Consider the following 144,179-nt stretch of genomic DNA (forward strand, 5'->3'; position numbering starts at 1 on the left):
TGGTGGTTAGTTAGGCGTGTTTGTCTCTATTGTGCTTATCACGTGGAGACCGCGCATAAACGTGCGCACTGTTGCGAATGAGTGCGGTGTTCGCGTTTAGCTAGCGTTTGTTATTTTCTGTATCTCCTCATTGTATGATTTGCTGTGCCTTTGCTACTCTCGTGTTCTGCGTTGCTGTAACCTTGTGTCACGTCTGGCGATCGCACCTCTCGCGATCGCGTTCCTACTTCATATCTGCTGTGGTGTGTGCACCGTCGCGGGTTGGCGACTAGTTTGGTGCACACACATACAATCTGTCTCTGTGCTCATTCTCAATCGCCTCTCTTGCGATTGCGTTCCGTCCCTTCATGCAATTCCTGTCTGGCGTGTGTGGTAAGGCAGAGGAGCTGTTCCTCTGCACTCCACAGCTCCCCCTGTCGACAGGAATTTTCCCTCTACAGGTGCATTGTACCTTTTGCTGGGTTCCCGCAAATTATACGCTTGTGGAGGATTTCCTCAGTGTCAGCGCACGTCTTGTGCGCTGATCACGGAGAGAATTCCACAAACGTTACAGTTGTTTTAATCAATAGTGTTCTTTTAACCACTTTAGCAGTGTTCCTTTAACCACTGGGCCTCTGCAGAGTCTTTGACAGAGTAGCAGGTGAGACACTAGACTCTGCAGTTAGCCCAAGGACCACAGTTAAGTTGGGAGGTGATTGGGAGGGTCAGCAGCCGGCTCAGGGGCCCAGGAGGAGATTAGGCTGCAATAAATGTCACTTTTCACTTTTTGGTCGGGTGTGTCTGTTGGGGGGCTCCCGGGTTAATTTTGCCCTGGGGCCCCATTGTTACTAGAACCGGCCCTGGACTATGGTAAAGCTTTGGTTGAACTCCACTCTGAAGAGGGACTTTCATGTGACATTCTCAGAAGCACTGCTGGTAAACCCTAAGGAAGATGTTCATTTCTCCTTATAGCCATCAAGGGCAGCATAGCACAGAACTGGCAAAAAAAAGCATCTATAGCTGAATTATATCGGTATATGGACAGAATTAGACTAGTTAACAAAGTCTGTCTTTGCTCCTAATGACACTAGCGATGCACATTTATATGTCAAGAATGGAGAACTTTTTTGTAGTGACAATAAGATGTTTGAACTCACCGGTTCCTCTCAGATGTTCCTTCTGCCCACTGATTATTGTGATAGTTGATAGGTGCGCTAGCCTTAGACCCCAGACATTTTTCTGCATTTGTTACAGTGGTAATTACGATGCTGATCACTTGTTTTATCTTTTTGTGTGTGTTAATGCAAGCTGTTCTATGCATTCTATGCTTTTTTTTCCAATTATGAAGTACTGCTACAGCAATAAAGCTTTGGTAAAAGAATGAATAGTGGCGTGGTGTTCAGTGATGTTCATTCTCTGGCTGCTGCTTCCGAGTCATTTGGATCAGGCACTATTCACATCTGTACTAGGTCTGTACATAAGTCCCAAAGATGTGTAAGACCGCACACTAGCGATGTCGGGGAATAGGCGTGCAGCGGATCCACCCCTGTACCCACAGGGTATAGCGTACAATTCCTCCAAAACGATCCAGCACAGCTCTTTTAATCAGAAGATTATTTTATTGGATCATAAAAATACAAATATTAAAGCTGCATAGTGGCTACGGTCCACCGTTTCGGACCATCACAGTCCTTGTTCACGCCACACAGCCAAATGAACAACTGCAGACATGCTCTTTATATAGTCAAAGCTCCAACAGGGCAACCAATCAGAGGAACCTATGCAAATGACTGGACCTGATGGGGAACTACAGGGCTTGTCCACAAAGGGTACCGCCCTCCCACTCCATTGGTCAAACATTTTGAAATGTATGATGTCACAGCAGGAACATAAACACATAAATAGAAACATTTCTAACTCTGATCTATGGCACCTGTTGAATATCTAAAAAGATCCTGGGAGGAATCCAGGGCATCCTGATGCAGAGGGCATGGGTTTGGATGTGTCAAATACAGTATAAAACTGTAAACGAACAAACACCGAGCGCTGCCCGCCGTCACCATGGCAACCACCGTCACATGACAACCAATGCGGAAGGACGTACGCAATGACGCCTATACTGGCGTCCTATTGCCACCGCGATGCGGAAAAACAGACGCATAGTATGCGTATAAAAATACGAAACAGACACAAACAAAAATACGCATGCCCAGTGCTATCAATAGATGACCTGGACTCCACCCATAAAATAACACCCCTAGTTCAATAATGCATGGTAAAAATGTGCAAAAGAACCTATGATACATAAGTGACAAATAAGAAGGGGACCCAAAGGACACCCCCCACCCCCAAACAACAGACCCAGAGCCATAGAACATCTACCACACAAAATTTAAGTCGTATTCCTTATTTAGTCCCCCACGACCAATAGTCCCCAATTCCCTAATCCAGCGCGCCTCTCTTTTTAACAATTCTCTACCCCTATCACCCCTAAACCCACGGGGCACCCCATCAATAACTTGGACTCTGAGCTGACTAACATCATGTCTAAATTGGACAAAATGCTCTGAGACTGCATGATCTAAGCTTCTACCTCTAATATTGGATTTGTGTTTGGAAACACGATCTTTGAGCTCCTGTGTGGTTTTTCCCACGTAACAGCTGCCACATGGACATTTAAGCATATAAACAACAAAGCGTGAACAACAAGAAAAGCGACCTCTAATCGCATATCTCTTACCAGAGGAAGGGTGAGAAAAAACATCACCTCTAATAATGCTATGGCACATGTGGCAGCTGAGACAAGGGAAGGTACCACACACGCGGGGCACCTGTATATTAGATCCACGGTTAGGGTCAGAGTGAACCAGCCTGGATCTTAAAGAGGGGGCCCTTCTGTAGGAAAATAAGGGAGGCTGCTGGAATTCAGGAACATGTGGGAGGGAATCTTTAAGGGTGCGCCAATGTTTCGTAACAATACGTTGTACCTCATCACTAATAGTATTAAAGGTAGAGACGTCGTCTCTACCTTTAATACTATTAGTGATGAGGTACAACGTATTGTTACGAAACATTGGCGCACCCTTATACAGGTGCCCCGCGTGTGTGGTACCTTCCCTTGTCTCAGCTGCCACATGTGCCATAGCATTATTAGAGGTGATGTTTTTTCTCACCCTTCCTCTGGTAAGAGATATGCGATTAGAGGTCGCTTTTCTTGTTGTTCACGCTTTGTTGTTTATATGCTTAAATGTCCATGTGGCAGCTGTTACGTGGGAAAAACCACACAGGAGCTCAAAGATCGTGTTTCCAAACACAAATCCAATATTAGAGGTAGAAGCTTAGATCATGCAGTCTCAGAGCATTTTGTCCAATTTAGACATGATGTTAGTCAGCTCAGAGTCCAAGTTATTGATGGGGTGCCCCGTGGGTTTAGGGGTGATAGGGGTAGAGAATTGTTAAAAAGAGAGGCGCGCTGGATTAGGGAATTGGGGACTATTGGTCGTGGGGGACTAAATAAGGAATACGACTTAAATTTTGTGTGGTAGATGTTCTATGGCTCTGGGTCTGTTGTTTGGGGGTGGGGGGTGTCCTTTGGGTCCCCTTCTTATTTGTCACTTATGTATCATAGGTTCTTTTGCACATTTTTACCATGCATTATTGAACTAGGGGTGTTATTTTATGGGTGGAGTCCAGGTCATCTATTGATAGCACTGGGCATGCGTATTTTTGTTTGTGTCTGTTTCGTATTTTTATACGCATACTATGCGTCTGTTTTTCCGCATCGCGGTGGCAATAGGACGCCAGTATAGGCGTCATTGCGTACGTCCTTCCGCATTGGTTGTCATGTGACGGTGGTTGCCATGGTGACGGCGGGCAGCGCTCGGTGTTTGTTCGTTTACAGTTTTATACTGTATTTGACACATCCAAACTCATGCCCTCTGCATCAGGATGCCCTGGATTCCTCCCAGGATCTTTTTAGATATTCAACAGGTGCCATAGATCAGAGTTAGAAATGTTTCTATTTATGTGTTTATGTTCCTGCTGTGACATCATACATTTCAAAATGTTTGACCAATGGAGTGGGAGGGCGGTACACTTTGTGGACAAGCCCTGTAGTTCCCCATCAGGTCCAGTCATTTGCATAGGTTCCTCTGATTGGTTGCCCTGTTGGAGCTTTGACTATATAAAGAGCATGTCTGCAGTTGTTCATTTGGCTGTGTGGCGTGAACAAGGACTGTGATGGTCCGAAACGGTGGACCGTAGCCACTATGCAGCTTTAATATTTGTATTTTTATGATCCAATAAAATAATCTTCTGATTAAAAGAGCTGTGCTGGATCGTTTTGGAGGAATTGTACATAAGCCCGGCATCCAGCTAATTCAGGGATGGACTTCAAGATAATTCAACAATAAGCCACCACAGTTTTGGCACCAGCTTTTGTTCATATGACCTTGAAGTGGGATAAACCTCTGACATGACATTGAATAAAAATGTGTTTTCCTACTTTTTATTACCCATAAAGTTACAATATTTGCTTTTGTGTACAAGTAATATTGTCTGTTTATAAATTACACATTCCCAAAGTACAGTTTATTTGCTCTGAAAGCTGCCATTGCATTTTTTTGCATAGCTGATATATTTATATATTATCATCTATCTAGTTATCACTTCTTCGCTCTTTCTGCTTCTCAGCTCAGTACAGCTCAGTTTCAGCAGTTTGCTAATGTTTATTAAATGTATCTGACAAAGGAATGTAAACAAAAGGTAATGTTATCACCTCTTTGGATGTGGCTAGAAGCTGCCACTGAAGCAAGGAGCTATCCACTGAAGAACAAAGTGCTGTATTTAACTGTTTGAATGCTGTTCTGCTACAATTGTTTGTTTTGGGGGGGAGTAGATACCGGTGTGTCAAGTGACCGAATGCCGGTTAGGTGACACGCCGGCTTATGTGCACAGAGGATGTTGGAAAGCAGCTAGGAGCCCACTAGGAGCAACAGGAAGGCTGCAAGACATTACTATGCTAAGATTAAGGAGCCACACTTGCTCTGATACGCGTGAGCTTTTACCTGTACTATGTGATGTCAGAACTCTGAATAAAGGATTTTCTACAACCACTCAACCATCTGGTGCAGCGGGAATTCTTTTCTACTGTGAGCTGCAAGAAGTCCCTGGAGGCTTGGTGAGTATTTAGGGGTAGAGATGTCGCGAACCTCAGATTTTCGGTTTGCGAACCCCGTTCGCGAACCTTCGCGGAAGGTTCGGTTAGCGGAAAAGTTTGCGAACCGCAATAGACTTCAATGGGGATGCGAACTTTGAAATATAGAAAAAATTATGCTGGCCACAAAAGTGATGGAAAAGATGTTTCAAGGGGTCTAACACCTGGAGGGGGGCATGGATAAGTGGGATAGATGCCAAAAGTCCCGGGGAAAAATCTGGATGTGACGCAAAGCAGCGTTTTAAGGGCAGAAATCACATTGAATGCTAAATTGCAGGCCTAAAGTGCTTTAAAACATCTTGCATGTGTATACATCAATCAGGGAGTGTAATTAGAGTTCTCATTCACACTGACACACCAAACTCACCGTGTAACGCACCGCAAACAGCTGTTTGCATAGTGACGGCCGTGCTGGACTGATGCGCAACATGGCCAGAGTGTAGGTCGTGGCAGTTTTCCAGCCCATATGGTCGCCGGGCTGTGGTAGCTCAATGATAGAACAACAGTGACTGTCCAGCTGATCAAATTTGGTCTGTCCACAATGAAGCAACAACCTTATTATCTTCTTGTATGTAGGTAGGCATAGGTAGGAGTCCCAGTATAGGTAGGCATAGGTAGGTGCCTCAGTAGTTAGCTAGGCATAGGTAGGAGACCCAGTATAGGTAGGTTGGCATAGGTAGGAGTCCCAGTATAGGTAGGTAGGCATAGGTTGGTGTCCCAGTAGTTAGCTAGGCATAGGTAGGAGACCCAGTATAGGTAGGTAGACATAGGTAGGTGTCCCAGTAGTTAGCTAGGCATAGGTAGGAGACCCAGTATAGGTAGGTAGGCATAGGTAGGTGCCTCAGTAGTTAGCTAGGCATAGGTAGGAGTCCCAGTATAGGTAGGTAGGCATAGGTAGGTGTCCCAGTAGTTAGCTAGGCATAGGTAGGGGTCCCAGTATAGGTAGGTAGGCATAGGTAGGAATCCCAGTATAGGTAGGTAGGCATAGGTAGGTGCCTCAGTAGTTAGCTAGACATAGGTAGGAGACCCAGTAGTTAGCTAGGCATAGGTAGGAGAGCCAGTATAGGTAGGTAGGCATAGGTAGGTCCCCTAGTATAGGTAGGTAGGTAGGTTTCCCCGTATAGGTAAGTAGGTGCCCCAGTAGTTAGGTAGGCATAGGTAGGTGTCCCAGTATAGATAGTTAGGCAGGGCCTGGCTGGCACAGTAATAACAATTACCAAGGTCCAGCTGCAACAGATAGGGCTGTATAATGTCAGTGTCAGTGAGCAACACACACACAAAAAAACACATCAGGAAAACATTAGCTCTCAAAAGAGCTGTTGAGGGGTGCTATTTTAGCAATAACAATCAGCCAGGAGCAAGCCAAGAGCCTAACTAATCATTCCCTAGGAGAACAAGTCTGCAGCAGCTGTCCCTAGTCTGTCTCTAGCAGGCACACGAGTGAGTGTAATGGCCGGCAAGCCTGCCTTATATAAAGGGGGGTGGGGCTCCAGGGCTTAGTGTAGCCTGAATGGCTACAATGTGCCTGCTGACTGTGATGCAGAGGGTCAAAGTTGACCCTCATAGTGCATTGTGGGGTGAATCGAACTTCCGCAAAAGTTCGCCTGGTCCAGGCGAACGCGAACCACCAAAGCTCGACTGGAACCGTTCGCCGGCGAACAGTTCACTACATCTCTATTTAGGGGGAGGTTTGTGCATTTTCGGCCGGTTGCTCAAGCAACCGGCAAGCACATGTATCTGGCATCAGCCGTTCCCCACTGGTGCCGGATACTAGGGACTTTGCTGTATATCGGTTTGTAACCGTGCCCTTACATGATGATGCTTAGCCTAGGCTATGATGTCATGCAGCCTGTTGCCCCAGAGCACTCTAGGAGACCATGTGCTTGATTCACTAAGACAAATAGCATACCTTATCAGAGTTAGCACGCCGTATCAAAAATAACACACCTTATCAGAGTAGCATAGCAAATGTATGCCTGCTAATTGGCAATGACGAGAGCTCCACTCGCCCTGCCCTGAGCTCCTGCGGGTTCATAGTGCTCGCTATGCTACTCTGATAAGGCGTGTTAACTTTGATAAGGCGTGTTATCTCTGATAAGGCATGCTATTTGTCTTAGTGAATCAAGCCCAATGTATTGTTTCTGCTCACTTAATGACAAACACACATACTACAGTGATCCAGCAGTAAAGATGTCCCCATTTTAACATTAGAGGAGTTAGTGCTAAGTTGTTAAGGCTAGGGCAGAGCAGGATCATCCACCAGGCAACCTAGGCAGGCGATTGGGGCCTAGTGGGAGTCAAGGGGCCCACCTGCCCCCTTCTTTGACCTCTCTCCACTTCAGCTTACCAAAAGGACTACAAGTGGGCTCCAAATATACTACCTTGCCTAGGGCCCCTATTACATCTTATTCATCTCTGGGTACAGGCTGGAGAATGAGGGTAACAGCATTAAATGATGGGGTGGGGGGTAGATGCTAATTTTATGGAGGGAATAATGAATTTACATAAGGACTATAGGAGATAAAAATAATTGGCAATTTTTTGCCAATACGCACTGATGGCTCTGGTGCTAAATCAACAGGGTCAAGCTGTCAGTCATTTGAGAGTTGACACTTCCACTGCCAGCTCCCCACTGGCTGGATCAAATCCCAGCAATCTTCCTCCCATTCACTTGCAGTAAGATGCGCTCACATGCTGCTGCAAACGAATAGGAGCCCGGGCAGGTGGGAATGGCTCTCCGTGCATCAGTCTGCTGTGCTCCTGAGAAGATGCTTCCAATGCTGCCAGTCCTGCAGGATCACATTTTATGAAGTAACAGAGGATATTTAGCAGGTGAGACCTGCTACAGCGCACACAATATCTCTTTGCAAATCATGCAGCAACTTTTCTGCAAGGATTTATTTTGGTTTAAAAAAAAAACATCATTAGCATACCCGTGTTGCTGTATTACTTGCTTTATTGCTTGGTTGTGGTTCGTAGTGACTGGGCACCACTTTGTAATTCAAGCTCTCAGCTATTCTCAAGACGCCCGTGCAACCATCCTCAGGAACGCAACGCGGCCTCTACCGGTGTCTGCACCAAATACTGCATACACACATCAGATAAAAGTCTTTGCAAACCAAGGAATCAATCTGCCGCATAGGTTTGTAGTCTACTTAAAGGACACCCGAGGTGAAAATAAACAACTGTAGTATCCACCTTCTCCTAAAAATATTTTTTTAAAGATATCCCACAGTTTTATTTTACATTTTTATCTACTTTTCAACTTTTCACCGTTTTATTATTTTTTGCTCAATGACACATTCATTGAAGTATGCCAAAGCTAAAATCTATGAACTATTGATCCTTTTTATCTCTTTCCTGCTCTTGGAAGCCATTTTTTGCTAGGAAAGTGTTTTATAGTTGTAATTTCTTATCAGTGAGGGTCACACTGTAGTCTGACCCAGTCCTGACTCAGACAGGAACTGCCACTTACATACCTGATGTTTAACTCTTTTAAGCAGAGAAAGAAAAAAAGGAACACAGCATAGTTATTTGTGTGCTAGGCACTGTACATACACATGTCTATCTCATCATGTCACATGTCACCTCAGGTATCCTTTAAGCTGGCCATACATCAGGTGATACATGTGCAGATCGACCATGAGACAGACAGTTCTTTCTCTGATGGAATTTGATCAGAGAGAGATCTGTTGCCTGCAGATGCACCGCATTCCAATTCCTGATCAGGAAGTCGCCTAGCACCGATGCCTCCATCACCTGCCTGCCTGGAAATGGTAATTTCCGACCATCCCCTCTTGTAAACTTTTTTGAGGCAAACAAAAAAAAGTTTGTCTTCTTAAAACAGACGGTATTTGTGATTATTCAGGTTGGAGTAGGGGTAGGGAACCATGGCTCTCCAGCTGTTAAGGAACTACAAATCCCACAATGCATTGCAAGAGTCTGACAGCCACAGTCATGATTAATAAAGGCAAATGCATGCTGGGATGTGTAGTTTTATCACAGCTGGAGAGCCAAGGTATAACACAATGCATCACTACTGACTATGCAAATCATCTCTTTGTTGTCCCTGTAAGCTAAATACACTTCGAGAACCGCTGGAATGCAATAATGTGTCAGCTTGTTGTTAATATTACAGAGTCAAACTAATCAGACATGCATACAGACTGTTTCAGACTGGTTGATCCTCATCACTGCATGGCATGGATTAATGTGGATCTATGGAGTAGGCCTTGAAGCACCCAGTTACAGACTACCCAGCAACAATCTCATGGTGAACCAGAACTCCCTTACACACTCCTAGGTGTTCTGGTTCACCATGAACTTGCTGGGTGATTTGTAAACTTTTAGATTATATACCGATACGATCAGAAATTCTTAATTTTCCAAAGACTTTTATCTCACATGCGTAGGCAGCTTTACTGCAAGCCTTCAGAGGAATGTGAACATAAAAAAAATGGACAAAAATCGTGACATTTCTGAAACATCTCCACTGTGGAGAAACAAGCTGCAGTGAGTCAGAGAGATTCTTCTTATGCTGGATATGTACTGTAACCAGTGCGCTTCTTTACAGGGGTCTAAAGATCAAACCCAAAATAGGAACACCTGTAAAGAAATGATGAAAAGAGTGTCTGCATCCCAATTAACCTGTGCAGAGATTCTGGGAGCACTCTGTCGTGGAATGGTGCTAGTTTGCATCTTCACTGTACCCCCCTAACCAGGATAGCAGGTGAGAGTGCTAATTGGCTACACTTAGTGATTGCATCAGCTGCTGCTTTTAAGACAATGCGCTGCTTTTTAATTAGAGTTCTTCCAAAGAGGTGGATAAGTGAGCTCATAATGCATTTACAGCAGGACAACGGTCTACCGCAGGATTCTACTTGATTTATTTAGTCAATTTTATGAAAGCGTACTTAAGTACAATGATTTCTGCAGTAAACATAAACAACCGGCATCCAGATATTAAAAAAGTTTTGGCCGACATTGTTTCAAAGCGACTGTCATTTGACTGTTTTAGGCCAGTCACCTAAAGATTTCAACCTAGCGTATATATCTGCACGCCGCTGTTCACACTTTGTCATTTAACAGTGGAGTATTCTACACAAAACTGGGAATTAGTGAGGCAGGCCTGTGACAGGGGTTATTAAATTAGGTAAGTGGAAGCCCTTCTTAAAGCGGTATAAAACTCTGACATAATATTCAATAAAAACATGTTTTCCTACTTTTTATAACCCATACAATTATCATATTTGCTTTTGTGCAGAAGTATTATTATTCATTTAGAAATTACAAGTTCCCAAAGTACAATTTTTTTGCTCTGAGAGCTGCAATTGCATGTTATTCTTAACCTCCCTGGCGGTAAGCCCGTGCTGAGCACGGGCTATGCCGCCGGGAGGCACCGCTCAGGCCCCGCTGGGCCGATTTGCATAATTTTTTTTTTGCTACACGCAGCTAGCACTTTGCTAGCTGCGTGTAGCATCTGATCGCCGCCGCTACCCGCCGATCCGCCGCAATTCCTCTCGCCGCGGCCGCCCCCCCCCCCAGACCCCGTGCGCTGCCTGGCCAATCAGTGCCAGGCAGCGCTATGGGGCAGATCGGAGTCCCCTCTGACGTCACGACGTCGATGACGTCGGTGACGTCATCCCGCCCGTCGCCATGGCGACGGGGGAAGCCCTCCAGGAGATCCCGTTCTTTGAACAGGATCTCCTGATCTCCGATCGCCGGAGGCGATCGGAGGGGCTGGGGGGATGCCGCTGAGCAGCGGCTATCATGTAGCGAGACTTTGTCTCGCTACATGAAAAAAAAAAAAAAAAAATTAAAAAAAAAGATTTGCTGCCCCCTGGCGGATTTTTTGCAAACCGCCAGGGGGGTTAAGGCTCATACACACATCAGACCATAGTCTTTGGAAAATGAAAGATAACAGACCAATTTTACCCCCTTCCATGTAGTATGAGAGCCATACCTACACAGTCTATTCTATGGAACTGAGCTCCCCATCAGACAGAAATCTTTGCAAGATGCTGCACACAGAAATGCTGTAGACATTCAAAAGATCAGTATCTGCAAAAGATCTGTTCCTGCAAAAGATCCGTCCTGCAAAATGCATTCATCATCATACACACCTTGTTTAACAGACATTCATCTGCAGATCAGATCCACCAGGATGGATTTTCAGATCTGCAGATGATTGTCTGATCTGCAGATGAATGTCAGTTAAACAAGGTGTGTATGATGATCTGCAGATCTCATAGACTATGAATGCAATTTGCAGGAACGGATCTTTGGCAGGAACACATCTTTTGCAGATACTGATCTCTTGTGTCTGTACAGCATCTGCGTGTGCAGCATTTTGCAAAGATTTTTTTCAGATGGGGGTTCAGCTCCATAGAAAAGACTGTGTAGAGTATGGTTCTCATACTACATGGAAGGGGGTAAAATTGGTCTGTGATCTTTCATTTTCAAAGGACTATGGTCTGATGTGTGTATGTGGCCTTAACTGGTTTATTCATACTGTAATGTGTCCAGAAATGCTTTTTGAGTTTCTGACTGTCTTCAGGAGTGTCTGCACAGTCAAAAGTGTTTACATTCCTCACTTGATACAATTAAGTAAACACAAGATAACATTATCTCCAGTTCGGATGCGTCCAGCTTTCCCTGCAGGGAGCTTGTAAGTCCTGTGTTTAACTAGTTGAATGCTGTTGTAGTAAAAAAAAATGGTGGTAGTATATAAAATACTGTAAATAATCTTTTAGAGCAAAGAAGAAATGCTAGCTTTCATACCGCTTTAAAGAGGAAGTTTACTGAAAGACCGTTTTCGGGAGGCGTGGGGGGAATAAACCCATGCATTGCAAAAGTGAGTAGTTATATAATAGAAAATAGATCTAGAAATGATTGATACTCTCTGTGTTATTTGCTCATGTTGTTCGATCCACCGTGAGTCTGCAGGTAATCATCTGTATCTGTGTGGAAGACAGGAAAAAAAAAACAAGCAGCATCAACTGCCATTATCTATAACCGCACCCCCTAACAATGTAATGGTATAGTCTAATATATATATATATATATATATATATATATATATATATATATATATATATATATATATACCCGCGGCTGAATCCCTGTGTGCCCACTGCGCCCCCCTCGCTCACTACACCCGCCGAAACGGGGTTGCCTGGGTGAATCCCCACCAATCCTCCACTCTCATCCCAGCACTAGCGATAATGGCGAACACCGGGGAGGAGTAGGTGGGGGCAGACAGGTGACAATTTTCGGAGTATGGGCACCATGAGGGACAGTGGCCGGGGGCCTGTACATCGGTCGTAGCAATATGGGTGCAAGACGTCGTACCACCTTGTACCCAATCAACCACTTGCCACTGACCTTTTTCAGCATGTTTGATCAATGCCTCTAACCAATTTCGGCCCAAAATCAATCAAATCATTGATCGAGTGGACATGTTGCTGCTGCACTAATTCATTCAGTAAAATTATTATGTATTAATACATTAAGGTGCACATACATTATTTGATTTTCCTGTATGATCAATCATTCAATTCAAGCATTTTATTGTATCTGGGGAGAATGAATTATGAACCATCCCTACCTACTAGAGACCGGCCATTTCTCAGTATAGAGGTGTGGCTTCACTTGAGAGAGCAACCAGTCTCTACCAATCAGACCCATGTCATGTAAAAAGGGGAGTATTTCAGACTAACTCGGATTGAGCAGGAAGTGGAGGTCACAGAAGTGATTAGCATGTATAAATTGGTGAAGCAGGTATTAACCATTTTGGCCATGTGGATGTGAGCCTCACGTCTGCAGCGGCAGCGGCTAGAGCACGCTAGTCACGTCCCTGCAGTTTGGTTGGTCTGCGGGCGATCCTGCAGGCAAATGCCCGCGATCGCGCTGTTGCCGCTAGCAGAAGAGATTGGCTGCAGGGGACAAAAGTCCTTTGTGCCAATCCGTATACGTCCACCGTGAAAATTGAGCCGCCGCGCTACCTCCCGCTGTGATTTTCGCCAGTTTCCACCGCCCAATCATGAATCTCCCCGCCGCCACTGTGATCGGAGGCTTCCGATGGAAGCCTACGTCACTTACCTAGTTACAATGTAACAACACATTGTATCTAGTGATGGGCGAACAGTGTTCGCCACTGTTCGGGTTCGCCCGGATTTTGGCCTGTTCGGGTGCGGTTCGGCACCCCCTGAACACCTCATGGTGTTCGGGAGGGTGTTCGGGCACGCTGCCCGAACCCGAACAGGCCTTCGTTGTTCGGCCGAACATAGCCCCCTATAGGGTCCCAGCATAAAGGGAGAGCATGCCCCGAGCGGGGGGGGGACGGGGGGTCGGAAATGCCCCCCACCCCTCCCCGCTAAGCTCTCCCTTTTGCCGGTTCCCTATAATGTTAAATTTAAGCCCCCCAAAAGTACCTGAGGAGGAGGGCAGGAAGCGGGCAGCCGGAGATTCTAGGCGCTAGTACCATCTGGTACTTCCGCCCTCTCTTGACGCACTTCCTGTTTACATTTGAAGTCGCGTCAAGAGAGCGCAGAAGTACCGCGATGACGGGTACGAGGGTACGTGTCATCATGTAGATGACGCGTTCCCTCGTTCGCGTCATCCGCGGTACTTTCAGGACGAAAATTGGTCACATTGTCGATCGTGCAGGCTGCAAGATGTTGGGAAGTTGATTGATTGGGTGTGCATCGGTACGGCGGCCGATTTTGGAACCAGCGACAAAACAACGAAACCTGCAGATTCAATTAGAGATAAATTTGTCTCTTTGTCAAATTTGACCATAATCATCAGGTGGATAGCTACCTTAAGCTTTCGGCTACTCAGCCTTTATTCTTATTATTTTTCTTATTATTTTTAGTATTAGAATAATAGTATTTATATAGCACCAACATCTTCAGCAGCGCTGTTCAGAGTATATATTGTCTTGTCACTTAGCTGTCACAATTTAATCCCTACTATAGTGATACGTTTTTGTATATATGTCTATGTAGTCTAGTCTAGGGTCAATTTAGTGGGAAGCCAATTAACTTACCTGTATGATTTTGGGATGTGTGAGAAAACTGGAGTGCCAGGAGGAAACACACGCAGACACGGGGAGAACATACAAACTCCATGCAGATAGTGCCCCAGCTGGGATTTTAACCGGGGACCCTGTGCTGCATGGCGAGAGTGCTAACTACTGCCCGTCTGGCATTATGTTCCATTCTGCTCGATCAATGGATATTGGCCAATATATGGTTGAATCTACCAATTTACCTGGCCGGGCAGGAAGAAAAATATTGATCATTCGTAAAGGAATCGGCTACTGTTCACAGGTTTTTTATCGACACAGATTACATTTTTGGTTTCAGAGCTTAAAGCGGATCCAAGATGAAAAACGAACTACAACAAGTAACTTGTCTATATATCTTATTTTTGTAGTAGATAAGATCGCTCAACCTCTACTACCCAGAGCAAGGTGCTGGAAGTCAGTGCGGCAAATCAGGATACAGGAGGAATAGAATCCGCACACCCGCAGGTAGAGTCCAAGGGTTTTTATTTAATCCAATTCACAAAGGCAGTAAATGGCTGACATGTTTCGGATCATATCCTTACTCATAGCCTAAAAAAACTGACATCTAGGTGGTCCATATATACTCCCCCGGCTCCGTCCCTGGGTGTGTACACACATGGGACCAGGGAAAGAAGCAGGACTGAAAACCTGCAGAAATGTATATATATGGAAAAGCCACCATCACAGTATTCCTATGTACACAGAATACAATAATAAGAATACAAAATACAAAATACAAAAATACAAAAGTACAAAAAGTAAGAGGTTAAAACGATATCAGTATATAAAATTAATATCCCACCTAGCAGTGCTATATACTGATATTGTTTTAACCTCTTACTTTTTGTACTTTTGTATTTTTGTATTTTGTATTTTGTATTCTTATTACTGTATTCTGTGTACATAGGAATACTGTGATAGTGGCTTTTCCATATATATACATTTCTGCAGGTTTTCAGTCCTGCTTCTTTAAGGTCCCCTGGTCCCATGTGTGTACACACCCAGGGGCGGAGCCGGGGGAGTATATATGGACCACCTAGATGTCAGTTTGTTTAGGCTATGAGTAAGGATATGATCCGAAACATGTCAGCCATTTTACTGCCTTTGTGAATTGGATTAAATAAAAACCCTTGGACTCTACCTGCGGGTGTGCGGATTTTATTCCTCCTGTATCTTTATATCTTATCTAAAGTTTAAATATTTTACACAGCAAATCTAGCTGCAAACAGCTTTAATAGAATATGATTATTTATTCCTGTGATACAATGACAGCAGCCATGTTGTTTGTAAACATTGCACAGAGGCAGGCTTATCTGTATCTTGAGCAAAAAAAACCTAATCCCCCTCCTCCTCCCTCCTCCCCTCTGCCTCTGAAATCTCTGGCTAGTAATACCTCCCCATCCTCCTGCCCAGACTGAGCTCCCATGAGCCACTGTCTGAAAGTGCCTTGGCTCTCTGAAAACCTGTGGGCATGGCTTGTTTAGTTTATAGGGAATTACAGTAGTAAAACAAAAACAAAAAAGTATTTGGTTTGATAAATGCCTTATAAACAATAGGAAAGGAACAAAATTATGCAATGAGTAAAAGTTCATCTCGGATGTACCTTAAAAGCACAACATCGTTAGCTTAATTAGTGAAGGAGAATTGCATAGAACAGGCATGGGCAAACTTGGCCCTCCAGCTGTTACGGAACTACAAATCCCACAATGCATTGCAGGAGTCTGACAGCCACAGTCATGACTCATAAAGGCAAATGCATTGTGGAACTTGTAGCTCCGTAACAGCTGGAGGGCCACGTTTGCCCATGCCTGGCATAGAATCTCGCTTGTAGCGTGTGGGCTACTAGTCGATTGACTTTCAAACAACCGCACTGTAGTTAATCGCCCAATAAAATCAACTGCTTAATCACTCAGTGGAGTGGAAGATCGAGTGAGTGATGTATGGGTACTTTTACTGGTCTTTTGCGATAAGAATGATTAATCAAAAAGAGGATATAATCAAGGTGGAGTAAAACTGATTCTGATAACACATTAGGTCAGGGATGGGTTTAGGTAAAAAATAAATCTGGGCAAAAATAAACAAAATTACATTTTAAAGAGACACTGAAGCGAAAAAAAAATGATGATATTATGATTTGTATGTGTAGCACAGCTAAGAAATAAAACATTAAGATCAGATACATCAGTGTAATTGTTACCAGTACAGGAAGAGTTGAGAAACTCCAGTTGTTATCTCTATGCAAACAAGCCATTAAGCTGTCCGACTAAGTTAGTCTTGGAGAGGGCTGTTATCTGACTTTTATTATCTCAACTGTTCCTGGACTATTTACTTTTCCTCTGCTAGAGGAGAGGTCATTACTTCACAGACTGCTCTGAAAGACTCATTTTGAATGCTGAGTGTTGTGTAATCTGCACATATTATAGAATGATGCAATGTTAGAAAAAACACTATATACCTGAAAATAAAAGTATGAGAATATTTTCTTTGCTGCTAATCTTCTAGTAATTATTCATAGTACACAACCAATTCACTATATCATATTTTTTTTTCGCTTCAGTGTCTCTTTAACGTGGCTGTAAATGTATGGGGTGTCTTGACATCTTAGAAAGAAAACACAGTGACAATTGGAGCCCAAATAGCGCAATATATCAAAAAAGGTGACTAAGAAATCACAGGCAAAATTTGCTCACAAAGGAGGGTTGCATAAGGTTGCATCCAACCTTTTGAGACAGGTGGTGATGTATGACCCGACTCCATTCGGGTGTCCAGTGTGGACTTGATGAGGTCGCTGTCTTGAGGAACAAGATGGTGACCTCCACTGTGGTAACCACTGTGAGAGGCCACATTGTACCCTTCCAACCAGGAGGGTGGTGGGTATATGTGAAAGCACAATGGGGGGAAGAGGCACCCAGGGATGTAGAAAATCAGCTAAAATAGATAAGTTAGAGGTAGCTTACCTCAATAATGACAATTTCATACAACAATGAAATGTATTATGCACAGACAATGCGTTTCAGGGTCTGAACCCTCTTCCTCAGACCAATGACAGTCAATTATCATCAATAATGATCATCATCAGTAATGTTAGGCACTGTCATTGGTCTGAGGAAGTGGGCTCAGATCCATGAAACGCGTTGCCTGTGCTTGATAAATGTAATTGTTCTATGAAATTGTTTTTATTGAGGTAAGCCACCTCTTCTTTATCTATTTTAGCTGATTTTAACTCAGTTTTATACATCCTTGGGCGCCTCTTAACCCCATTGTATCTTAAACCTGGTACCTACCGTAAATGTGCTGTAACCTCTACAATTCCTGACGTGGGGAACCTTGAGGATTTTTGGGCCGTGGCCAAATGCCCAGCTTACCTCTATGGACACACCGGCCCTGGCTTAGGCTTCAAGTCTCAGTTACTGGAGTGAAGCAGGAAATCTAGTTATCTACAAATGGCATCAGCTAAGTTTTAACTCAGTAAATCAGGCTCATTGTTCATTCTCTCGCTGAATAACACATAAGGTGTTAGGAGGATGCTTTCCCATCTGTCACTACATACCTTCAGTCTAGAGCCCATCCATACATTAATAGCCTTCCTGACATTTTACACCTTTAACTCCTCGTCTAATTTATACAGCCATCTTTAAGGTGAATAATTTTCACATTTCATCACTTGAAATTTCCGACACGCAGAGCAGGATCCTGGGCATAGGCAGCGCATTTGCCAGTCACAGAAAAGGGCTTTGTTCCCTCGCCGCAGGTTGCAAGTCTTGTCAATGCACTGCAGGGGGCGTCTCATCTGTAGAGGCATCATAGCAGGACTCTGCAGAGTGGAGGTACGGCACAGCTCGCTAGGCTTCCCATAGTTCTGCCTTTGTGACATTTATTTCAATGTGGTTTGTGGAAGGAATGATTTTTTTTTTAACAATGACATAAATTTGCATACTTTGAAATGAAAGGCCAATTCAAGTGCCAAGAGATTGTAATCAATATCAGAGTGCATCACCTCTCTTTCCACCCTGTGTAGCAAACAGACTGCAATTCTTTGCATGGAAATATGTAAACCCCATTTTAAAAAGGAGCTGCCTGTCAGCCATACTATCTCAGAAAAAAACACATATATAAGTAGATAAATTCTTGCTCTACTTACATAACATATGCATTGCACTGTCCACGTTTAAATTTTAGTGATTTTTCTACAAAAAAAAAGAAAATCCTTCTTAGCATTTCCCATTTTAAGTGTGGCTATTTTGAAGCCAATTCTGATGTCATTTCCTCCCTACCTGATTTGCCTGCCCTTCACTATAGAAAGTGCATTGTCTCAGCATGAGAAATATTGGCCAATCAGAGAGGAACAGAGCGGTGGGAGGAGAAAACAGGAGGGAAAGAGGCTTCAGCCAATCAGGCTGCATTAGTTAAGTCTGAGAGGAAATAGAGAAGCAAAAAAGGACAACCCAGCATGTCCTGCAACTTCCTTTTTGTGTACCAAATGTTGTGTGTACCAAATAAGAGTCAGGTAAACTGGGGAATAATCATTTATCAACAAGAAAAGTAATTGAGATTTTAACTTTTCGATTGCCTGGTTAGCATCCGTATTACTTGTTTACCAGATAAAAATAAAGAATAGACTTTGTATTTTATGTCCGACAGTTACTCTTTAAGAATACAATGGATAGATAGATAGATAGATAGATAGATAGATAGATAGATAGATAGATAGATAGATACTTGGTTCTGAAATAGCTTTTTCATGTGCACACCTTAAAGGGAACCTTTAGTGACATGTGACATGATGAGATAGACATGTGTATGTTCAGTGCCAAACATACAAATACATATGCTGTATTCCTTTTCTTCTTTTTCTGCTTGAAACAATTTACAGGCAGCTGTGCAAGAGACAGTTTCTCTCCAGTGGGAAACCCTGTCGCACTATAGCATAGCCCTCTCTGAGAAGGAATTACAACCATAAAACACTTTTCTGGCAGAGAACAGCTTCTGAGGGCAGGGGATAGATAAAAAAAAATCAATATTCGTACAGAAACAGTGTGTCATTGAGCAGAGACAAAACATTAAATCTACTTTTTACGTTTTTAAACATAACATAAAACATTGTAATAGGGACATAATTTAAATGTTGTAATAACCAGGACAAATGGGCAAATAGAATGTGTGGGTTTTATTTATTGTAAAACTATAATGGCTGAAAACTGAGAAAAAAATGATTTTTTTTTCTTCTTGTGATTTTTTCCCCCTTGTTATTCCATTTAAAATGCATATAAAAGCAAAAGAATTCTTAACAAAAAATACCACCTTAAGAAAGTCTAATTTGTGGCGAAAAAAACAATATATAGATCATTTTGGTGTGATGAATTGGTGAATGAATGGGAGGAGCGTGATGTGTGAAAATTGTTCTGTTTTTTTAAGGAGTAATTACCTACTGTGAGAGATCGCGGAAAAGCCGCCGCATGTGCTACTGAGCAGGCAGCTGATTCCGTGTCCAGTGCGGCGGTTTGCACGCGGAAGCGTGTGTTTGGTAGCAGGGCAGAACGCGGAAAAGCCGCCGCATGCAACAACAGTAAGGCGGCTGGTTCTGCGTCCAGCGCGGCGGTTTGCATGCGCCAATGTGTGTCTGGTTTGGCTGAGTCTGTTAATGCACATAGGCTTAGGAATACACGCGCGCGCGCTGAGAGGCAGAATTCTTATACTAAGCAGGAAGAGTCAGCTGACCACGCCGATCAGCTGACTCCAGAGCAGGATACTATTGGTTGAGCAATTAGGGGTGGTGCTGGAGAGCACTACTCCATATATAGTTCCTGCTGGTCACTTGCAAGTTGTCTGCCGTTGCGATCACTACGTGGAAGCACTCAGACCTAATCAGATCCTTCAGTGTGTTTGAACCAGGTGGACCTGGGAATTCACACTTAGGCAGATTATTTGAATTGTATTCTGTTTATGCTTAAGCTAGTTCCAGGGTGTAGAGACCAAGGACCTCACACCCAGCTTAGGGAACTGTGTTATCATCTGTGTTATACTTCAAGCTAGTTCCAGGGTGTAGCGACCAAGGACCTCACACCCAGCTTAGGTAACTGTACTACCATCTGTGTTAACTTTCAGACTAGTTCCAGGGTGCTGAGACTACGGACCTCGCACCCAGTCTAGGGAACTGTATTATTATCTGTGTATACTTCAGACTAGTTCCGGGGTGCTGAGACCAAGGACCTTGCACCCAGAATAGGCATTGTTTGATATATGTTATGACTTATAGCTTTTCTGACTACTTCTCTGTCTTCTGATTCGGTACCTCGCATATCTGATATTCCGTTGCCAGACCCTGCTTGACTTGGATACCGAATCAGCCTTCTGTCTTTGTACTTTATCTGTCAGTGTGTTGCCGACCCGGAGTGCCCGACCTCGAGAGCTATCTCTCCCCTTAAGAGATAGTCTCCAGATCAGATAGTGACATCCACCTTTAGGTGTCACTCACTCTCTGGCCCTTCCTGTCTCCAGCCTGACTCCTCCCCTTGGAGAGCCTCAGGCTGCTGGAAGGTTCCTGTGCTCCCAGAGCAGTGTCTCTTTACTGTTATATCGCCTGCTCAGGTGCATCACTCAAAGTATTACTGTTACTCCAAACACTCACATACCTATAGGTGTCCAGAGGTTAGCAATATATCTGTATTATCGGTGATTCTGCAGATCATCAATAATCGGGTATATATCTACATTCTTGGTGATACTGCAGATCACCAATAATCAGATTCTCTCTGCGTGCTGACACCAATCGTTACAGAACGGCAGACCAAACCCAAATGGACGCACTCCGCAGCCGTCTCGGTGCTGACACCAATCGTTACACCTACTCCCCATTTTTAAGTACTCTACCTGTCAATTGCCAGAAGCTTGGATGAGACTTGTATTTCATTGTACAGCAGGAGAGATTGGCAACGTTTTAGACAGAGGCTGTACCTGAATTATCTATTTGCAAAGATGTGCAGAGCTCCACAATATGTACAAAATTACACAACATGCTTTTAAAACAAATACAGCAAAAGAGGGCATTAGCTTCAGTATAAATAATATGTGCACAAATTATTCCCTACTAGACTTCCCCACGGCATTGACGGGCTCGGGGGAAGACTTACCGCTAGTCTAACAATAAAAACATAATTTTTAACCTAGTGTTGCTAATCATAATTGCTATACACATTTCTTCAAACAGATGACAAACAAGTGACAGTGCTCCAGGCTGCAAACTGAAATGTAAGCCAACAGAGGCATGCAGAGCCCCACAGGGGCTAAATACATGCCTTAAATTAAATGCAAATTATGTGCTAATTCCTAATCTAAAAATTTTAATGCAGGTTGAAGCAAATGAATGCAGCTAGCCATATAATATACTTACATTAATTTTGTACAGCAGGAGAGGTTGGCAGCGCTTTCAGACAGAGACTGTACCCAAATTAGCTATTTGCAAAGATGTGCAGAGCTTCACAATATGGACAAAATTGCTTAACATGCATTCAAACCAGGTACAGCAAAGGAGGGTGTTAGCTTCAGTATAAATAATACTGTATGTGCACAAATAATTCCCTACTAGACTTCCGCACGTCATTTACGGGCCCTTGGGGGGAAGACTTACCGCTAGTCTAACAATAAGGCCACTTGGTCCCTTGCTGTCTCTCTGATCACCTCCTGTCAGCTGCTGGATGGGCTGGTAGCCTGACCGAGCCGTGTAGAAAGCTTCCGGCTATGGGAGAGCAACAGGGTTGCACACACAGCTTGGCTGCGCATGCGCAATGAATCGAGACTCAGCCAAGCTACCGGGCCATCCAGTGGGGGACAGGAGCTGCCCATGGCCAGGGACCAAGCTGCCTCAAGGGGGCTTAAGGAAGCACAAGGTAAGTATGGTACCTGAGACCTTTACCTGTACCTGTTTTTGTCACAGGTACACTTTAACTGTTGATGAAGAGGTGCAACCTGTCCAGTAGCCTAGTGACTGAGCCCTAGAATTATGAATAAAAGCCAAAGAAACAGAAAGGACAGCTGAGAGGCGAGCCAATAGTTCTGAATGCTCAGGTACTATAGAAGTAGTGTAACAAATACTGTAGAGTGGTTGTTGCACTGACAACCCTAGCCCAGGCAGCAGAGAGTTTAGACCAGTCCCCTTATCTCTCTCATATCATGAAGGTACCACACCAAAGAAAACAGTAATTATGTAGAACACAGAAACTCAACTTGTAAGAGGTATGTTCTAATACAGTAGAGTCTCAGTTAACCGGCACTGATGGGGATTAGCTGATGCTGGATAACTGTGCTTTCTGGTTGCTTGAGACTCAATGTTAAAAATTGGCTTAACTAATACAGTACTATAGCCCCACTTTATATACATACAGTACCATAAACTCTGTATTAAGTGTTAAAATACAGTAACTGGAAGTATATTATCCTTGGGGGAGCCATGTAATGCAGTCTAAGCACAACAGAGCCCCCCAAACAGCCTAAAGGTACGTATACACACGTCATACTTTTTCAAACAACTTGTCGTTTGAATGACAAGTAGGACGTGTGCACACGCTGTCGAGCGACTGATAACAGCCAGTTTGCCCGATCCGCTAAGTGCATCAGTTGGACCAACTGTCATTCAAACAGCTGTCAGGTCTGTAAGGTGTACAAACGACTTCTAGTCGTTTGTCCAACTAATAGATGTTCAAACAAACAAGTCATTTGATCAGTAATTTAATCTAGTCCATTGTTTTTTCCAGTCCACTGGCCATTATCAAGTTGGTTAAACGATATGTAAATGAGGTAAATTAGCATATCAGCCACTTTGTTGGTTAGTGTGTACATGACATCTGAACGACTTGTTGTTTGCACTAAAAGTTGTTCAAACGACAAGTCGGACGACGCATTGTCTGAAAAAGTTGGATGCGTGTAAGCACCTTAAGAAGTTGGCCTTCACCACTGCCAGCGATTTGTGCTGGTTGGTTGGTTGATTGGTTGGTTGAGACTGCTGGTTAGTTGTGTCCTGGATAACTGAGACTCTACTGTATTCAGCTAGTACAAGGAGCCCAACTGGAAATATAAAATATATAAAAGCTGCTTAAAAAAATGGAAAAGCAACCAATACTTACCTTCCACTGTATGGCGGCATATCTCACAATCCCCAAAAAATAGTTTTATTTTGCACACTAGGCAAATTTCTAGCTTCCTTGGGATAATCAGATAAGAAATCATGCAGAAATGTTGGCAAACAGAGACACCAACAGAGATACACTAAAATCTGGTTAAGAATGGAGATGGTTGTGGACTTACCTCTAGGTATAAGACACAGTTAATCAATTTCTCAAAACAGCATATTGTTATAATCAAAGAAAGTTAAGCGCTTTTAAAACACCATTATGTAACAATTAATTAAAATGAAATAAAGCAAGTTATAACGAGAATACATTAATCAATAGACAATATTTTGTATAGGTACGTACCAACAGTCACTCAGTCCGACCAGAACCATACCACTCAATTCAAAGGAGAGATCCAAATCACTGGAACCAAATGCAGCAGGGAAGGATTTAAAGAGGAACTCCAGTGAAAATAATGTAATAAAAAAAAGTGCTTCATTTCTACAATAATTATGTATAAATGATTTAGTCAGTGTTTGCTCATTGTAAAATCTTTCCTCTCCCAGATTCACATTCTGACATGTATTACATGGTGACATTGTTACTGTGGGCAGGTTATGTAGCTGTTTCTAGCTACTCTGGCTGTTACAGACAGCTGTAAACAGCCATTTCCTGTCTGTGAACATTGTTATATTGTGGCAGTTTGCCCAGAGTACCGCGGTACTCAGAGCTTCTTGTGGGAGGGGTTTCACCACAATATCAGTCATACAGCGCCCCCTGATGGTCTGTTTGTGAAATGCAATAGATTTGTCATGTAAAAGGGGGTATCAGCTACTGATTGGGATAAAGTTAAATTCTTGGTCGGAGTTTCTCTTTAAACTACACCTGGGCTTGCCTTCAGCGTGCTCCAGTACACATTCACGTCTGCAATCCAAAAAGATGAGAAGAGACGGGCACAGCTGCATAAAAACCCTTTATTGTGGCTGAGTAGACACAGTGGCTACAGCAGTGGGGGAAAAAAAGAGATGTCTGACAGCTGTGCTTCTTCAGAGGTCTCTGAAGAAGCAGAGTTAATCTCTGCGAAACAGCTGTCAGACATCTCTTTTTCCCCCCACTGCTGTAACCACTGTGTCTACTCAGCCACAATAAAGGATTTTTATGCAGCTGTGCCCATCTCTTCTCATCTTTTTGGACCACAACCATACCACGTCCACTCACTGCAGTGAAAAAAAGGACTTGGAGTAGGGTCCCGAAAAAGTGTGCAAAACAGCAAATAGTAAAAAGCAAAAATTGAGTGGTTAAGGAAAGGTGGGAGGAAAGGCTGCGCATCCCTAAACACATGTTGCAATTGAATTGTTAATCGCACAGGCATACACCGCCTCTGCCAGACTGAAAAATACATGCCCTGCATCCAAGACAAGTGCTAACATTTATTAGGAGGAACTTTAGCTCCCAATATGGTTTGCATGAAAAGTATATTATACTAGACACTTGCGCCACGGTGAGGCAAACCTCCGGGCAAGTGACCTAACGTAAATTTAAAACCTTGGGAGCAGCTAAGCAAAAAAAATGTGTAACTTACATTTGGTTGAACAGCGAGGAGAACGCCAGTGCATACCACTAAGGCTGCATCTGAAATGACCACCAACTCAGTGTGCAGCACCTAAATAGATTTTCTGCACACTTCGCATTCAATTCGATGCAAATCATATGCAAATCTGCTACTACTTATCATGCAAACAGGAAACTCAGGAGGAGGGGCTGGGAGCAGCTAACCTGGCAGTTACATAGTTACAAAGTTAAGGAAAGGTGGGGGGAAAGGCCGCGCATGTTGCAATTGAATAGTTAATCGCACAGGCATACACCGCCTCTGCCAGACTGAAAAATGCATGCCCTGCATCATGCAGCAAGACAAGTGCTAACATTTATTAAACTAGGAGGATAAGTAGTAGCAGATTTGCATATGATTTGCATCTGAATTGAATGCGAAGTGTGCAGAAACTCTATTTAGGTGCTGCACACATGAGCTGGTGGTCATTTGAGATGCAGCCTTAGTGGTATGCGCTGGCGTTCTCCTCGCTGTTCAACCAAAAATTGAGTGGTGTTGTCCCCTTTTGCCTGATCCTGCAGAGAGTGACTTCTTAAACCCGAGTGGGGTCAGGTTTGTTCTCCCTACCTGCCTATAAAGTGGTTACCTTTGTAAACTTTGTCGTACCCCACCTTTGCAAGTGTCTTTTTTCCTCACATTCTTTAACTAATCTACGTCCGCCTCACGCCAATGGGCGTGAGTGGAGCGGCAGCCCCAGGACCACCTTACTCAAATCTGCGCACAGTCCTAGGGGCATGTTTTGCTGTGTATCGTGCGCACTGATGCGATGCGATCACCGCTGGGGACTGTTAGACGTTGAAACCGCCGTCTATTTACACCAGTACAGTGCTGCGATCTACGGCAGTGCTGTACTGGGGACAGCCGTGTGGCTGTCCCCTCTAGAGGCACAGAGAGTGTTCGGGTCTCATAGGCTGATGTCTATGAGAGCCGATCACTGTGATTGGCAGGCGGAGGGAGGGAGGGTGAGGAAATAAAACATAAACAAAAAAATAGTGTTTTTATTGTAAAAAAAAACCCATAGAAATATTTATTAAAAAAAAAAACATCTGGGGAGCGATCACAGCCCACCAACAGATAGCTCTGTTGGTGGGCAGAAAAGGGAAGGGGGGAATCACTTGAGTGCTGAGTTGTATGGCCATGCAGCAAGCCCTTGAAGCTGCAGTGGCCTATTTTGTAAAAAATAGCATGGTCACTAGGGGGTTTAACACTGCGGTCCTTAAGTGGTTAAAGTGTACTAGTGATGTTGAAATAAGCAGCATTTATACTTACCTGGGGCTTCCTCCAGCCCCATGCCAGCAGTGGGCTCTAGTGCCATCCTCCTGGGCTCCTCCATTCCTCCGCTGTATCCCCCGGCATATTTATCAGTCGCGGTCGTGGTCCACCGCGCATGTGCAGCCCGACCATGCACCCCTGCTGCACTCCCGTGGACAGGGCCGTTCTCTGCCTGCACAGTGCTAGCTCAGCAGGCGCAGAACCCTCCTGGTGACGGTGAACCACAACTGACCATGATTGGGGGAAATAGCAGAGACATGGAGGGGCCCAGGAGGACGGTGATGGAGCCCACGGTTGGCATAGGGCTGGAGGTAGCCCCAGGTAAGTATGAAAGCTGCTTATTCAAACATCTCTGGTTGCCTTTTATCCATACAATAATACATACTTACTACACTATATTGGGCGATCAGTTTTCTCTCCCCGTTATTCAAGCAGATATGAAATCAGTGTAGAGAAGAGAAGCCAGAGAGTCTGTGATCAGCTGCTAAACGCCCAGCCGAGTTATGAGATCTCCTGCAATGTTCCAGGGACGCCAGCAGCAGATCAAGGCAAAGAGCAGACACAGTGTTATTGTTCAGTTAGCATTAAATGATATTAGAAAAAAGCAGCTGCAAACATTCACATCCTCACCTTGTACCTGATAAAGAGGTTTGGCAGGTCGGGTGCGAGGAAGCGGTTGTGAAGTGCTTGTAAGTAGATTAGTAAATATGCTCAATATCATGTGATGCACATTTTCTGTGTACTGTATAAGAAGAGCATGGTGTCAGTATAAGGCTAGATGGGAAATAATCAGATTTTTGTAAACACCATGTTCCTTCGAAGCTCAGTATTAAAAAGAGAGACCTGAGAGGCAGAACCTAAAGGCCCGAATACACGCCTGACTATGGCAGCCGATAACGAGTGCCTCAACCGATAGTCAGCCATGTACAGGAGCCTCCAACCCCCAATCCGCGAGCGGCTCGCTTGGTGGATCAACACCCACCCCCCCCCCACAACGGCCGATTGCATTGTCTGTGCCGCTACAACGTCCATCACGTGACATCACGCACATGTCCCTCTGTCATCATGGGCAGCGCTACACTGGGGCATGCTAGGGCACTGGCCCCCCTAAAAATCACTGTGCCCCCCCTGAGTGCCCCCCCCTGCCTGAGTACCCCCCACCTGCTCCGTTACATAAAGTTAACTGTTTCCAGGCTCCAGCAGCGTACAGTAAACAGGGTCTGTAAAAAACAGGATAATAATCCTGATTCAAAGCTTACTGTCTGTAAAATACAAGCTCTAGTCTCCAGCAATGCTTAGTTACTAAGATAAGGAGGATAAGGAAGATAAGATAAGGAATTACATATACAGTGTTTTCTCTCCTTCTTGCCTCTCCCTCCTCCACTTGCTTGCAGAGTCGTGAGACACAGGCTGGGGGCTGGAATGATTTGTCTGATATGTCCACACAGGAGCAGCTTGGTAGTAAGTAAGGATTAAAGCATGAAAGCAAACTAGCAAAGTACATCTGTAGGGAACTTTTCTTCAATAATAGCACCATCATTTGGACATTCTGCTCTGCTCAAAAACCTCTGAGTTCTGTTTGATTTGATATTTGCATTAAGTTCCTATCATAGCCAAACCAAATAACCTTAATTTTATCACTTGAGTTAGGCAAAACATATCTAAAGCTCGCCATACAAAAATCGATTTTGATCACCAGGCAGCCATTGTAGCCCCTTTGTGTCCCCCAAAAAATGTAAAGCTAGAGCCGCCACTGTCTGTCATCCCTTGGCCCCCTTCCGCATAGCAACAGAGCCATCATCAGCTACATAGCTGACATACGTCTGTACAAGCCAGTCAGCGATGTCGCTATTGGGGATAGGACAGATCCCTGATGGGTGACATGTGTGTACGCACCATTACAGATATAAGATAGGACTACTTATCTAACATAGTATTCGAAATTGGGCACATTTGGCTGCAATGCAGTTAGGTTGTACAATGGGTACAGAGGTTTAAGAAAATCTACTTTCGTCCTCCCCCTCCCCATTGTAATTCCGCCTTTTGTCTTCTTCCATGAAAGTAGGAAGTACACACAGAGCAGATTTTTTTGCAGGAGTTCAGTGGGCTGCAACAATTAGATGATTTTTTTAAAGGCTATTATGCTGTTGCTTATCTTTTAGAGCAGAGAGGAAGCTCTGGGTTCAAGTGACGAAACTGATCCAAGTTTTAGTTGATTGAAAGTTGCAAGGAAGCTGTTTGAGGTACCACACACGAACGTATATGGCGAAAAAGTTGGTTGGATTGAAAAACATTTTTACTCAATAATCAACTTATGATCTTTTTGATGTTTATTATGAATCCTTTTTTTGATCGATCAATCGATCTATCTATCTATCTATCTATCTATCTATCTATCTATATCAGCGTTTTTCAACCAGTGTTCCGCGGCACACTAGTGTGCCGCGGGACGTTGCCTGGTGTGCCGTCCTCTTCTTCCCCTCCCGCCCATCCCCGCGGCCGCCGCTGTTATTACCTTAGCAGCGGCCGCTCTCCCCTCTCCAGCGCATGTATTTATTCAAGCAGTGTATCTCCCAGCTGCTCTGTGTGTGATGCGCAGGAAGCAGGGCTCGGTTACTATAGTAACGGTGATACATATCGCCGCTACAGGAAGCCGCTGCCATCAGGGGCGTAACTAGAAATCACTGGGCCCCCCTGCGAATATTTGGATGGGGCCCCCCCCCATAGGTGCCAAATAATCATAATGGGGCAGCGTTTCACTGTAAATTAATTGTAAAGTGGGCAGCATTTTACCAGACAATCGTAATGTGGGCCAGAAAATCGTAATGTTGGCAGAGTTCACCAGAAAATCGTAATGTGGGCCTTTAGAAAATCATAATGTGGGCAGAGTTCACCAGAAAATCCTAATGTGGGCACCAGTCACCAGAAAATAGTAACGTGAGCAGCAGTCACCAGAAAATTGTAACGTGGGCAGCATTCACCAGACAATCGTAATGTGGGCAGCGTTCACCAGAATATCGTAATGTGGGACAGAAAATCGTAATGTGGGCAGAGTTCACCAGAAAATTGTAACATGGACAGCATTCACCAGACAATCGTAACTTGGGCAGTGTTCGCCAGAAAATCGTAATGTGGGCCAGAAAATCGTAATGTGGGCAGCGTTCACCAGAAAATCGTAACGTGGACAGCATTCACCAGACAATCGTAACGTGGGCAGTGTTCACCAGAAAATCGTAATGTGGGCCAGAAAATCGTAATGTGGGCAGAGTTCACCAGAAAATCGCAATGTGGGCAGCAGTCACCAGAAAATCGCCATGTGGGCAGCAGTCACCAGAAAATTGCAATGTGGGCATCAGTCACCAGAAAATCCTAATGTGGGCAGCAGTCACCAGAATATCGTAATGTGGGCAGCAGTCACCAGAAAATTGTAATGTGGGCAGCAGACACTAGAAAATCCTAATGTGGGCAGCAGTCAGTCACCAGAATGTCGTAATGTGGGCAGCAGACACCAGAAAATCCTAATGTGGGCAGCAGTCACCAGAAAATCCTTATGTGGGCAGCAGTCACCAGAAAAATCGCAATGTGGGCAGCAGTCACCAGAAAAATCGCAATGTGGGCAGCAGTCACCAGAAAATCCTAATGTGGGCAGCATACACCAGAAAATCGTAATGTGGGCAGCAGACACCAGAAAATCGCAATGTGGGCAGCAGACACCTGAAAATCGCAATGTGGGCAGCAGACACCTGAAAATCGTAATGTGGGCAGCAGACACCTGAAAATCGTAATGTGGGCAGCAGACACCTGAAAATCGTAATGAGGGCAGCAGACACCTGAAAATCGCAATGTGGGCAGCAGTGACCAGAAAATCACAATGTGGGCAGTAGTGACCAGAAAATCGTAATGTGGGCTGCAGACACCTGAAAATCACAATGTGGGCAGCAGACACCTGAAAATCGTAATGTGGGCAGCAGACACCAGAAAATCGCAATGTGGGCAGCAGACACCTGAAAATCACAATGTGGGCAGCAGACACCTGAAAATCGTAATGTGGGCAGCAGACACCAGAAAATCGCAATGTGGGCAGCAGTGACCAGAAAATCACAATGTGGGCAGCAGACACCTGAAAATCGCAATGTGGGCAGCAGACACCTGAAAATCGTAATGTGGGCAGCAGACACCTGAAAATCGTAATGTGGGCAGCAGACACCTGAAAATCGCAATGTGGGCAGCAGTGACCTGAAAATCGTAATGTGGGCAGCAGTCACCAGAAAATCGTAATGTGGGCAGCAGACACCTGAAAATCACAATGTGGGCAGCAGACACCTAAAAATCACAATGTGGGCAGGAGACACTAGAAAAAAAAATGCACCTGTGAAAAAAAAACAATTCACTTACCTGACAGAAGTCTTCTCCTCTCCCGGCATCTGGCACGCAGCTCCCCGAGTCCTCCTGCAGCACATCTCCCGCGCTGACAGGCAGAGTGCAGGGCTACGGCAAGATGGCTGCCGAAACCCTGTACTAGAGACACAAATAGTCTCCAGTGTAGGGCTTCTTCGGCGGCCATCTTGCCGTAGCCCTGCTCTGCCTGCCGGAGACTATGCAGGCTGCTGGTGGAGCGGGGCTGCGGGGAATGAACTGGCAGACGCTGCGGCCAGTTGAGCACCTTGCTGGGGGGTCCAGAGCAGCGCTCCCCCCACGCACAGTGAGCGGGCCCCAGAGCAGCCCCGGGCGGCCGGCCCCCCTGCGGCTGAGAGAGTCGCATCCCCGGTAGGTACGCCGTGGTGACAGCCTTTCCTCCTCCGGGCCCCTGACTTGCTAGGGGCCCCCCTGCAACTGCAGGGGCTGCAGGGTCTATTCCTACGCCCCTGGCTGCCATGCTTCCTGTCGGATCACACAGAGCAGCCGGGAGATACGCTGCTTGAATAAACACACGTGCCAGAGAGGGGAGAGCGGCAGCTGTTAAGGTAATAACAGCGGGGGGCACCACCTACCCATAATGGCTATACCGGGGCACTATACTGGCTATCCTGGGGCACTATACAAGCTATCCTGGGGCAGTATACTGGGGCGCTATCCTGGGGCACTATACTGGCTATACTGGGGCACTATTCTCGCTATACTGGGGCACTATTCTGGCTATACTGGGGCACTATTCTGGCTATCCTGGGGCACTATACTAGCTATACTGGGGCGCTATACTGGGGCACTATACTGGCTATACTGGGGCACTATTCTGGGGCACTATACTAGCTATACTGGGGCACTATTCTGGCTATACTGGGGCACTATACTGGCTATAGTGGGGCACTATACTAGCTATACTGAGGCAACTAAACTCCCTACACTGGGGCATCTATGCCAGCTATGCAGCCGCACCCCAGACCCCCCCCCCCCCCATAGCCTGCTGCGCACGGCACTGACCACTAGGTCGCGCAAACACCCGGGGGCCACCCTCCTCCCACCCCCCCCCCCCCCCCACCCCCCGCAGTTCCCCGGAGAAAAATTTGGTCAAAGTGGTCCCCGGGCCGGAAAAGGTTGGGAACCACTGATCTATATCATCATCATTCTCTCTTTATTAGGTATTCGGAGGCTGCCATATTTATTTCCTTTTAATCAATACCAGTTGCCTGGCAGCCCTGCTGGTCTATTTCTCTGCAGTAGTATCTGAATAACACCAGAAACAAGCATGCAGCTAGTCTTGTCAGATCTGACTTTAAAGTCTGAAACACCTGATCTGCTGCATGCTTGTTCAGGGGCTATGGCTAATAGTATTAGAGACAGAGGATCAACAGGAAAGCCAGGCAACTGGTATTGATTAAAAGGAAATAAACATGGCAGCCTCCATATACCTCTCACTACAGTTCACCTTTAACCCACTTTTTTTTCCTGCAACCACTCATTGATTTCTGTAATTAAAATAAATACATCAAGATGAATACAGTTTTTTCTTCTTCTTATTATTATTATTCTACCTAACAATCACATTTCCATGTTTATTACTTTCTGCCTTGCCGCCCCTGGATTACACTAACCTGAATGCTGCCCACAACAATAGTTTGCAGGAGATCCGACGGGAGATCATTGTCCTGAAGCAGTCTAAAGTCCGCAGGGACGCTGAAGATTATCGTTTAGGACGCGTTTACTCATGGCACCTAGAGCGCCGGTAGGAACGGCGTCATCCGCCTGGTTCCGGAAATCACTCTCACCCGGAAGTACTGCACGGTCCCCAGCGACCAGGCCCTCAGAGACCGGCTCCACGCCGTCCGCGCAGGAGACCACGTCCACCGAGGCCCCAGGGTGGTCCTCACCCGCCGACTGGAGAGAGTTCGGCAGCTGCATTGGAGGAGTCGATGGGGGAAGGAGCTGGCACACGCCCCCCGCAGGATCTAAGGCATCAGCCGGTTTTTCAACAGGCCGGCAACGAATTAGATACAGGCGGCAAAGGAGGGGGAAGCGCCGCAGGCAGTCAGCCAGTAGTACGGCGGAACCCCAGAGCACCGATCGAACGGGACAATTACCCATCGAGGACACAAACGGGGAGGTAAGAGACAGCATTATTAATATTTCCTCCTACTCTGTATCAGATGCTGAGCGTAAGGTCCTAGAGAAAGGCCTGGGTTTTGTACCTATTTACTCGGTGGACCAATTTGATTGGGAGACTGAATTTTATAGATTTGTAAGATCTTTGAAACTGAAGATGTGGTTTAAAGATTCTCCAAGGGTTGAGAGGGGACTTCTGTTTAAGAAGAGTACTTGGATCCCTGATCTACAGAATGACTCTTTGAATATGTTTGAGAACATTGTGCTGCATGAAGTGAGCAAAGTGTGGTCCCAGGAATCTAGGTTTAAGAATGTTTCTTGGCAGGAGAAAAGCGCTCTGAAATCGCTCCAAGCGAATACGAGCATCTTTATATCCAAAGCTGATAAAGGGGGGGCTGTGGTGATCCAGGATAAAGCCAAGTATATCGCTGAGGTAATGCGTCAACTTTCTGTACCTGGTCACTACCGCCCAATTAATTAAGATCCAACATGGGAGATTAAAGCGAAGGTGGATATTTTGATACGACAGGGTGTTGAGGACGGTCTGTTTGACAGCAAGCTGGCGGATTTTTTGACTACGGAACACCCTCAGACACCCATCCTGTACCTTTTGCCTAAGGTGCATAAAAATTTATTGAATCCCCCTGGTCGACCAATCATGTCGGGTATAGGGTCGGTTCTGCACCCGATAGCTAAGTATGTGGATACCTTTCTGCAGCCATTGGTTCAAGGAGAGGCTGCATGTTTAAAAGACACTACTGATTTGTTGATTCGTCTGTCAGATTTGGGTCCAGTACCTGACAATTTGTACCTGTGTACGCTTGACGTTCAGAATTTATTTACCTCTATTCCCCACCAGGAGTGCATGCAATGTCTTGAATATAGGCTTCTTGAGACTAATATCTCTAACCGTATGGTGTATTATTTGTTGGATTGTCTTGAGTTGGTACTTGGCTGCAACTACTTTAGATTTGATGAGGAGTTTTTCTTTCAACTACAAGGCACGAGTATGGGATCCCCGGTAGGACCCTCAGTGGCCAATTTGTTTATGGCCAGCCTTGATGAGCAGTTTTTTGTGAACAATGCGGAATATGCTCGAGATATTCTCGCGTATTACCGTTTTGTTGACGACATTTTAATTTTATGGCAGGGTTCACCTGATAGATTCGGGTCTATGGTGGATGCGGCCAATGCTTCTCATTCGACAATCAAATTTACTGCTGAGATTTCAAATGTTGCTGTTAACTATTTGGATGTTTCTATCCTGCATGAGGGACGATTTTTGATGACAAAACTGTTTTCGAAACCTACTGAACGTAATGATCTCCTGAGGACGGACAGTTTCCATGCTAAGTGTGTTAAGAGGGGGATCCCCAAAGGTCAATTTTTAAGAGCTAAACGGATCTGTTCGTCCCCAGGTGATTATGATAAAGCCTCTGATAATTTAATTGAAAAATTTAAAGCAAGAGGTTATGATGTTGATTATTTAAAAAAAAAAAAACAGTTTTGAGGTCCGACAACTAGACAGGGAAAGACTAATTAGGCAGCAGAGTACAAAAAGCAACAGACAATCTAATGATCGTATTCCGTTTGTGTCCACTTTTTGTCAGCAGTCGGACCAGATTAGGAGTATTATACGTAAACATTGGTCGATTTTACAGTTTGATAAGGAGTATGGTAAGCTATTTGAGCAACCACCTTTGTTTGCATATAAAAAGGGCAAATCGATTGGCGATTCTGTGTGTAACTCGGATATAAGGAGAGTGACACGAGATGTGGCAGTTCCGGCGCGACGCGGTACGTTCCCTTGTTTGGAGTGCAATTGTTGCAACTCAATCATAAAGGGTAATTATATTTCGCATCCCCGAACAGGTAAAAAAATGTTTATCACGAATCGTTATTTTTGTTACACGACCTTTGTGGTGTATGGCCTGAAATGTACATGCGGTCTGGTCTACATCGGTAAGACCAGACGCATGGCAAAATGCAGGATTCAACAGCACAAACAGGCTATCACCAATCTTGCTGCTGGGAAAGCTCAGTATGATACTCCTGTAGCCAGGCATCTTGTACAGGCTGGACATGCAGTGTCCCAATTGAGATGGTTTATTATTGATTCTATCCCGCCACTCAAGAGGGGAGGCGATAGGGATAGACTGCTTTTGCAACGCGAAGCCAAATGGATATGGAGATTTGACTGTATTTCTCCTAGGGGCCTAAATGAGAATAATAATCTTGCTTGTTTTTTGTGAATTTTCTTGCAGGGGGGACTCCACGGAAGAATAACGGACTTGACGCGTCTGTTAGATAAGTTCTTGTTTCAGGAGTTAATCTTTTGTAATATCATGCAATTTCTTCTAAAAAATGTTTGTGATGATTTTGTATAATTATGCACTCATGTGTATCCTCAGTGTCCTCAGGGTAGACATGTATGTGTAGTTCCCTGATTTGTGGTTTTAAATTTTGTAATAATTTGCATATTTGGTCATTTCCTGGGTGGTGGGTATATATTGCTCTGTGTTGATGGTGGGCGGTACACCTGAGGAAGGGCTCCGCCCGAAACATGTAGTGTTATCGCCTGCTCCAATACAGCTTGTTGCTGCATACAGCTCCAGAGTGCCGTGTCTTTCTTTATCGTTTTGTTTATTACTTTCACATTACATACCATACTATTTCCATAATTTGTTATATATATATATATTTCTATACACTCTTTCATAATTCTATCCTTTTTGTTGTTTATACAAACAATGAATACACTTTGCTATGTACTGAATAGTTACATACAATTTATTCAGGTTGAATACAATTTGAGAAAATCAAATACCATACAATTCTTGGTAAAGTTCAGGGGCAAATCCAGGATTTTCAAGTGGGGGATTCCTGAAAGGTCTCCCTCAGCCACGCACAATACAGTATAATAATATGGTAGGACATCATGCTGGATACACATAATGCAATTTCCCGTCCGACTGACAGGATCTGACAATAATTTCCTAAATGTTCCATCAGTTCCCGATCAACAATGGGACCGATCAGGAGCAGTTTGGGTGCAGATAATAATGAGGACAGCCGACATCTGTAATGAATGGGAAAGTGAAGCATTCACACAGCAGGGTACAGGGCTGTGCTCATACCTGACTCTAAGTTCCCCAGAGCTGCTCCATGCTCTGTACACACACTGCTGCTCCATACAAAGTCAACTGTAGCAGGGAAAGGAAGGGGGCAGTGCTGTAAGCTGCAGAATGCCTGCAGATATTCTGGTGTCTCACCTTGTGCCTGTCCCCAGACACTGCACTGCCCTGGTCTGAGGGGGGATTCTGGGCAGCTGTAATTCCCCCCCTGCGTTTGCCTATGAAGTTGGTCTGAATTGTTCAGCACACCAAATCTCGAAAAGATCAAGAAAGATGGGAAATCCAGATTTCTCAGTCAAATAAAAAAAAAAAATTTGAATCTTCTGTACAACTGATTGTTTTCATGAAATTGCAGTGAAATTGAACAGGGAAATTGAAACGAGTGTGGCCACCTTGAGTTTATTCCCCGCGGGATACTTACCTCGGGAGGGCGAAGCCTCTGGATCCTAAGGAGGCTTCCCCAATCCTGCTAATCCTCTCACTCAGAGCCAGAAGTTTCCCCTCCTGAGGTAAGTATCCCCCCAGGGAGGTTTATTTACAGATTCTCTTTAATATCTCATCAGAAACCCTGCAGCTAGTGTTGAGCCGAAATTTTCGAAATTTCGCGTTACTATAATTACGCATGCGAAATTATGGTAGCGTAATTGCCATTAAAATCGTAATTGAAAATACCGTAAGCGTAATTTTCAATGCGTAATTTCGCATTTCGTTCATAACGTAATTTCGCGTTAAACCATAACGTAATTTCGCGTTAAACCATAACGTAATTTCGCATTTCTTCGTAATTTCGCAAATTTCGTAATTACTTGTTAGCAGGGTTGCTCTCGAATTTTCGCCAAAGGCATTTTCGTCTGTATGGCGAATTTTGATACGAAATATCACTACATGGCGAATTTTATATGCGAAATAGCATTCCGTAACGCGAAAACGACGTGAAAATTAACGCTTACAGTAATATGAACTATCGCAAAATTACGTTATGTAACTACGCTTACAAACAGTTGCATGCAAGGCAAACGTAATTTCGCGATACCCACTGTAATGCGAAAATTACGCTTACGCGGAATTTCGCGAAATCCTTCTTCATTACGATTATGTACTTACGGCCATAATCGTAATTACACTAATTACGCGAAATTTCGCAAAATCGTAATTAAGTCATTACGCTCATCTCTACCTGCAGCTACCACTCCTCCTCCTTATTTGTTTAGTCGACTCTGACTCTTCATGGCCACTTTTGCTCCGCAGATATGTCTGTCAATCACGGCTTAGACATGTCCATAGCTTCATATATGCTGTCTATCCATCTTAGCCTAACTGTACAGAAAAAAAAATGTAAATACAAAAAGAAAAACGTATTAAGACCATAGCACCATGCCACGATTGATCCAGTGTTTTCCTTGAGACATTCGCTTGATTGTAAAAATTACCGCATATATTTAGACCCACGGTCTCCAAACCTGGTGTATATACAGTACAAAATAAATGAGTTCTAAGTATGTCCTTTGTTGTAACAGTCATATTGCCCAAAATTCCATTACTTATTCAGCCAGTGCAGTTGCAGCATCTCTTCCACCCACAGAAGGGAGTTGGGAGTGCTCCACTCTCTATTCTTGTGTGGAAAGAATGATAAGCACAGGGCTTGCACATAAAGGTTACCACTTCAGCCAGGAAATTACAACAAGCAGTGCAGCAGCATGATAGCACAGCCTGTACATTACTCTCCTTGATATCAGTCATTCAGTCACTCTTTGGCTGACGGCTCACTGCTAAGTCCCAAACCTAAATTTAGGCTTCCATATGAAAATGTGACAGTGAGTTCCCCAGATAAAGGGATTATAATAAAATGGAAGCCCCCCCCCCCCCCCATTTTAAGTTTGACTGCACTTTTCCAGAGGAAATATATCTCACCATTTCCTCTTTGTTCTAAAAAGATTATTTGCAGCATAAAATGTACTACTACAAAAAATTCTAGCAGAACAGCATTCAAACAGTTAAACACAGTACTTTGTTCTTCAGTGGAAAGTTCTTTGCTTCAGTGGAAAGCTTCTGGCTGCATCAGAAGAGGTGATACCATAATCTTTTGTTTAGATTCCTTTCTCAGATACATTTAGTAAACATTAGCAAACAGAGCTGTACTGAGCTGAGAAGCAAAAAGAGCTGAGAAGTGATCACTACATAGATTTTAATATATACGAGCATTCAGCAGCTAAGCAATAAAATGCAGGTTAGTATGTAATATTAATTTGCAGCTATGTCATGTGTTTATTTTAAATAATTTGACTTGCTTCAGGTTCCCTTTAAGATCAGTGACTTTTTGCCTCTTGGAGACAGGGATGATAGACTTCTTAAAAACATAAGGAGACCCTACCTTCTCTTAGGGACTTGGGATGGATACATGGATGTGAGGACAGGGGTCAGCTGTCATGAGCAGGTTTTCAGACCGGCCGGCAACACGCCATCAGGGCTTGGGGCTTATCTGGGGTTTAGTGATGGCATTTCAGCCTCACTCACATCCAGAAGGGGTGGACTAGGACCTGAGTCCTTACCAAGGGAGGCAGACGGGGGTGGGAGCAGATGGTGTTGAGTTCTCAGCAGAGGCCTCCAGGCCTTCAAATCTACAATAGAAGTTGCTGAGTCCCTTGGCTCATTCTATGCTCAGTGTTGTATGCTGGGGGAGGCTTGTAGTTGGAGGCAGCCTTGAGCCCCTTCCAGACTGCTCTTGGGTCATCTGAGCAGAGTTTTTGTCTCATCCTACTCGCATACTATTTTTCTGGCAACTCTCAGATCGTGGTTACAGGGCTAGTGATAGGACACATACAAAATCTAGAGGAGGCTCTTCAAGTTGTATGTGACAACAAAGAATTAGGCATGTTTTTGTAATTCCATAAATTAATACCGCTGTCTTTTATTTAGCTGTAGAGACAATAGCTGCATCCTACATTGACTACGTCTGAGCGGCTGATATGTAGTGAGTCTCCGAGTGTGCAAAGGGTTAATCATTTGTGCAGTTTCATATTTGGCCACCACCCCATTAGCACTTTAGCAATTTACCTAATCATGTTTAAGTGTTCCTTTCTGGGAGAGGAGCCTGGACTTTGCGTTTTGAGATCCTCACCCACTATGTCTAATTTTTAAGCAGCCTGCTTTACAAAATAATGTTCCAAAAGGTCCTGGTATTGCTATGCTGCAGAGTGGAGTGTATGGGAAACCATACTTGTAGTGGTCTACTCTCTATAGCCAATATATCTACTTGGATAGATTAATGTAATGAAAGATCTAACTTACTGTATAATGCAAGTTGGGAACATCTGAGTTTATATGCAAAAATAGCATTATTAGTAGTATTTATTTTATTTATAAAGAGCTAACATATTACGCAGCACTGGACAATAAATACATAAATGACACAAAGCATGACAGGCGTAAGAAGGTTATACGACATAGGACAAAGCTATACAAGGCAAACAGGGTACAAGATACATGATCATGTGATTTTGGGCCGGTTGGGTTGGCCCAGTAATGCAAGTACGAGGCTGTCATAGTAGAGGAGCACACAATAATGTAGAATACACTAGGGAAGGAAGGACACTGTCAAAGGCTTACAGTCTAAGGGGAGAGGAAATGGATACATTAGGTAGGGCTGTAAGATAAGCAGGGGCGGGCCGAGACAGAGGCAAGAGAGGCTCTAGCCTCAGGGCGCAGTGTAGGAGGGGGCACACAACTCACTCAGCTAGCATTCCCCAATTGTGTTTGAAGCAGAGAGAAATAAGAAAAGGGGATACATGGCAGTGACTGCAAGCCAGATAACAAGAGATTAAGGTGTAGGGATGGTCGGAAATGCCAATCTCCGCATTCCGCCATTGCCAAATACCGATCCCGCTACCAATTTCCGCATTCCAATGCGGAATTTCCGCCGGAAATCGCGGAAATTCCGCCCGACTTTAACATCGATTTTCTCAAAAACTATAAGGTCTTTTTGAAAACTTTTTTTTTGCATCTTGTTCAGAAGATTCTGTTTAATAAACCCAAATATGGTGTTTCTAGGACGTACGGGGGCTTTGCTATTAACCATTAAAGTCGGCGGATTTTTCCTGTAATGTAAATGCAGAAAATAGGCAGATGCAGATTTTCTGTATTTTACATTACAGTAAAAATCCGCCGACTTTAGTGGTTAATAGCAAAACCCCCTTAAGTCCTAGAAACACCAAATTTTCAGGGGTTATTAAACTGAATCTTGTGAACAAGATGCAAAAAAAAGTTGCCAAAAAGACCTTATAGTTTTTGAGAAAATCAATGTTAAAGTCGGGCGGAATTTCCGCGATTTCCGGCGGAAATTTCCGCGATTTCCGGCGGAAATCCGCCTAACGCACTTGCATTACCGATTTCCGCATTCCGATGCGGAAATGCAATTTCCGATCGGAATTTCGGAAATTGCATTTCCGCGGAATCCGAATGAGCATCCCTATTAAGGTGTTGGGGGGTTGGGGGCCCTGAAATGCATTGTATTGTAATAGCAATCAGTGTGTGACGGCTGGGGTTGGAGGGATGGAGGGGCGCACTTTGGTGTCTCAGCCCGGGTGCGAGAGGACCTTGTCCTGGCACTGAGAATAAGTATTCAGTAGAGGATTACTGTGTGGTAGGGGTGGGTAGGCCATCTTAAAGAGGTGGGTTTTGAGGACTTTCTTGAATGTGTTGAAGAGGGTCAAGTCTGATCGGGGGTGAAAGGGATTTCCAGATAGTGGGGGTGACTCAGAAATTCCTGCAGGCGCACATGAGAGAGGGAAATGCGTGAGACAGTTAGGCAAAGGTCATTGGAGGACCGAAGGGGATGGCCTGATGTATACCTGTGAACCAGCTCTGAGATGTAGACAGGGTAGGTTTTGTGCACAGATTTATAGGCCAGGCATAGAACCTTGAAACTCATCCTGAATCAGATAGAGAGCCAGTGCAGGGATCTACAGAGGGGGTGTGTGGATGCTGGGCGGTGAGAATAATGGATTGCTGCCATGTTCATCACTGATTGAAGGAGGGTAAAGCAGTTCAAGGGGTGGCCAGACAGAAGGGACCCAATACCTGAAACATGATCTTTTTATCCAAAGGCCATAGAGTAGGAGGACATGAGTCACATATGGAGGATGGAAAATGTCAACATGTTGAGTTTGAAAAGGTTCTTCTGAGGTAGATAAATAAGCAATAAAGTGTTTTCTTAACCACTGAAGATGGAAGTGTCAAAATCGCCAGTGAAATTCAAAGGGACTGGATTAGGTCCTTAGAAAAGAAAAAATTATATATACGGTATACATTATATATCTATATATTACTAAGGGATAGTGAACAGCCTTTAGTCCACAAAATTCTGCTGTATGAAGGCTTCTCCACCAGATGAGGTAACATTTTCGATCGCTTTCTGTGGGTGGGGTGTGGAGATGACCCGAACCTCCGATTTTAAGTTTGTGAACTGGGACTGCTGGTACAACAATGTGCGGTTACACAGGTGCAGTGAACAGGTATGCAGTGACTGCTGGTACAACAATGTGCGGTTACACAGGTGCAGGGAACAGGTATGCAGTGACTGCTGGTACAACAATGTGCGGTTACACAGGTGCAGTGAACAGGTATGCAGTGACTGGTATTACAAATTTTCAGCTGCCTGTCACACACACACACGCAGGTACCCTGAACAGGTGCAATGACTGGTGGTATTAACAATGCCTGTGCTCACGTAGGTATAGGTAGGTGCTCTGAACAGTGAACAGGTGCAGTGATTGGGATTACAAATGTGCAGCTGCCTGTCACACACACGGACTGCAATGACTGGTGGTATTAAAAATGCATGCGCTTATGTAGGTATAGGTAGGTAGGTGCACTGAACAGTGAACAGGTGCAGTGATTGGGACGGGATTACAAATGTGCAGCTGCCTATCACACACACAGGTAGTAACTGAATGTGCTGGGCCTGGCAGTGGCACAGTAGGAATTAAGGTGCCAAAGGCCAGCTGCGACTGACTGACAGGGCTGTATATAATGCAAGTGGGCCACACACACACACACACACACACACACAAAACAAAATAGATCACATTAACAACATTAGCTCTCAAAAGAGCTGTTGTGGGGCGCTTTTTTAGCAATAAGAATCAGCAAGGAGCAAGCTAACAAGCCTACAAGATTCTAACTAAGCTTTCCCTATGAGAGTCTGCAGCAGCTCTCCCTTCTCTAATACTGCAGGCACACGAGTGAGTCCAATGCCTGATGCTGCCTGCCTTTTATAAGGGGGGGAGTGGCTCCAGGAGGGAGTGTAGCCTGAATGGCTACAATGTGCCTGCTGACTGTGATGTAGAGCAGGGGTCCCCAAACTTTTTCGGTCAAGGTGAACATACTTCTGACTGCAGGGGGGCCGGAACATACATAAAATGATGTTGAAAAACATTACATTGAATCTAGGTGTTGATTCCCCCCAATCATGCCCGGAGGAGAACTCCCAGCAGCAGCCAGTCATGCTGGGCGCTTGAAGAGCATCTCCAGACAGTGAAGCATACACAGGGATAACCTGCCGTCCAATTGGACAGCAGTGTCATCTGATGCAGAATGGGATTGGAAGCCAGCAAATGACTGCTCGCTGGCTTCTACAGTATGTGGATGGGTGGTTACAGCACTGATATTCTATATGCGGGGCGCCAATATTTAGAAGTGAAGTGAGCCACATCTATAAGTTATACATTTTGTGTTTGGGGGGCCAGTGAAACAGCCACAGGGGGCCACACTCAGCCCGCGGGCCTTAGTTTGAGGACCACTGATGTAGAGGGTCAAAGTTGACTCTAATGATGCACTATGGTGGCTAATCGAACTTCCGGAAAAGTTCGTGGTTCTCCACGAACGCGAACCACGGAAATTCGCCGGGCACCGTTCGCCGGCGAACAGTTCGGGCCATCTCTAGTGGGGAGAAGAGTTTTGATTAGCCATCTTTTGGAACAAACTTGAGGCATGTGACTTTTTTTCAATCTATGTGGTTGATTCTAAAAAACGTATCTAAATGTTTCGGTTATTATTATACTACTCACACTGCGGCGATTGCGGGACGTTTGCGATTTCCGACAATTGCAAACGTGCTGCATGTAGCATTTTTCCTGCCGATTGCATTGCAATTCTCATTCACTGGGATGAAAATCACAAAGCCCAATAGCAAAAAATTGTGCAATGGGTGAGGGTGACAGGTGGGTGGGCAGGGAGGACAGCGGGAGCATAGGCAGATGCGCTCTCAGCTTTACTTAGTATAGCTGAGAGCTGTGGCATGTGTGGCGGCGGGTCGGTGGAGATCTTCAATCAAGGTGAAGATCGCAAGATAGAGATATTGGCGTGGGACCTTTTCCGAGAATATTGGCGTGGGAACATTTTTTTAAAGGTACAGGTAAGTATTTCTGGTTAATTTAGAATAATAAAGGACTTTTCTCGTGTTTGTGTTTTTATTTCATTTAACCCTTTGTGGAAATGGGTAAGGGGTACTTTGTAACCCTATACTCATTTATCCTGGGAGGGGGGGAGGGCATCTGGGGGTCCCCTTCTTTAAGGGGAATCCCAGATGCCACCATGAACCCCCCTCCCCCTCATGGAGTCGTCGCCTGGGGCACCGGAGGTAGGGAAGAGCCCCTTGTCCATGGATTGGACAAGGGCTCCAGGGGAGAGGGGAAGGCTTGGCCGCCCCTCTCCCCCGGAGCCCCCCCATATCATGGACCATGTGGGATGGTATAGCTCAGGGTGCGAAGCCCCAGTCGGCCCAGGGCTCCGCATTCTGGCTATCCCAGCCTGCATGGGGGACAAGGGATTAAAGAGGCTCAGGATGGGGGACCCCACTATCAGCACCAAATATTTTTTTTTCTTCTTAATATTGTTTCCCACTGTCTTTTTTATCATATCCTGCAAATTTGGCATTGCTAGAATGTAAGGGGCTTTTGCTATTAACTACTAAAGTCGACGGGAATTGTTTCACTAAGAACTGTCATTTGCCGCATTTAAATGTATACTTTTTTCCTTTTAAATTTTAAAAATTTTCTCAAAAACTATAAGGTCTTTTTGAAAAAAAAATGTCCCCTCTTGTTCCCACTGTTCTTCTTAACATATCTGGTTAAAATTTGGTGTTCCTACCATGTAAGGGGGCTTTGTTATTAACTGCTATACTCGACGGGAGATAATCACAAATTAATTTTTACCGTGATCCCCGCGATCACGACCGTGATTGCATTTCCAATATTTGTAATCACGGAATTTCCTTGGCCGATTTCCGTGATCCAGAATCGATCACGGCGTTAAATACTGAAGCGAATAGTAAATAAATGCTTGTGAATCATGGCTAATCTGTGATCATGGAAAATATCTGCCCATCACTGCTTCACCCATCCTCCTGTGCTGCACGGATTCAGTGCTGGGACCACCAGACGGCAGCATTGGGCGATATTTACCTTAGGGATCCAGCACAGGCGCAGTATCATCTTCCCCCTCAGGCTTTGGCAGAAATAGGAATCGGGTCCACTCTACCGTGCAGGAGTCTCGTGCCTGTGCAGTAGAGCGGTCCTGATTGGGCTTGACTATTTCCGCCAGAGCCCGAGGGGGAAGATGCTACTGCGCCTGCGCTGGATCCCTAAAGTAAATATCACCGCATGCTGCAGGCGCTACTGCGACAAGCTTGTTAGCGGATTTTCAGGGGGGGGCAGTGCTGGATCGCGGCGACACCAAAAATCAGTAAAACTGGTATTTACACCGGTAGAGTAGAGCACATTGCACAATTAGTGCAACCCGCAGTTACACAATGCGCATGTTGCTACATAAGCACCATAACGTGTGTTAAAGTAACAGCACAAGCATTACCCAGGTGTCAGGAGGCGCGACACGCTCTACTTGCTTAAGTACCAATAAAAATTGCAATGTGCTGCCTGTACCCGGCAACTTTACCGACTTCTAGTGGATCCATTCCTTTAGCATGTCATGGATTTTCTCTCCTTATAGTTGAGGAGAAAATTAAGTGATATGAGATAATATGAGATAAATAAAAAAACAGCTTTGTGAATCAACCCCTATGTAACTATAGATGTAATTACATTAAATTCCAGGAAGGATGCTCTATCCAGAATAAATTAAGCATAAATTACCGTTGATAACTGCACCTTCCTGAACCCTGCATTCAGGCTAGATTCAAAACACTTAATGAGCTTGTTATCTTCTCCAGCCAGCTGAGCCTTCTGGCTGAAATACCTCAATGCAGGAAGCTTTCCAAGGTGCTGTATATGTTTAGCTCCGAGGAAATCAGGAAAACAAAAGCATAACAGACCTCTTTGGAGATATTCCAGCCAAGCCCTACGTGCGAAGCAAAACCCACCTGCCGCTGACGGCCATAGGTGCTGGTAATTAGGACTGAGGGGGCTCCCATGTTCGCAGGGTTACTCTATGCTCAGTACAGATCCTATAGCTGGGAGACTCACACAAGTGTTCTTTCTTTAATTAATATTTGTTGACTAGTGAACAAAAAAACAAACAAACTTCAAACTGCAAAAATACTTATTTTACATAACAAAAACTCAGCTCTGTTATGCATTATTTGGGAGCACCTGCAGTTTACAGGTACCTGGGGCCCTTTCCCACTAGCTAACGCATGCACAAACTTGATTTCGCCTTACGGCACATGGCATGGCGGCGTGAAGTTGCGCTTCGATGCTAATCAGTGGCACTAGTTGTAATTCACCTGACAAGAATTTGCTTGCATCATGCGATGAAATGTTCCCAGAGGCAATACGCCGGAACGCTTTAATAAAATTGACTTTCATGTTACCTTGCTCATTGCATCCTCTATGTGGTCAGTCAGACTCAGACAGGATGGCACAGCACCTAGTGTGAAAGGAGCCTTAGTTGGCCCTTCACACCCTCCACCCCCCCCCCCCCCCCATCTACCCACTCCGAGGTATTCCCTCAGGGTGAAAAAAAAAACATGCTACAAGTGGCAATCCTGAGCCTGGGTTGCAGTTACTTTTGGGCAGGTTACTGCAGAGAGCCCAGTGGGGCGGCATTCAAATCTCACTTCCGCAAGACCTCCAAGGCTCTAAGGCTCTCGACCTTTCGTGTAATGGTGTAGGTGGGTACTTCTATGGCTAGAAGGAGCAAGCAGTGGGGCTTGTGTAATGGTGCTGCTCTTTAAGAATCCACTTTAGTGGCCATAAAATCTAGGATAAAGACAAGAAATAGAGTGCACTCAGAGAACCAGTGGTAGGAAAAGCAATGATGTCTGGAGTAATCCCTCCTTAGACAGTTGCTAACAAGCCTGTTCAGGTTTGTCCAGTGGATGCAGGTGTCCCTCTGGCCGGGGACCAGGCTTATCAGTGTCCAGATTCTCCTCTGTAGGAAGGCAGAGCTGAAATCCGTGGTTGTGTCTTTGCAGCTCTCTGCCTGGACTGTGTGCAAGATCCACACTATGCGGCCACACCACAGACTATGGCAGGTTGCCCATGTGCAAAGTGTTATGCTGTAATGGGGATGTCCAAAGCTCCCTGTTTCTCTGTGTGACTGTATAAACAGCTCGCAGGCAATTGGGGATAGTGATTAACACTTGTCCATGTAGCAGTGCATTAGAGATGTCGCGAACATAGAATTTTCTGTTGGTGAACGGCAAACGCGGACTTCTGAAAAATCGCGATCTGGCGAACCGCCATAGACTTCAATGGGCAGGTGAATTTTAAGACCTACAAAGACTGTTTCCAGCCACAAAAGGGATGAAAAAGTTGTTTCAACGGGTCTAACACCTGGACAGGGGCATGCCGGAGGGGGATCCATGCCAAAAGTCCCACCAAAAATTACAGAGTTGACGCAAAGTCAGGTTTTACTCCCTAAAGGGCAGAAATAACAGCTCTGGGTGTCAGTGGGCTGTGGAATGTCACAGAGAAGTGCAATAGTACTATCAGAATACAGTGAAATAATTGTGCACTGGAGTGGTTCTGTGCCTGTAACTTAACCCATTCAGGTTCCGTCGTTTTCACTTGAGAAATGTTCACCTCCCATTGATTAGCCTATAACTTTATCACTACTTATCACAATGAACTGATCTATATCTTGTTTTTTCCGCCACCAATTAGGCTTTCTTTGGGGGGTACATTTTGCTAAGAGCCACTTTACTGTAAATGCATTTTAACAGGAAGAATAAGAAAAAAACGGAAAAAATCATTATTTCTCAGTTTTCAGCCATTATAGTTTTAAAATAATACATGCCTCCATAATTAAAACTCACGTTTTGTATTTGCCCATATGTCCCGGTTATTACACCGTTAAAATTATGTCCCTATCACAATGTATGGCGACAATATTTTATTTGGAAATAAAGGTGCATTTTTTCCATTTTGCATCCATCACTATTAACAAGTTTAAAATAAAAAAAATAGACATATTTCATCTTTACATTAATATTTAAAAAGTTTAGACCCTTAGGTAAATATTTACATGTTTTTGTTTTTTTTTATTGTAATTGTTTTTCTTTTTTATATTAAACATTTTATTTGGGTATTTTTGGGAGGGTGGGATGTAAAGTATAGTTTTATAATGTAATTGTGTGTTATGTTTAACTTTTTTTTAATTTTAGTTGTAGTTTTACTTTTTGGCCACAAGATGGCGGCCATGAGTTTGTTTACATGACGTCACTCTAAGCATAACTCACTCTTAGAGTGACTCATCGGGGAGGGAACGGCCAGAAAAGGCGCAGCTTCCGAGAGAAGCTGTCGCTTTTTCAGCGGGGGAGAGGAATCAGTGATCGAGCACCATAGCCCGATACATTGATTCCTTGGCTACCGAATCCTATCGGGAGTGCGCGGTAGCGTGCATGGTTCCTGGACGTAGTTTCTACGTCCAGGAACCAAAATAGGTTAATGAGGCAACAGCAGTAGTGTGCACACAGCTCTGGGTGTCAGTGGGCTGTGGAGTTTCACACACAAAAAAACACAGGACACCGATGTGCTATCTCTCAAAAGGGCTGTTTGAAGTGTCTTCACAGCAAGTGAAGAAGAAGAACACAGGCCTAGCTAATGCTTTCCCTACCTACCTGCAGCAAGTCTGTCCCTGCTCTCACTAACAGTTAGCAGCCAGCAGAGAATTAATCCAATATGGCCACTGCAACTGCAGGGGGTCCAGGAGGGTTGCTAGTTGATTGGCTGCCATGTGTCTGCTGACTGTGAGGTAAGGGGTCAAAGTTTAGCTCAATGATGATGTATAGGGGGCGAATCGAACACGCCAAATGTTCGCTATTCGCCGCAAATGCGAACAGCCGATATTCGCAGAATACTGCTCGCCGGCGAACAGTTCGAGCCATCTCTACAGTGCATGTAAGTAAGAAAGGCTATGGTGGCTGGTTTATTTGCTACGCGCGTTTGAGGAGGCAATCCTCCTTTTACCTCCTTGGGGAGGTAAGTCCACCCCTACCACCCATTTTATACTGTTTTAGAGTATTTTAACCTGTTGTCGCCCCCATATTTTTCAAGTAACTGTTATCCACCTGGTGGACCACCCTTTTTCCTTTTTCAGGTCTGATTTCCCCTCATGTGCTGTTAGTGGTTGCACAAATCTCGGCAACCCATACTTGTGAGTATAATACTTGCTACTATCAATATTTTATTGTTATCACCAATAATACACTATTGGGAGCTCTCGATCATCCTTCTTCTTTATTTTAATCAAGAGCCAGGGTTCAAGCTAAGTCCATCAAGCTCCTCAAAAAACATAAGAGAAATGGGAGGTTCTTTGGTGTTTGCTAAGAAACTTTAGATGATGTAAATATCTTTATGGAACTAAACGGAGGGTTCCCAAATAATTGAGGGGTTTCTGCTTATTTACTTCATAAATGCCCTTTAATTAAAAGAAAAATGTTCTGCCAGGGCTGAGAGTCTGTTTTGCTATTAAAAAAATAAAAAATCCTCATTTATTTTCTACACCTCAGTGATCATAAAAGAAAAGCCTTGTCCATTGTTACAGCTTGGCAGTTACTGATGGTATGGGGGCCTCAAATTAATTTGGAATGTTACCGATGGCTCGAGTTTAATATGTTGTAATATGATAATGGGATTTGTGTTTCAGTGCTCAGTTACAGTGTTACCAGGCTGCCTGTTAGTCCTCTTTATGATACACCCCAAGCAAGGTGGCAAGTACAGAAAGGGAAGTCTCAGGGTGGCATGCATGCAGGCCCGGATTTACATCACAGGGTAACCTTGGTACTTCAGCTGTGGTGGAACTACAAGTCCCATGAGGCATTGCAATACTCTGACAGCTCTAAGCATGACTCAGGGAAGCAGAGGCATGATGGGATTTGTAGTTTTGTCACAGCTGAAGTGCCAAGGTTAGCCATCGCTGCTCTAGGCACAGGTGTCCTGGGACCTTAGACTTTGTCATCCATAAACCCACCAACTCCTAACCGAATCGCACTGCAAGTGTGCTGGCTGTCCCAGCTGTCACCTCTCCCTCACCTTCCTTGCCCATCATAGGTGCCCCTTACTATTAGGAGAGCCAGAAGTACACTCAATATTAAGTAGCTAGAAGTACACCCAAGTATTAGGTAGCTAGTGGCACCTTATTATTAAAGAGAACTGAGCACCACTTTTAGCACCCAGAGTATCTCAATAGCATATTAAAAACGCAATGTGGCTCATTACTAAAAAAAAACCTTTCCATTTTACCTCTTCTTTTCACATTTAAAAGGTTAGCAGAGAATTTTACTACCCTACTTCTGAGGCCTGCTCCACCCCAGAAATGTCAGGCAGATAAAGGGCTTGATTCACAAAGCCGTGCAAACTGTTTAGCATGGGTGTGCTAAACAGTTAGCACGTGAAATGCCGTTCGCAGACTTTTGCGCGCGCAAAGTGCCGCGATTCGCGCGATCGCGGACTTTTGGGCAGAAGTCCGCGATCGCGAGAATCGCGGTACTTTGTGTGCGCAAAAGTCCGCGAACGGCACTTCACGTGCTAACTGTTTAGCACACCCATGCTAAACAGTTTGCACGGCTTTGTGAATCAAGCCCATAGTCTGATGTAATTACCGTATATACTCGGCTATAAGTCGCAAAATTTAGGACTGACCCAAAGTACAAAAGTGGGGGGTCGACTTATAGTCACATAGTCCTAAAATTTGCGACTTACAGACTGTGTGGGGTGGGGGGGTGGGGTATGGATGTGGGGTGTGTGTGTGTGGAGGGGATACTCACCATCCATCGCTGGGCGCAGTGTGCTCTCTCTTCCTCTCTTCTACCTCACTCGCGTCTACCCCCTTCAGAGATGGTTCGGCTCCCGATGTCACATGACGTCGGGAGCGGAAGTTACAGCGCGAGTGGAGGAGAAGCGAGGAGAAGAGAGCAGACTGCACCGAGCGGTGGATGTGGTAACGGACAGCTGCAGCGGCGGGGAGAGCGGGCAGCATGAAGGCAAACATCGCACCTTCCACAGCCCCTATCTTCCACCTACCACGCATCCCCTTGTGTTGATACCAGCGTCTCTCCTGTGATGATGTCATCACAGGAGACGCTGGTATCAGCGCATGGGATGCCTGGGAGAGGAAGTAGATGGAAGCTAGGTGAGATGTTTGCCTCCATGCCCGCTCTCCCGACCGCTGCAGCCTATACATGGGGGCAACTGTACTGGCTACCTTCCTATACTGGGGGCAACTATACCTGGCTGCCTATCAATGCTGGGGCATCTATACTGGCTACTTACGTATGCCAAGGGCAACTATACTGGCTACCTTCCTATACTGGGGGCAACTATGCCTGGCTGCCTATCAATGCTGGGGCAACTATACTGGCTACCTACCTATGCTAGGGGCAACTATACTGGATACCTACCTATGCTAGGGGCAACTATACTGGCTACCTTCCTATACTGGGGACAACTATACCTGGCTGCCTACCTATGCTGGGGGCAACTATACTGGCTACCTTCCTATACTGGGGACAACTAAACCTGGCTGCCTACCTATACTGGGGGCAACTATACCTTGCTACATACACTGGATGCACCTACCTGCCTAGCCTATACTGGGGGTAACAATACTGGCTACCTATACTGGAGGCACATACCTGGCTGGCTTACATATAATTACATATAGACTTATACTTGAATCATTGAAACAAATACACCTTGTGACGGTCAACTTTGGGGGGTCGACTTATACACGGGGTCGACTTGTATCCGAGTATATACGTATGTTATTGCACCCATTAGTGAGAGCAAACAAAAAGCAACAAAGGCTTTCATCAAAGAGTTTAGAGCGGTCACACATGCTATAGTCACACCTGACCCTGGATAAATAAAGGAGGCAATGAGAAGGGGAGGGGGAACATGGCAGCTCCTATTAGCTATTAGAAACCAGGAGATACTGCAAGAAAAAAATGATGCTTTGGTTCCCTTGAAGTAACTAAAGGTACCCCTGACTGAAGGGAGATCGTGTCAGTGTAATGCAGAGAACAGGGTTAGTAACTGCTCATTTACACTCTCATCACAACTCTGTAGAGGGAAGGAGGGAGGGAGGCACTTGGGAAGGGGAGTGAGCTGCCTTTCCATCATTAGGCGCCTGTAGGCATGTGCCTACAGTGCCTTATGGTAAGGCGCCAGGAAATTTGGGCACAGGGCAAAGCCGAAAAACATCTTCCATGCAAAGGTCTCTGCGGCGTTAATTACTATTCCCCTTCAGGCCACTCTGGACTCAGGGATAAGATGTAAGTTGGCTGCCAGCTACTGCTGGTGTCCAAATTATGCTATTTTAATGTAATTTGGAGTCCCTCTTTTGACGGCACCCAAATTATTGTCTGAGCGTTGCTATATACATAATACAAATGATGGCCTACAGCGGTGCACGATACACCGAAATTTCCTGCGTTATTTTTGTCTGTCTCACTCAGAGTGTATATGTGTATAGTCATTAATGCTGTATATAAGGTCACTCATGTGATGAGATTTTCCAGTACAGGAAGAGTTAAAGGATACCCGAGGTGACATGATGAGATAGACATGTGTATGTACTGTGCCAACTGCCAAGCACACAAATAACTATGCTGTGTTCCTTTTTTTTCTTTCTCTGGCTGAAAGAGTTAAACATCAGGTATGTGAGTGGCAGTTCCTGTCTGAGTCAGGACTGGGTCAGACCAGGGCCGGCCTTTGACCTGAGCGACCGGAGCGATCGCTCAGGGCGCCGGCTTCCAGGGGGCGCTCCTGCTGCATATTTGGCTCCTAGCTGCGGGCTCCAGCTGGGTCCATCTCGCTCTTGCCGCACTTCGCCCCACCCCCTGGTGCCCCTGGGGGTGATGGGGGCGAAGACTTGTGGCTGTGCAAAGGGGGATTTAAAAAAAAAAGTCACAATGTGCAGCACAGCGGCGGTGGCAGCCGCCAATTCTAAATGCAGCCTTCCACATTCTGCTGCGGGGTTGAATTATGAACCCACGAGAAAACCCAATAGCACTTTCCCGGGTGCTAGCTCCACCTCCTAAGCCCCGCCCCGCCACGTGATTGGGTAACACGGCAGGCTGGACGGGGGCTAAGGAATAACAGGATCTGCCTCCCTCATGTCTGCCTGCATCCAGGGAGCTGTCACTCTAATATTGAAGCCCGCCCAGCTGCCAGCCTGGGGAAAATGGGTCAGCCCCCTGCACGTGGAGAAGAGCTGGGCTGCGAGGCTGGAGGGGAAATGAGGCTCTGTAACTGCTGCCTGGCACACTGGCAGTCCTAATACTGACTACCACCAGAGAAAGGTAGGACCAGGTCACCTATTCTCTGATGTTTCCCACTATGCCACTTCCTAGCACTGTCACCAAGTGACCCACACTGCCTGCATTATCTATCACCCAGCCATTCCCTTTGCCTGTACTGCTACTTCCACTGCCTGCACAGTGCTGTCAATCACCCAGCCACCCCCACTGCCTGTACTGTTAGTCACCCAGCCACCCCCCACTACCTGCACTATTTGTCACCCAGCCACCCCCACTGCCTGCACTGTCACCCAGCCACCCCTCACTACCTGCACCATTTGTCACCCAGCCACCCCCACTGCCTGCACTGTCACCCAGCCACCCCCACTACCTGTCGCTACCCGCACTGTCACCCCCAGAACCTGTTGCAACCTGCACTATCACCCAGCCCCCCGCATGTACTACCTGTCGCTTCCTGCACTGTCATCCAGCCACCCCCAAGTACTTGTTACTACCTGCACTGTCACCCAGCCTCCCCCCCCCCCCCCCCCACACTACCTGTCGCTTCCTGCAATGTCATCCAGCCACCCCTTAGGTACCCGTCACTACCTGCACTGTCATAAGTCACCCCCCCACTCCTTGTCGCCACCTGCACTGTCACCCAGTCACCACCCACTATCTGCACTACCCGCACTGTCACCTAGCCACCCCCAATATCTGGTACCTGGCAGCCAACCTCCACTACTCTTCGCTTCCTCTAATGTCGCCCAGGCAACACCCACTATCTGGCACTCAGCCACCATCCACTACCTGTTGCTTCCAGCACTGTCACCCAGCCACCACCCTCACTCAGCCACCCACCCACACTACCAGTCGATACCCGCACTGTCACCCAGCCACCACCCACTACCTGCACTTATCTGTCACCCAGCTACCACCCACTATCAGTCACTATTCGTGCTGTCACCCAGCCACCATCCACTACCTGTGCTGTCACTTAGCCACCACCCACTACCTGCACTTATCTGTCACCGAGCCACCAGCCACTACCCACACATCTGTCACCCAGCCACCACCCATTACCCGTCACTACTTGCACTGTCTGTCACCGTCGCTACCTGCACTGTTACTCAGCCACAATCCACTTACTATCACTACCCACCCTATTTGTCACCCAGTCACCACACACTACCTGGTGCTACCTGCTACCCACTATCTACCACTACCTGTACTGTCATCCAGCCACCACCCTCTGCCTTTCACTACCTGCCACTCACTCTCTGCCACTACATGTACTGCCATCCAGCTACCATCTGCCTGTCAGTACCCAGCACCACTATCTGCCACTACCTGCACTGCCATCCTGCCATCACCCACTACCTGGACTGCCATTCAGCCACTGCCCTCTACCCACCACCCACTATCTGCCATTACCTGTCACTACTTCTCACTACCAACTTCCTGCTACTAGCCTCCCACTATCTGTTACCCACTACCTGTCAATACCCTCCACCCACTATCTCCCACTACCCGCCACCTTCTATGTGCCGCTACCTCTACCTGTGACTCATCCACTACCTCCTACCAGTCACTTTGCACTATCTGTAGGGGAAATGTTTGCTGCTTTTCATGTGTCAGAAGTAACTTTGGCTGCATTTCGTGTATCGGAAGTAATTTCATGTGTGGAAGGTAGTTTTTGCTGCATTTCGTGTGTTGAGGTTATGTTTGCTGCATGCCATGTGTCAGAGGTAACTTTGGCTGCACTTTATGTGTCAGAGGTAATATTTGCTGCATTCCATGTGTTGGAGGTAACATTTGCGGTTTTGCATGTGTCTGAGGTAACATTTCCTACATTCTATGTGTTGGAGGTAACGTTTGTTGCATTTATTATTTACTTTGGGGTTATTTGTTGCCGTGTTTGGCATTTTTGGGGCTTGTGATTACTAAATGGTATGCTAGCACATGAACCAAAAGAAAGAAGAGGATGAATGGGGGGGGGGGGGGGGGGGCACCAAAATCTGGTTACGCTCAGGGCGCTGTGAAACCTAAGGCCGGCCCTGGGTCAGACTACAGTGTGACCCTCACTGATAAGTAATTACAACTATAAAACACTTTCATAGCAGAAAATGGCTTCTGAGGGCAGCATAGAGATAAAAAGGATCAATAGTTCATAGATTTTAGCTCTGGCATACTTCAATGAATGTGTCATTGAGCAAAAACAATAAAACAGTAAGAACTTAAAAAGTAGATTAAAATATAATGTAAAACTGTGTAATATCTTAAAAAGTCATTTTAGGACAAGGAGGATAGATTTAAACAATTGTTCATTTCATTTGTTTATTTTCACCTCGGGGTCCTTTAAAAAACGTCAGTTATCTATGCAAAATATCTTCTCTGAGCTGTTCGGGTCGAATGCAGGCCCATTTTCTGAAGCACTTAAAACAGCCAAGAAACAGTGAGAGACAGCTTGAGTAAGGCTTTACTGCAGGAAAGTTCAAAGGGTCATTATTTCTGCTTTGTTTTATAGCTTAAAGAGGAACTCCAGTGAACATTTTACTGTTGGCAGGTGATGTAGCTGCTGCATGGTTTTTGGCAGTTGGAAACAGCTGTAAACAGCTATTTCCCACAATGCAGCAAGGTTCACAGACAGGAAACTGCCAAAAAAAGTATGAACTTTTCTTGTGGGAGGAGTTTCTTGTGGGAGGGGTTTCACCACAATATCAGTAATACAGCGCCCCCTGATGGTCTGTTTGTGAAAAGGAATAGATTTCTCATGTAAAAGAGGGTATCAGCTACTGATTGGGATGAAGTTCAATTTTTGGTTGGAGTTTCTTTTTATGAGACAGAGGGCTTGATTCACTAAAGCGTGCTAACTCAGTTAGTACGCCTAAAAGCTTTGCACGTGCAAACTAGGTTGCTAAGTAGTTTGCATGGGCAAAGCTGTTACTGATCGCGCGCTAATTGGTACACGTTAAAACGTTGCACCGGTGCGCATGAAACGTTGCACCGCCTGCGTGCAAAGTACGCTTATCAGGCTATTTTGCACACGCACCAGTGCGACATTTCGCGCGCAACGAGCAGCGCTTAACTTTTAGCGTGTGCAAAGTACCTTTGCACGTACTAGGGGGCTTTTCACTGGCGTGCTAACACTTAGCACGCTTTAGTAAATCAAGCCCAGAGTGTGGTTTAAAACTGCAACTGTGACAGTATAATGCAATGTTATAAATATAGCTATATAACTGAAAATAAAAATATGAGACTCTTTTCTTTGCTACTAATGTTCTATTCATTATCCGTACTACACATACAATCCATTAAATCATACTTTTTTTTTTGCTACAGGTTTGCTTTAAATGTCTTTGTTTGCAGAGCGCGTGCATCGCCAATGATCCAGTGGACTTTGTCCGATACGCCTAGATGCATCAACAGCACCCCTAGTGACAAGCTTAAATGCTTACATGTAATATTTACATTGATTGGCGCAGTGGGTCGGGCAGGTGGCGATCAAACCAGATTTACTTTTTAAACAGCGCCTCCATGGGCAGCCATGTTTCCTATGGTGGACCATGTCCGATATTGGACCTATGCTGGAAAAGGCCAATGTTGGAAATTGTCCAATATAAGATTGGAGAGGGTTGACTGAAACTTGCCAAAACAAGCGGAGATCTCCTAAAATGTACATGTTATAGATGCGAGCCTCATTTTAATAGCGACCGCCAGTGCCCGGGTATTTTAGAAGAGTTACTTGTCATTTATTTCCTTTTCTGAAAATGTCTAACCAATTAGTTTCTGCTTTCTGAGGTAAAGGTCCTCTTTGTGAGGTTCCATCTGAAGGTCTCTGCTGTCAGGTTTGCTTTCAAGTGACTTGTAGCGGGTCAGTGCCGCCTTATCTGAGACTGTATAATATACAGCATTAACACCTTAGCAGTACTAGCTGCTGTCACAAATGGGACTATAAGCAGCCCCTGCATGTCCCAACAGGGCTCGACTACTGATTACTCGGGGCTGTATTTAGGCAAAGGCATGCCAGGCCATTGCCCGGAGTGCCATTGGTACTGAAGGGCCATGCCCCTGAATTAAGGCCCACCCCTTGGATGAAAAACCCCTACCACTGGACTAAGCCCCACCCCCAAAGGTGAGTGGACAGGCAGAAGCACAGCACTGGACCCTGGCGGGGAGGTGAGAGTGCTATACCCTGCACTTACACACTAATCTGGTGGGGGGGGGGGGGGGGGGGCGGCAGGAAGCATGTGTGCAATGAAATGCAACAGGATTGGAGGGTTGTTTTTATGTCAAGGAGTCCCTCTATTAAAGAGAACCCAAGGTGGGGTTCTGACAATGCAATCCACATACAGAGGCTGGGTCTGCCTATACTGCCCAGCCTCTGTTGCTATTTCAATCCCCCCTAAGTACCCCCCCCCCCCCCCCCCCGGGCTCTGCTATCCCCCATAAATCACAGCCGCACTGCTGCACTGCTGCTCAACAGCAGAGGAGGTGGGGAAGGGAAAGCACAAGCACAGCAGCCCTCGAATGGTGATGCTAGCAGAAAAACATAAAACGGAATTTGGAGGAGCTAAAAAAAAAGCATAATACAATAACGTCTCCTGATGAATAGCAGCCAGTGCAACGTTTTAGCATTCAAAGATTTTATTGCAGAGAAAGGGGTATGACAACACATATCGTGGTCTTTAACCGCTTCCTCAGGTTAATAATATCCACAGAAAAATGCAGTGCGGCATTTAGTCATCCAGTACGAGCGCCTCCTAGAAAGCTTGGCAAGAAGTGGAGTAGCATGTGAACAGGATAATGCTTCTGGATAGAGTGACATTGACTCCTCCCCAAACTCTGTCTGCTGATATTACCCCCAATCTCTATTAGCAGTGTGATTCTGATTCTGACTGTACTGAGCACTACAAAACAGGGCACATTCCACAGGAAGTCTACAGACCTGGCTGCAATAGAGGAAACTACAAAAGTGGGGCACATTTTAGAGGCATTGTAAAGCTGAAGCACACTACAGGGACTCTGGAAAGCTGAGAAATACCACAAGGGCCCTACAAGTGGGGGCATATGATGGGGGGGGGGGGATTTGAACGCTGGGGCACACTTCAGGGGGTCCTACAAAGGTGGCATACCCAGCTGCAGGAATTGAACAGAAAACTGCAGCACTGTATGGGAAATGCTAGAAAGCTAGGGCAGGGCTTTTCAACCTTTTCACTAATTGTACCACTTTTATTGCCTGAAAATGTTCAAGTACCACCAGTGTGCCTGCACAGTAGATTGGACGTGATCGGGGCAAAGGGAGGCTCCCTTTGCTGAATCTGTCATTTAGTTTGGCACTGTTATTGGCCTGAGGAAGCGGTCTCTGACCCGCGAAACGCGTTGCCTGTGCTACTAATAAAAACCTTTGTAAAATACAAAGATTTTTTCGTCACTGAGGTAAGCTACCTCAAATTTATTTCCCGTTTTTAAACTGTTTTTAGATGCTTTTATTACACCAGGGCGCCTCTTATACCCTTATTGTGCATTGGTGGGGAAAAAGACTACAATTAGATTGCTTGCCTACATATTGTCAGTATTGGCAATCTAGAGGTAGATTGCCAATATAGATAGCCTTAGGGCTCTTTAACACTTAATCAATAGCTCTCAGTTATAACTGAAAGAAAACTGATTTTGGCCCTGTTCACATCACAAATGCGGATGGCCATGCGTGCGAAACGCAACACGTACGAACGCACGCCATCCGCGTTTGTGTGCGTTGCATGGCTGATCCCATCACTGAAAAGTGAATGGGACAGCCACGCGTTTTTACCAAAAATGCGTGCAGCATGCGTTCCCGGACCGCACTGGTCCGGAACGCATGCAGTGTGAACATCAGACAGTGCACTCTATGCACTGTCTGATGTTGTGCGTGTCGGCCTCCTGCACGCGTTTCCAAAACGCAGCTGGAAACGCATGCAGTGTGGACGGGGCCTTTCAAAGTAATGCCCATGTTTTCCTATGGCACCTGTCACACTTAACGCGTTTTAACTGAAAGCTTTTTCCCAATGCACTGCTATGGGAAAAACGCATACTAACGCATACCAACACACACTAACGCATGCCAACTGATTAAGTGTAAACGAGTGTGAAGTGTAAACGAGTTCCTCCCCCACCCGCTTAATTATAGGTAGCCTGGCCCCACCACCAGAGAGCTGAGAGCTAGGCAGTGACTCACCACAAAGTTTGGCTCCCCCCTTGCTCTCTCCCTGCTGTGCTGCCCTGCAATATAGTTCACACCTCAGATCATCGGTAAGCCAGCCACAGTGAAGAGACAGCCAGGCAAACAGTGCTCGGTGACGGCGATATATACTTCAAATACAGGAAGTGAGCAGTGATGTCACTTTCTGTATCTGCGCCATCAATGTGCACCGTTGGCCAGTCTCTTCCCCACTGATCTGAGGTCTGAAGTATGCTGCAGAGCTGCACAGCAAGGAGCGAGGGAGGGGGGGCCAAACTTTGTGGAGACAGGACAGGACCAGCACAAGTGGCATGCGGGCAATACAGTGGCATGCAAATCTGGTGTGTACCACCTGGCCAACAGCAAAGTACCACCGGTGGTACGCGTACCACAGGTGCAAAGTTCTGGTGTAGAGAGATTAGCCCGCCTTATCAGAAAGTAAACTGCAAGTGTAAATTAGGGTTGTCAGGTGTGCCACTCCGTGCCATAGTTTGGGATAATATGTAAACACAGTAGGTTAACCCTTTTGTGTTCCTAGTACACCAGAAAGTAAACACTGCAGGGTTTTTGTAACATTTCTGTAAGTTGTAACAAAGAAATGTTTTTCTTTAAATTTATTATGCTGTTGCTTATCTCCTTAGAGCAGAGAGGAAGCTCTGAGTTTAGGCCCGCTTTAAAAGCTGACAGAACCAACAGGTTTTGGACTAGTCCACCTCCTCACGATAGGGTTGGATGACCAGCTGGAAAATCACAGTTGAAAAATCACAGTTGGAAAACGACAGTTGGAAAATTACATTTGGAAGATGGCAGTTGGAAAATAACAGTTGGAAAATGGTAGATGGAAAATGACAGTTGGAAAAGGGCAGTTGGAAAATGGCAGTTGGAAAAAGACAGTTGGAAAATGACAGTTGAAAAATGGCAGTTGAAAAAATGGCAGTTGAAAAATGACAGTTGAAAGATGACAGTTGGAAAATGGCAGTTGGAAAATGGCAGTTGGAAAATGATAGTTGGAAAATGACAGTTAGAAAATGGCAGTTGGGAAATGACAGTTGGAAAATCATAGTTGGGAAATGACAGTTGAAAAATGGCAGTTAGAAAATGGCAGTTAGAAAATGGTAGTTGGAAAATAACAGATGGAAAATGGCAGTTGGAAAAGGACAGTTGGAAAATGTCAGTTGGAAAAAGACAGTTGAAAAATGACAGTTGAAAAATGTCAGTTGAAAATGGCAGTTGAAAAATGTCAGTTGAAAAAATGGCAGTTGAAACATGACAGTTGGAAAATGACAGTTGGAAGATGACAGTTGGAAAATGGCAATTGGAAAATGGCAGTTGGAAAATGGTAAATGGGAAATGACAGTTGGAAAATGGCAGTTAGCAAATGGCAGTTAGAAAATGGCAGTAGAAAATGACAGTTGAAAAATGGCAGTTGAAAAAATGGCAGTTGAAAATGACAGTTGGAAGATGGAAGTTGGAAAATGACAGTTGAACGTGGCAGTTGAAAATGGCAGTTGGAAAATTACAGTTGAAAATGGCAGTTGGAAAATGACAGTTGGAAATGGCAGTTGGAAAATGACAGTTGAAAATGGCAGTTGGAAAATGACAGTTGAAAATGGCAGTTGGAAAATGGCAGTTGGAAAATCACAGTTGGAAAATGGCAGTTGGAAAATTACAGTTGGAAAATGACAGTTAGAAAATGGCAGTTGGAAAATGGCAGTTGGGAAATGGCAGTTAGAAAATGGCAGTTGAAAAATGGCAGTTGGAAAATGACAGTTGGAAAATGACAGTTGGAAAATGGCAGTCAGAAAATGGCAGTTGGAAAATGACAGTTGAAAATGGCAGTTGAAAATGACAGTTGTAAAATGACAGTTGGAAAATGACAGTTGGAAAATGACAGTTGGAAAACGGCAGTTAAAATTTGACAGTTGGAAAATGTCAGTTAAAAAACAACAGTTGAAATTTGACAGTTGAGAAATTACAGTTGAAAAATTACAGTTGGAAAACAGTAGCTGGAAAATGACAGTTGGAAAATGGCAGTTGGAAAATGACAGTTGAAAAATTACATTTCAACTGTCATTTTTTTAACTGCCAAATTTCAACTGCCATTTTCTAACTGTCTTTGTTAAACTGTCATTTTGCAACTGTCAAATTTCAACTGTTTAAAGGACCACTACAGTGAAAAAAGCTGTCCTCTTCAGATGCTCCGTTCCCCACCGCCGGTCCCGGTGTAATCACTGCGAGGAGTGAGCATTATTCGTCTGTTTAGATGAATATTAAACCGAGACTGGCGGCGGGGAACGGAGCATTGTAGGAAGACGGCACGTGACATTACAGCTGCAGGGGGCCGATAGAAGCCCTAGGTAAGTGTCAGCTTGTTTGATTTTTAGAATCCCACAGAACCTTAAAGCGGAATTTCAACTTTGCTCTAAAACATTATTTACAGCATATTATATGCAACCAGCATTTTTTTCTTACTAGACCAGCATTGGAAGGGTTACACACAGAGCTTTAAAGTTCCTGGAGAGAAATGCAGACCCATCGGAAGCTTACATAGATACATTTTGTTTACTTAAATGTATCTAAGTGTGGAATGTGACTCACTCTCTCTGACTGTGCAGGAGCTGGAGGACAGCCAAAGAGTGTGTAACATTTCTCACTTGTTACATTCTATTTAGTTAAATGTATCTATCTGAACTTCGGATGCGTCTGCATATCTCTCCATGGAACTTTAAACCTCTGTGTGTAACCCTTCCAATGCTGGTCTAGTAAAAAAAAAAATGCTGGTAGCATTTGCAACATGTGTATTCTGCATAAGGGACCTGGTCAGGAACTCTTTTACATCCTGCACCACCGACTTTCCCAGGTTTAGCTGAACTTTTCTTCATTAGCTCTGTCTGTGCCCCACCCCATAGCAGTCTGAACAGCCGGATAATGCTGAGCGCTAATCATGTAGCATTGTACTAACACATCCATGTCATGTGACCTCATTTTTACAACTAGATTTTATAGCTACAGAGAACTTCTTTGATACTCTACTTACTAACTTACTAAGAAGATAAAGATCTATACAGAATCTTTCTTCATCCAGAAGGGTTAAGGCCCCTTTTACACTTAATCAGTTGGTATGCGTTAGTGTGCGTTGGTACGCGTTTTTTCAATAGCAGTGCATTGGGAAGAAAATTTCAGTTAAAGGTGATAGGTGCCATAGGAAAACATGGTACTTACTTTGAAAATCAGTTTTCTTTCCGTTTTAACTGAGAGAAACTGATTAAGTGTAAAAGGATCCTTACTGTAAGGGCCCATTTCCACTAGGAGCGATGCGATGCGGCTACATAGCCGCATCGCACCGCAGGTGTCCTGAAACACATGCACGCCAGTGGAAGAGTTTCCACTGCGTGCATGTTGTGCGGTGCGGAGCGATCCAGAAATCTGCAGCGTGCTGCAGATTTTCGCACGGCTGCATCCGCCCGCAGCCGCGTCCCATTTCCTCAATACACTTCCGCATCGGGAGATGCGGAAGTGATGCGGCCGGCGGCGGAAGTGATGCGTAGCCTCATTCGCATCATTTACAAGTGGAAACCCGCCCTAATTCTGCTGTAAGCACTGCTACAATAGTGTTGTTTGCTTATTTTATGTGGGTTGTACAGTGAGCTGTGGCAATGCACTGTAAGGCAACCTATGAGTAACTACAACTCAGAGCTATGTGACTATTACCTAATTTCCTGTAGCAGACAGGACTAATGCACCTACTAATTCTCTGTTGAGATGTACCCTTAGGCTAGTTACACACCAGGACGTTGCATTTAGGGGACGTTATAGGGCACATAACGTGGTAACAGTAAAAAAGGGCGCAGGAGGCTAGTGGACAAATCGGGCGCCGCCATTCACTCCCATAATAAATATCGTTTAATGGGCGCCCGATAGGAAAAAAGGGCGCCGGAGAAAAATAACGTTTTAAAAGCGGCACCCGGAGACTTCATGTTTTATTACTGCTTCTCATGATTACACATTATTTAATGATTTATACATTTTTTAATATTACTTTTAAACGAAAAACAGTACAATATTTTTTTCAAACATTATTTTTAAACGAAAAACAGTACAAATTTTTTTTTTACATTATTTTTAAACGAAAAACCGCACAATATGTTTTTGAAATGCTTATCACAGGGGGGTCTTAGGTTTAGGCACCACCAGGGGGGTCTTAGGTTTAGGCACCACCAGGGGGGTCTTAGGTTTAGGCACCACCAGGGGGTCTTAGGTTTAGGCACCACCAGGGGGTCTTAAGTTTAGGCACCACCAGGGGGGTCTTAGGTTTAGGCACCACCAGGGGGGTCTTAGGTTTAGGCACCACCAGGGGGGTCTTAGGTTTAGGCACCACCAGGGGGTCTTAGGTTTAGGCACCACCAGGGGGGTCTTAGGTTTAGGCACCACCAGGGGGGTCTTAGGTTTAGGCACCACCAGAGGGGTCTTAGTTTTAGGCACCAATACGGGGGTCTAGGGGTTAGGGGTAGGTACAGGGAGGGTCACTTACTAATTTTTTTTTTAAACGTTATTATACGTTTCACTTTTTAAACGGAAGATTAACGTTTTCACAATTGCCGATTTCATGAACATTATTTAATGATTTATAACTTTATAAAACATTATTTTTAAACGAAATATAGTACATTATATTTTTAAACGTTATCCATGTTTATCGTTTAAAACCCCACGCCCTTTTTTCCCAGCGCCCCTTTTTAACGTACGCACATAACGTGCCCCTAACGCAACGCCTGGTGCTCTCTGATGTGGACGTCAGAGTGAGCCGCGTTGTGCAGCTCACTCTGGCGTCCATGATGCCGTGATGCGTACTCTTAGACGCATGCGGCATCACGAGGTCCCGCCCAGCCAATCGCCGCACAGAGCGGCCGCTCCAGAAAGTAAACACTGCACGTCACTGAGTGCAGTGAATATTAATTAATCATGTGCCCGGCCGCTCTCCCCTCCTCCCCAACATGACTGAGCATGTGCAAACAGTCTAACGCGGCTTAGCCGCGTAGAACGCACAGCATGCAGCACTTTGCTGCGTTACAATGTAACGCAATGTGGGCAGTGTGAACAGCCCACTTGTGTTACATTGCTGTGCGTTGGGGGAGCGTTACAGGCTGCACTAACGTGCGCCTGTAACGTCCCTGTGTGCAAGAAGCCTTAAAGCAAACCTTATATGTACATGTAGAACACATAACTAATAGAACATTAGTAGCAAAGAAAGAGTCTCATATTTTTATTTTCAGTTCTATAGCTTTTTCTTATAACATTGCATCATTCTGTCTTATTTGCATTTTACAAACCACACTATTTTATTTTAAACTATATAAAAAACAAAACTCATGTCATAAAATTAAAAAAAAATTTAAACTATATAAAACAAAGCAGAGCTAATGGCCCTTTAAACTTTCCTGCAGTAAAACTTTATCTCTGGCCGTTTCTCACGGTTTCTTGTTTTTTTAAGTGCTTCAGAAAACAGGACCCAACTGGACCAAGTTGGGTGGGAGAGCTCAAAGAAGCTTTTTTTAATATATAACAACTGAAGTTTCTTAACTTTTCTTGTACTGGAAAACAATATGACACTCTTTTATTTGCTACTAATGTTCTATTGCTTAGCTGTACTACACATAAAATTCATCATCTCATAAGTTTATTTTTTCTCCAGGTTTGCTTTAAAGCAGCAGAGTCAGACATATTATGCCAGGGAAAAAAACACATTAATAAGTAGATAATTACTTGCTCTACTAACAGATACATTGTACTGTCCATGTTTTGATTTCAGTGAATTTTATATAGTACCTAGCATTTGCCATCTTGGTTCCCTCTGACTGAAGCCAATACTGATGTCATTTCCTCCCTTACTTTTTTTTTCTCCTAGAATCTCTGTCATAGCTGCTTTCTTAGTGAACACATGAGAGCACAGCAGCATAGATCGTATTTTAGCAGCACTGAACTGCCCTCAGCCAATCAGTGAGGAGAAGGAATGTGGGAGGAGAGATGACAAGCATCCCTCTCTCACTGTGTTCTGCAGTGGCGAAAATATAGCCAGTCTGACTGTAATTATTTCCTATGTAGAGTACTTATTGTAAACTTGCAGGAAGTAATGCTCAAGGACATCTTGTGGCCAAATAGTAAAATTACACCTACTGACTTTAGGGATTTTTTTTTTGTTATATGTATGTCAAGAAGGTATATTATTATTAAAGTATAGGCTAGAAATTAGTGAGGGATGTAAAACTTAAAAAATGCACCTTTATTTCCAAATAAAAATATTTTCACCATACATTGTACTAGGGATATAATTTTAATGTTGCAATAACCGGGACAAATGGGCAAATAAAACGTGCGGATTTTAATTACGGTAGCTTGTACTATTTTAAAACTGTAATGGCCGAAAGCTGAGAAACAATTAACTTTTTGCATTATTTCGTATTATTCTCATTAAAATACATTTAGAATAAAATAATTCTAGGCATAATGTACCACCCAAAGAAAGCCTAATTTGTTGTGATAAGTAGTGATAAAGTTATTGGTGAATGAAAGGGAGGAGCGCTGAAAGGTGAAAATGCCTCTCTTCCATAAGGTGAAACATACCCGGGGGCTGAAATGGTTAAAGCTGTTTTCCACAGCGAATTGCAATCACATTCGCAATAGAATGTTATTTCTGGTCACAATTTTCAGTTGTTTTTTTTAGACAGGGCTTTCGTTGGGCATCAGCATGATGTTCTGATTTTCACAATGCACTTTTTGAGGGCTCTCATAAACTAGTGAGATTGCAGGAAAAAATGCAGTATGATCATTCTAAGCTATAAAATTGCATTGGGCATGATCGCCACAGTAGAAAAGGAGTACTGCGATTACAGTCATAATCACAGAGCCAATGTGATTTCTGAAATACTGCTAAATCTCTTCCGGTCCCTTTGTAAGGTCTCTTCCAGTTCATGTTGCAAAAGTATGTTCTCCTCCTTTCCCCTCCTTCATCACAACATGCCAGTTACAAAGAAAAAACAGGACAGGTACTCTTTACTGTGTGGAGTGCAGCAGCACGGAGACGAGCTACAAGCTGCTTTTCCATTGATTATGTCTGCATCTGCTTTACAGAAGTCTGGGCAGCTGTGGGAGCTGCAGGCAGAACATGGCACACAAGTCAAGATGCCAGGTGCATAATGAGGCTGGCACCCGAAAAGCTCTCTAGGTAGACAAATAATATGATTTTCACAGCAGAAAATCAGAGCAATATTGAGTTTTGCCTGTCCTCCAGCCATGACGGGACTGACCAGCACAGTCATAAGCTGCCAACTGAGAGTGAGGTCACTGTGTGTGTGCTGGAGGGAGGAAGCGTGTGTGCGGGGGGAAGGCAAGGTGCGGGGATTAGAAGACCAAATCGAGCTGCATGCTCTGTATTTGCATATTCAAGACAGTGTCAGTAAACACATGCTACACTGGGAATATTCAGACACGTTCCTAGCAAAGGTAGATAGAGAAGCAGAGAGTGAGAAAGAGGGAGAGAGATTGATTGATGTAATTAATGTGTACCTGAGACGGGGGATATAAAAAATGTATACATACCTGGCGATGCTTCCAGCTCCCTCCGGCCTGATCGCTCCCACGCCGCCGTCCTCTGCTCCCTGCAGCTCCCACAACTGGCCCCACAAATTGCCTAGAAAGTCCTCCGGTCCAGGGCATTCTGTGCAGGCGAGGTTGGGCTGTGAGCCCTCCCCCATCTCGCTCCCGCTAAAGGGAGCGGTCTGCGCCTGCACAGTACTACTGCACAGGCACAGCGCAGGTGCAGGACGCTCTCCATTATGGGAGCGAGATGGGGGAACACACACAGCCCAACTGCGCCTGCACAGAATGCCCCAGACCGGAAGACTTTCCAGGGCAATTTGCAATGTCTGCAGGCAGCGGAGGAAGGCGGCGTTGGACTGATCAGCCTGGAGGGAGCTGGAGGAAGCCCCAATGTACAAATTATTAATATTCCCTCCGTCTCAGGTTTACTTTAAGACCTTTTTACCAAATAAATATGAAATTCTAAGTTTGAAATGAATACTTTAACGTTTGCTACCAAGAAATGTCACAACAACCAAACGCAGAGGCTGAAATTTCAAACAGCGACGAGTTTTGGAATCCTGCGGAATTATGATTTCCAAGTTTTCAAACAGAAATCGTAACTCTGCGGAATACCGCTCTACCGAGGCTTGGAAAATGTAGGCCAATCACAAATTTTGAAAGCATTGGACCAATCAGAGAATCAGTATTCTACTGAGGAAATAGTAAAACCACGTCAACCACAAGACTCAGAAGCATTAGGCCAATTAGAGAAGCGTATCGTGGCTGTCAAAAGGAGATGCAGATTACGCATAATAATGTACCTCTGCAACCCACCCACCCCCCCCCCCCCCCCTCAAAAAAAAAAAAAAACACCGGATTCCATAACAAAAGTTTTACATTTTTTACACTTAAATAACTTTATAGACAAAGATAACAAAAAAAAGGTAGCATTCTGCCGATATCAGAAATTTTGATTTCCACAGAATTCCATGGAAATTGTAAAGACGCTTGTCGGGATGCGGAATTCTGTAGAAATCGGAAATCTTCAATTCTAACCACCTCTATTTTCAAAGCTCATGGGCTTAAGTGACCCTTTAGGGCTCTTTCACATCAGAGCTTGCGTTGGAGAACGCTCAAAGCATACGTTTTGTTGTATGCCTTTTACTGCGTTTTGATATGCGTTGCACTGCAGTGAGTGTGCGTTTTTAATCCGTTTTCAATGCGTTACAGGACATAGGAAAACGCAGGTAATTTTTTTTTCTTTTATTTTTCAACTTTCTACATTGTTCCTCTGTTGCATTCTGGGACTGATTGCCTGCGTTAACGGATTAAAAACACGCATAGTGTGCGTTTTACATTGACTAACATTGTAACGCATAAAGCTAGCGTCGGCTGAAAAACTGCGCCTGGGTGCAGTGTAACGCAACGCACAAAAAGGCTGCGTTATATGTGAAAGCTAAAATGAAAGTCTATGGACTTTCATTTCACCTTGGGTAACGCAAACTTTACCCTTTGCGTTGAAACGCAGAAAATCTGCCCTAATGTGAAAGAGCCCTTAGGGAATTGCTGTACTCATAGCAGGTGGAAAGGTTGCAAATGGACTTTGCTAAGATCCGGGAAGATCCAGGGCACCTCTGGGCACCAGTGGTTGGTGGGGCAAACTTGCACACCTCACAAAGTGTCCAGCATTAAAAAGTGGACATGATCATGACTGTTTGTGATCCTAGCAGTTGTGGTTAGCGCTCTCACCTTGCAGCGCTGGGTCCCCGGATCGAGTCCCAGCCAGGTCAACATCTGCAAGCAGTTTGTATGTTCTCCCTGTGTCTGTGTGGGTTTCCTCTGGGCAATCCGGTTGTCTCCCACATCCCAAAAACATACAGATAGGTTAATTGGCTCCCCCCTAAATTGCCCCTAGACTGCAACACATACACTACACAATACATACATAGACATATGACTATGGTAGGGATTAGATTGTGAGCCCCTCTGAGGGACAGTTAGGTGACAATATTCTCTGTCCAGCGCTGCGGAAGATGTTGGTGTTATATAAATACTAAATAATAATAATAATAACCAGAAACTCTACCCGTCACCCAGTGTATGCACAGTTTTTCACAATAACCACTTCTATAATCTTATATTAAAAAAAACAAAACATTTTCACCAAACAGCATACTTACGCAGCATACCCCTACCCCTATTCTGTATCCCAGTAGCAGCATACGTAGGCAACATGTCCCTCAAACAACATCATTAGGCAGAATGCCCCCTCCCCTCCAACAATATTAAAGAGGAACTCCAGTGAAAATAGTGTAATAAAAAACGTGCTTCATTTTTACAATAATTATGTATAAATGATTTACTCAGTGTTTGCCCATTGTAAAATCTTTCCTCTCCCCGATTTACATTTTGACATTTATTACATGGTGACATTTTTACTGTGGGCGGGTTATGTAGCTGCTGCTAGCTGTTTTGGCCGTTGGAGACAGCTGTAAACAGCTATTTCCTGTCTGTGAACCTTGTTACATTGTGGCAAACTGTCAAAAGGACCACGTCCTCAGAGCTGTGAGAGAGGTTTCACCACAATATCAGTCATACAGCGCCCCCTGATGGTCTGTTTGTGAAAAGCAATAGATTTCTCATGTAAAAGGGGGTATCAGCTACTGATTGGGATAAAGTTAAATTCTTGGTTGGAGTTTCTCTTTAAAGGAAGTGTTTCTCCAAAACATAATTAGGTAGTTTGTCGCTCAAAAGTATTCTTATAATGGGCCCTAAATACAGTACTTTGCTATGCCTTGAAAATGTAGTCCTAACAGTGCCATTGAGGCATACTATGCTTTATCACCATCTCTGCAGAACTGGCTATGGTCAGTAATTAAGCTCTCCAGAACCACTTTGGGTCCCTGAAGGTGACCAAACTACTAGGACAGAAAATGTAGCCACATCCCTCCTGTCCATCGACTTTACCAAACTTTAGGGGCTCAGCAGAAGCTGTTAGTGCTGTGACATAGGTCACAGACAGGGGTGTAGCAATTTGGGTTGCAGAGGTTGTGACCGCATCGGGGCCCTTGAGCCAGAGGGGACCCGAAGGGCCTTCCCTCAACTATAGTTTTAGCTATCTATTGGTCCTGTGCTCATAATAATCACTTCTATAGATACTTTGAATAGTGGTAATCATTACCAAACTGTTCCCCATCCCCTTCTTGCACCTCTGACACTGCAGTTGCCATTGGCAGGTTTTGGTGCGCCGTATCAATTGTTATGTATAGAGAGCTTGAGGGGCTCCATTGTAAAACTTGCATCGGGGCCCACAGCTCCTTAGCTACGCCACTGGTCACAGAGGTAAAAAATGACTATTACAAGCCCAGATCAGACATGGTTTTCTAAAGTTCTCAAGAAATCGACTTCTTGATTCTAGGCAACCATGACAACAGAACATTGGATGGTGCACAGGATGTTCCAGAATTCTAATATTTAATTGTCACCAAGGTGGTTAAAGCATTCCCAAAGTGAAAAATTCCTTTTAGGTTTCATACATACAGTATCTCACAAAAGTGAGTACACCTCTTACATTTTTGTAATTATCATTATATCTTTACATAGGACAATACTGAAGATATGACATACGTTCATAAAATGTAGTCAGTGTACAGCTTTTATAACAGTATACATTTTCCATCCCATCAAAATAACGCACACAGCCATTAATGTCTAATCCACTGGCAACTAAAGTGCATACACACTTCGGACTATCGCCGGGCCCGATCACACATGCAGATTGATACTGTAGATATCCTTTTTACTACTGTTGCCCTCCTGTGAGGTTTTCAGATTTTTTTTTCTTCAGTTTTTTTCAAATTCTTCCTCTAAATATACATAATTCGTGTAGGTCTACTTGAGTATCTCATGGTTCGAACTATAAGTACACCCTAATGACATATATAATTACTTTATCTTGATGTCAAATAGATCTTAGTGGACTTGTGTTGGAGCTGACTTGGGTTGAACACAGCTCTATCTTTTGTGCTTTTAGTATGAATGGGATCCTCTTCCATGGGAAAATCAGGTCCTCAATACCTCATACTCCCACAGTCCTTCAACTTTCGTAACTGCTTTTACATCATCACCTATGACATCACTTGGGAACAACACCAAGGTTCCTGTACTCTCTACATTTACTTGATCAGCATCTTTCAGTTGGCGCTTGGAGAAAAATTTGAAAAATTGGGCATTGACCTGGTACAGGTCTAATTCATACCAATTCACAAAAGAGATGATGCCCTTTTGGAAAGGAAATTGACCTGTCTGGCAATTACACGTAAACGATACTCACAATTTCATGAGATCACTCTTTTTTTCATTTAACGGGGTATTTGTCTACAACTTGGACTTGTTCTTGCATCCTTCCTCCCTTGTGATGTTGGCCCTAGAGTGCTGGCAACATAAGATATTATTGGAGCTAATGCTGGATACACACCATGAGTTTCCGCGTCAAATGCGTCCGTCAATACGCGTCAATTCGATTATTTCCGAGCATTTCCGAACGAATTTCGATGATTTTTAGGTCGATTGCTATGTAAAGTATGGCAAATCGACCTAACGATCCATCGATGCATGAATAGGACATGTCGGAAATAATCGAATCGACGCGTATCGGCGGACGCATCGAACGCGGAAACGCATGGTGTGTATCCAGCATAAGTTTGTGCAACTGGTAAATGTTGACTTTACGTAATGAATGAGTTGGTAGAATGTTGACTACAGTCTTTCTATTAGGTGGTGTCAGTTGTCCAGCATCTCTTTGTTTAACTACTGTGTTTCCAATTTTGCCTACTAGAATGTCTAGCTGGGTTGTCCCAGGTAAAGATTTGTTCTGGATGAAAGTAATTGTGATCACGCCAGAATTTAAAAAGCTTTCTTGACTTGATCATGTTTCGAATAGGTACAAGGCATCCTTCAGTCTGGTTCAGTTGATGAGCTGCAGTGGTTAATTTGCATTTTTTTCCTTTAGTTAGTTATCTCAATATTTCTCTTATTGGATTCTGTTTCAGACCTTTTTAAGACAATGGACTGTAACTTTTTAGTGTGCTTCAGATGAACTTTCCCCTCACCTTAAGAAATTTCACAAGTCTTCTGTAATTATGGAATCAACAAGCCACTATCTTCTTCTCCTTCTAAGGTGTGACAGAGGCTATGGGCCAAAATAATTTGACCTCCTTTTCAGATATATAGTTCATATTCCAAAATGTTAACACCCACTGCCTGGCTTGCAGTGTAGTTTTATCTACGTCTATAAGAAAAAACAGAAGCCTGGCAATCTGCGGCCTGCCAGTAATGTCTCCACACTGCTGGAACCTGGATCTGCTATGAAGGGAATTTACATTAACAAGGCTAACCACTTCCTGACTCGATTTCCCCAAAGTGTGCGTTTGTGCTCAGGTCAACAATAATGTGGAGAATTAGAGCCGTCAATCAGAAGAAATAGAAAGACCGCCGACATTAAATAAAAAGGACAAGCAGGGACATGCTAAGGACTTGTCTGCAATGTAGATGTAAAATCAGCTTTAGGATAGCTAATAAAGTAAAAAGCGAGAAGTGGTACAATTCAGTCCAGTAAAAGCAGGAAGCAGAGTCAGACTGGAACACTAAGGGCTCACCAGGGAAGTTTCAGCCTGGGGCGCACGGCCCCCAATTTGGAGCTCGCATACCCATGTATTTTGTAAGCTTTGCGTTGATGTCACTGCTATATAAATACATAATAATTTGGTAGGACTTTAGACTATGACTATGGTAGGGAAAAGATTGTGAGCCCTTCTGAGGTTAGTCCATGACTTGACTATGCAGGGGCTGCTCCAGAAATGTTTTTGTGAAGGGAGGCTATGCAGGTGCTGGATTCACTGGCCACTGAGCTAGTTATATGCAGTGTGCGCAGCGTGCCCACAGCAAAAAAAAGGGTGTGGCCATGCACTGGAAGGTGGGCGTGGTCATGATGGGTCATGGGCAGACCTAAATGTACTTGAAATAAGTAGCTGTGTTATTCACAGAAATGCCCAGAAAAACTTTAGATAACAATAATAATCAAGTAGTTACATGCTTCATAATAATTCATCAAGTAGTCACATGTCGCTGAATAAAAATATTTAGTCACCCACCTCCAGATAAGATAATTAAGTAGCTGGGTGCCTTACAAGGAACACATTATATAGTTGTGGGACATAAACTCATGGATGGCTCACAAAAAGAGAGATAGATAGATAGATAGATAGACAGATAAAAGTGCATCCAGAATAGGCAGCTGGTAAGGGTAGCCCCATCCTCCACTCCCCCTGTCCCCCCCCCCCCCCCCCCCCAGGTTCAAGCAGCGGCTTTCATAGTTCCTCGATTCCGGTGTGAAGCGCAGAGCTTTATCTTTGAACAACCCCTAGACAAATGTTTATAGCCACAGTAGCCCTTATTAAACCCAATAGAATTATAAAAGTGTTGTTGTCTTCAATTGACCAAGTACCACCCCCTGCAAACTGTAAAGACAGAGCTGGTTAGCAACATGAACTCCACCAATTCCCACCATGATGCAGTATGGCGTGATGAAACTGGTTATAGAAGCTGGTCATGTGTCTCAGTGGTAGCAGCCACTTGTGAACTTTAGTGACAACTGAGTGTTCCTACCCTAGCTTAAACAGAACCTGTACTAAGTACAATTATTTAAAATAAACACATGACGTAGCTGCAAATGAACATTACATAGTTACCTTGCCATCAGTTCCTCTCAGAAGCTCACCATTTTCTTCTGACAATGATCCCTTCCAGTTCTGACAATATTTTTTCAGATCTGAAATATATCAGTTGCTGTCAGTAAAATATCAGTTGCTGTCAGTTATAGCTGAGAGGAAAACTGATGTACCAGGTAATGTCCATGTTTCCCTATGGCTCAAGTGGGCGATGTTACAGTTTAACTGTGTGCTGACCAGAAAGCTGTTATGGGTAATGGCCATTTTCAAAATGGAGGACAGAAAATTCCCTTGATCACAGTGAACAAACAGGACGTGGGACAGGAGAAAGACACTGAGGAGTAGACTACATGGAAGCAAAGTATGACTTGTGTATGCTTATTTTGACTTTTAATTTTCTGTTCAGGTTTTCTTTAACTCTAATACTAATAACTGTTTGATGTGTGGGATAAAGCCAGGATTCCCAAAAAAAAACACCTACAAAAATGTGAAGAGAAGATATAGACTCCATACAGATATTATCCTAGCGTACATTCCAACTTGGGGCACCAGTACTGCAGCAATGATACGTTCTTGCCACTTAAAGTTAATACGAAATGAAAAATTCACTTCAGGTTAGATACATACCTATGTAAAGGGAAGGCTATGTATACCACAGAGCCTTCTTGGTCCTTGATCTGGCCCATTGTTCTTGTTCTTGTGCCATCCCCAATTGAATGTATTCAACCTGCTAGGTTGAATAGCTCTTGAAGAATTATAAGGCAGCCTTTTGAACTACTTGCGTCCCTGAGTAGTTCCAAAGACTAGTGCCTCGTACTGCGCATGCATAAGTCCAGGCTCGTACATACTCAATACAGATGCTTTTATTTTTTGAACTACTTGAGGATTCAAATAGTTCCAAAGGCTGCCCGATTGGTGTCAAAGACCAGAAGAATGAGTAACTTTAATCAGGGACAACAACCCTTTCACCCTCCTCCATTAGTGACAAGTGATGGCCATGATTGAAGAACATATGGAGAAGAATGTGATTAGTTTGGTCAGGTGATAGATACAGTAGGTTGCAAGTCATATTACTGCCACAAACATGAATCAATTTTATTGGAATTCCGCATGAAAGACCAACACAAAGTGGTGTACACATGAGAAGTGGAACGAAAATCATACATGATTCCAAACATTTTTTACAAATAAATAACTGCAAAGTGGTGTGTGCATAATTATTCGGCCCCCTTTGATCTGAGTGCAGTCAGTTGCCTATAGACATTGCCTGATGAGTGCTAATGACTAAATAGAGTGCACCTGTGTGTAATCAAATGTCAGTACAAATACAGCTGCTCGGTGAAGGCCTCAGAGGTTGTCTAAGAGAATATTAGGAGCAACAACACCGTGAAGTCCAAAGAACACACAAGACAGGTCAGGGATCAAGTTATTGAGAAATTTAAAGCAGGCTTAGACTACAAAAAGATTTCCAAAGCCTTGAACATCCCACGGAGCACTGTTCAAGCGATCATTCAGAAATGGAAGGAGTATGGCACAACTGTAAACCTACCAAGACAAGGCCATCCACCTAAACTCACAGGCCAAACAAGGAGAGCGCTGATCAGAAATGCAGTCAAGAGGTCCATGGTGACTCTGGACGAGCTGCAGAGATCTACAGCTCAGGTGGGAGACTTTGTCTATAGGACAACTATTAGTCATGCACTGTACAAAGTTGGCCTTTATGGAAGAGTGGCAGGAAGAAAGGCATTGTTAACAGAAAACATAAGAAGTCCCGTTTGCAGTTTGCCACAAGCCATGTGGGGGACACAGCAACCATGTGGAAGAAGGTGCTCTGGTCAGATGAGACCAAAATGGAACTTTTTGGCCAAAATGCAAAATGCTTTGTGTGGCGGAAAACTAACACTGCACATCACTATGAACACACCATCCCCACTGTCAAATATGGTGGTGGCAGCATCATGCTCGGGGGGTGCATCTCTTCAGTCTTCAGCAGGGACAGGGAAGCAGGTCAGAGTTGATGGGAAGATGGATGGAGCCAAATACAGGGCAAACTTGGAAGGAAACCTCTTGGAGTCTGCAAAAGACTTGAGACTGGGGCGGAGGTTCACCTTCCAGCAGGACAATGACCCTAAACATAAAGCCAGGGCAACAATGGAATGGTTTAAAACAAAACATATTTATGTGTTAGAACGGCCCAATCAAAGTCCAGATCTAATTCTAATCGAGAATCTGTGGCAAGATCTGAAAACTGCTGTTCACAAACGCTGTCCACCTAATCTGACTGAGCTGGAGCTGCTTTGCAATTAAGAATGGGCAAGGATTTCAGTCTCTAGATGTGCAACGCTGGTAGAGACATATCCTAAAAGACTGGCAGCTGTAATTGCAGCAAAAGGTGGTTCTACAAAGTATTGACTCAGGGGGCCGAATAGTTACGCACAGCCCACTTTGCAGTTATTTATTTGTAAAAAAATGATTGGAATGATGTATGATTTTCGATCCACTTCTCACATGTACACCACTTTGTATTGGTCTTTCACGTGGAATTTCAATAAGAGTGATGCATGTTTGTGGCAGTAATGTGACAAAATGAGGAAAACTTCAAGGGGGCCGAATACTTTTGCAACCCACTGTATGTAAGACTCTGATTTGCTAGTTATGATCCTGTGCTAAAGCAGGATGTGATCACAGCAAATCAAAGCTTTGCAAATGTATCAGCTGATCAAGTAAATCACATGTTTCTCCATGAGTTCTCCTAGACATGACCATAACTATTGGTGACTCCCACCGCCTGGGGCCCATCTGCTGTGGTAACAAGTGTAAGCATCATGATCCCTCATCCACAGTAAGGGCTTGGTTCACTAAACCATGATAAGACAAATATCACACCTTATCAAAGTTATCACACATTATCCAAAGTTATCACACGTTCTCAAAGTTACATAGTTATATAGTTATTTTGGTTGAAAAAAGACATACGTCCATCGAGTTCAACCAGTATAGGCAGCTAACATGCCTTATCAGAGCGCTCCCTATGCTACTCTGATAAGGGGCTTGATTCACTAAAGTGTGATAACTGTTATCACGGACATGCTATGCGATCCGCGCGATTTTTCCCTGATTTTTGCGTGTCATTTATTTTTGTGTACAAATGTTTGCATTTGCGCGCTAATTTTCACGCTCGGGCACTAACGAGAATTTTAGCACGTGTTAACCTTCACATTCGTGCAAATGTGAAGGTTAACGCACGCTAAAATTTGTGTTAGCGCACGAAAGCGAACATTAGCATGCAAACACGTAAGTTTGCACGTGAAAAAAAATTACACGCAAAAATCACAGCAATAGCGCATCCGTGATAACAGTTATCGCACTTAAGTGAATCAAGCCCCATAATAGAGTAGCATAGCGAGTGCTACGAACCCGCAGGAGCTCAGGGCAGGACGAGTGCCATTGCCAATTAGCAGTCATACGTTTGTAGCGCTCGCTGTGCTACTCTGATAAGGTGTGATAACTTTAATAACATGCGATAACTTTTGATAACGTGTGATAAGTTTGATAATGTGTGATATTTGTCTTATCATGGTTTAGTGAATCAAGCCCTAAGTGTGGAAACTCCTGATATGGTGGATGGTCTCATGTAGAGAGGGGAAGTAGATGGCCCCACACAGCCCTGGGCCCCTCCCTCTAGGGTTGCCTCTGCATACATTTTGTTTTGTACTTGTGTTGTTGGATGTCTCGATTGCACTGTTGTTGTTCTTTGTTGATTGTTCAGCTAACATCGGTTTTATACAGCATCAGAACTTAGAGAATACGAGTTGGATTAAAGATGTGATAAAAAAACAGATATAAAACATATTCCTGGGATCAGCATGTCTTGCTCATTCAAACACACTGTTTTCTGCAGTTCCCATCTGCTCCTGCCACCCACCAGGTCCCAGAAAAATGTCAGTATTCAATAGCCAAAATGGCCGTGACCCCAAAAGTACTTCCTGGTCACAGCAGTACATGACAGTAGTGCATGAGAGGGCCTGAGCTCCGGTAAAGCTCAGTAGGTCCTCTCGTCCACTTTCTTTACCTTTGCCTGTAGCCTCTGAGGATGACATCAGCACCAGTGTCTTGGCAACGAGCACAAAGCGGAGGAATCAAGGCTGAGGGAGAGGGTGGAAGGCGTGTTCTTGACGCCAGAGGGGGTGGTATGGAGCAGTGCTTCTCCTGCAAAGGATGCACCCTTCCTGTGAAGGGTCCGATAAGCTCCTGGTCGCTTCAAGGCAGACAAATAAGAGCACAGAGGTATGTAATAACCTCACTAGCATGCCTCTGTGTCCCATTTACTGCAGACATTTTGAGTCGGGTACACTTTAAGCAATAAACATGTTAACATTTGTTATGAATATGCTTGGCTGCTTCCTTTAATATAACTTTAGTTCAGCTTTAAATGACTGGAGTAAAATCAAAGTGAAGGAGACACAAAGGTTTGTTTCAATTTCATTTCAATCACAACAGTATTTTCTCTAAAAAATTAATTACGTTGCGAGCATTAGGGCCATCCCCGGCGTCCAGTAAAAACATTGTAAATCAGAAACATCTACCCCGTCTGCGTTTAATCTGAGCGCTCCACGAGTCATTTCTTTCACTCTGTTTGCGTGATTATTGTTCCATCCAGACTTTAGGTTATATGTAAGATGACCATTAGGCCAGACTTGCTTTAACTTGTGCTCAGCCTCTATTGTTGTTCCTGTACCTCCGTATCGCCAGTAAAGTACAAGAATCAATATTGCGGTGACCTCTGTGACCTTTGTTCTGCATTCGGAATATGGTTCCTTTGTGAAAAGAGAATGGGAACACGGAGGTCAGCCTAAAACGGGAGTGTTCAGCCCAGATCGGAAAGTGGCGCATTCCCCCATTCCCCACATTTTCTGCTGCTCCGTTGTCAGGAAAAGCTGAACTGGTGTCACAAAAGAAATAAAATCAAGAAACAATTTATAGAGCCGGCAAGGATATTTGCATGCAGTGATATAGCTTTGAAGGTCTTTTGGAACGTAACAGCTGTTTTCAATTGCAGTGAACCTGAGGTGAGAGTGATATATAGAGGCTGCCATATTTGTTTCCTTTAAAGGAAACCAGAGTTCATAAAGTATACAGAACCGATACTTACCCAGGGCTTCCTCCAGCCCCATAAACATGTGAGTCCCTCCCCGTCCTCCCGCGGTCTGCCGTTCAGCCGCGATCAGCTCCGGTAACTGGCTCAGTTGCATCAGTCTGTGTCTTATGCGCATGCACGAGAGGTCCGTGTATGCACAGAAGACCCAGACTGGAGCCGACTGAAGCAATTACCAGGGCTGATCGCGGCTGAACGGCAGACCGTAGGAAGACGGTGAGGGACTGCAACTGAAAAATAATAACTTAAAAGTATGGGGGAAAGAACTTTCTAAATTGTTGTGATTATTTTTTTTTTTTGCTTGCTGGTGGCTTAAAAGGTATTTTATTGGTGTGGAAATATCACCTAGGAGAAAAATTAGTAAAGAGTGGATTGAATTAAGACCACTGCTGGCCCATATGCAATTTCTCCTTAATTTTCTCCAAGTTTATATTTTTTACACCTTGTCAATAATGCCTTTTAAGCCGCCAGCAATCAAGGAAATACTCAGAATAATTTTGACAGTACTTTTCCACCTACTTTTAGTATTGCTGAAAAGTTATTTTAAACAAAGGATGAAAAATGTATTTCCTATGAGAAAACTTAGGAGAAAAGGTAATTGCGTATGGGCCACTGTATCTTCTAATTGATGCCACATATCGTGTTTCCCCTGAAGTAAGACCTACCCCGAAAGTAAGGCCTACCTTATATTTCAAGCATACTTGAAATATAAGACCTACTCCGAAATATAAGACACCTCTCAGAGAGAGAGAGATTTTTTTGTGTTATGCCGGAAAATTCCGCGGAAATAATAAAATTTCCGTGGAATTCCGTTTGATAGGTTTAGCAATTCCGTTCCGACCACCGGCCGGAATCACGGAATTAACAATTTCGCGGAATTTAGCGAGCATCCCTACTCTGAACTAGCCTTTTGTGCTTTGTAATGAGATAATCACTGTTATTCGCCTCATCTGTCAGTGGTTTTAACGTTGTGGCTGATCACTTTGTGTTTACACCTGTGGCATTGAGTCTTCTGTGACATCTGGAGAGGTAAAAAAAATGTGTACCATTAACACAACCTTCGTTGCAACGAGCAAACACAATGCCACACACACATGTCTAGACGCCAAAGCATTAATAAGACGACAGCTGCCTGGCAGCAACCAGCACATGTGGACGGTGATGTGTTGCTTAGTAACTTGTGTATCGGGAGGGGGTGATCTATAGAATTTCCTGAAATTCAATTATCAGACAGAATCAGAGCAGGAAATAGACAAATAGTTATGTGAACGTGCGCTGCTGCATCTGCGGGTCATTGCGGCTTGACTACAGCGCCGTGTATTGCTTACATGATTGCATCATTTGTTTATGAGTTTATCCAATCAGGGTGCAAAGGCTGTGCGTTTTCCCCCCTCGGGTCTGGGAGTCACTTATAACCGCCACTGCCTTTATGTGATAGAAAATGCAATCACATTATATTCTGTACAGTACAAGGCGGTGATTTTCCTCCCATTCGCAGTTTGTCTATGTTTGTTTGTTTCCAGGCTGTAGAGATCTGATTCATGTTTCAGCAGTCTATGTTATAAGCGTTTAAAGGTACCTCAAGTATCAGGAGTGTAGAGGGGAAAATGGCTGTGTCAGCCGGCTCAGTAGGCGGTAGCAGTTTTAGGGAGTCTTGCCTAAGGACTCTTTTCTGAATAGGTGGAGGCTTACTGAACAGGAAGATCCAAAATTTGAATTCAGGTCACCTGTGTCAGAGGCAGATCCCTTAACAGTGCACTATCCACCCACTGCAAGGTTTTGGACTTCATAGACTTATAGACAGTGCCATCTGTCCCTTGCTACAGCACCCAAGACACACAGGGGTTGATTCACTATAACAAATAGTGTGCCTTATCAGAGTTAACATGCCTTATCAGAGTAGCATAGCAAGCGCTACGAAGGTATGCCTGCTAATTGGCAATGAAGAGAGCTCCACTCGTCCTGCCCTGAGCCCCTGCAGGTCCAATCACTTTAAAGGCCATTAATCCCACACTTTGATTGGCCCAATAGGCTGCCTGTCAAGTTTCCTGTCAAGTGACAGCAAGCCTATTGGGCCAATCAAGTGCGGGGATAATGTCCTTTAAAGCAATTGGACCCTAACCACGCAGATATCCAACAGTTTCTCCATAGCCTAAACCTCCCCAAACTAAATAAAAAATCATTAGATTCACTAAACAGTAAGATCAGTGAAGAAGAAGTGACAGAAACTATAAAAAAGCTGAAACTCAAAAAAGCCCCGGGCCCTGATGGATTTAGCGCAGGCTATTACAAAAAATTTAGAGATGAACTAACACCACATCTGACAGCCTTTTTAAACGATCTACTCAAGCCCACCCCTATAACACCAGAATACCTCGATGCCCAAATTAGCATAATCCCCAAGCCCAATAAGGACCACCTTGAAATTAAGAACTACAGACCTATATCCCTTCTCAACTTAGATTACAAAATTCTGACATCAATCCTAGCCACCAGACTGAATACATACTTACCAGCCCTCGTGACCATGGAACAGGTAGGATTCATACCACTACGCCAGGCAACGGACAATATCCGTAAAAATATAGACATAATTAATCACTCCAACAGATATAAAAATAAACTAATGCTATTAACGTTAGACATTGAAAAGGCTTTTGACAGCCTAGCCTGGAACTACATGTTTGACACTCTCAACCACGCAGGGATTACAGGGAACTATATAAAATGGCTACACCAATTATATTCTGTCCCGAGGGCAACACTTAAACTGCCTGGTTCAGATGGCACTAGTTTTAATATCACCAGAGGCACCAGACAGGGCTGCCCATTATCCCCAGCCCTGTTCGCTTTGGCCATAGAACCCTTATCACGTGCAATAAACCAACATCAAGGCATATTAGGATACACTATCAATAACTACACAAACAAAATCAGCCTTTTCGCAGACGACGTCCTCCTGACATTGACATCCCCCGACACTTCGCTCCCTAACCTCACCCAAACACTAACACAATTTGGCCAACTATCAGGTCTACAAATAAACGCCACCAAATCAGAGGCTCTCTTCTGCAATACTAATAGCACCATAGCCAAAAAAATAGCGGACGAATATAATTTCCAATATAAAAGCTGCCACTTAAAATATCTGGGTATTCACTTATCAAACAATAGCCACCACCTCTACAAACTTAACTATACTCCCTTAATCCATTCCCTCAAGAAAGAACTAGAAGCCTGGAAAAAATATAACATATCATGGTCCGGTCGTATTTCATCAATTAAAATGACTCTTCTACCTAAATTAACATATCTTTTCAGAGTCCTACCCATACCAGTCAAAAGTAGCGATATGAATGCTCTCCAAAATGATATACTGAAATTTATTTGGAATGGTAGGAGGGCCAGAATAGCTAAAAAAATACTTTGGATCCATAAATCCTTAGGAGGCCTCTCGGTCCCACACATCAAGCGCTATTACAAAGCGTCCCAATTGGCCCTCCTCCCATTCCTATATGCTGGAGATCACACCCCGGCATGGGTCAAACTTGAAAACGAAATTATCCATCCAATGACCTGGAAAGGGCTATTATGGTCTCGGACTTGGAAGCTAACCCAGCTACAAGATATAGCTCCAACTGTCTTTCACACCCTAGGTGTATGGAGGGAGATGAGAAGGAAGTGTAATTTACAGTCCAAAACCTCAATGCTAACTGAAATCTGTGGGAACCCTGACTTTCCTACAGGGCTCAATCATCAAGCATTTCTAAAATGGACAAATGCAAATTTATGTACTGTAAAGGACATCTTATATAACTATAAAATACCAACACTCCAACAACTGAAGGACATTAGTCCTAATCAACAGAGCGAATATTTTCGCACATACCAAATATATCACTTTGCCTCGTCTCTCTCCACTCACCGGGGAAACATTACCACTACCGAATTTGAACGCATATGCCTTAATGATCCGACCAGAAAAGGTATACTATCGCTACTTTACTCGACATTCAACCAGCCACCACAGTCATTTCGCCATAAATATCAAGCAGACTGGGAATTAGATATAGGAGAAGAGCTAGACGATACCACATGGTTAGAATGTATGGAAACATTATCTAAAGGAAGCCTATACAGCTCAGGGCTTGAGACCTCAATAAAGCTGCTCCATAGGGTCTACATGACACCACAAAAAATTCATAGATTTGACAAAACCAAATCCCCTCGGTGTTATCGAGGCTGCCCAGACATGGGCTCCCTTTATCATACATTCTGGACATGTCCAAAAGCATCCAAAATGTGGAAAAAAATTCATACATTTATACGAAACGACCTGAATATTCCAATAGACTTTGACCCCAAAATATTTCTACTAGGCTATAAACCTCTAGAAATCCCCTATGCCTCCCACAAACTAACGCAATATATTGCTTTAGCCGCAAAAATGCACATAGCCCACTTATGGCTCCAACCAGACCTAAGATATAGGCAAGTTTGTGATAGAATTAATTATATTATGCAATGTGAGCAACTGAACGCTAGAATCCTCGACCATTTTGATCACTTCACCAAAGTATGGCAACCCTGGCTAGACAAGGCATGCTCTAGAGGAGTCTCTAGTTCCATACGAGAGGAAACCTAAGGATATACCTTCCAAGAGAACCTACACATACCCCTACTATTAAATCATAGACACCAACTCACCCTACATAACTATAGAGAGCATGACTACCCAACATATACCCCGTCCCCTCCTGGGACGGCCTTCACCCTTGTACCGTTAATGAACCTGACAACACTCTTGTCTCCCTAAATGGGAAAGAGTGTCTTCTCACATAGCTCCTCAGTCTATGACTATCCAGGAGCTATCACCTAGTTTGCTATAATTAAGCTTATTGTTTTATTGTTGATAATACTATCTCCTGTACTCTATCTTTTCTACTGTTATATATTTCCAGTCTACGGGAAGCAAATTTGAATTCTGTATTCCAATTTTGTAAGACATTTGCTAATGATATTACAATTTGACATATTATGTTTCTGCTATATTCAATAAAAGTCTTTGAAACTAAAGCAATTGGACCCGCAGGGGCTCAGGGCAGAAGGAGTGGAGCTCTCGTCATTGCCAATTAGCAGGCATAAGTTCGTAGCGCTCACTATGCTGCTCTGATAAGGCATGCTAACACTGACAAGGCATGTTAACTCTGATAAGGCATGTTAACTCTGATAAGTTATGTTAACTCTGATAAGACACGCTATTTGTTATAGTGAATTAACCCCAGTAAGAGGTGAGCTGACACTCACATTGACTTCCAAACAATTGTATTGCAATTCTGCAGCAATACTCACCGGATGCTAAAAACACCAGGTGAAAATGCAAAAAAATGCATCCTGCAGGTCTTTGCAAAATTGCATTGGTATGGCATTGCAATCAAATTGCAGCAAAATTGTGTGCAGTATAAAAGAGCCCTAACTCTGAGTACAATGTATGCGCCCTGCTTGTTTAGTTCCCATTTGTGACTTGGTAACATCAGGGTTTTAGTGGCAGCTACTATTGCTGTGAAATCTGGCACTGCATATCCTACAGTCTAAAATAAAAGCTTCCTACGGCTCTGCTATTCGAGGAGAAGAGTCAGCGTCTGTCCTTCCAACAGTATAAATAACAGCAGGGCAAGGTTCACACTGCTGTCTTCAAAGGAGTTATTAGAGGAGAAGTCCCCTGTGTTACTACACAGACAGGCCAAAAGCAGATGGGATTTTCGCTGAAACTGAAAATCTCCTCCATGAGAGCCGTAATCTCCTCCGATGACTGGTCATGTGGTTTTAGCAAAGAACACGAAGAAGTAAACAACATCAAGAGTGTGGAACGTACAGCACTCAGAGGCACATCATGCTTCAGACAGATAGTTCCCTTGTCGGCTTCTAGGGAGAATTCAGAACTTTCAGCATTCACTATTTCAGGGGTGCCTCTAGTCATTTTGTCACTCCAGGCGAGAAAACCTGTGGCGCCCCCCCAGCCCCTCCCCCCCAGGAAAATAATCATAATGCAGCATCGTTTCACCAGAAAATAATCATAATGCGGCAGTGTTTCATCAGAAAATAATAGTAATTATCGTAATTCAGAATCGTAATTCACCAGAAAATAATCGTAATGTGGCAGTGTTTCACCAGAAAATACACTTATTACAGCAGCAGTTCACCAGAAAATATTCGTAAGGTGGCAGCGTTTCACCAGAAAATACACTTATTGCAGCAGCATTTCACCAGAAATTAATCATAGGGCAGCAGCGTTTCACCAGAAAATAATCGTAATGGGGCAGCGTTGTCAGAAAATAATCGTAATGTGGAAGCGTTTCACCAGAAAATACACGTAATACGAGCAGAGGGAAAGAGTAGAGAGGGAGAGGCAGCATAAGATGTAAGAGGGGGGTAGAGGAACAGAGAGGGGGAGGGATAGACAGCATAAGATGGAAGAGGGTGCAGAGAAACAGAGGGGAGAGGGAGAGACAGCATAAGAGGGAAGAGAGTGCAGAGGAACGGAGAGGGGCAGAGACAGCATAAGATGGAAGAGGGGGCAGAGGAACAGAGAGGGGAGAGGGAGAGACAGCACAGCACTAAAGCACAGGTTTACAGCTTTACCAGCCTACAGCCTAACCAGCTTTCAAAGAAAGCTCTAGTATGGCTGGCCGCTGGCTCCTGGTTTGACTGGCGTGGGGCGGAGTTAAGGCTGGGCCACATGAGGTAAACACTTTACCTGTGTGGCTACTGAGAAGAAGGGGCACCGCTTTAAAGAAGGAGCCTTACAGAGAAGAGCAGTATTGATTGCTCTATTGGCTGGGGAGAAGTGGAGGTGGAGGCACTGCTGAGCACATGGTAGCGTGCCGAGCACCGGGGACTGAGTCGGGAGGTAATATAATATAAAAAAAAAAAAAAACATGGTCACAGTAGCAGCGGCGGGGGAATGCGCCTCACCACCTCATGGCGCCTCACCACCTCATCGCGCCCCAGGCAACCGCCTATACTTGCCTGGTGGGTGAGACGCCCCTGCACTATTTCCTTGTTCAAGAGGATATAAAGACCCCACCGCTACAGGATAATGAGTGACTGACAGCACTGCTACAGGATAATGAGTGATTGACAGCACTGCTACAGGATAATGAGTGATTGACAGCATTGCTACAGGATAACGAGTGATTGACAACACCGCTACAGAATATTGAGTGACTGACAGCACCGCTAAAGGATAATGAGTGATTGACAGCACCGCTACAGGATAATGAGTGACTGACAGCACCGCTACAGAATAATGAGTGACTGACAGCACCGCTACAGAATAATGAGTGACTGACAGCACCGCTACAGGATAATGAGTGACTGACAGCACCGCTACAGGATAATGAGTGACTGACAGCACCGCAACAGGATAATGAGTGATTGACAGCATCACTACAGGATAACGAGTGATTGACAACACCGCTACAGAATAATGAGTGACTGACAGCACCGCTACAGAATAATGAGTGATTGATAGCACCACTACAGAATAATGAGTGACTGACAGCACCGCTACAGGAAAATGAGTGATTGATAGCACCACTACAGAATAATGAGTGACTGACAGCACCGCTACAGAATAATAATTGATTGACAGCACCGGAACATAATAAGGAGTGACTGACAGCACCGCTACAGAATAATATTTGATTAACAGCAGCGCTACTGAATAATGAGGGACTGACAACACCGCTACAGAATAATAATTGATCGACAGCACCGGAACAAAATAATGATTGACTGACAGCACCGCTAAAGAATAATAATTGATTAACAGCAGCGCTACAGAATAATGAGTGACTGACAGCACCGCTACAGAATAATGAGTGACCGACAGCACCGCAAAAGGATAATGAGTGATTGATAGCACCACTACAGAATAATAATTGATTGACAGCACCGGAACAGAATAATGAGTGACTGACAGCACCACTACAGAATAATAATTGATTAAAAGCACGCTACTGAATAATGAGTGATTGACAGCACCGCTACAGGATAATGAGTGACTGATAGCACCGCTACAGAATGAGTGATTGGCAGCACCACTACAAAATGAGTGACTGACAGCACCGCTACTGAATAATGAGTGACGGACAGCACCACTACAGAATAATGAGTGACTGACAGCACCGCTACAGAATAATGAGTGACTGACAGCAACGCTACAGGATAATGAGTGATTGACAACACCGCTACAGATTAATGAGTGATTATCAGCACTGCTACAGGATAATGAGTGATTGACAGCACCACTACAGGATAATGAGTGACTGACAGCACCGCTACAGAATATTGAGTGATTGACAGCACCGGAAAAGAATAATGAGTGACTGACAGCACCGCTACAGAATAATATTTGATTAACAGCAGCGCTATTGAATAATGAGGGACTGACAGCACCGCTACAGAATAATAATTGATTGACAGCACCACTACAGGATAATGAGTGACTGACAGCAGTGGAACAGAATAATGAGTGACTGACAGCACTGCAAAAGGATAATGAGTGATTGACAGCACCGCTACAGAATAATGAGTGATTGACAGCACCACTACAGAATAATGAGTGACTGACAGCACCGCTACAGAATAATGAGTGATTGACAGCACCGCTACAGAATAATGAGTGATTGACAGCACCGCTACAGGATAATGAGTGACTGAAAGCACCGCTACAGAATAATAATTGATTGACAGCACCGCTACAGGATAATGAGTGACTGACAGCACCGCTACAGAATAATGAGTGACTGACAGCACCATTACAGGATAATGAGTGACTGACAGCACCGCTACAGAATAAGTGACTGACAGCACCACTACAGAATAATGAGTGATTGAAAGCACCACTACAGGATAATGAGTGACTGAGCACCGCTACAGAATAATGAGTGACTGACAGCACCGCTACAGGATAATGAGTGATTGACAGCACTGCTACAGAATAATTAGTGACTGACAGCACCGCTACTGAATAATGAGTGATTGACAGCACCGCTACAGAATATTGAGTGATTAACAGCACCGCTACAGAATAATGAGTGATTGTCCGCACCGCTACAGAATAATGAGTGACTGACAGCACCACTACAGGATAATGAGTGACTGACAGCACCACTACAGGATAATGAGTGACTGACAGCACCGCTACAGAATGAGTGGCTGACAGCACCGCTACAGGATAATGAGTGACTGACAGCACCGCTACAGAATAATGAGTGACTGACAGCACCACTACAGAATAATAATTGATTAAAAGCACGCTACTGAATAATGAGTGATTGACAGCACCGCTACAGGATAATGAGTGACTGATAGCACCGCTACAGAATGAGTGATTGGCAGCACCACTACAAAATGAGTGACTGACAGCACCGCTACTGAATAATGAGTGACGGACAGCACCACTACAGAATAATGAGTGACTGACAGCACCGCTACAGAATAATGAGTGACTGACAGCAACGCTACAGGATAATGAGTGATTGACAACACCGCTACAGATTAATGAGTGATTAACAGCACTGCTACAGGATAATGAGTGATTGACAGCACCACTACAGGATAATGAGTGACTGACAGCACCGCTACAGAATATTGAGTGATTGACAGCACCGGAAAAGAATAATGAGTGACTGACAGCACCGCTACAGAATAATATTTGATTAACAGCAGCGCTATTGAATAATGAGGGACTGACAGCACCGCTACAGAATAATAATTGATTGACAGCACCACTACAGGATAATGAGTGACTGACAGCAGTGGAACAGAATAATGAGTGACTAACAGCACTGCAAAAGGATAATGAGTGATTGACAGCACCGCTACAGAATAATGAGTGATTGACAGCACCACTACAGAATAATGAGTGACTGACAGCACCGCTACAGAATAATGAGTGATTGACAGCACCGCTACAGAATAATGAGTGATTGACAGCACCGCTACAGGATAATGAGTGACTGAAAGCACCGCTACAGAATAATAATTGATTGACAGCACCGCTACAGGATAATGAGTGACTGACAGCACCGCTACAGAATAATGAGTGACTGACAGCACCATTACAGGATAATGAGTGACTGACAGCACCGCTACAGAATAAGTGACTGACAGCACCACTACAGAATAATGAGTGATTGAAAGCACCACTACAGGATAATGAGTGACTGAGCACCACTACAGAATAATGAGTAACTGACAGCACCACTACAGGATAATGAGTGATTGACAGCACTGCTACAGAATAATTAGTGACTGACAGCACCGCTACTGAATAATGAGTGATTGACAGCACCGCTACAGAATATTGAGTGATTAACAGCACCGCTACAGAATAATGAGTGATTGTCCGCACCGCTACAGAATAATGAGTGACTGACAGCACCACTACAGGATAATGAGTGACTGACAGCACCACTACAGGATAATGAGTGACTGACAGCACCGCTACAGAATGAGTGGCTGACAGCACCGCTACAGGATAATGAGTGACTGACAGCACCGCTACAGAATAATGAGTGACTGACAGCACCACTACAGAATAATGAGTGATTGAAAGCACCGCTACAGAATAATGAGTGACTGACAGCACCGCTACAGGATAATGAGTGATTGACAGCATTGCTTCAGGATTATGAGTGACTGATAGCACCGCTACAGAATAATGAGTGATTGACAGCACCGCTACAGGATAATGAGTGATTGACAGCACCGCTACAGAATAATGAGTAAAAGAAAGCACGGCTACAGGATAATAAGTGACTGACAACACCACTACAGAATAATGAGTGACTGACAGCACCGCTACAGTATAATGAGTGATAGAAAGCACGGCTACAGGATAATAAGTGACTGACAGCACCGCTACAGGATAATGAGTGACTAACAGCACCGCTACAGGATAATGAGTGATTGATAGCACCGCTACAGAATAATAAGTGACTGACAGCACCGCTACAGGATAATGAGTGATTGATAGCACCGCTACAGAACAATGAGTGATTGACAGCACCGCTACAGGATAATGAGTGATAAAAAGCACGGCTACAGGATAATAAGTGGCTGACAGCACCGCTACAGAAAGAGTGGCTGACAGCACCGCTACAGAATAATGAGTGACTAACAGCACCGCTACAGATTAATGAGTGACTGACAGCACCGCTACAGAATAATGAGTGACTGACAACACCGCTACAGGATAATGAGTGATTGATAGCACCGCTACAGAATAATGAGTGATTGACAGCACCACTACAGGATAATGAGTGACTGACAGCACCGCTACAGGATAATGAGTGATTGACAGAACCGGAAAAGAATAATGAGTGACTGACAGCACCGCTACAGGATAATATTTGATTAACAGCAGCGCTACTGAATAATGAGGGACTGACAGCACCGCTACAGAATAATAATTGATTGACAGCACCACTACAGGATAATGAGTGACTGAAAGCACTGGAACAGAATAATGAGTGACAGACAGCACTGCAACAGGATAATGAGTGATTGACAGCACCGCTACAGGATAATGAGTGATTAACAGCACCGCTACAGGATAATATTTGATTAACAGCAGCGCTACTGAATAATGAGGGACTGACAGCACCGCTACAGAATAATAATTGATTGACAGCACCACTACAGAATAATGAGTGACTGACAGCACCGCTACAGAATAATGAGTGACTGACAGCATCGCTACAGAATAATGAGTGACTGACAGCACCGCTACAGGATAATAAGTGATTAACAGCACCGCTACAGGATAATGAGTGATTGACAGCACCGCTACAGAATAATGAGTGACTGACAGCACCGCTACTGAATAATGAGTGACTGACAGCACCGCTACAGAACAATGAGTGAGTGATAGTACCGCTACAGGATAATGAGTGACTGACAGCACCGCTACAGGATAATGAGTGACTGACAGCACCGCTACAGGATAATGAGTGACTGACAGCACCGCTACAAAATATTGAGTGACTGACAGCACCGCTACAGAATAATGAGTGACTGACAGCACCGCTACAGGATAATGAGTGACTGACAGCACCGCTACAGGATAATGAGTGACTGACAGCATTGCTACTGAATAATGAGTGACTGACAGCACCGCTACAGAATAATGAGTGACTGACAGCACCGCTACTGAATAATGAGTGACTGACAGCACCGCTACAGAATAATGAGTGACTGACAACACCGCTACAGGATAATGAGTGATTGACAGCACCGCTACAGGATAATGAGTGGCTGACAGCAGCGCTACAGAATAATGGGTGACTAACAGCAACGTTACAGGATAATGAGTGATTGACAGCACCACTACTGAATAATGAGTGGCTGACAGCAGCGCTACAGGATAATGAGTGGCTGACAGCAGCGCTACAGGATAATGAGTGACTGACAGCAACGCTACAGAATAATGAGTGAATGACAGCACCGCTACAGGATAATGAGTGACTGACAGCACCGCTACAGAATAATGAGTGACTGACAGCACCACTACAGAATAATGAGTGATTGAAAGCACCGCTACAGAATAATGAGTGACTGACAGCACCGCTACAGGATAATGAGTGATTGACAGCATTGCTTCAGGATTATGAGTGACTGATAGCACCGCTACAGAATAATGAGTGATTGACAGCACCGCTACAGGATAATGAGTGATTGACAGCACCGCTACAGAATAATGAGTAAAAGAAAGCACGGCTACAGGATAATAAGTGACTGACAACACCACTACAGAATAATGAGTGACTGACAGCACCGCTACAGTATAATGAGTGATAGAAAGCACGGCTACAGGATAATAAGTGACTGACAGCACCGCTACAGGATAATGAGTGACTGACAGCACCGCTACAGAATATTGAGTGACTAACAGCACCGCTACAGGATAATGAGTGATTGATAGCACCGCTACAGAATAATAAGTGACTGACAGCACCGCTACAGGATAATGAGTGATTGATAGCACCGCTACAGAACAATGAGTGATTGACAGCACCGCTACAGGATAATGAGTGATAAAAAGCACGGCTACAGGATAATAAGTGGCTGACAGCACCGCTACAGAAAGAGTGGCTGACAGCACCGCTACAGAATAATGAGTGACTAACAGCACCGCTACAGATTAATGAGTGACTGACAGCACCGCTACAGAATAATGAGTGACTGACAACACCGCTACAGGATAATGAGTGATTGATAGCACCGCTACAGAATAATGAGTGATTGACAGCACCACTACAGGATAATGAGTGACTGACAGCACCGCTACAGGATAATGAGTGATTGACAGAACCGGAAAAGAATAATGAGTGACTGACAGCACCGCTACAGGATAATATTTGATTAACAGCAGCGCTACTGAATAATGAGGGACTGACAGCACCGCTACAGAATAATAATTGATTGACAGCACCACTACAGGATAATGAGTGACTGAAAGCACTGGAACAGAATAATGAGTGACAGACAGCACTGCAACAGGATAATGAGTGATTGACAGCACCGCTACAGGATAATGAGTGATTAACAGCACCGCTACAGGATAATATTTGATTAACAGCAGCGCTACTGAATAATGAGGGACTGACAGCACCGCTACAGAATAATAATTGATTGACAGCACCACTACAGAATAATGAGTGACTGACAGCACCGCTACAGAATAATGAGTGACTGACAGCATCGCTACAGAATAATGAGTGACTGACAGCACCGCTACAGGATAATAAGTGATTAACAGCACCGCTACAGGATAATGAGTGATTGACAGCACCGCTACAGAATAATGAGTGACTGACAGCACCGCTACTGAATAATGAGTGACTGACAGCACCGCTACAGAACAATGAGTGAGTGATAGTACCGCTACAGGATAATGAGTGACTGACAGCACCGCTACAGGATAATGAGTGACTGACAGCACCGCTACAGGATAATGAGTGACTGACAGCACCGCTACAAAATATTGAGTGACTGACAGCACCGCTACAGAATAATGAGTGACTGACAGCACCGCTACAGGATAATGAGTGACTGACAGCACCGCTACAGGATAATGAGTGACTGACAGCATTGCTACTGAATAATGAGTGACTGACAGCACCGCTACAGAATAATGAGTGACTGACAGCACCGCTACTGAATAATGAGTGACTGACAGCACCGCTACAGAATAATGAGTGACTGACAACACCGCTACAGGATAATGAGTGATTGACAGCACCGCTACAGGATAATGAGTGGCTGACAGCAGCGCTACAGAATAATGGGTGACTAACAGCAACGTTACAGGATAATGAGTGATTGACAGCACCACTACTGAATAATGAGTGGCTGACAGCAGCGCTACAGGATAATGAGTGGCTGACAGCAGCGCTACAGGATAATGAGTGACTGACAGCAACGCTACAGAATAATGAGTGAATGACAGCACCGCTACAGGATAATGAGTGACTGACAGCACCGCTACAGAATAATATGTGACTGACAGCACCGCTACAGGATGAGTGACTGACAGCACCGCTACAGAATAATGAGTGACTGACAGCACCGCTACAGAATAATGAGTGACTGACAGCACCGCTACAGAATAATGAGTGACTGACAGCACCGCTACAGGATAATGAGTGACTGACAGCACCGCTACAGGATGAGTGACTGACAGCACCGCTACAGAATAATGAGTGACTGACAGCACCGCTACAGAATAATGAGTGATTGACAGCACCGCTACAGAATAATGAGTAAAAGAAAGCACGGCTACAGGATAATAAGTGACTGACAACACCACTACAGAATAATGAGTGACTGACAGCACCGCTACAGTATAATGAGTGATAGAAAGCACGGCTACAGGATAATAAGTGACTGACAGCACCGCTACAGGATAATGAGTGACTGACAGCACCGCTACAGAATATTGAGTGACTAACAGCACCGCTACAGGATAATGAGTGATTGATAGCACCGCTACAGAATAATAAGTGACTGACAGCACCGCTACAGGATAATGAGTGATTGATAGCACCGCTACAGAACAATGAGTGATTGACAGCACCGCTACAGGATAATGAGTGATAAAAAGCACGGCTACAGGATAATAAGTGGCTGACAGCACCGCTACAGAATGAGTGGCTGACAGCACCGCTACAGAATAATGAGTGACTAACAGCACCGCTACAGATTAATGAGTGACTGACAGCACCCCTACAGAATAATGAGTGACTGACAACACCGCTACAGGATAATGAGTGATTGATAGCACCGCTACAGAATAATGAGTGATTGACAGCACCACTACAGGATAATGAGTGACTGACAGCACCGCTACAGGATAATGAGTGATTGACAGAACCGGAAAAGAATAATGAGTGACTGACAGCACCGCTACAGGATATTTGATTAACAGCAGCGCTACTGAATAATGAGGGACTGACAGCACCGCTACAGAATAATAATTGATTGACAGCACCACTACAGGATAATGAGTGACTGAAAGCACTGGAACAGAATAATGAGCGACAGACAGCACTGCAACAGGATAATGAGTGATTGACAGCACCGCTACAGGATAATGAGTGATTAACAGCACCGCTACAGGATAATATTTGATTAACAGCAGCGCTACTGAATAATGAGGGACTGACAGCACCGCTACAGAATAATAATTGATTGACAGCACCACTACAGAATAATGAGTGACTGACAGCACCGCTACAGAATAATGAGTGACTGACAGCATCGCTACTGAATAATGAGTGACTGACAGCACCGCTACAGGATAATAAGTGATTAACAGCACCGCTACAGGATAATGAGTGATTGACAGCACCGCTACAGAATAATGAGTGACTGACAGCACCGCTACTGAATAATGAGTGACTGACAGCACCGCTACAGAACAATGAGTGAGTGATAGCACCGCTACAGGATAATGAGTGACTGACAGCACCGCTACAGGATAATGAGTGACTGACAGCACCGCTACAGGATAATGAGTGACTGACAGCACCGCTACAAAATATTGAGTGACTGACAGCACCGCTACAGAATAATGAGTGACTGACAGCACCGCTACAGGATAATGAGTGACTGACAGCACCGCTACAGGATAATGAGTGACTGACAGCATTGCTACTGAATAATGAGTGACTGACAGCACCGCTACTGAATAATGAGTGACTGACAGCACCGCTACAGAATAATGAGTGACTGACAACACCGCTACAGGATAATGAGTGATTGACAGCACCGCTACAGGATAATGAGTGGCTGACAGCAGCGCTACAGAATAATGGGTGACTAACAGCAACGTTACAGGATAATGAGTGATTGACAGCACCACTACTGAATAATGAGTGGCTGACAGCAGCGCTACAGGATAATGAGTGGCTGACAGCAGCGCTACAGGATAATGAGTGACTGACAGCAACGCTACAGAATAATGAGTGAATGACAGCACCGCTACAGAATAATGAGTGTCTGATAGCACCGCTACAGGATAATGAGTGACTGACAGCACCGCTACAGAATAATATGTGACTGACAGCACCGCTACAGGATGAGTGACTGACAGCACCGCTACAGAATAATGAGTGACTGACAGCACCGCTACAGAATAATGAGTGACTGACAGCACCGCTACAGAATAATGAGTGACTGACAGCACCGCTACAGGATAATGAGTGACTGACAGCACCACTACAGGATGAGTGACTGACAGCACCGCTACAGAATAATGAGTGACTGACAGCACCGCTACAGAATAATGAGTGACTGACAGCACCGCTACAGGATAATGAGTGACTGACAGCACCGCTACAGGATAATGGGCTTGATTCATGAGCCGTAGTGCGCCCTATGCACACCTTACATAGCAGTGCTCGTTGCCATGTGAGGAGAGTGCCTTACTTAGTTACACGCATTGCTTCCTTAGCAATGCACATAACATTAACTGCGGGTGGCTCTGCTTGAGTGAATTATCACTACCGCGATACTTCACTCACAGCCGCTACTGTGTTAATTTACATAACAATGTAAATTAGGTAGCGTAACTAGCGTAACTAGCAGTGCCCACAGTTGTTGGTTCATATTAGGGATGGTCGGAAATGCCCATTTCCAATTCCGTGGAAAATTCCGATTTCCACCAATGCAAGTTTCCGATTTCCATTTTTGAGATTTCCCATGTTTCCGATTATGTTTTTTTTTTCGATTTCCCTTTTTATGATGTCTGTTTTCCCGATTTTCTGTTTTTCTGATGAGTATTTTATTTTATTTTTATTTTTTTTTGTATCAGAGAATGCAAAATATGACAACAACAAAAAAATTCGGAAAAAAACGGAATCTTGTGATTGATCTAAAGTTACAGCGGCAATCCAATTTTTGCCGAAAAATTCTGCATTCCCTGATTGGTCCAATGCAGAGAGTTCTGTGATTAGGCTTAAATTACCGAGTTGTGATAAATCTGGTTTGGGTTTTGACTGGTTTTGGACTTGTCCATTTCCTAACAGGAGGATTCTCAAGAAAGTTTATTTTTATTTTCAAAAATATGCAGATGAGTAGGGAGGCCAGCATGTTTGTGTATATCCTTTCCAAGGGAGTGCTTTTGTGAAGAAAAAAGTGAATCCTGAGAATCCCTCATGAGGAGATCGACTAGATTTTTACTACTTACTGTAAGTGACAGTGACATAGGTGAAAAGCAAGTCATAGTGCATTTTACAAAGGGACAAACGTACACCCCCTATGCTTGTATTTGACATTTTACAATTGTTCACAATAGTGGTCCTTTAAGTAGTGAAATTAGTCATGGCTAGACCTTGCATCTCCTAAAAGCAAATTAAAACTGTATTTTCAATCCTGATAGATTCCTTTAAAGGAGGAAGCACAGTCCGCTCCAGCCCACGTGGCGGTGATTGACAGCGCCGCTCGCACAGGCGCAGTACAGAGCGACCTGGAGGTCGCTCTGACGCCATCGCCGGGGACCGGGACGGAGCTCCGGCGAACGGCTGCGCGCAGAGGTGCGGCGAGGGAGGTTCTGGGAGCTTGGGGCTGGAGGAAGCCCCCGGTAAGAAGCGTTTATTTTCTTTCTATAGCCCGGATAACTCCTTTAAGATCCACCAACTTTAGATAATATGATCCTTAAAGAGACTCTGGAGCGAGAATAAATCTCGTTTCAGAGCTCATAGTTAGCAGGGGCATGTGTGCCCCTGCTAAAACGCCGATATCCCGCAGCTAAATGGGGGTCCATTACCCCCTGAAATCCCACCCGTGCAGCCGGGGATCTCTTCCTGATTGAGGCAGGGCTAACCACCGCAGCCCTGCCCCACGCGCATCTGTCAGCGCGTATCTCCGCCTCTCCCCCGCCCCTCTCAGTCTTCCTTCACTGAGAGGGGCGGGGGAGAGGCCGCGATGCGCCGCTGATAGACGCGCTGTAAGGCAGGGCTGCAGCCATTAGCCCTAGCCCTGCCTCTAGGAGCAGCAAAATCTACGACCATTTTGGTCGTTCAATTTGCGGGGGGGGGGGGGGGGGGGGTGAAGGGACCCCCGTTTAGCCGCGGGATACCGGCGTTTTAGCCGGGGCACACGTGCCCCTGCTAACTATGAGCTCTGAAGCGAGAATTATTCTCGCTTCAGTGTCTCTTTAAATGTTACAGAGCTTTGCTGTTACATCCTACTAGTGTCTCTTCCATGGTATTTGTCCATGGTCCTGAAAATGTGCTTATACGGTACTCTATCTATTATGCTGAGTACTATCTCTCATGATGGTAAACATTATCCTCTGTCCGTGGTGCTGACCATTATCCACTGTGCGTATTACTGGACATTATCCTCTGTCCGTGGTGCTGACCATTATCCACTGTGCATATTACTGAACATTATCCACTGTCCATGGTGCTGACCATTATTCTCTATACATGTTACTAACCGCTATTTTCTGTGTGTGGTGCTGCTGAGCATCATCCGCTGTTATCCTCTGTCTATGGTGCTGAGCATTATTCTCTGCACATGTTACTAACCACTGTCCTCTGTGTGTGGTGCTGAGCATCAGCCTCTGTGTGTATCCTCTGTCCTTGGTGCTGACCATTATCCACTGTGCATATCACTGAACATTATCCTCTCTCTGTGGTTCAGAGCATTATCCCCTGTGCATGTTTATCCTCTGTTATGTCAGTGGTGCTGACCGGTTTCCTCAGCGCATATACTCTGTCCATGGTGTTGACCATTAGCTTCTGTGGATATTACTGAACATTACCCTCTGTCTGTGGTGCTGACCATTATCCTCTTTATATATTCTCTGTCCATGGTGCTGACAACCGTTCTCTGTGCATATTACTCTTTCCATGGTGCTGATCATTATCTCCAGTGCACATGCTCTGTCCATGGTGCTGATCATTATCTCCAGTGCACATGCTCTGTCCATGGGGCTGATCATTATCCCCAGTGTACATGCTCTGTCTATGGTGCTGTGCATTATCCCCAGTGCACATGCTCTCTGTCCATGGTGCTGTGCATTATCCCCAGTGCACATGCTCTCTGTCCATGGTGCTCATTGCCCTCTGTTTATAGTGCTGTGCATTGCCCTCTGTCCATGGTGCTGTACATTGCCCTCTGTCCATGGTGCTGTGCATTGCCCTCTGTCCATGGTGCTGTCCATTGCCCTCTGTTTATGGTGTTGTGCTTTGCCCTCTGTTTATAGTGCTGTGCATTGCCTTCTGTTCATGGTGCTGTGCTTTGCCCTCTGTTTATGGTGCTGTGCATTGCCCTCTGTCCATGGTGCTGTGCTTTGCCCTCTGTTTATGGTGCTGTGTATTGCCCTCTGTCCATGGTGCTGTGCTTTGCCCTCTGTTTATGGTGCTGTGCATTGCCCTCTGTCCATGGTGCTGTGCATTGCCCTCCATCCATGGTGCTGTGCATTGCCCTCTGTCCATGGTGCTGTGCATTGCCCTCTGTCCATGGTGCTGTGCATTGCCCTCCATCCATGGTGCTGTGCATTGCCCTCCATCCATGGTGCTGTGCATTGCCCTCCGTCCATGGTGCTGTGCATTGCCCTCCGTCCATGGTGCTGTGCATTGCCCTCCATCCATGGTGCTGTGCATTGCCCTCCATCCATGGTGCTGTGCATTGCCCTTCATCCATGGTGCTGTGCACCTCTGTTTTTGATGCTGTGCTTTGCCCTCTGTCCATGGTGCTGTGCATTGCCCTCTGTCCATGGTGCTGCGCACCTCTGTTTTTGGTGCTGTTTTTGGTGCTGTGCTTTGCCCTCTGTTCGAGGGGATAAATTCTCTCCTGTAGAATTTTGCATACTATCGTTCATTATACTGAAATGTATTCCCCCCATTTTTTTTTACACTAAACATTATTCTCCACGATGCAGTACTTTAATCTTTAATGCTGAGTATGATCCCCAGTACTTAGCGCTGAGCATTATGCTACATCTTTTGCTAATGACTCTGAATAGAATAATCCATATATTTAATATCTAATTTATTTTAAAGTGGACCTGAACTCTTGCACAGAGCAGAAGGAAACATATAGAAATGCACCCTGTATGTATTAAAAAGTTCAGCCTGTCTAATTCTCTCTCATCTGTCAGGACTGTGCATATTACTCAACATTATCCTCTGTCCGTGGTGCTGACCATTATCCATGAAAGCAGGCAGTAGAAACATTGCTGTTTTATAGCAGGATTTGTATCAGATGTAACAGAGAATTTTATTTATTTTAAGGTTATTATGCTGTTGTGTATCTAATAGAGCAGAGAGAAACATCAAGTTCAAGCAGAGACACCTGTCCATCAAGTTCTACCAGAGACACCTGTCCATCAAGTTCTACCAGAGACACCTGTCCATCAGGTTCAACTAGAGACACCTGTCCATCAAGTTCTACCAGAGACACCTGTCCATCAAGTTCTACCAGAGACACCTGTTCATCAAGTTCTACCAGAGACACCTGTCCATCAAGTTCTACCAGAGACACCTGTCCATCAGGTTCAACCAGAGACACCTGTCCATCAAGTTCTACCAGAGACACCTGTCCATCAAGTCCAACCAGAGACACCTGTCCATCCAGTTCAACCAGAGACACCTGTCTATCAAGTTCAACCAGAGACACCTGTCCATCAAGTTCAACCAGAGACACCTGTCCATTAAAGTTCAACCAGAGACCCCTGTCCATCAAGTTCAACCAGAGACACCTGTCCATCAAGTTCAACCAGAGACACCTGTCCATCAAGTTCTACCAGAGACACCTGTCCATCAAGTTCTACCAGAGACACCTGTCCATCAAGTTCTACCAGAGACGCCTGTCCATCAAGTTCTACCAGAGACACCTGTCCATCAAGTTCAACCAGAGACTCTTGTCCATCAAATTCAACCAGAAAAAATAAAAAGATAAATAATAATTGGTACATTGCTGTACCCCTTTGAGAGACCAGGATACACCTTTAAGCAATAGCATTAGTATGTTGTGTGGATGGATATAGGTTTGCTTTAAGGCAAACCTGAAGCAAAAATAAACTTATGAGATGATGCATTGTATGTGTAGTACAGCTAAGAAATAGAACATTGGTAGCAAAGAAAAGAGTCTGATATTGTTTTCCAGTACATGAAGAGTTTATAAACTTCAGTTGTTCTCTATGCAAAAGAGCTTCTCTGAGCTCTCCGACCCAACTTAGGTCGAATACAGTCCTGCTTTCTGAAGCCTGAGTCTGAAGGGAAATTTAAGCCTGAGCCTTCCCAGTCTCCACATTCCCCCGCAGACTCCGCCGGTAGCAGTCTACGACCCATGGGGCATAGACTGCTCTCTTCCGGGTTGGGCTGGCTTCAGCAGTCTTCGGAAGCGCTCAGGCGTAAGCGCCCTCTCTCACGCACAAGCATATGCACAGTACAGAGCCGCCTGTCTTCAGAAGCCCGAGTGCATCCGAAGACTGCTGAAGTCTCCCGTGGCGGGAGATTTAAACCAAGATGCCGGTGGGGGAACGAAGAAGAGACTGGGAGGAGAACAGGAAGGCTCTATAGGACCCAGAGGCTTCCCTCTCCTTAGGTAAGGATCTGTTTTTGTTTTACATTTCCCTTCAGATTCACTTTAAACAGCCGAGAGACAGTGAGAGACAGAGAGAGAGAACAGTGAGAGAAAGTTTTACTGCAGGAAAGTTCAAAGGTTCATTATTTCTGCTTTGTTTTATAGCTTAAAAGACAGTGTGGTTTCTAAACTACAGATATGACAGAATTATGCAATGTTGTTTAAAAAAAGCAGCTATTTAAAGGGGTTCTGTGGCATGTTTAAAAAAACAAAAACTGACACTTACCTGGGGCTTCTATCGACCCCCTGCAGCTGTCATGTCCACGCCATCCTCCTACAATCCTCCGTTCCCCACCGCCGGTCCACCGGTCTAATTACTAATTAAACTAGATGAATACTGCTCGCTCCCAAGCGCGTCATTGGGAGCTTACTGCGCAGGCGTAGTATGACATTTTCTTGTACTGTGCCTGCGCAGTAAGCTCCCGATGACACACGTAGGAGCAAGCATGGCCGCAGTCTAGTTACAGGCATAATTAGACCGGGACTGGTGGCAGGGAACAGAGGATCAGAGGAGGATGGCGTGGGACAGGACAGCTGCAGGGGGCCGATAGAAGCCCCAGGTAAATGTCAGTTTTTGTTTTTTTAACCATGCCACAGAACCCCTATAACTGAAAATAAACATATGAGACTCTGAAGTTTCTTAACTCTTCATGTACTGGAAAACAAAATCAGACTCTGTTCTTTATTACTAATGTTCTTTTCAGTATCCATACTACACATACAATTCATTATATCATACGTTGTTTTTTTGTTTTTTTTTTGGTTTTAGTTTTGCTTTAAGAAAAACATGACATTACTTTGCATAAAAACATTGCTGTCATTGTCTCCCTATGCTCATTAAAATCTTATTTGTAGATTCTGGCTGCCTTTTCCAAGCCATAAGTGTGAATTTGGGGTTGGCATCTGTGCATTGTGTGCAGCAGCCTGACACTCTGTGTCAAACCATCTCATGCCAGCACTTGTGTGGTGGCACTGTCAGAAAAAGCGGCATTTGAGCTATGGAAACCGTGGCCAAGGAATACGATATGCTGCTGATACGCACAGAAGTGCTCGAATCAAACGCTGAATGTGAAGTGTTCTCTTGAATTTATGATCCCTCTGTACTGGCCACCCTTCTGGTCACCATGGCCACATAGATAAATGAATTGGGCTGGATCTCTGTACCTACCTGCCAGCTCCAAGTTGATTGCCACTGCGAGATTAGGTCCAAGATCAAAATGCGATGCCACACAAGGCATTAAATGATGCGCCTTCTGGTGAGCACAGGAGCACCACATCTCATTTCCAGGCCAAGATTACACCTGGCATCACAGGAGCAACCAGCAAAACTTAATAGCACATATATTAAAACAAACAATCAACATAATAATTCGATTTTCAAAATCTCCAGAATTTTCACAACCTTTTACCGTACCATAATAATATAATGTACACCCGAGGGGATTTGTGACATGATGAGATAGACATGTGTATAGATGGGGAGAGGCAATAAGGAAAAGGTTGGCACTGCAGATGGCTGATTTATTGTGGTAATGGTGTGCTTGAACAGCAATTTCAAATGCATTAGCTTGAGCAGAAACAAACAATGGAGGTGCACATACCGGTCTTGGCGGGCAGCAGTAGGGTGGTGGGTGCAGGGCACTGGTTGCCTGACGGCCGTTTCGCACGTCACAGCGCTTCTACGGAGGCTAATGGCAGCTATAGAGCATCCTGGGTAAATACCCTGACTTCTGCAAACGTCACGAAAATTTGCCTACCATTTCCGTTGATGGGGTACATTTGGAATGCATATGTGATCCAAATGCGGACGCGTATATGATTATGCATATATGCGTTACTGTTACACCTGTAAGTCGTAATGCAATTTGCCTGTGCTTACCTGCTAACAGGCATTGCTATTGTAAAAAGCATTCGCTAATATGGCGACCAGGTGATGAAAAATAACACCACCTAGTGGCCAAAAAAACGGGTAAAGCCTTCCATAACATGCTAAAGGTCGCAGGTAAAGTGCAAAAGCAGGGCCCCTTGCAGGGACGTAACAATAGACCCTGCAAGGAATGCAGCCGCAGGTGGGCCTAGAGGCCACAGGGGGCCCTGACCTGAGAGACTGACAACTAAGGGCATGGAGAGAAAAAAAAACTGTCTGCTCTCTGCACAGTTGTTCTAATGACTGCATCTGCTCAGCCACTGATAAGGACTCATGCAAAGTTTTAAAAACAAAGATTTGTAGACAGTCCCTATTCAGTGTTCAGTAGGCTCTTGTATACAGCACCCCGCCCCCAGCCTCTCTACCCCTTCCCAAGTGCTGTGTACTGTAATGATGCTGGAGAAGGCTGCAGAGGCAGTCAATAAGCTGAGGCTGGGAGCACACTCATCTGGCGGTTTTCGGTATGTGTTTTCTGCACACCATGGGCTTGATTCACTAAACCGTGATAACTGAAATATCACACCTTATCAAAGTTATCACACCTTATCAAAGTGAACACGCCTTATCAGAATAGCACAGCGAGCACTACGAACGTATGGCTGCTAATTGGCAATGGCACTCGTCCTGCCCTGAGTCCCTTCGGGTTCGTACCGCTCACTATGCTACTCTGATAAGGCGTGTTAACAATGATAAGGTCTGATATATTTGATAAGGTGTGATATTTGAGTTATCACGGTTTAGTGAATCAAGCCCCATGTGTGTCTGTTTGTGTGAAAACGCTCACGTTTTATCACAGAAACTAATGTAATTGATAGAGAAAATGTCAGCAGTGCTTCACCACTGTTTGTTTTTATCTGCATGGGGAAAACACATCCAAGTGTGCACTAGCCAATTGAATAACATTGGTTCTCACTTTACCTGTGCAGAAAAAAGGAGGAGGGGGGGGGGGAGGGGCGAGGGGGATTTTATTCAGGAGGGGAGCCATCCAAAGTTTCGCAGGGGGCCCGGTGATTTGTAGTTACGCCCCTGGCCCCTTGGACAAAAATCTGTGACAGGGTGCAACTACACATTTATTGACAAAAATACGCCAACAAGCATGAGTAAACACGACTGTAGGATCTATTGGGAGCACTAAGTGAAAATAAAAACAAACAAGCGAGAGCCATACAGGAGAATAGGCCTGATAAATTGGACCAAATATCCGTAGTACTTCCAAAGGCCCAAAATGAAAAAGGATACGGATGTATGTAAAGAAGTGGTGGTAAAGTTGTTAGGAAGTAGTAATACAGCATAGGAGCACAGTGTATGCACCTCCTACTAAAGGAAATGAACATACATTCAAGGATCGAGAAAACATGAGAGGTCAGTCCCAGTTCTCCCATAACATTTGAGTGAATAATCAGGAGAACTTCCTCTCTTTTGACTCTTCTTTCCGATCGCCACCCCTCCCCTTGACTGTGGGGGTCATAGCAGCTATCATTATGCCCCTGAGCGAGAGGGTACAATTGGCAATAGGGGAGTGGGTCGAAGGCCCAGAATTCACTCTGGGGCCTTTTAGTCTGTAGCTCTACCTGTGTCCTATATCAGAGCTTAACATTTACAGAAAAGTTGTCTTTATAAAGAATGCTAATTTGTCAATATCCAATAGAAGACACGTGTGTGTGTGTGTGTGTGTGGGGGGGGGGGGGGGGGGGGTGGAGAAACAAATCAATGTCTTCCTTCACTGCTGCCTAAGATCACTTGAAGTCAGGGATGTAACCATGGGGACAGAGGTGTGAGGGAGGGGGGGGGGGCAATGATTTGTAGTTATGCCCCAGGCTAAAGTTACTGTCTTTGGGACACTTTTACAGCCAGGAAGTATCATGCTGCTGCCCAGGTTATCCTGTGCAATACGTATATTCAGTAAACCCTGCCTGTCTGTGACCGTACACTCCCATCGAGAACACAGCTTAATCTGTCTTTAGCTAACAGTCTTTTCTTTTTTTTTCTCCTGTCTTTGTCTCCCGCTCATTCTTTTTCTGTCGATGGGGGGGCTCAGGTGGTTGTCATGGTGACGTGTCGGGCCTACTCAGATGGATAAACTCTGCATCCTGCTCCTGAGCCACCTGAGGCTGCAAATCTGGGAACTAATTATACCCAGCCATTGCGGAGATGGCGTATCTCCTGCCATATTACAATGCTGCGTTTACCGGGGCTCGGAGGGCCCTTCAGTCACTGTGAGACTACAAATCCCAGTATGCACTGACACCCATCGCCACACGCCGCCTCTGCCCCACAGCCATCAGCCACAGAGTAATATGCATAGTCTAGCTGCATAATTACTTGGCTTTTGGAATGAAGCTGATATCATGTTCATTATCTGGCTAGCCAATCTGACTTCTCATTTCCTCTCCGGCTTCGGTTGGCTAATAATGTAAAACGCGGTTTTAATGTAGAGGGTTCAGCACAAGCTTAAAGTGAACCTTGCGGCTCTGTGCTCTTTAATCAACTAAAAGCATGTGCGGAATACGGGCGCCGCATAAGCTTCAATCACTTTTTAGAAGCCAGATGTGCTCTGCTGGCTTACGTCCCTAACTTCTCCAACTGACAGCCTTTCCTGGGTTTTATTCCACCCCCAACCAACACAGCATCGCTCTCTTGCCCAACACAGCTCCTGAGTCACTCTGGATTTTATAGACAGGTGACCTATTGGACAGCAGGACAGCTGAAGTGGGGGAAGGGAGGAGGGCTGTTTAAAGGATGCCTATCGCGAAAATCGTAAAAATGTAATATAACGTAAACACATACAAATAAGAAGTACGTTTCTTCCTGAGTAAAATGAGCCATAAATTACTTTTCTCCTATGTTGCTGTCACTTACTGTAGGTAGTAGAAATCTGACATTACCGACAGGTTTTGGACTAGTCCATCTCCTCATAGGGGATTCTAAGGGTTTTCTTTATTTTCAAAAGCACTTAGTCAATGGCAGTTGCTCTGCCCAACTTCCAAAAAAGTGTGCAGACAGGTAGGGGGGCGGTCTGCATCTTTACATAAATACTTTTCAGGGATTGTCTCTTTAGAAATAAAGGCCATGCAGAGAATCCCCCATGAAGAGATGGACTAGTCCAAAACCTGTCGGTTCTGTCAGATTTCTACTGCTTACTGTAAGTGACAGCAACATAGGAGAAAAGTAATTTAACGATCATTTTACTCTGGAAGAAACACACTTCTCATTTGTATATGTTTACGTATATTTTACATTTTTACACTTTTCGCGATAATGGTCCTTTAACCTTAAAGTGGACCCAGACCCGGATTTACATCACAGTAGCCTATAGCCACAGATGTCCTGGCACCCTAGACTTCACCATCAATGAACCTACAACCCCCTGCTGCACTGCACCGCAAGTGTGCTGGCTGTCCCAGCTGTCACTTCTCCCTTTCTTCCCTTACCTGTTATAGGTAGCTACAGATGCCCCTTGGTAGGTATTAGGTAGCCAGAGGTACCCTCAGTAGTAAGTTGCATAGGGAAGAAGGGAGGCACTCAGGTAGCGGTGTAAGTCGCCTTTCTATCATCAGGCGCCTGTAGGCACGTGCCTACAGTGGGTTATGGTAAATCCGGCCCTGAATGGACCTAATTCTTGCACAGGACAGAAGGAAAACGCAGAGAAATGCACCCTGCTTGTATTTAGAGAGTATAGCCTGTCTAATCCCCCCTCCTCATCTGTGACTAATTGCAAGTGTAGTTTGACCTCTCACCGGTGTCAGCTGACTGCCACGGCAGAGCGGCTAATTTGTTAACACAGGATGTTAACCCTTTGTCTGCTTCCATGAAAGCAGGAAGACACACGCTTTATGGTTCAAACAAACAAAATGTAATTTGGCTCACCCTGCGCCCAGCTCACCGACGGCGTACTAATACGTACGCTCTCCAGAGGGTTCAGACTACTTAGGTAAGTATTTTTTTTTTACTTTTGTTCCCTTGGCCTGCTTTAAATATTTGGCAGTTTCAGCTTTACTTGTTCACTTAAAGAGGAACTGTCGCGAAAATCTTACAATTTAAAACACATCCAAATAAGAAGTACATTTCTTCCAGAGTTAAAGTAATTACTTTTCTCCTATGCTACTGTCACTTACAGTAGGTAGTAGAAATCTTACATTACCGACAGGTTTTGGGTTAGTCCATCTCGTCACAGGGGATTCTCAGCATGGCCTTTATTCTTTATAAAGACAATCCTTGAAAAAGATTTTTACAAAGATGCTGGCCAGCCTCCCTGCTCACTGCACACTTTTTTGGCAGTTGGACGGAGCAACTGCCATTCACTAAGTGCTTTTAAGAATAAAGAGAACCCCCCGTTAGAAGATGGGCTAGTCTAAAATCTGTCAGTAATGTCAGATTTCTACTACTTACTGTAAGTGACAGCAACATAGGAGAAAAGTAATCACTTATTTGTATATGTTTACATGTATTTTAAATTTTAAGATTTTCGCTACAGAGGTCCTTTAAACACATAAAAAGTGACATCTATAAAACCAACATATTTTTTCTTTTTGAAATCAACAACGTTTATTATGTACGATTCTTCCTTTAGGCCCCATTCACATCTAAAATCGCAAAACGTTTTGCGGGAGTGATTTTACCGCGATTAACGCGGAAAAATAACTGGACACACGGTGGTTTTGATGCGATCACGATTAGCGGTGCTATGCATACTAATCACGATTGCTAAACGCTAATCGCGAATCGTCGGCAATCCGCTGCATGTAACACATTTGCAGTTATTGCTGACCGCAAACGCGGTAGTGAAAACACTGCCATGTGTTACATGCTGCAGCGGTTTTAAAAAAACCACTAGCGGCTTGCCTTGAGTGGGAATCGTGCGATTCCTGCTCAAGTGTGAATGGGCCCTCATACATATTTCCTGCTTAAATTAGCTACAATTCTTTTTTTACACATAGGCTGCCCTCCACTCCCTCCCCCCATTCTTGGCTTTGATGGCTGCATCATATCATTGTGAGAATCAGTCAGTGATGTTCTGTACACAGCATTTTAGGGAAGGAAATTGCCTCATCTGGCACTGGCAGTACGGCAAGTATGAAAAGTATTAAGTCAATGCAAAGATCATCACAGTATTTAATGACCTAGCGATTGCTGCTCTGTTGTGCTATTATTGTCTTGACTATTCCAACTTCTCCCGCAGGGATGAGGAGGTGAATATACTGTATACCACTGAGAAGGAAAAATAATAATTCCAGTATTTGTGCAGCGCTTTTCTCCTGTCAGACTCAAAGCACTTGCAAGGCGGCCACAAGAACACACTCAGTAGCAGTGTTAGGGAGTCTTGCCCAAGAACACCTTACTGAATAGATGCTGACTTACTGAATTAGGAAGAGCCAAGATTTGAACCCAGTTTCCCTATGTCAGAGGCAGAGCCCTTACAGAGGAACTGTCGCGAAAATCATAAAATGTAAAACACATACAAATAAGAAGTATGTTTCTTCCTGAGTAAAATGAGCCATAAATTACTTTTCTCGTATGTTGCTGGCATTTACAGTAAGTAGTAGAAATCTGACATTACCGGTAGGCTTTGGGCTAGTCCATCTCTCCATAGGGGATTCTCAACATGGCCTTTATTCTTTTTAAAGGACTTCCGAGGCCAAATGTGAAAAAAGTGAAATACCTGGTTCGCTTTTGTAGGCACGGAGGACACCGCCCGCGCCCTCCGTGCCATTCCGCCGGGTCCCCACCGCTCAATAGCCCCCCGGGCTGCTCCCGACCCCACGACCCGGGTCGGGCTCTTCTGCCTGCACTAATATGGCCGCCGGAGCTGGCCGCGGCTGCGCAGTCTGCATAGGCGAGAGTATGGCTGCGCAGCCCTAGGGCCAACCCCCCGATCCATGCAACAAGAAACAGCCTGTAGCGTGGATTGGGGGGCTGGCCCTAGAGCTGCGCAGCGGCACTCACGGCTATGCGGACTGCGCAGCCGCGGCCAGCTCCGGTGGCCATATTAGTGCAGGCAGAAGAGCCCGACCCGGGTCGTGGGGTCGGGTATCGGCCCGGGGGGCTATTGAGCAGCGGGGACCCGGCGGAATGGCACAGAGGGCATGGACGGCGCCCTCCGTGCCTACAAAAGCGAACCAGGTATTTCACTTTTTTTTAACATTTGGCCTCGGAAGTCCTTTAAGACACTCCCTGAAAAAGATTTATACAAAGAAGCTGGCCAGCCTCCCTGCTCACCGCACACTTTTTTTTGGCAGTTGGACGGAGCAACTACCATTCACTAAGTACATTTTGAAAATAAAAAAATCCCTGTGAACTCCCCATGAGGAGATGGGCTAGTCCAAAACCTGTCAGTTCTGTCAGAGTTCTTGTACCTACTGTAAGTGACAGCAACATAGGAGAAAAGTAATTTATGGCTCATTTTACTCTGGAAGAAACGTACTTCTTAATTGTACGGTATTTGTTTACATATATTTTACATTTTAAGATTTTTGCGACAGAAGTCCTTTAACCATTACACTATCTAGCCACAGCTAGATATGGTGGATACATGTAAGCCTGCAGTTAGAAGGTAAGATATTAGAGGTGTACCTTGTTTGGCTGAAACATTTATCTAAAAAGCTTTGGTTCAATGAGCCACAAAATGTCCACAGTTAGTTGCAAGTCAATGCAGGATCCCTAGAAATTAATCAGTGAAATTTGGCACCTGGTACAATGTTAATTAGGTCACCAGACGCCCACTCCAAACGCAATACGCAGTGGGAGTGCGGGTGCTCGCACATAAAAGCATGGGGCTCTGATATTATATACTGTGAAGGTGTTCTATGTTATTAGTGTTAGAAGCAGGGCCGTTTCTTGCAACAGACACTCTAGGCCATTGCCTAGAGCTCAACTGTGTCCCAAAGGTGCCGCTGGAGCCTGGATTATGTACACTGTTGCCTTCTCACCACTTTCATCCTCCCTGCTCTGCTGTGCTTCTCAGTGAAAGCCCCCTGTTTAGTTTGGTACACTCCTCACTCTCTAGCCCCCTTCCCCACCAATCAGAACAAAAAGAATGGTAAGACCCACCCCCCTTCCATTGGCAGGGCCAATAGAAAATGGATATCTCTGACTCTCCCCCGTCTGGCCACAAGTACTGGTTGCGCCGGGTTGACCGACATGCCATGTGTGCTTTATGCTGTTCAGCTGCTGCAAACAGTCTGATGATCTGTCAGTTGGTAGTGGTGGTGGTAAAGTTACCACTTTTTATTATTCCAAAAGTTGTAAAGTAATAAAAAAGGTCTGAGAGATTTAATGCTGAAAACAATCTGGAATTGGCCTGCAGTGTATGGGCAGGAATCAGCCCATACATTCCATCAGAGAGAGATCTGTCTCTTGGTTGATCTGATGTATGGGAACCTTTAGAGTTTATGTAGTGTCGACATCTTCTGCAGCACTTAACAAAGTACACAGTCATGTCAATGACTGTCCCTTAGAGGAGCTCCCATTTTAACCCCTACTGATGCCAAGGAGGGAGTCGAAATGGCTTTTCATAGGTTTTTTGGGGGGATATTGATATTGAAGGAAACCCTTGTAAACATGGTTGGGATAAAATCACAAAAGAACATTAATCTTAACATGTGCCGACAGCAGACATTAAGCCCCCCTGGTGGTCTATTAAAAACCGCCAGGGGGCAGCACAGCAGTTTTTATTTTATTTTTATTTTTTTAAATCATGTAGCTAGCCTAGCGCTAGTTACATGACAGCCGCTGTGCAGCGGCATCCCCCCACCCTCTTCGATCGGCTCCGGCGATCAAGCTGTCCAGAAATCCCGTTCTGAACAGTATTTCCATTAGGGCTTCTCCCATCGCCATGGCGTCGGACGGGATGACGTCATCGACATCGTGACGTCAAAGGGAGTCCCGATCCACCCCTCAGCGCTGCCTGGCACTGATTGGCCAGGCAGCGCATGGGGTGTGGGGGGGTGGCGCAGCGGATAGCGGCAATCGAGCGCGGGGCGGCGGCGATCGTTGTGCACACGCAGCTAGCAAAGTGCTAGCTGCGTGTAGCAAAAAAAATTATGCAAATCGGCCCAGCAGGGCCTGAGAAATCCTACTGCGCGGCTTACCCCGAACTACGTTCGAGGTTACCGCCAGGAGGGTTAACATGATCTTGATTTATACAATTTATGTAGTGAGTTATGAAAATAGCATACCTTGCTATACAGTAATGCAAATTGCATACCTTGCTATACAGCACACATGCAACTCTTTCACTGCCTGGGACTCGAGTCAGAAAGTGTGTATAAAGTGAGATAAGTAATTTAAGTCACTCGCTACAAAAAAAGCATACATTGCCCTAATCTTAAAGCAAACCTGTGAGATATATAGAAGAGAAATGCTGATACTTACCTCCTCCAGAAGCTTTGTCTGTTCACCTCTGCCTTGCCGTATCAGTGGTGGGAACTGTTCAAAGCTTGGGGTCGTGCTACTGTATTAGAACTAGCATGGATGCACTGCACAGGTGCCACTCGGTGAAAAAAGGGTCAAGCCTATGTGAGAAGTGACTTATGTGTATTAGCGATTGTAAAAATAGGCCTGGTCTTCCCTAAAGCCAAATAACCGAAGGATGGTCGGAAATCCTGATTTCCGATTCTGTGGAAATTTCGATTTCCCCCAATGCTGATTACCAGCTGCTACAAACAGTCTGATGATCTGTCAGCTGCAGATTTCCAATTTTCCAACTTCCGATGTGTCATTTGTCATTTTTTGCATTCTCTAATTCTCTTCCGGGTTGACTCAGAAGTATTGGATCAATCAGAGCCATCTGAAGACACTGCAGTCAGTTGCCTGGAGCGTCATATCTGAGTCGCGCCAAAGCTACCCCTAACTAACTTCAACTATTATTTGCAATAATCTCCCCATTTTGCAGGCTCATGCACACTGCAGGGCTCACTGCTTGGGCTCCTAGCTTCCTGCACATCTGCTCCGCCTTCATGGACCCCCTCCCCAGCCAATAGAGATGGAGCAAACAGGATCTGCCCATCTCTATGGATACCCCTACCTTAAAGGGGTTCTGTGGACGGCTAAAATAAACACATACAGACACTGACCTGTGGCTTCTATCGGCCCCCTGCAGCTGTAATGTCCCACGCCGTCCTCCTCCGATGCTCGGTTCCCAACCGCTGGTCCAGGTCTAATCACGCGACCAATTACATTGCAGCTGCGCGGCCGTGGCCACATGCGTGCTCACTCCTGCATGCGTCATCTGGAGCTTACTGCGCAGGTGCAGTACAAGAAAACTTCGTACTGCGCCTGCACATTAAGCTCCTGATGACGTGCGCAGGAGCGAACATTATTCGTCTTGTTAGATGAATATTAGACTGGTGCCGGCGGCAGGGAACGGAGCATTGGAGGAGGACGGCGCGGGACATTACAGCTGCAGGGGGCCGATAGAAGCCACAGGTAAGTGTCAGTTTTTGTTTATTTTAGCAGTCCACTGAACCTCTTTAATGCAAAATTTGACCACGCTAATCGGAATACCACAGAAATGTTAGGCCAGTCAGATGATTCAGAAGTACGCATTGCAGTATCTGAGTCTTGTGATTGGTCTAAAATGACTGCAGCAATCAATGTTTCACGGAAAAGGTCTGCATTCCCTGACTGGTCCAACGCTTCTGAGTTCTGTGATCAGGCTATAATTACCGAGTAGCGGCAATAGGAAATAGTAGCAGCGGAAATGCGGAAATTTCAATTCCACAGAATCCGAATGAGCATCACAGAGGGTGGCCACTAATGGTCCAATTTCTAGCGATCGATCAGAAATTCTGATAGTATTGATTGTAAATAATCTCCATTGATGGGCACAATCAATTCCGAACGATTATAAAAATAGTCGTCCGATTTGATTTTGGTCAAACCAAAATGTGGATTTTCTAGTTGGTTGTGATAGATAGGAAGCAAAGATTGGTTAGTTGATGGTGTAGTGAACGATTTTTCTTCCTATCCGAATTATCTGATCGCTCGAACGATTTTTCTCTATAAATTGGATCATTAGTGGCTACCTTAAAGGACCACTATTGTGGAAAAATGTAAAATGTAAAATATATGTAAACACATTCAAATAAGAAGTGTGTTTCTTTTAGAGTAAAATTAGCCATACATTACTTTTCTCCTATGTTGCTGTCACTTAAAGAGGCCACTAACAGTCCAATTTCTGGCGAAAAATCGTTAGAGCGATCAGAAATTCTGATTGGATTTGTTGTAAATAATCTCCATTGGTGGACACAATTAACGAGTGGAAAAAATGTTGTCCAAATGAATTTTCGTCGAACCAAAATTTGGATTTTCTTGTTGGTTGTGATAGATAGGAAGCAAAGATTGGTTCGTTGATGGTGTAGTGAACGATGTATTACAATATTTCACTTCCGATCAGAATTTCTGATGGCTCGAACGATTTTTCGCTAGAAATTGGACCGTTTGTTGCCAGCTTTACAGTAGGTAATAGAAATCTGACAGAACCACCAGGTTTTGGACTAGTCCATCTCTTCATGGGGGATTTTCAGCATAGCCTTTATCCTTTATAAAGACACACCCTGAAAATGATTTATACAAACATGCTGGCCAGCCTCACTGCTCGTTGCACACTTTTTGGCAGTTGAACGGAGTAACCGCAATTTGCTAGTTGCTTTTAAAAACAAAGAAAACCCAGAGGACCCCACCATGAGGAAATAGGTTACTCCAAAACCTGTTGGTTCTCTCAGATTTCTGCTACCTACTATAAGTGACAGCAACATAGGAGAAAAGTAATGCATGGCTCATTTTACTCAGGAAGAAACATACTTTTTATTTGAATGTGTTTACAAGTATTTTAAATTTTATGATTTTAACAATAGTGGTCCTTTAACCCCCATCTCCATCTCCTAACCTGCAACTCCAGTTGGAACCTCATGGCTTCCACAGCTCATAGTCCTCCGTACAAGCAGGTGAGCCACCTGTCGTGATATTCTATTATGAGTTAATAAGTAAGGTGAAATTAGTATCGTAAATCAACCCCAATGTCAGTCTACATAAACATTGCTAATCAAGCCTTTGTATCTTTGCATGTGCTGAATGCCATTAAAGCCTGAAGGCATCTGAATCATACTTGCGTCCATCACACCTTTCTGGTCACCTTTACATCCGATCCAACGCCCACAGCCAGATCCAGAAGTTCGGAGACAAGCTGCCTGTGTATGAACCGTCTATAAATGATGTTTTTGTTGCTCCTAATCACCTTTAATTGCCAGCCATGACCTAAAGTATTAGGCCTAATTGCAGCTTGCAGTAACCGGCTGTCAATACTCTATTCCTGTCTCAGCATTGCGTGTCTTTGTGTTACTGTCCCGCCTACACACCTCTCAGCACGTACACTTATCACCCATGACAATCAGGAAAGTAGAAAACATGGACCAGGCCAAAAGGTCACCGCCGAGTCAAGAACCAAGAAAAAACTGCAAATATACATCGGAAAGGAAAATCATGAAAACTGAATCTCTGCAACAATACATTAAAAAACATGATATGCTCCGTGTAAGTATTCCTAGAGATGCACCCCTTCTCTCTTGCTCAGTGAGGATGTGATATGGGTGTTTGTTTGTTTTCGTTGTGCTTCATTTTGTTTTGTCTTTGCTGTGCTTGGTTTTTCTATGGTTACAATGGAGTGGAATATTTTGGATAAAGTTATCCATCGATTGGCTTGTAAAGGAGGGAGGAGAGTTAACAATGAAGGGGGGAATAATATCGGGGAGGGCAGGAATAAAGCCTGCGGTCTGGCTTAAGCCTATCTGAAGGGGCATTGATCTGTAAGGATTAGCCCCTTTCATTATAAGAGGACCTCCTCCCCCTGAACCAAATAGAGATGGCATTATTAATCATTTATATGAGAAGGTTTTATGTCTTTTGTAACATGAATGTTTGGAAATTGATGGATTCAGGACCGGATTTATCATTAGGCACTGTAGGCATGTTCTTACAGGCGCCTGATGATGGAAAGGTGGCTCAATCCCCTCCGCAAATGCCTCCCTCCCTCCCTCCTTACCTACAGTATGCAGAGTCCTGAGGGGAGTGTAAATGTGAGGGTGCTCAACCGGGTCTCTGCATTCCACTGAGGAGAACTCTCATCAGTCAGGGGCACCTCTAGCTACCTAATACTTAGGGGCACCTCTAGCTATTTAATACTGAAGATAGATCTAGCTACCTAATACTAAGGGATACCTGTAGCCACTTAATATTGAGGGTACTCCTGGCTTCTAAAGGGGCACCTTAGGGAAGTAAGGGAGACGTGACAGCTGGGCCAGCCAGCACACTTGCAGTGCAGTTCGGTGGGAGTTTGTACGTTCATGGAGGGCGGAGTCTAGGGTGCCCGGACATCTATGCCAATAGGCTCCTGTGAGGCAAATCTGGATGGATTGATGGTGTAACCCTGTTTTTGTATGTATAAAAAATATATATATTTTCATAAATAAAGAATCTTTAAAAAACATATACTGAAGCTCAACATGAAATAAAATTTGAGAAATAAAAAAGGTGTCTTTGTGCTGCTTAATTTGTTCACAGAACTCCGAACTCTGCGCCCCTTATTTTCTTGGAAAAACAAGGCAGGAGTGGGATAAATGGAGGGGAAAAAAATTACAGGATCATAAGCAGCATATTAGTCACAAGCACTCTCGAGGATGGCAGGTGTCGCCCTTCAGCAAAAAAAAAAAAAAATACAAGATACCATTATCTGTTTTCTATAATACGCAAAAAGAGGTAGCCGCATCTTAGCAGACCTCTTCTCCAGGACTATAATACAAGCGCAATGTTTTGCGTACCTGCTGATATCAAAGGGCTGCTGGGCACAGCACTTGTAATTGAAGTTGATTATGCATGTAAACAAATCTTGGAACTGTCAGGCGCTGGCCTTGAGACTCTGGGTTTTAAAGTAAATCTCAGCCTCGCAAGGCTTCAGGCCAAAACGGCGCCATCACTCAGCCTAGAGACCTTTTTAACGCCGCGTATTTCAGCGACTGCTGTGGCTGCTGCCACTTAGCCCATATTTTATAATTATTGTCAGCTCTGAAACTTCCCTTCTGCCACAATGTTTCATGTTAACTTTGAATAGAATGAGAAAGGCTTAGAGCCTACGCCAAGTTATTACCGCTGTCTGTGTCCCTGATCAGGAGATACCTCATCACTTCTTATTCTTGGTGTTCCTCTCACAGAGATAAGAAGCAAGTAATTTACCTCAATAGGTACATAGACAGCATTTAATTCTAAAGTTTAACCATGTTTTTATTGCCACCTTTGTGACTATTGGAAAGATTTCACTTCATTTCCTGTTGTGTTGGTGACCAATGGTAAAGTGCATCTGAGGCAAATCTCGGGTAAAAAAATATACTTACCTAAGAAGAAAATAGCCTCTGGATCCTGTAGAGGCTTCCCAATGCCATCCTCAGGACCACAGCTGCCACTATTCACAGACTCCAGAAAAAATCAGACAAGCTCTCGCGACCCGGGCCAGTTCTAGCAACAATGCCCCACCCCAACACTACACCCCCCCCCCTCCTCAAATTGACTCTCCCAGGGCTCATGAGCCAGCTGACAACTACCCCCCCCCCCCCAAGTTGTGCTTCCTTCCCTCCAGGTTTCCCCCAAGTGAAGCAGAAGATGCTTCACTTACCAAAGATGTAGCCATGTTCTCCAGCCAGCCCAGGACTCTACTTCACTCACAATGTTCCTTTCGACCCCTGCGTCATGTTAAGGAGAGCACCGTTGTGGCTGTGACATTGCAGGGAAGAATGGAATCATGGCAATGGATGGCGCTTGCTGGATCAGAATCAGAGGTAGGACCAAAAGGGCAGAATCCACATCGTGTATTTATAACCAATGTACCCCTGCCTGCTGGCTGCTGCTTCTGTCTACTTCCTTGGCCCACTCTCACTACATGCCAAACTCAGCAAACGACAGCCTGGCCAGCCAAATTAAATTTGAGAGGGGTGATGATAGGGGGACACTCGGGGGGCCCTACAAATTCAGAGGCGCTGGGGCAATTGTCCCCTTTGCCTGTATTGTAGTGCCAGCCCTGCTCACGACCGCATGCATGAGCATGGCTGTACTGCTTCTGCTAAAGCAGCTCCGTGCTCCTTTGCAAGCATGGTCATACTCACATAGGCAGGGCCGGCCTTAGGTTTCACAGTGCCCTGAGTGAAACCTGATTTTTGTACCCTTCCCCTTCATCCTCTTTGCACGTGCGCATGCGCACGCACACACACATGCTCACACACACACAGGCCCATATGCAAGGCACGAAGGGGAGTATAACCCAGATCTTCCAGAAGGTCACTGCAAGTGATGGAAGGAGCGAGGAGGACACGGCAGCCTCTACAGGATCCATGGCTTTCCCTCTTCCTAGGTAAGTATCTGTTTTTCGACCTGAGGTATACTTTATTGAGACAGGGAGTGAGAAACAAGTTTTCATCCAGACAGCAGTAAATGTCCTACAATGGTTCCTTGCTCACTGTATTCCACATTAAAATGAACTATTCACTAATTCCTTATTGCTGAAAAAAGACAATTCTTCTAGTTCAGCTAGGGCTGGATTTCTGAAAAGGCCACAAAGGCCCAGGTCTTGGGCAGCTGTTGGCCTAGGAGATGGCTGGACAAGGAAAAGGGGCTTCTGCATATGGAATAGGGAGGCTAAAAAAAGGGTGCAGCACATGGCAGAGAGGAGTTGCTGTCCAATGGACCTGTGCATGGAAGAGGGGGACTACTGTACATGGATGTCACATGGAAGAGGGGGACTACTGTACATGGATGTCACACGGAAGAGGGGGACTGCCGTACATGGATGTCACATAGAAGAGGGGGACAGCTGTACATGGATGTTACATGTAAGAGGGGGACAGCTGTACATGGGTGTCACATGGAAGAGGGGGACTGCTGTACATGAATGTCACATGGAAGAGGGGGACTGCTGTACATGGATGTCACATGGAAGAGGGGGACAGCTGTACATGGGTGTCACATGGAAGAGGGAGACTGCTTTACATGGATGTCACATGGAAGAGGGGGACTGCTGTACATGGATGTTACATATGGAAGACAAGGGACAGCTATACATGGATGTTACATATGGAAGATGGGGGACAGCTGTACTTGGGTCTTACTAGTGCATGGATTTTGTGGAAATCTGAACTTCAACTTATGTATCGGGATTTGGCAATTTTGAATTGAAAGTCAGAATTTGGAACTGTCGGAATTGATTCCAAAACTATGTTTGTGTGATGCAAAAATTCTAATTGAAACGGTAACCTATTGTGAATATATTTATGCAAATTCCTACTATCCAAATATGTATATACCAATATGTATGTACTGTACATGCAGTATACCTTATGTAAAGTGTGAAAATATATCCACAATAAATTACCATTTCACATTTCCGCAATGCAAAATTGAAATACTTGAAGTTTGGAATTAGTAGGATATGCTCAAGTTCAAAATTTCAGCGGATTCAGAATTTGGCAACCTCGAACATTGGGAATCATGGTTCCCTAGATATTAGAATTAAGTAGCCATGTGCCTTAAAATTAAATAAATAAATAAAAGAAAAAATTACATGCTTCCATATAAAACAAGAAAGAAGTCATGTGCTTCCAGATAAAAGAATCAAATAGTTCCATGCCTTCAGATAAAATAATCAAGAAGTCACATGCCTCCTGATAATTCATCAAGTAGTCACATGCTGCTAAGCAGGTCCAGCCCTAGACTTTTTGCCGCCTTAAGCAAACTTAGTAAAATGCCCCCCCCCCCCCCACACCACCCCAGCCGTGGGTGCGGGGAGGGGCGGCCTCCGAGCTGGAGGGGTAGCGGGCAGAAAGAGGGTATTGGGCCTAGCGGCGGGGAGGGGGGTCGATGCCCCCTCCCTCACCTGGGTCCCCCGATCTGCGCTCCACCTCCAGCTTTAAATGGTTACATAGGAGCCGATAGTAAGAGGGATGGGCGGGGTCACTCACCTCTTCCGGTTCCAGCGTGCGCTCCACTGATGTCACTTCCTGCAATGCTGCCCACTGTATTGTCCGACCCCCCTACTCGCCGCTAGGCCCAATACCCCCCCTTCCAGCTCGGCGGCCGCCCCCCCGCACCCACGGACGGGCGGGTGCCGGCCCCCTAGAAGTGCCGCCTGAGGCAAAAGTTTCACCCCGCCTCAAGAGCGGGCCGGCCCTGTTGCTAAGTAAAAATATTAAGTAGTCAAACACCTCCAGCTGAGGAGGCCTGGATGTTTTGCTAGGTACTGGCTGGGGAGGACTGGGTGCTGGGTGGTGAGGGCTGGGTGCTTTTCTGGGTGCTGCCTCAGCGCTGGGCTAGGGAGGGCTGGGTGCTTTGCTAGGTGCTTTGCTGGGTGCTGCGCTGGGGAGGGTTGGGTGTTTTGCCCAATGCTGGCTGGGTGCTGGGCTGGGGAGGACTGGGTACTTTCCTTGGTGCTTTGCTGGGTACTGCCTGGATTTTGGACTGGGGAGTAGAGATGTCGCGAACCTCTGATTTTCGGTTCGCGAACCGGGTTCGCGAACTTCCGCGGAAGGTTCGGTTCGCGGAAAAGTTTGCGAACCACAATAGACTTCAATGGGGAGGCGAACTTTGAAAAATAGAAAAAATTATGCTGGCCACAAAAGTGATGGAAAAGATGTTTCAAGGGGTCTAACACCTGGAGGGGGGCATGGCGGAGTGGGATACATGCCAAAAGTCCCGGGGAAAAATCTGGATGTGACGCAAAGCAGCGTTTTAAGGGCAGAAATCACATTGAATGCTAAATTGCAGGCCTAACGTGCTTTCAAACATCTTGCATGTGTATACATCAAACAGGGAGTGTAATTAGAGTACTGCTTCACACTGACACACCAAACTCACTGTGTAACGCACCGCAAACAGCTGTTTGTGTAGTGACGGCCATGCTGGACTACTGCGCAACATGGCGAGATTGCTCTTCCTCACTCAGTGATGTCAGGTAATGTGTGACTTCCTTCTCAACTTTCCATGGCATTGTTAAAAAGCTTACGTTTTGTTTTTAAATTACATTTTCTACTTGCTGTGTACTTGTTCAGTACCGAGAATCCTGTGGAGGCGGGCAAGTCTGCCATTGTGACCCCGGCTAATGGCCGGGGAATGAGGGGTTTGAATCCGGTGTGGAGCTTGAGAAAAGGCTACCACTACACATCCAAGGAGGGCAGCGGGCAGGCATACACGCCCGCCCGCCCCGAGGTAGTGACCAAAAATAACAATACAGGAGGAGGACTTTTAGAGGCCCTGCTGTGTATTTGAAATTAATGTACTTTAAATCTTTTAACGAGAACCAGTTATGGTGGGCAAAGATGACACCACATTCCTTTCACGAGAATCATATGGAGGTGGGCAAGTCTGCCATTTGTGACCCCGGGTAATGGCCGGGGAATGAGGGATGGAATCCGGTGTGGAGCCTGAGAAACGGCAATACTACACATCCAAGGAGGGCAGCAGGCAGGCATGCACGCCCGCCCCGAGGTAGTGACCAAAAATAACAATACAGGACTCAGGAGGACCTTTTGCGGCCCTAATTGAAATGAATTAACTTTAAATCCTTTAACGGGAATCCGTTATGGAGGGCAAGTCTGCCATTGTCACCGCGGGGAATGAAGGTTGGATTCCGGCCCGAAGTGGGAGCCTGCTGAGACCCCTGCTGTAGCTGCCCTGACCGTGCTTTGCAGACCAGGCATCTGTGGTCAGATGGACCCTTGAGCCAGCGGAAGACAAACCAAGTCGAAAGCATTTGCCAAGAATGTTTTACGGAGGGCAAGTTTTTTTGCCTTTTTTTACATTTTTTTAAATTGATAGATAGTTGTATTTTTAAATTGTTTGAAAGTTTACATGGTTGTATTTTTAAATTGTTTGAAAGTTTAGATAATTGTATTTTTAAATTGTTTAAAAGTGTATTCATTCTTCCTCCCCCAGCCACAAACAATACCATGGGAACGTGGAGCAGCAGAAGCCCCCTGTGACGGCTGCCGCGGTTGTTCTCCGCGGCTTGTCTTTTGAGGGGTGCTGCTTTTCCTCAAGTGTTCTTGCCAATCATAGCTGTTTGTGCCTTTTCTCAAGGTGCCTTCGTAAGGCACTTGTCCCTACGTGAGAGTTGGCCTTTCCACGGCTCAATTTTTGCTGGCAGAGACAACAGATGGCTTTGCTCTGATCTGAGACACACACGTTAAAAAATTTCCAAACCGCTGAACCCCCCTGGGGTGATGGCGCTAGGGTGGCATCAGCAGCTGACGTTGAAGGGCATGTGTGCTGGCTGGCCATAGCTGGTGATACATGGCGCCGGACACTGCCCCCAGCTGTTTCTGAGGACGAGCTCCCTCTGCTTCTATCATGAAGTCGTCTCCTCCTACTCCTCTCTGACTCCTCCTCTGAACTGTCCACCTGGTCATCTCCTCTACCGGGAACATATGTGGTATCCGTATAATCGTCATCATAATCCTCCTGGCCAGCTGCGCTTTCCTCAGACACCTCCTCAAGTGCACCAACTTCAGGTAGTCCACCATCATCCCCATCCACACACGTTACGTCCATACTATCGCCACCTAACTCAGACGTAGGAGGTGGTGTACCTGCGCCTTCTTGTTGTTGTTGCAGTAGTGGCTGAGAATCAGTGATTTCACCACCACCACCAAATAACTCCTGCGAAGTGTCAAATGCAGCGGATGTGGTGCTTGTTGTAGCGCTGGTGGCTGCGGGAGATGAGGTGTTCTGTGTTAAATACTCAATCACCTCCTCACGATTTTGGGAAGTGATGGCACGTGCCTTCTTCTGAGCACTGTATTTTGGGGCAGGTCCACACGAAATCACAGCAACACCACCTCGCACAGCCACAGACCTGCCGGTGCCTGGTGGCCTTCCTCTGGGTCTGCCTCTACCTCTTCCTCTACCTGGTTTGTCCATTTTGTCCATCTCGGGGGTATGCTAGCTATATGCAGTGAGGTGGGTTCTCACTCAACACAACAGGTAGTTAGATGCAGTGAGCTGGGTTCACTCAAGACAACGCTAGGTATATGCAGTGATGAGGTGGGTTAAGTAAACACAACAGGTACTGGGTACTTAGATGCAGTGAGCTGGGTTCACTCAACAGTAAAGGTACTTAAGATGCAGTGAGGTGGGTTCTCACTCAACACAACAGGTAGTTACATGCAGTGAGGTGGCCAGGTGGGTTCTCACTCAACACAACAGGTAGTTAGATGCAGTGAGCTGGGTTCACTCAACAGTAAAGGTACTTAAGATGCAGTGAGGTGGGTTCTCACTCAACACAACAGGTAGTTACATGCAGCGAGGTGGCCAGGTGGGTTCACACTCAACACAACAGGTAGTTAGATGCAGTGAGCTGGGTTCACTCAACACAACGCTAGGTATATGCAGTGATGAGGTGGGTTAAGTAAACACAACAGGTACTGGGTAGTTAGATGCAGTGAGCTGGGTTCACTCAACAGTAAAGGTACTTAAGATGCAGTGAGGTGGGTTCTCACTCAACACAACAGGTAGTTACATGCAGCGAGGTGGCCAGGTGGGTTCACACTCAACACAACAGGTAGTTAGATGCAGTGATCTGGGTTCACTCAACACAACGCTAGGTATATGCAGTGATGAGGTGGGTTAAGTAAACACAACAGGTACTGGGTAGTTAGATGCAGTGAGCTGGGTTCACTCAACAGTAAAGGTACTTAAGATGCAGTGAGGTGGGTTCTCACTCAACACAACAGGTAGTTACATGCAGCGAGGTGGCCAGGTGGGTTCACACTCAACACAACAGGTAGTTAGATGCAGTGAGCTGGGTTTACTCAACACAACGCTAGGTATATGCAGTGATGAGGTGGGTTAAAGAGAACCCGAGGTGGGTTTGAAGAATATTATCTGCATACAGAGGCTGGATCTGCCTATACAGCCCAGCCTCTGTTGCTATCCCAAACCCCCCTAAGGTCCCCCTGCACTCTGCAATCCCTCATAAATCACAGCCATGCTGCTGACAAACAGCTTGTCAGAGCTGGCTGTGTTTATCTCTATAGTGTCAGTCTGCTGCTCTCCCCGCCTCCTGCAAAACTCCAGTCCCCGCCTGCATCCCTTCCCTCCCTGCTGATTGGAGGGAAGGGACGGGGGCAGGGACTGGAGCTATGCAGGAGGCGGGGGAGCAGCTGAGACTGACACTACAGATGTAAACACAGCCTAACAGCATGGCTGTGATTTATGAGGGATTGCAGAGTGCAGGGGGACCTTAGTGGGGTTTGGGATAGCAACAGAGGCTGGGCTGTATAGGCAGATCCAGCCTCTGTATGCAGATAACATTCTTTAAACACACCTCGGGTTCTCTTTAAGTAAACACAACAGGTACTGGGTAGTTAGATGCAGTGAGCTGGGTTCACTCAACACAAAGCTAGGTATATGCAGTGATGAGGTGGGTTAAGTAAACACAACAGGTACTGGGGTATATGCAGTACTGGGTAGTACGATGTGCAGCTCCCTGTCACACACACAGGTAGTCACTGATTGTGCTGGGCTGCTGGCAGTGGCACACACACACTATCAATTAGCAAGGCTGTGCATGCAACAAAAGTGTCAGTTTGACACACAGAAAAAAAAATGTACAGGTTGAGCTCTGAAATGAGCTGTTTCTGGGTGCTTTAAAAGCAATAATAATCAATCAGGAGCAAGCAAAGCAGCCTAGAACCTAACTACTCTGTCCCTAGGAGAAAAAGTCTGCAGCAGCTGTCCCTTTCCTCTCTCTAGCAGGCACACGAGTGAGTGTAATGGCCGCCGGAGGCTGCCTTATATAAGGGGGGTGGGGCTCCAGGGCTTAGTGTAGCCTGATTGGCTACAATGTGCCTGCTGACTTTGATGCAGAGGGTCAAAATTGACCCTTATAGTGCATTATGGGGTGAATCGAACTTCCGCAAAAGTTCGCCTGGTGCAGGCGAACGCGAACCCCCTAAGTTCCCCTGGAACTGTTCGCCGGCGAACTGTTTGCTACACCTCTACTGGGGAGAGCTGAGTGTTTTGCTGGGTGCTGCCAGCATGCTGGGCTGGATGCTTTGCTGGGTGCTGGGCTTGGTGCTTTTCTGGGTGCTGCCTGAGTGCTGGGCTGGGGAGGGCTTGGTGCTGCCTGGAGTGGATGCTTGACGCTTTGCTGGGTGCTGCCTGGATGCTTGGCGCTGTGCTGGGTGCTGCCTGAGTGCTGGGCTGGGTGCTTTGCTGGGTGCTGCCTGAAAACTGGGCTGGGGAGGGCTCTGGGCTGCCTGGATGCTGGGTGCTGCCTGGGTGCTGGGTGCTTTGCTGGGTGTCTGCTGGGGAGAGCTGGGTGCTGTGTTTGGTTCTGGGCTGATTTCTGATCAGCGGCAACCAGAGAGAGGCAGAGCAGCGCATACACTACCCGCCTAGACCCGGTACAGTTCACATGAAGCATCCGCATGTAGTGTGCATCCTGCTCTGCCTTTCTCCAGTTGTGGCTAATCTGAGGTCTGATTGAAAGTGAGGCAGTGAGGATTCACGCAGCTGTAATGCAAACAATCTGCTATTATCTGCAGTCATTCCAATAGGTAAATCACCCAGCTGGATGAAGACAGTGTTAAAAGCTTTTCAAGGACACAAAAATGTTACAAGTTTAAAATTAAAATTACAAATAATATTTCTATTCAAAACTTTATCTGAAACCACTTCAGGGAACGTTCCTTTAAACGGCTTCTGCGCATTTGCAGGTTTCGTAGAAAGCCAATAAATGTTCACAGACGGTTTAAAAAAATCTGACCTGCAATGAAGAACGCCAGGCTGGCCGAGAACCAATAAACCATAAAAATGCCCGGTCCTGTAAGATATACCTTGTAATAAGCCGGCTGCCCCTCTTTATCGGCATTTTACTTTTATTTATACATTTAATTGAAAGATACATAAGTTCTGATTGTAGGAGCAAATGTTCTCGAAAGTATTGATTTCCCTCTTGCAATCGATATGACATTGCTATTAAAAGTATTATATAATAAAGCAGCTATCTCAGCTCACATGTAAGCTACCTGCAGGGGCGTATTTGGGTAATATAGCGCCTATGGCAAACAATGAAATTGCGCCCCCCCCCCCACCCCACCCCTCAGTCAGAGCCCCCTCCACTTCTAAACAGCATCCTTTCTCATGTACATGTATCATGGTTGCTTGTGTGTTTTGCCTCAGGATATTGCTGAGGTTACTTTTTTGGAAATAGCTCTTGTTATTGACTCTCTGTCCTCTGTTCTAACACTAAGCAAAGTGCGCCCTACATGCATAAGTTAAGTAGCCATGTTCCCTGGATAACAGCAATAATCTGATCTGAGGTCTGGATGACAGGGATGCATGGAGACAGGCAGGCCAGTGCAGCACAGGGGCAGGCATGGAGCTCATGGTGTTGTGGAGCCCGTGGCACAATCCATGCCTGCACCCCTCTAGATAAGCCTCTGGCTACCTGGCGATTCTGCAATAGAGAGAGGGTAAGTACAGTATCTCACAAAAGTCAGTACACCTCTCACATTTTTGTAAATGTCACTCAAAGCACATACATATGTTTCAGATCGATACATAGTTGCAGGCTGGACTGTGTTACAGAGGAAACAGTCAGGTGTTCATTCATGCCAGACTAAACGGGGCTTTTCAGTTTGGACTTAAATACTTCCAGGGATGGAGATGTCCTGATTGGGTGTGGCAGGGAGTTCCAAAGTATAGGGGCAGCATGACAGAAGGCTCTGTCTTTCTCCGAAGATTTTGAGGTAGATCCTGGGGTGACCAAGTTATTAGATCCTTCTGATCTAAGTTTGTAGGTGTTATGATGAGGTAAATTAGTCAGTGTAACGCTTGTACATTTTCTGTCCAATCAAAATAACTCAACACCCAGCCATTAATATCTAAATCACTGGCAAGTAAGTACATCCCTAAGTAAAGCGCACAGCACTTTGAATGGGGCGAATCGCCCCAACAGATCCTGAGAAATCCTCCTGCGCAGGATAGCCCGAGCTCAGCTCGGGTTTACCGCCAGGGAGGTTAACAAAGCTGGTGGATGTTAGAGACCTTCCACTCTTCCACCTTCCATTCGAGGATGCCCCACAGATGCTCATTAGAGTTTACGTCTGGAGACATGCTAGGCCAGACCAGCAATTTTACCCTTAGTTTCCTCAGCAAGGCAGTGATCGTCTTGGAGATGTGTTTTGGGTCATTTTCATGTTGGAATACCACACTACTGCCCAGTTTCTGGTAAGGGGATCACGCTCTACTTCAATATGTCACAGTACATGTTGGTGTTCATGGTTCCCTCAATGAGCTGCAGCTCCCCAGTGCTGACAGCCTCGAACCGTGACACTCCCACCACCATGCTTCACTGAAGGCAACACACACTTGTGTTTGTACTTCTCACCTGGATGCCACCACACACGCTAGACAGCATCTGAACCAAATTAAAGAGACTCCGTAACAAAAAATGCATCCTGTTTTTTATCATCCTACAAGTTCCAAAAGCTATTCTAATGTGTTCTGGCTTACTGCAGCACTTTATACTATCACTGTCTCTGTAATAAATCAATGTATCTTTCCCCTGTCAGACTTGTCGGCCTGTGTCTGGAAGGCTGCCAAGTTCTTCAGTGTTGTGGTTCTGCTATGCACTCCCCCCTCCAGGCCCCTCTATGCACACTGCCTGTGTGTTATTTAGGATTAGAGCAGCTTCTCTCTTATCTTTTACAAGCTGGATAAATCGTCCTCTGAGCTGGCTGGGCTTTCACATACTGAGGAATTAGACAAGGGCAAAGCTGTTTGCAGGAAGAAAAGAGCAGCCTGAAACTTCAGTGCATGAGAGATGCAGGGGGAAAGAAACACACAATGATCTCTTGAGATTCAAAAGGAAGGGTGTATACAGCCTGCTTGTGTATGGATGTATTTTCTATGTGTGGACATACTGTACATCAACCTACTTCCTGTTTTGGTGGCCATTTTGTTTGTTTATAAACAAACTTTTTAAAACTGTCTTTAACCACTTCCCAACTGAGGGGTTTTACCCCCTGACCACCAGAGCAATTTTCACCTTTCAGCGCTCCTTCCATTCATTTGTCTATAATTTTATCATTACTTATCGCAATGAAATGAACTATATCTTGTTTTTTTCGCCACCAATTAGGCTTTCTTTAGGTGGGACATTATGCCAAGAATAATTTTATTCTAAATGTGTTTTAATGGGAAAATAGGAAAAAATGTGGGAAAAAATTTATTATTTTTCAGTTTTCGGCCTTTATAGTTTTTAAATAATGCATGCTACTGTAATTAAAACCCATTAAATATATATGCCTATTTATCCCGGTTATAAAACCGTTTAAATTATGTCCCTATCACAATGTTTGCCGCCAATATTTTAGTTGGAAATAAAGGTGCATTTTTTTCAGTTTTGCGTCCATCCCTAATTACAAGCCCATAGTTTATAAAGTAACAGTGTTATACCCTCTTGACATAAATATTTAAAAAGTTCAGTCCCTAAGGTAACTATTTATGTATTTTTTTTAAATTGTAAATTTTTTATTTTTTTTTTAATTACAAAAAAAAAAAAAAATTGGGGAGTGTGGGAGGTAAGGAGTTAATTTTTTGTGTAAAACAAGTTTATTTGTGTGTAAAAAATGGTTAGGGTGTAGTTTTACTATTTGGCCACAAGATGGCAACATTACCAATTTGTTTCATGCGACCTGCAAGCGTCCTTCCGGACGCTTGCAGGAAATAGAAAGAGGCTGGGAGTTTGTTATTTTTTCACAATGATCGCGCTGCTCAGCCGAGCGGCAGCAGATCATTGCGGGGCTTAGATCAACGAACGGGAATGGATTTTCCCGTTCGTTGATCTCTGGGCGAGCGGGCGGCGGCGTGTTTACTAGCGGCGGGCGGCGTGTTTACGAGCGGGAGCGCGGACAGCGGCGGGAGTGCGCAGAGTACGGATTTCTCCGTCCCTGGGGGTGAAAGGATGGAAAAAGGAGCGGAGAAATCCGTACGCGCGGGGGTAAAGTGGTTAACCACTTTTAATGCGGCGGGGAGCGGTGAAATTGTGACAGAGGGTAATAGGAGATGTCCTCTAACGCACTGGTATGTTTACTTTTGTGTGATTTTAACAATACAGTTTCTCTTTAAAGGAATACTATCGATTATAACAACTTTTTTTAATGCTGTATGTTAGGGCACACATTACCACAAGTACTAGGAGCAGTGTCCTTTCTCACACAGCTCTGCCTCTCTGCTGTAAAATCATCCATCAGTTTTAGATACAAACGTGTCGGCTCTTAAAGGGCTAGTCTTAAGGTGCTCATACACTAATGTGATTTCCCGCCAATAGACAGCTGATTCGATCACTGTGATCGAATGTGCTGTGAAATTGATACGCGGACCGATTGACCAATTTCTATCCGAAATCGATCAATTCCGTCGATCTGCCAAGGCGGAAGATTTCGCTCGATCGTCGGCAGGTCGGGAGCGTGGCGTTAGCGGCATTTGATACGGTGACGACCGACGCAGCAAATATATCACCTGTCTGGCCGGTGCAAGTCCCCGGGTTCCCGCCGTCTCTCACTTCTTCCGGCATCTTCTCTTCACTTCCTGTCCTGTCCTGTGAGAAAGTGAAGTTCAAACAGCAGAAGGCACTTTACTGTTTGAACTTTCTGCTTGTGACAGGATGGGACAGAAGTGAAGGGAAGAGGCCTTCTCCTCGCTCCCGCTGACATCATGGGAGCGTACTGCACCGGCGCAGTGCGGACTGGGCCTGTGCAGTACGCACCTGGGGACGTCAGTGGGAGTAAGGAGAGGGCCGTGCAGGTGCAGTAAGGACAGTGGATTTGCGACTTTAAAGTCGCAAATTCCGGCAGTATCCAGAGGCGGGGACCGGAGCATTGGTGAGTGGCTGTGCGGGCACAGGAGGTCTGCAGGGGACCATTAGAAGCTGCGGGTAAGTTCCACTCTTTTTCCCCTTTGCCCATTACAGTAATCCTTTAACTTTTCTGTAATAAGCTATTGGGGCTCCGGCATGATAGCAGCATTGCATTTCACTTGTTCTGGCTGTTCTGTTTGTGCTGCATGCCAGTCTTCATCCCACTGCCTGTGTCTTGTGACTTGCATATCATGTGTAATGTGCACCGGGTCACAAGACACAGGTAGTGGGATGAAGAAGGGTGAACAGTGTGAACAGAGCAGCAAGAACAGGTGAAATACAATGCTGTGATCTTGCAGAGGCCCCAATAACAGATACCGTGCACTCAGCAGCACGGAACAATTAAGGGGGAGGTCGGAGGTTTGGCAGCATGGGGGAACCTGGAGGTGCACCCCGGAAGCACAGAAAGCTTAAAGAGACACTGAAGCGAAAAAAAATATATGATATAATGAATTGGTTGTGTACTATGAATAATTACTAGAAGATTAGCAGCAAAGAAAATATTCTCATATTTTTATTTTCAAGTATATAGTGTTTTTTCTAACATTGCATCATTCTCTAATATGTGCAGATTACACAACACTCAGCATTCAAAATGATTCTTTCAGAACAGTCTGTGAACTAATGAACTCTCCTCTGCCAGAGGAAAAGTAAATAGTTAACTAACAGTTGAGATAATAAAAGTCAGAAAATAGCCCTCTCCATGACTTTTGAAAGTCGTAGAGATAATGACTTTTTTGTATAGAGATAACAACTGGAGTTTCTTAACTCTTCCTGTACTGGAAAAATTAGACTGATGTATCTGATCTTAATGTTTTATTTCTTAGCTGTAGTTTTTTTTTCGCTGATACACATATAAATCATATCATATTTTTTTTTTCGCTTCAGTGTCTCTTTAAGGACTTAAAATGTCACTAGGGTGCAATCTATAGGCAGTAACAGTGTTAGGGAGTCTCGCCCAAGGTCTCCTACTGAATAGGTGCTGGCTTACTGAACAGGAAGAACTGAGATTCTAATCCTGGTCTCCTGCGTCCTGCGTAAGAGTCCTTAAAGCCAATGTCAACTGAAAACAAGCAAACAAACAGAGACTTACCTATGGAGAGGAAAGGCTCTGGGTCCTAAAGACGGTCCTCTCATGGTTTCCAGTTCTGTCACCCCCGGTAGCAGTATCCAACTGATCGGTCCAATACTGCTCTGTGCTGCTGTGGGAGGTTTCGGAAATCTGCGGGAGCCCGAGTGCTTCCAAACACGGGCTGCTCCGTACTGCACATGCCTGAATGCGCGACAGAGCACACTACAGCAGGCCCAGTACAGAACTACCCGTCTTCGGGACCACTTGGGCTCCCAAAGACTTCAGAAGGCAGCACAGATAAGCACTGGACTGATCGGTTGGATACTTCTACCGGGGGAGCCAGCGATGGAGGTAAGTATCTGTTTTGTTTTGTTTTTATGTCCTTTTATAAACAATACATTATCCAGCCACTGCATAAAAATAAAGAATAAGAATAAATATTCACTGAAGACACATACTAATCCTGTATTTGTCTATCACAACAGCTGCAATACTATGTTACTTGCAAAATAACAACTGTAGACATTTTACAGCATGGACATTTTTTGGTAGAAAAATAAATGTACCAGTATGCTAAACACACACACACTAATCATGTATCAGCATGTGTCTGTGAGCAGCAATGCAATGCTATGAAATGCCGGGGTTTATATAGCATTGTATTATGCTGTAAACATACTCTGTGTGTGATGTACGCCTTTAATAGCCTGGTAGTGTGACCTATGAAACATACAGGGGCACCCCGAGCATACGCTACATCACAAAAACCTGCGCCAAAGTACCCAAAAATTGCCCACACTGTTTAACGCCTGTAGCCCGTTTGATCCGTGAGGACCAGGCACTCGGCTAAGTGGAATCTACCAGACACTGACTGAGATGAAATGATCAAAGATTTATTCGTGACTTAATGGTGGTCACTGTAGAAAGGAATCAATCAGTTATCAAAATACACTTTCCTTGCACATCAAAGGTCAAATAACACAATCTTCTGGTCTTCACTGCCGGTGCACCGGTAAAAGCTGCGGAAGGAAACGGTTAGTTACGCAGAAATTATAGTGAGCTACAATAGGTCTTCTCATACAACAATCAACCACTTTACAGCATATGCAATTCACAGTACCGATGTTGGGCGTGGGCTGGGGATAGGACTGGTCTGCTGGGCAATTCAGTCCATTACCTAATCAGTTCTCAGTCTCTCGCAACTAAGTTACAGTTCTGTTGCTCAGCAAAACCTCGGGGGAAACTCGTGACAGTTCACAATAGGGTACTGAGTAGTTCACAGTTCGTTGGTTGGTCCAATCAGGACATTCACCTTGCTCCAAGATCTTATATACTCTTTAGGTTGTATTTGTAGCACTCAATACACTCTATATTATCTATTACAGACACCTGTGTGTTTAAGTGAAACCTAATAGAACGTTATTACCCTATATGGAGTTTGTATCTTTAATTCTTGATATGCATGGAGAGAGCAGCAGTAAATATTGGACTATGCAGGAGAAACATTGATTCATCTTAATCTGTTGTTCAGTGGAAAAAGACATTCTCACTTGCATTCTCCACTTCCCAGTTTATATCCCATGCTATGTTTAAAACGAAGAAACTTGACTTAGATCAGTGGAGGCGATAATAAAACTTAAAACGGACCTCAACTCTGAACTTCCTCTCTGCTCTAAAAGATATGCGCAACAGCATAATAACTTTTAATGAAAAATCATTTCTTTGTTGCAGCTGTCCCAAATCCTGCAATAAATCTGCAGTGTGTCTACTTCTTGCTTTCATGGAAGCAGAAATATTGTTAACATCCTGTGTTTACAAATGAGCTGCTCTGCCGTGGCAGAGTAGATTCCTCAGCTGACACAGGTGAGATCTCAAATTTCACTGGTGATTAGTCACAGATGAGGGGGGATTAGACAGGCTACACTCTCTAAATACATACAGGGTGTATTTCTCTCTGTTTTCCTTCTGTCCTGTTCAAGAGTTCAGGTCCACTCTAAGGAGCCTATACACCTGTCTATCTGCCACCAGACCATCAGATGGATCCCTCACTGATCGAATCTGCTCAGAGAGGGGTCTATTGCCTGCCCACACACAGCAAACAGATTTCCAATAGATTTTGCCATGAAACCCATTGGTTATCGTTCCAGGGCGGCCGCCAGCTGCCCTCCCAAGTGTATGTAGGTGAGTATTACAGAGTCACCCGTCATGCTGGCATGAATCCATGCCTCCTCCTGTATCTGCCATCTTTTTGTATTGCCAACACAATAATCTGCATCATGTGACACTGGCACCTGAAGTGCTGTCACATGGTTCAGGCATTCACAGTGAGAATTCAAAAAGACCCCGGACACCGGAGAAGTTGAGGAATTGTGCCAAAGCCTGCAATACTCACCATGGGCCCGGGGTGGGGGACACATATACATGGGGGGACCAGTTGGGGCTCTGTTCAATCAATTGGCCATCTGGAAATTAAATTGCATTACTGCCATGCAAGTAAGTCCACAAGTCCTCGCAATTGAGGTTTTTCAGCATGCCCAACTGATCCACAAATTTTAGCTGGTAATTGATCAAATTGATTGTTTGGCTGGCCATGTTGTATCATCGGTATCTGCTAGATTTGATCATTATTATTGAATAGGCCAGATATCGATGCCAAAAATCAAGCAATGTTTGGACACCCTAAGTGGAAGTAGTATTTACTTTAAATCCTGATCTTCCCTGTCCATAAAATGTAGCTGGGGAAGCAGTCTCTGTCCCAAAATTGTATCAACTTTTCATCACCTGAATGTCTTATAATCATATTTTCAAAGGCCCTGAACTGGCTGTCATAGTAGAATATGAACGTTTAATCTGCCTGCAGCTCTGTCTGTCCAGCCACAGCAAGACCCAGCAGTTTATGTCTCACTGTGGACTCTTCACATTTGTAAACCTCTCCTGTTGTTCAGCATCACCCCTTTTGTACGAAAATCTTTTGGCTATAATAGTACATCTTTGTTTCCTATAGTGCTGCCGTATTGGGTCATATTGCCCTTTTGGGATGGCCCAAGCCAGTGTGGAGGGTGACAGCTGCCTCTGAGTTTATAGCATTATGAAAAAAAACGTTCTAGTGAGAAGGACATCTCAACTCTGTATATTTGGAGACCAAGAAAAGGAATCTTGTAAACAAAGAACTATCCTGTATGAGAGATACCTTGGTTATTGTCTGTGGGAAACGAGGCAGCTGCGGCAAACAGCACCGCCGCCGCAGCTGCCTCCATGCGGCCATCCATCCGTTCGGCGTCCAGGACGCCGAGGACGGAACGTCCATCCGTGCAGGGGGTTGCCTTAGCGCGCGGGCGCGCACAGACGGGACCTTTATGCGGGGAGGAAGCCCGTCAGCTGACCTGCTGGTCGGCTGACGTCAGAGGAGACCCACGGCGCCCAGGATTGGCTGATGAGTAGGGAGCGTGCCAGTGAGGTCTCCTCTGCTTCATAAGCCTCTGGCTTTCATTATCACATTATCTGCTGTTGTGAATACTTAGCGCTCAGACCTTAGGCTAGTTCCCTGGTGTTGATGCTAAGGATTTCACACCAAGACTAGGATATTGCTAGTTTGTGATTGTTATTTGTTCAGACTAGTTCCCTGGTGTTGATGCTAAGGATTTCACACCCAGACTAGGTTATTGCTTCTGTGTTGATCTCCTGTGTATGACTCTTTGCTATTACCCTGACTCTGATCCTGCTCTCTGATCCTGTACTTTTGCCTATCTACCTACCTGTTGCTGAACCTCTGCCTGATTCCCGATTACTCTCTTGTCTCACGCTTCTGTACCGATACGTACCTTCCTGTTGCTGAACCTCTGCCTGATTACCGTTTACTCTCTTGTCTCACGATCCTGTACCGATACGTACCTCTCTGTTGCCGAACCTTGCGTGCCTGACCATTCTACTCACCAGTGGGCCCTCGCCACTGGTGAGGTGTCACTACGCCAGCTCCGCTGGTGAAGCAGTTCTGCTAGGCTATAGTTCAGCCTTAATTACATGCTAATTAGGTACCTGTCATTTTAGTATTACTGTATCTCGTAGACTGCAGTACAGTCCGATCCACCCACCCCTCAGGTGTTCATTTGCCTGCAGTATATTCTGAATCACCCACTCCTCAGGAGATTCAGCCTCTTCAGTATTATTTCTCCAGCTTGCTGGAGGTTATACGTTAGTGCACACTCAGTGTACTGTTTAGACCTCACCAGCCCCTCTGGTGAGGCCTCATTACAACATTAAAGTTACGGTTACACCAATCACTACCCTCTCTGCTCCTTGTCTGCTATACTAGTATTATTGGTGATTCTGCAGATCACCCATAATCAGGTATAGCGTCTGTATTATTGGTGATTCTGCAGATCACCATATAATCAGACATCTGAGCAACGACACAAGACATTGTCCTTTTGGAAAATCTTTATAAGTAGTTCTACTGCATCACTTGTCCAGATAATGAACAAGTAATCGATGAATCTTTGGCATAAGTAGACGTTTGAACTGTGATCAAGCACCGCCGTCACCCATCTGCCCATGTATATTGTTGTTGTCAGATCTTAAATAAAAAAGATAATAAGGAAGGAGGATAATAAAGGAATCACATCTGGCTCCATCTTTAAGACTTCCTCAAAAATTCCTCAGCAGATCTCAACCGATTTTGTTAGGGAAAAAAAATATGATAAAGGGATGCACCTAGTGTTGAGCCGAAATTTTCGCTATTACGATGCGAAATTATGGTAGCGTAATTGCCATTAATATCGTAATTGAAAATACCGTAAGCGTAATTTTCAACGCGTAATTTCGTGTTTCGTTCATAATGTAATTTCGCGTTAAACCATAACGTAATTTCGCATTTCTTCGTAATTTCGCGAATTTCATAATTACTTGTTAGCAGGGTTGCTCGCGAATTTTCGCCAAAGGCATTTTCGTCTGCATGGCGAATTTTGATGCAAAATATCACTACATGGTGAATTTTATATGCGAAATAGAATTCCGTAACGCGAAAACGACGCGAAAATTAACGTTTACAATAATATGAACTATCGCGAAATTACGTTATGTAACTACGCTTACAAACGGTTGCATGCAAGGCAAACGAAATTTCGCGATACCCACTGTAATGCGAAAATTACGCGAAAATTACGCTTACGCAGAATTTCGCAAAATCCTTCTTCATTATGATTATGTACTTACGGCCATAATCGTAATTACACTAATTACGCGAAATTTCGCGAAATTGTAATTAAGCTCATCTCTAGAATCTGCACCATCCTCAGTAACAGGTAGCTGGCAGGGGTCGCAGGGGTGGTTGCTACGCAGGGGTGATTGCTCCAGCAATGAGGCCAATGAAGATCATGGGAGAATGGCCACCCTGCGCGGACCTGTTTGGGATACAGCTGGAAAAGCTGAGCCTGATTGAGTCCGCGCTACTGCACATGCAAGAGCCATCAACAAGCCCTTATCGATGGTCTTTTTGGCGGTTCCTGTGCTTGAATGGCCCCGTATAGGAGGATGTGGGAAGCCTCTGGAGAACCCAGAAGCTTCCTTCTCCTGGGGTGGTTACCCCGTTAGGGGCACTTTTTCCCCACAGGTATCCTTTAATGATTACACCATTCAAAGCACATATAGCGGTCATCATTAGAACTCCAGCACCAATAAAGGGTTAATGCAGTAGTGGAGAGCCCCTTGTGGGCCCCTCAGTTCCAAGTGCCCCGGTACGGTCAGATTCTCAACATCCCCTCTTACTACTGCTGATCTATACAAACCGTCATCAGGAGTGGAAGAACATACAGTAAGTATATATAGCATACAGGCATCCCTTTAAAGAGGAACTCCAGCGAACATTTTTACTGTTGGCAGATGATGTAGCTGCTGCATGTTTTTAGCAGTTGGAAACAGCTGTAAACAGCTATTTCCCACAATGCAGCAAGGTTCACAGACAGGAAACTGCCAAGAGTACATGCTTTTCTTGTTTCTTGTGGGAGGGGTTTCACCACAATATCAGTCATACAGCGCCCCCTGATGGTCTGTTTGTGAAAAGGAATAGATTTCTCATGTAAAAGGGGGTATCAGCTACTGATTGGGATAAAGCTTCTTGGTCGGAGTTTCTCTTTAAATCAGACCAGTAGCACTGTGGGCACCATTTCTATGTCTTCCCCCTTGTTCCGCTTTGCATAAATGAACCCTGCTATGATACCCTGATATTTCCATCAGGCCTCTGAAAACAGTTATTACCGTGTAGTGCACAATACCAATCCTTTCCAAATGGACTTTAATATCTTTTATGATGTTGCTTTAGACCTGAATGGAAGCATTGATCTGTGTTCAAGTGGAAAATGTTTTCCTAGAGAGCTGCAGCTGGGGGCTGAGTTACATGTCAACTTCAGGGCTGCCTTTCCGATCCGCGCCTGCAGACCGCAGAGAAGATGCCCAGCAGCCGCAAAGTGTACCTGTTCCAAAACACACAGCGAGGTGCGAGGCAGTATCTTGTGTTTCCGTGTAACGGGGAGGTACTGCAATGGCCACAGGTCCTAGACTTTATTATTTATTATTGGCCTTCATCCGCCTTATATTAAAGTGACACTGAAGCGGGAAAAAAAAAGTGTGATATAATGAATTGTATGTGTAGTACGAATAATTAATAGACTAGTAGCAAAAAAAAGAGTCTCATATTTTAATTTTCGGTTATATAGCTTTATTTTTATAACATTGCATTCTCTAATATTTATAGTTTACAAACCACACTCTGTATTTTAAACTATGAAACATGACCCTTTGAACTTTGCTGCAGTAAAAGCTTAAAGGGGCACTATGGCGAAAAATTTTAACATTTAAAATATGTGCAAACAAACAAATAAGAAGCACATTTTTTCCAGAGTAAAATGAGTCATAAATTACTTTTCTCCTTTGCTGCTGTCACTTACAGTAGGTAGTAGAAATCTGACAGAAGCGACAGGTTTTGGACTAGTCCATCTCTTCACGGGGGATTCTCAGGGATTTATTTATTTTCAAAAGCACCTAGTGAATGGCAGTTGCTCTGTCCAACTGCCAAAAAACTGTGTAGCGAGCAGGGAAGCTGGCCAGTATCATTGTTTAAACCCTTTTTAGAGAATATCTTTATAAAGAATAAAAGCCTTGCTGAGAATCCCCTATGAAGAGATGGACTAGTCCAAAACCTGTTGCTTCTGTGAGATTTATACTAGCTACTGTAAGTGACAGCAACATAGGAGAAAAGTAAGTTATGGCTCCTTTTACTCTGGAAAAAACATACTTCTGATTTATCTGTGTTTGTTTGCACATATTTAAAATTTTATAATTTTTTTGCCATAGTGCCCCTTTAACCACTTCACCTCCAAGGGTTTTTCCGCTTAAAAAACCAGAGCTATTTTCACCTGTCAGCGCTCCTTCCATTCATTCGCCTATAATTTTATTACTACTTATCACAGCAAAACAATCTATATCTTGTTTAGGCTTTCTTTGGGGTTGTACTTTTTCCTAAGAATTGTTTTATTCTAACTGCATTTTTAACAGGAAAAAGAAGAAAAAAATAATTATTCCTCAGTTTTTTGCCTTTAAAATAATACATGCTACCGTAATTAAAACCCACACATTTTACTTGCCCATTTGTCCCGGTTATTGCAACATTTAAAATTTTTCCCTAGTACAATGTATGGCACCAATATTTTATTTGGAAACAAAGGTGCATTTTTTCAGTTTTGCGTCCAATTACAAGCCCATAATTTATAAAAGAACAGTAATATACCCTCTTGACATACATATTAAAAAAAAGTTCAGTCCCTAAGGTAACTATTTATGTAATTTTTTTTATTGTATTTTTTTTTTTTACAAAAAAATTGGGTAACTATTAAGGAGTGTGGGAGGTAAGGGGTTAATTCTAAATGTATAAAAAGTCAGTTCAAGTAAAAAAATGTGTGTACATGTAATTTTACTATTTGGCCACAAGATGTCCTCGTGCATAACATCCCTATGCGTAGTATTACTATGCATACAGGAAGCTATGTGTGGATGTGCAAATATCGGCGGCGGTCATTCACACAAGGACTTAGATCAATGAAGGGGAACTGTGTTCATTGATCTCCCGGCTAATGATCAGCGTCGGTAACGAGCACGGGAACGTGCGGGGGGGCCATGCAACAGCAAGGTACGTAGTAGCTACGCCCCTGCAAGAAGATATGGGAATTTGCAGGGATGTAGTTATTCGTCCCAGGGGAGGGAAGGGGTTAAACAAACAAAAAACAGTGATAGACATTTTCCGTGCGATAGATGCATCTGATTAATAAAATCCTTTGTGTCCGATATGTTGGCGCTTTATAAATACAATAAATAAATTAATATTACTCCTGATCGATTCTGCGCTCGATTTCTCATAGAAGTGAATGGAAAAAAGAAAAACGAGCGAACATAAGAGAATTGAGCGCAGAATTGAGTGCAGAATGGAGTGGAAAAAACGATCCGGTTGGAACATCGCACTGAAAATCTTACCACGTGTACCCAGCATTATATTAGTAATTGGTGTGAGGTTGATGGTATTTAATGCCATAATTATTTTTCAGATGGTATAATAGTGGGAAGAAAGGAATTGCTGGCACTGCAGAAACCGTTTTGCATCCAGGGAGGAGGAGGGAGAGAGGGGAGCTGCACAGTCCCATGCAGGGGTATGTGTGCGGTAAATCCTCAGCGTGCTCAGGCCAAAGTCACATCATTATGCGGAAGAGAAGAGGAAAGCGCCGGCACTGCTGTCATATACTTTATTCCAACATCAGAAAAATCATACAGTGATGAAGATCATTATCCATACAAAAATAGGGAAACACATACCGTTGGTGGCTGTGGGTGGTTCGGTGGGTGCGGTGGGTGGGTGCAGAGCCTGACGGCCGTTTCGCGCGATTTGCGCTTCTACGGAGGCTAGAAGCGCAAATTGCGCGAAACGGCCGCCAGGCTCTGCACTAGTGTTGGGCGAACACCTGGATGTTCGGGTTCGGGAAAGTTCGCCGAACATGGCCGCAATGTTCGGCATGTTCGGGCCGAACCCCGAACTCCCCGAACATCCCGCTTTTAGGGGCCCTATGGGGTCGCAGGCATAAGGGGGGAGCATGCCCCGATCGCGGGGGGGGGGGGTCGGAAATTCCCCCCACCCCCTCCGCTAGCGCTCCCCCCTCTGCCCGCTTCCCCATACAAAAATTTCAAGAAGTACCTGTGTCCGGTGGTAGTGGGTGGCTGGCAGTGGGCGGCACTATGAAGTGACTGACTGAGGAGGAGGAGTCCGGAGAGTGACGCTTTGAGGGAGGCCGGGCAGTGGGCGGATCAGCAGTAGTACGGTACTACTGCTGAACCGCCCGCTGCCCGGCCTCCCTCAACGCGTCACTCTCCGGACTCCTCCTCCTCAGTCAGTCCCTTCATAGTGCCGCCCACTGCCAGCCAGGCAGCCACCCACTACCACCGGACACAGGTACTTCTTGAAATTTTTGTATGGGGAAGCGGGCAGAGGGGGGAGCGCTAGCGGAGGGGGTGGGGGGAATTTCCGACCCCCCCCGCGATCGGGGCATGCTCCCCCCTTATGCCTGCGACCCCATAGGGGGGCAGTATTCGGCCGAACAGGGCCCTGTTCGGCCGAACAGGAGCCCTGTTCGGCCCTGTTCGGCGGCCATTAGAAGTTCGGGTCGAACCCGAACTTAAAAGGCCGAACACCATCAGGTGTTCGGCCGAACTCGAACATCACCCGAACAGGGTGATGTTCTGCAGAACCCGAACAGTGGCGAACACTGTTCGCCCAACACTACTCTGCACCCACCGCACCCACCGAACCACCCACAGCCACCAACGGTATGTGTTTCCCTATTTTTGTATGGATAATGATCTTCATCACTGCATGATTTTACTGATGTTGGAATAAAGTATATGACAGCAGTGCCGGCGCTTTCCTCTTCTCTTCCGCATAATAATTCTTTTTCGGCCTAGACAAATATTGCATCCATTCTGCTTGAAGCTAACTTTTGAACTCAGAACTTACGATGCTTCTGTAGCGGTCTGAGTCTCAGTTATGTGAAGGTTGAGTGATCTCAGTGAACGCTCCACTCCCTGAGATTATGGGCCTGCCTGGGTTTCCCTCTTCGTGGAATCAGCTAACAACTTCTCAAGACCCTATTTGGATGTTCTAATGACATGTACAGGTATTTATGTTTGCAAAAAAAATCTGTTTCCCCTTTTAAAGTTGCGTGTATGTAGCTGTGCACTAGGCATAGATGGTCATGTCTAGGAGAACTCATGGAGAAGCATGTGCTCAGTTAGGTCAGGTGATAAATATGTAAGCCTCTGATTTGCTAGTCAGGAGCATGTGCTAAAACAGTAAGTGATCGCAGCAAATCCGAGCTTTGCAGATCTTTCAGCTGATCAGATAAACCGTGTGCGTCTCTATGAGTTCTCCTAGACATGACCATCACTAGTCAAGTCTGAAGAAGGCTGAGTAGCCGAAAGCTTACTCTTATAAGATAGCCAATAAATGGTATCATCCGGATTAAAAACGTCTTGTTTTTACTGATGACTAACATGGTACAATACTGCTACTACTATTAAATACATATACCAAATACTTGTCTGAACTGAGACTTAGAATAGAAAATCAATCAAAGTCATGTTGTATCTAAGCTATAATTAAATATCGTTCAACTTCAGTCTATGGCTGCTATAGAAAAGTTTAGGAGGCTTGCTGGCAACCTTGCTGGCAACTGTATATGGTGTTAAATATACCTACCCAAAAAACATCTGTCTGTGTTTGCTTCATTGCTTCATAAGTCTGTCCAAAGCAGGAAGCAAAATGTGTTTGCCTCTTTGAAGCCATATTATCCTACAGGCTGAATACTCACCTCAATGGGGAGGTTGGCATTCGTAAACAGCACTTGGGCATAGTTACTCCCATCAGAGTAACACTTGACCATCATGAAAATGAAGGACTTGAAGAGGTTCATCGGAGAAATCAATGGAAAAAACAGAGTAATCAGATATGTTAGTTTTTATGATGTTTTGCTTATTTTTGGCTCTAAACAGGAGCACACTTGTGTCCATATCTTTCTGCAATAAAATAAAAATGTTTTGTACAGTACTGCTAGAGGTGCTTTAGACCATTTAATTATTCAAACAGCTTTATATAAAGTATATGTTAGTGTAAGCGTGTTAAAACACTGAAAATACAGTATACTGTATACAGAGGATTTGATAATGACAGTGCTTTTTTAGGGCAGGCAAATTTGGCCTGTACAGTAATTATATTTAGCCTGCGAGGGAGAATGTGAGCTTCTATTGCAGCTGGCCCAGTGACTCCCTCAATATAGCACCCTCCCTTGCATAGGGGAGGGAAGACCACGAGACACCAGGGAACTGTATAGGGGAGGGAGGACCACTAGACACCATGGAACTGTATAGGGGAGGGATGACCACTAGACACAGGGAACTGTACAAAGGAATAAAAGAGCCACTAGACAACAGGGAACTATATATGTGAGGGAGGGGACCATTAGACACCAGGGAACTGTATAAGGAAGGAAAGGGAGGGGTAGCTAGACAATGAGGTTGGGCAACAATTTGTTCCCAGTTTTATATTTTGGCCCACCGTGTTTGAGTTTAACACCCCTTGAGTAAGTGTAGATATATTCTCTAATGGACTTAAACTTGACATGGACTTGAAAAGCTGCCTTACTTAGTCCACTGTGGAGAAGGCTTTGAAAACATACCCCACAATGACATCTGGTTGTTCCCATTAAGAACCTCAATTCTATGCAGGGGTAATGTGAACATGAATCCTCCTCCAGCATTTTTGTGGTCATGTTGAGGACAGGAAACAGAGCAAAACTTCTAAAAGCCTCTTGATCTCTCAGAAAGGAGGTATCCATAGAGACAGTTATTCAAACCAGGTACCACGATGAATAAATAAATGTTTGTCCCTACTGCAGTTTTACTGTTCTTACAGTTTTATCTAAACAGTTCAGGTTTTGTTTAGTAATAAAATAGTATAGAACAATACACAAGACCAAAAAGAGGGAGGAGTAAAGATTGACAGAAGGACCTGGTTCTAAAGCAGGAACTAGATAATGGAGTATCCAAAACACATGGATCATCTTTTCTCTGGGCCTTCCTCTGGTCTCAGCTTATTCTTTTTACTCCTCAGTAGTGATGGGTGAACTTCCTGTAATGTGGTTCACAGCAGGTTGTATATGATAGACAAATTTCTTGTGTTGCGGCTTGCCGGTTGGCAATCCAACCTGCGAGCTAAATCACCACAACGTCCATAATGTTCATTTGCTCATCACAGCAACAGCCTCCCAATCCCTGACAAGCACCCCTCTGCCCTTGTCCTGCTCACTCACTCACCTTGCTTGGGAGATGGTCTGTCTGACATCACAACAGAAGTCAAGGGCGATATAAACTTAGAAAATAATACGGTCTGGTGGGATGCCGACTGTTGAGCACAGCCGTTCATAAATGACCCTTTTCTCCAAATAGATCCTATGCGCAGAAGCACATGCTCATTCAGCTTGTAAATGTGGCAAGCATTTTAGATGTAGAGTACATCATGGTGACATGAGATCCTCCCCATAAACCCTCTATACAGATAGACCCTTAACAGCTGATTAAAGTGTAAGCTTGGTTTAAAGAGATATTTTGTGGCTGAGGATGGGAAGGCTCTCTGCTTGACAGACAGAAAACGCAACTGAAAAAGATAAAGTTAACCCCAGCAGCCAGCAAGAGTGTGGATACAAAGTCTGCTAAAATGTTTGAAAATGGAGAGAGACTCTTGGCACTCAACCTGGAGACTGGCAAGCTAAGCCAAGAAGGTTTACACCTCCAAAAACTCAATTTAGAGACAATTAGATGTTTTCAATGCCAGGAATCAGGTCATGTTGCTACAAATTGTCCTTTAATTGATGAACCAATGCGATGTGATTTCTCCTGCAGGAATAGGTGGCAGTCAATGTATGCTAGTGAAGCATGTACTGCGGCTCCAGTTAAAGAAAAAAGAAACATGTCAAGTGGTAGCAAACGGAAAGCTAATAAGTTTCATTCTAGACTCTAGAAGCTTGTTTAGTTAGGTGTTCTCTTTGTGAATCTTCATGCTGATGAGGGCCCATATGCAATTTACTTTTACTCCTCAATTTTCTCCTAGGTGATGTTTTCAAACTTAAAATGCCTTTAAACCCACCAGCAAGCAAGAAAATGTTCAAAATAATTTTGAGTCTTTTTTCAAATATTTTTGGGTACTTTTCCAATTGCAGACAGCTGAAAAGTTATTTTTAATAGAAGACGAAATGTATCTCCTAGGAGAAAACTCAGGAGAAAAAGTGAATTGCCTATGGCCCGAGATGTCTTCAGTGTGGATTCATGGTGACATCTGGGAATATGCCAAGCAGTTTTATACCCCACTGAGTAACCTGATATATTCTGTAGGGGTAATCTAACCTATAACATTTAAAGCAGTTAAGACTCCGCTACTACCGCTAGTACTGGTCAGCAGTTGTAGGAGAAATGGCTATAGGATGAGGGGCTTTTTGCTTCACAACTTTGATCAATCTGATGTTTCAGGGACATATAGGATCCCTTTCTTAAAGTAAACCTAAAATAATAATAATAATAATAATAATAATTGTCCAGCCACTTACCTTGGTCTTCTTCCAGCCCCCTGAAGTCTTCCTGGTCCCTTGCCATCATCCCGCGCTCAGCTGTTCCTCCGCTGCCCGCTGTCTCCCTCCATAATCTAGATGACTAACAAGTCAACCATCCACTATGCACGACCACCTTGCACTTCCACCACATGTGGATATAGGTGACATCCTCCTCCTGGCATTTCCAGCATAATTTTGACATAGTATGGGGCCCTGTCTTGACGCTGGTAAGGAAGAAATACCATCTAGAAACTAGTTTGTATTGCATTGTTTGGTATTGCCTGCATTGAACACTCCAAATATTGTTAAAAACGCCCTACCATGAGCATAAACCTGGTAGGGGACCCGGGTCAGTTTCCAATTTTTTGCAAAAAAAATGGAAAATGTATTTGTATAGTTTCTTCCAAAATGAGATACATTTTTGAAAGTAGTGTGGGCAACCTGGTGGGTTGTAGAAAAAACCTTGTTTTAACATTCGTCAGTGCTGCATTCATAGTTTGCTAGTATAATTTTTATATAAAGCTATCTCTCTATTTCAACTTCAAGTCTGCTTTGAGTATTGAAAAACTATCTGCAAGGTTAAATTTATTATCTTTGCTATCATGGCAAAAGCACACTGGTGCACAGACGAACTTCAAACTCCAGTATTTCCGTAAGTTGTTAAAATGTAGAATATTTTACAACGGGACATAGTTATAACAAATTCTATACCTGCATTTAAAAAGGAACTCCAGTGAAAATCATGTCATAAAAAAGTGCTTAATTTTTACAATAATTATATATAAATGATTTTGTCAGTATTTGCTCATTGTAAAATATTTCCTCTCCCTGATTTACATTCAGAATGTCTGAATTATCACATGGTGAAATTTTTACTGCTGGCACTGGAAGGAGATGCTGCTTGCTTTTTTGGCAGTTGGAAACAGCTGTTATTTTCCACAATGCAACAAGACTCCCACAGTGTGATGTAATTACCTCAGTGCTGTGAGGCGCTGACATCACACTTTGGGAGGGGTTTCACCTCAAAATCAGCCATACAGACCCCCTGATCATCCGTTTGAGAAAAGG

At 44.7% G+C, this 144,179-nt stretch overlaps 1 protein-coding gene across 1 annotated transcript; it reads left to right on the forward strand.

Moving 5' to 3' along the window:
* The first annotated feature begins 13,755 nt into the window (after positions 1 to 13,755).
* On the forward strand, positions 13,756 to 99,954 carry LOC137562178 (osteocalcin 2-like). Its single transcript, XM_068273511.1, has 3 exons — positions 13,756 to 13,762; positions 22,275 to 22,328; positions 99,141 to 99,954. The coding sequence occupies exons 1-3, from the start codon at positions 13,756 to 13,758 to the stop codon at positions 99,770 to 99,772; spliced, it is 693 nt and encodes a 230-aa protein (XP_068129612.1). The 3' UTR covers positions 99,773 to 99,954.
* Positions 99,955 to 144,179: the final 44,225 nt, after the last annotated feature.

This window comes from Hyperolius riggenbachi, chromosome 3 (assembly GCF_040937935.1).
Source record: "Hyperolius riggenbachi isolate aHypRig1 chromosome 3, aHypRig1.pri, whole genome shotgun sequence".
NCBI lineage: Eukaryota > Metazoa > Chordata > Amphibia > Anura > Hyperoliidae > Hyperolius > Hyperolius riggenbachi.

What these genes read in the sequence shown, in the direction of transcription:
- LOC137562178 (XM_068273511.1), top strand. An exon ending in CAATAGTTCTGAATGCTCAG is followed by an intron (nt 22,329 to 99,140) that starts GTACTATAGAAG and finishes TGTATCTAATAG; the next exon opens with AGCAGAGAGAAACATCAAGT.